Source organism: Melanerpes formicivorus, unplaced genomic scaffold (assembly GCF_026170545.1).
Source record: "Melanerpes formicivorus ecotype bairdi unplaced genomic scaffold, bMelFor1.0.p_v2 SCAF_57, whole genome shotgun sequence".
In the NCBI taxonomy this organism is placed as follows: Eukaryota; Metazoa; Chordata; class Aves; order Piciformes; family Picidae; genus Melanerpes; species Melanerpes formicivorus.
This window is the reverse complement of record NW_027142409.1, coordinates 576,928-721,106: the sequence shown is the minus strand read 5'-3', so window position 1 is coordinate 721,106 and position 144,179 is coordinate 576,928. Positions and strand designations below refer to the sequence as shown.

General features: G+C 46.5%; 1 protein-coding gene across 7 annotated transcripts; it reads left to right on the top strand.

The window, feature by feature from the left end:
• The first annotated feature begins 41,001 nt into the window (after positions 1 to 41,001).
• LOC137452680 (leiomodin-3-like) lies at positions 41,002 to 119,662 on the top strand. 7 transcript variants are annotated; one of them, XR_010990138.1, is made up of 7 exons: positions 41,002 to 41,571; positions 75,696 to 75,755; positions 77,923 to 78,013; positions 79,424 to 79,492; positions 81,378 to 81,593; positions 118,268 to 118,397; positions 118,796 to 119,662. XR_010990138.1 is itself a non-coding variant. In XM_068161313.1 (6 exons), the coding sequence occupies exons 1-6, from the start codon at positions 41,221 to 41,223 to the stop codon at positions 83,169 to 83,171; spliced, it is 918 nt and encodes a 305-aa protein (XP_068017414.1). In that variant the 5' UTR covers positions 41,002 to 41,220; the 3' UTR covers positions 83,172 to 84,984. The 7 variants fall into 7 exon arrangements, 6 of the variants coding, with proteins under 6 accessions (XP_068017414.1, XP_068017415.1, XP_068017413.1 ...); XM_068161313.1 differs by lacking the exons at positions 118,268 to 118,397; positions 118,796 to 119,662 and adding an exon at positions 83,041 to 84,984; XM_068161314.1 differs by lacking the exons at positions 118,268 to 118,397; positions 118,796 to 119,662 and adding an exon at positions 82,898 to 83,123.
• The last annotated feature ends 24,517 nt before the right edge of the window (positions 119,663 to 144,179 follow it).

Genomic DNA, 144,179 nt, shown 5'->3' with positions numbered 1-144,179 from the left:
TTGGAAAGCAGTTAATACAGGCCTTATATCTTATCGGTTTCAAGGCCGAAGTCTTGGCAGAAAGCCCAGCACAGAAAGCTGCTGCCCAAAGAAGAGGCGGAAGCAAGACTGAAGATAAAGTGCTGGAATGCCCAGGATACTTTTCTGCACTCCCAATTCAGAAGGTGCTTCCTCCCACTTCACCAATGAAATTAGTTTAGATTATTCTTTCCATTTACCAACTTCCGTCCACCATATTCCCTTTCTTAAAGGCACAGCCTCAAACGGTCACACCTGTGTAGGCAACTGGGATGTAAACTTCTGGGAATTACTGCAAATATGGGAATGCCTGGAATCCCTGTGGGAAATAACTGCAAAACCTTTAATCCTTGTTACCTCTGAGAGCACATAGTTTTGTTAGCTTGATTAGGAGTGGGAGAGGATGACCAATCACTGTGTTGTACAGTAAAACGTTGCACTGTTCCTCTGTGGAAGGAAACTGTCTGGGTGCATTCCTGTGTGACCTGCCCTAGGTGATCCTGCTTTGGCAGAGGGGGTTGGACTCAACGATCTCCAGGGGTCCCTTCCAACCCCTGCCATTCTATGATTCTATATTTGCCCGATGCAGACTGCCTCTGGGAAAATTCTGGTTCCTGGGCAAACACTACTGAGCCAAAGAGCAGCAGCAGTTCTTGGGAGTGCAGTGGTGGTGGTGGGGCTCAGGGAATGTGTGGCAACTGCAAAACCAGCAGCGGCAACTGAGACTGTTGAAAGTACAGCACAGTGGCAAGCACAATTCTGGTGCCAAACGTGGTCTGATGCCTACAGCATGACTGAAGGACCCATTAAAGCACTGAACTGAGGCAAAAAGATAGAAGTAAAATTGACATTTTCATCTATGAACTGTGGAGATGGACAACTCCAGAAAACAATTCATCTTATCCCAAGGAAAAGATGTGAAATTTGTGGGTTGAATCGCTCAATGAATACAGCTACCTCTAACTGCAAGAAAGTCACCAGGTGGATAGTCAAGGTGGATAGTCCAGTCCTTAAATGTTACAAATATAAATGGCATGCTTTTTAGCACAGTAGAATATTTTTCTCTGCTCCTCTATGACATCTATGAAAATGAGGACTGTACTGAGATTGCTGCTTCTATGTGCTATCACAGGGCAGCTGATAACAGAGATCTGAACTCTATGAAACCTGCAGAAGGAAAATTCACATGCAGGACAAGACATCTCTCTCTTTTCACATTTAAAACTTTTCAACCCTGTGGTGGTTTGGCTCTGGCCTGGAGGCCAGATGCCCACCAAGCCACTCTATCACTCCCCCTCTTAAGTGAACAGGGGAAGAAGGGAAAGAAAATATAACAGAAGCCGGGGATAAGATAGGAGCAATTTAATAACACTAATAAGCAAACAGCAAATAGACCGCGCGGAAGCAAAGAAAGCAGAGAGAGAGGTGTTAGTCTCTACTTCCCATCAGCAGGACGGTGGTCGGTCTCGGGAAGCAGGGCTCTCTAAGCTTGGTGGTTCCTTGGGAGGATAAACGCCATGGACGAATCCCCCAACACTTCCTTCTTTCACGTCCTTCTTATACCTGAGCTGACGTCATATGGTATGGAATACCTCTTTAGCCAGTCTGAGTCATCTGGCTCAGTTGTGTCCCCTCCCAAGATCCTGCCCACCCCTCAATGTACTCCTGGGGCAGGGAAATGTTGAAAGGACACAGCTCGGATACCGAATTCAGCCGTAGCCAAAACACTGCTGTGTTATCAACTGCTGCTGCAGAAAACCACAGCACTAAAACGATGCTGTGAGGAGAATTAACTCCACCTCAGTTCAACCCAATACACTCTTCACCCCTTATTCCATACCATTTGCATCAAGCTCAGGTTTTACACATTTCAATTCATTTAACCATCTCATTTGATTCTTACACCAAAATAACAAAAAGAACACAAAAATAACTTTTTGCTTACATTCACAACCTGATCTACATACTTAAACTATCTCAATACTTCAACATATAGAGACTTATATCAATGTCTCAGTCCTCTCTTAAAGTTTTCTTTCTGCTCCTGTAGATGTCATTTGGGAATATTCAAGACAGGAGAAGCAGGATATTCTGTTCTTGGGCACCAACTCCAGATGGTCTCAACCACTGTGTCATTCTTGATCCTTGGAAAACTTCATCAGTCTGTGTTCTCCTTGCTTCATTACTTTCTGCAACATGCAATTCACATCATTCACATTCTAAATTACCTTTCCCCCAGTGTTAGGTCCCTTTGTGGCACACACTGAGTCTCCCCATTTCTTTTCATTACCCACCATGTACATCCAGGCCCCTGAGCAAAGACAATCCCACGAATGGGTTTGCCTTTCCCCATGGGAGGAGCAACCCACACTGCCTTTCCTAGCCACTTTCCCATGTGTACTAAAAATATGGAACGCTTCACAAATTTGCGCGTCATCCTTGCGCAGAGAGTCCCTCCTGCTATTTCAAGCAGGGGTGGTTCTTAACCATCGGAATGGGGGCACCGCTTGAGAATGCGGGACCTGCCTTCCCCCACCTTTATTCTCTGCGGAGCGGTAAAAGTGTCAGGGAGTGAAGTGGGGGAGGAGCAGTGGCGAGCAGATCAAAGTCAGGTCCGCTCTCGCTGCGGGGTAGGGCCAGCCACGGCGAGCGGGCGAGCTCGGCTCCCTATGGGCGAATGGGGACTCCAACTGAAAGCTGTTGTCAAGGCTTTTGCTGGAGGAGACGTTTGAATGCCCAAGGGGTGGAGGCAATTTTGATTCTGTACTGCGGCGGCAGAGGTGGGCGGAGCCCTGCTGTGCACTCGGGCGGCGGCGGGTCCGGCCGTGCGCTTGGAGCGGCAACAACGGTCCCCGGCTGTCCGCTCGGGTTGCGGCGGGGCCGGCCCTAGTCTCTTCCCCGACTTTTTCGGACGAGTTCCAAAAATGGCACCGAGCACCTGGCTCCACCTCCCTTCTTCTCACTGGGTTATGGTGTAGCCCCTCCCTCCGCCAGGGGAGGGTGAAGTTGTTGGATGCTGGCACGTTTTGGTACGCGATCGCCTAGTGGGAAGGCGGTGTACCGTGACATGCATCTGTAGAGCCTCGGGCCGCGGCTGGAAGCGGTCAGCACTGGGCTTGGGATAGGTCCGTGCAGGGTTGTGAAAGGCTCAGGGTGCTGTTTTCCTGGAGGGGTGGAGAAGCAGTTAGAGCCTGATTGTTCTGACTGGCTTGCCCCAGGAGTGGAAATATGCCGCTGAGTAAATACAGATGGGAATAAAGGTTTGGTTGAGAAGTTGTGAGGTTCTTTCCAGGTGACCAGGATGTCCAACGGATCCATGAAGAGCTTGCACTGCAGAAGAGTGAACTCTGCATCGCCGAGAGGATCCATTAGATGAGGGAAGAAGAACTGGAATGGACTGACACTTGAGCCTGAATGAGAGACTGTTTGGGTGGACGCCCAGATGGAGACATGGACTTCGCCGAACATGTCATCGGAAGATTTCTGATTTGATGATGTGTTTGGGTGCAAAGATTATGGTATGAAATAAGGGGTGGCATGTTACAGTTTGAGCTGGGTGCCCCCCTGCAATGTTTACTTCCTGTGTCCAGAGGTCCAGCCCAGAGGGGTGGACACAGGAAATTATGTAGTATTTCATACCACAATCCTTTGCACCACTATAAGATGCAGTGCGGAGTCTCGCACGCTCTCTTTTCTTCCTCCTCCGTCAGCCGGTAACTGGGGGAGATGTCTCCTGGCTTTGGGCCTGGCTAGGCCCAAGGCCACGGGGGGATGGGCAGTCTCAGATCTGACCAGCTGAGACTAGCCTAGCAATGGGAGGGGGAAGAAGGAGCCCTGGGGGTCTCGGGTGTACCCTCAGGTAGGGATGGGATCTCTCTGGGTCTGTTTTGGGATCTTTCTTTGTCACTGTGCTTTTGCTTTTCTGTAAAAGTTCACTGCTTTCTATTTAAACTTTCCATCACTTTTGCAATCCGTTTGTCTGAGTGTTTATTGTTGCCAGGGGTGGGGAAGGGGGCTGCCTCAACCCAGCACAAACCCTAACATGTTAGAGCTCCTACCACAAGTAGCATTGTGGGAGCTACATGGGGATTGAATCTGGTAAAGAGTTTATTTCTCTTGGGGACAGAGTCTGTCTGGGTGTTTTGTGGGACTTGAAATAGAGGAAATGATTCACTGACAAAGGGGGGAACTGGTGCCTTGACTCACAGTTTCCTGATCTAACCACTAGACAATTCCTCTAGCAATTCCTTAGTGCATCAAAAAGATGGATTAGTTTCTTAATGTTTTAAGCATCATGAAATGGTTGTCTGGATTATACATCCAGGCTTACCATGCTGTCTGTTGAGGGAGGATCTCTATGGTTTGTTTTTTCTTCCTTCAGGGTTGTAGGAAAATTGCCAAAATAGGTGTATTTGCCCAACAATCCCATTGATAATAATGGAACCAATGTGTCAAGTCTGCTGCACTGGTTTTCTCTTATGTACAAGGCTGGGGGCTTTGGGGTTGATGTACTCCTATCACTTAATTCATAAAATTCCAAACATAACGGAATATGCCTTTTTTATGCCTAATTCTGTTAGATTCTGGATGATGGCTAAGAAACACAAAATAATTAGGTCTGCATGAAACCAAATTTAACACATTATTACTCAATTAAATCATTCTCGAGTTTCACTTCCCTTCCATTAAATACAATGTATTTGTATCTATGGCCACTATAATATGTTTCTGGATCATACAAGGATAATTAAAAGAGTGCTTTATGAGGCATGGGTGCCAAAATCCTTTAAATACCTTTAAAGGATCCCGCCTGGTGGATGTGGGGAGGCCTGTTGATGTAGTCTACCTGGACCTCAGCAAGGCCTTTGACACCGTCCCCCATAGCAAACTGCTGGCCAAGCTGTCAGCCCATGGCTTGGACGGGAGCACACTGCGATGGGTTAGGAACTGGCTGGAGGGCCGAGCCCAGAGAGTGGTGGTGAATGGTGCCACATCCAGCTGGCAGCCAGTCACTAGTGGTGTGCCCCAAGGATCAGTGCTGGGCCCTGTGCTCTTTAACATCTTTATTGATGATCTGGATGAGGGCATTGAGTCCATCATCAGTAAATTTGCTGACGACACCAAGCTGGGGGCAAGAGTTGATCTGCTGGAGGGTAGAGAGGCTTTGCAGAGAGACCTCGACAGGCTGGACAGATGGGCAGAATCCAACGGCATGAGATTTAACACATCCAAATGCCGGGTTCTGCACATTGGCCACAACAACCCCATGCAGTGCTACAGGCTGGGGTCAGAGTGGCTAGAGAGCAGCCAGGCAGAGAGGGACCTGGGGGTGCTGGTTGATGGTAGGATGAACATGAGCCTGCAGTGTGCCCAGGCAGCCAAGAAGGCCAATGGCATCCTGGCCTGCATTAAGAACAGTGTGGCCAGCAGGAGCAGGGAGGTCATTCTGCCCCTGTACACTGCACTGGTTAGGCCACACCTCGAGTACTGTGTCCAGTTCTGGGCCCCTCAGTTTAGGAAGGATGTTGACTTGCTGGAACGAGTCCAGAGAAGAGCAACAAAGTTGGTGAGGGGTTTGGAACACAAGCCCTATGAGGAGAGACTGAGGGAGCTGGGGCTGCTTAGCCTGGAGAAGAGGAGACTCAGGGGTGACCTTATCACTCTCTACAACTACCTGAAGGGAGATTGTAGACAGGCTGATGATGGTCTCTTCTCCCAGGCACCCAGTACCAGAACAAGAGGACACAGTCTCAGGCTGTGCCAGGGGAGGTTCAGGTTGGATGTTCGGAAGAAGTTCTATACAGAAAGAGTGATTGCCCATTGGAATGGGTTGCCTGGGGAGGTGGTGGAGTCGCCGTCGTTGAGGGTGTTCAGAAGGAGACTTGATGGGGTGCTTGGTGCCATGGGTTAGCTGTTTGGGTGGGTTGGATTGGTTGATGGGTTGGACACGATGATCTTGAAGGTCTCTTCCAACCTGGTTTGGTTTATTCTAATAAAGGTTTATTCTAATAAAGTTGTCAGCTGTACTTTGCTGCATTTTGTCAGCTGCATTTTGAATCACCCAGATGGACTCCATTAGGTCACTGTTGTGGTCTATAAAAAGGATATATTAATGCTCAATAAGTGGAGCGATTAATAAAAAAAAAATAATAATTTTATTAATCACAACAAAAAAAATCCCGCAAAAAAACACTAATCAAAACCTATTTACAGATTCGAGGGGTTCGGTTGTGGAACAGATACCTCACCAGCAGGAACAAGTAACAATTTAAACAATATGTACTGTAATGGGTTGGGGCAGACCCCCTCCCCACCACAGGCTGAAATAACGACTCAGACAAACAGATTGCAAAAGTGATGGAAAGTTTAAATAGAAAAACAATTAAAGAAAAAAACCAACAATGAAAGTTTTACAGAGAACCACAAGCACCGTGACAAAAGAGAAATCCCACAACATACCCAAGAACGTCCCATCCCTACCTGGGGGTACACCCAAACCCCCCGGGGCTCTTTCTCCCCCCCCCCCAACCCAGCCTTGGGCCTGGGCAGGCCCAAGGGAGGCAGCTCACACCATTTTACCTAGGCAGCAGCTGGGGATGAAAGAGGAAGTGAAGACCCCGCATGGACATTTTATAGGGGAGCAGGGCATTATGGGAAATGGAATACCTGGTTTCCTGTGACCACCCCCTGGGCTGGGCCCACCCCTTGGGACCTCCCAGGTGTGGTCTCTGCAGTGGCATCCAGGCCAGCACCCAGCCTAAACCGCCACAAGTACAAAAATCTAGAAACAACAAACAGCACTTTAAGCTGTAAAGAAAAGCAACCTCAGCAATTAAGCCGGCGATTGCCCACAACGGGGGGGGAACGGGGGAACTCTAGAATTCCCTAAGGCAACAGACCTTCAATAGATGCTTATAAAAATCAGATATTGTAATTACTCACTGATCCTGTTACCTCGTGGCACACGTTAAGATCTAGACAAACCAAAATGGCGTTGACCACGTGGAAGCTGCAGGAGCACCGTTTTACTTTCTGTTGGTGTCTGCAGCTTATTACTGAGGCAGGATTTGTTCCCAAAGGATTTGTAGCTGAAAGCTTTGTAGAGAGGAGATTTCTCAGCTGTAATCCTTTTGTAGCAGCGCTCGCTCCTTTCTCCAGTCAAACGAAACTGTCCCGGGGACTCAGCTCCTCTGGGGTTTTGCTTCTCGGCCCGGCAAGATGCGTGTCTGTCCTCTGGGCTTTACAACGCTGAAAATAGCGAGGGGTCCTTGCTGTCTTGTCTGGGTAAACTGAAACACAGTTCAGCTTCCAAGCAAAGCTTGTGGTTCCTTCCAGAGTGTGGACAATTGCAAGATGACGCTCTGGCTCTTTGGGCTGATACTTATAGATTTCCTGAGGCAATAATGGCCAGTAGCAACACAGATCTAGGGCTAAAACCCTGGTATTGCAACCTATAGAAAGCCTTCTTTCCAAACGTGGCCAAAAGCACGCCCACCTGGCTCATTCTGGCTCTGAGACATGTTCAGGCAAACCTAAAGAACCAGATCTACTAACTTCTGCCTCATTGTCTGATTCAGAGTAATTTTGAGGCTTTTCGTCCATTCAGGATAGTCACACACAGCAGTCCTCTGCTCAGGGCTCTAAAACTTTTGTATGACTTCAGGCTGTTATTTGGGCCATGGTGGTACTGTGGCTGCAGGAGATGCTCTGCTTTTAAGGTCCAATCTTTCAAAGAATTATTTCCAGACTCTTGCAGTGTGCATCCACACAGAGCCATGTAATGAATGTATTACATGGCCAAGCCCCAAGGGACACGCAGTAAGTAATGTCTGCTGATGGCTTCACATAACACTAAGCCCTCTTCAGCCAGTCCTCACTAAGACCAGACAAGCCATTTCTTGCTGTGTAAACTGCACAAGCACATCACCATAGTACTACAAGTAATCTAATTGGTCCTGTGAGAAGGCAGATTATACTATGTGTCGTAGGGTTGGGGGGAAGGCCGCAAAGCCCTCTTCCCCCCCCCGTAAGTAAAGGGAAGAAAATTGAAAGGGAAAAAAAAAAAAAAAGAAAAAAAAACCACAGCCGGATTAGCAAAGGAGTATGTGCTGTATATTTACAAAGCAGTTTAGGGAACACAGGGAAATATATACAGAATTTACAGTATTTACAATATATACAGAAATATACAACAAAGTCACACAGAAATGAGGGTTCCCTCCTCTACTGAGGGGGGGTTCCCTCCTCTACTGAGGGGGGGTTCCCCACCCCTGCTCCCCCTTCTCTCCCCCTTTCCCCAGAGAGGGTTAGAAAGAGAGAAAAAGAGAAACTGTTAATTTAAGCAGAATTTGTTAGTAGAGGCCTCACACTTTTATCAGCTTCAAGGTCAAGTCTGGCCAAAAGCCCAGAAAGCTGTGAGCTGCAAAGGGGAAGAAGGAAAGCGCAGGACTGACCAGAAAACTACTGTACTCCCAGTTCAAAAGGTTCTTTCTCCCAATCTACCAATGAAATTAGTTTAGATCCGTCTTTCATTTACAAACATTCAATCCCAATGTCCCCTTCCTTAAAGGGACAGCCTCAAACGGTCACACTATGGTTTATATATTGTGCAGAGCTGGTGCAGTTCTACAATCAATACTACCAGTGCAGTATCTCAGATCAGCATTTCACCCTCCGGTATAGATCCCACATAGGTGCATTTGGAGCAAGCTATGATAGTAAAGTTCACAACGCCATCAGTTTCAAATAAAATTAGGTCTTGGAATAAAGACTCTGCTCAGGTGAATATTACTATAGTTGGGGCTTAGGTTAGTGCCATCTCTAACCACATTCAGGTGCCCTCCCCTAAGTGCTAACTTGGCAGTGGTGGTTTGGTCAGCAGTGTGATAAATGTGTCTGAACATCATGTGATGAGAATTGAAATAAAGTACTGGTTTCTGTTCTTGGAGCTTGTTAAAGACTCTCAGTATTGATAGGTTTGCCTCTCAGAGGGGCTGTTTGTGCATGAGAATGAGAGGATAAAGACAAAGGAATGAGCTCCAACCACTGTCTCATATTCTACTTTAGTTCCTGTTTATATACTACTGGGATTACAAGGCTATTAAAAATTAGACTGAAAATTAGAAACATTTATTACTGAAACTGCATTACACCCTTAGCCACAAGTATCACTTATCTGACAACATGAAAGCACTACCACTTTGAGAAAACTGAAAACAACTATGCATTTGGATAGATGGATCCCTCACAGATGTAACCCACATCCTCTGCAGGACCACTTCTGAGTTCAAAGATCCACTTCCCACCAGGGAGGACTGGTCAGAGAAATCATCCCAAACACATTTTCAATTACAAAATTTTGAGGAGAAAAATCTTCCTGGCAGGTACTGCAGAACAGGCACACTGTGCCCCATACCTCTCTATGGCAGGTCAGGATATCACGTGGTCAGTATACAGATGAGCTCTGCAGAGGGACAAAGTATTATGTCAAGAGACACAATGTACATGGATATTGTTTATCCCTCTCCTGGTTCTTGTTATAATTGCATCCAACTGCCTCACATCAGTAGAATATTTATCTACTGACACTATTAGGAAAGGAAATATCTTATACTTCAGACATAGAATTATGTTCAGGAAGAGTGTGGCCAGCAGGAGCAGGGAGGTCATTCTGCCCCTGTACTCAGCACTGCTTAGGCCACACCTCGAGTCCTGTGTCCAGTTCTGGGCCCCTCAGCTTAGGAAAGGTGTTGACTTGCGGGAGCGTGTCCAGAGAAGGGCAACAAAGCTGGGGAGGGGTTTGCAGCACAAGCCCTATGAGGAGAGGCTGAGGGAGCTGGGGTTGCTCAGCCTGGAGAAGAGGAGCTGCAGGGCAGACCTTATTGCTGTCTACAACTACCTGAAGGGAGGTTGTAGCCAGGTGGGGGCTGGTCTCTTCTCCCAGGCAACCAGCACCAGAACAAGAGGACACAGTCTCAAGCTGCACCAGGGGAGGTATAGGCTGGGTGATAGAAAGAAATTCTTCACAGAAAGAGTGATTGGCCATTGGAATGGGCTGCCCGGGGAGGTGGTGGAGTCACCATCACTGGAGGTGTTTAGGAGGAGACTGGATGGGGTGCTTGGTGCCATGGTGAATTTTCTCCTCAGCCTGGTGGCAGAGCTGAAGGATGAAGTGGCCGAACTGAAGGAGGAGGTAGCTAGGCTAAGGACAATAAGGGAAAGTGAAAGGGAGTTAGATTTGTGGGAGAAGGCTCTGCAGATCTCCCCTGCTGAGGGAAGGGTTCCTGGAGGCGGAGAGGGATGGATACAGGTCCCTGCCAGGGGTGGCAAGAGAAATCCACCCCGACCCTCTCCTCCTCCTCCGCTGTCCTTGCATAATAAGTATGAGGCCCTGCATGCTGAGGGCAGTAAGGATGAGAGGGCTGAGGCTGAGGAGCAGCCATCCAGAGGGGAGCCTAAGGCCAAGCTATAATGGCCAGCTCTGGGGGGAAACCTAAGCCCAAGCGGTCCCCACCAGCTATAACGACCAGCTCCACAAAGAAAAGGAGAAGGGTTATAGTTGTTGGGGACTCTCTCCTGGGGGGTACTGAGGGACCCATATGTCGTCCCGACCCATCCCACAGGGAGGTCTCCGCCCTACCAGGGACAGGGGTTAGGGACATTGCAAAGAGACTCCCTAAATTAATCCAGCCCTCTGACTATTACCCTCTGCAGGTAGTACAGGCTGGAAGCGATGAGATTGACAGGAAGGGCACCAGGGCAATTAAGAAGGAGTTCAGGGCCCTTGTACAATTCATTGATGGGGCAGGAGCTCAAGTGGTGTTCTGCTCAGTTCCCTCAGTGGCAGGGGTGTACACTGAGAGGAATGGGAGAACCCACACCATCAACAGTTGGCTCAGGGGATGGTGCCAGAGGCAGAACTTTGGGTTCTATGACCATGGGACAACTTTCACCGCGCCTGACCTGCTGGGTCCTGATGGGGTGCATCTATCTAGAAGGGGTAAGAGAGTCCTGGCACTGGAGTTGGCAGGGCTCATTAGGAGGGCTTTAAACTAGGTCTGAAGGGGGTGGGTGAGGCAATCGGTCCCTCTGCAGAGGAAAGAGTAGGGCACAAGGTAGGGTCAGTTGAGAAGTCAGGAACCCAGCTGCGATGCATGTACACCAATGCACGCAGCCTGGGCAACAAGCAAGAGTAGTTGGAGGTCCTAATCCATCAGGGCGAATATGATGTAGTCGCCATCTCAGAAACTTGGTGGGACAACTCCAACGATTGGAGTGCTACAATGGGGGGTTACAGGCTCTTTAGGAGAGACAGGCGAGGGAGAAGAGGAGGAGGGGTGGCTCTGTATATTAGAGAGTCACTCTCTGCCACACAACTTGAGGTGGAAGATGAGGGAGTTGAGAGCCTGTGGGTCAAAATCAGAGGACAGCCTAACAAATCTGACATCCTGATTGGAATCTGTTACAGACCACCCAACCAGGATGAGGCGGCTGATGAGTTGTTCTACAAGCAACTGGAGGCCGTCTCAAGATCATCAGATCTTGTCCTTGTTGGTGACTTCAACCTCCCAGATATCTGCTGGGAACTTCATTCAGCAGGGAGGAGGCAGTCCAAAAGATTCCTGGAGCGAATGGAGGACTGCTTCCTGACACAGCTGTTAAGTGAGCCTACCAGGGGACAGGCTCTGCTTGACCTGCTGTTCTGCAATAGGGAAGGGCTGGTGGGAGACGTGATCGTGGGAGGCTGCCTAGGGTGCAGTGACCACGAGATAGTGAAGTTTTCAATATGCAGGGAGATAGGGAGGAGCACCAACAGAACCTTCACCTTGGACTTCCGAAGGGCGAACTTCAGCCTATTTAAGAAACTTGTCTGCAAAGTCCCCTGGGCACCAGCCCTCATGAACCAAGGGGTTCAGGAGGGTTGGACCTACTTCAAAGAGGAGCTCTTGAAGGCACAGGAACTGGCGGTTCCCACGTGCCGGAAGGCGAGCCGGCGGGGAAGGCGACCGGCCTGGATGAGCAAGCAGCTCCTGGAGGATTTAAGGGGGAAGAAGAGGCTGTATCACCTTTGGAAGGAGGGGAAGGCTTCTCGAAGTATGTTCAAGGAAGCTGTTAGATTATGTAGGAATAAAATTAGGGAGGCTAAGGCCCAGCTGGAACTGAAGCTGGCCACCACAGTCAAAGATAATAAAAAGCATTTTTATAAATATATTAACAATAAGAAGAAGGGCAGGAAGAACCTGCACTCCCTATTGGACCTGGAGGGGAACACGGTGACTGAAGACGAGGAGAAGGCTGAGGTCCTGAACACCTTCTTTGCCTCAATTTTTAACAGCAAGGCAGGAGGAGTTCAGGATGAGTGGCCTCCTGAGCTGAGCGATGGGGTTGGGGAGCAGTGTAATGCCCCGGAAATCCATGAGGAATTAGTTCAGGACCTGCTGAGCCACTTGGACACTCACAAGTCCATGGGACTGGATAGGATCCATCCTAGGGTGCTGAGAGAGCTGGCAGATGTGCTAGCTAGGCCACTCTCCCTCATTTTCCTCCAGTCCTGGCTCACAGGTGAGGTCCCAGATGACTGGAAACTGGCCAATGTGGTCACCATCCACAAGAAGGGTCGGATGGAGGAACCTGGAAACTACAGGCCGGTCAGCCTGACCTCAGTGCCAGGGAAAGTGATGGAGCAGATTATCCTGGCAGCAATAACTGCGCACCTGAAGGATGGCCAAGGGCTCAGGTCCAGCCAGCATGGATTTAGGAGGGGCAGGTCCTGCCTCTCCAACCTGATCTCCTTCTATGATCAGGTGACCCGTCTGGTGGACGTGGGGAGGCCTGTGGATGTGGTCTACCTAGACTTCAGCAAGGCCTTTGACACCGTCCCCCACAGCAAACTGCTGGCTAAGCTGTCAGCCCGTGGCTTGGACCATTACACTATGTGCTGGGTTAGGAACTGGCTGGAGGGCCGGGCCCAGAGAGTGGTGGTGAACGGTGCCACATCCAGCTGGCGGCCAGTCACTAGTGGTGTCCCCCAGGGATCAGTGCTGGGCCCTGTCCTCTTCAACATATTCATCGATGATCTGGATCAGGGGGTAGAGTCAGTCATCAGCAAGTTTGCAGATGACACCAAGTTAGGGGCAGATGTTAGTCAGTTAGAGGGTAGAAAGGCTCTGCAGAGGGACCTCGACAGACTGGACAGATGGGCAGAGTCCAATGGGATGGCATTCAACAAGTCCAAGTGCCGAGTGCTGCACTTTGGCTACGGCAATCCCATGCAGAGCTACAGGCTGGGGTCAGAGTGGCTGGAGAGCTCCCAAACAGAGAGGGACCTGGGGGTGCTGATCGACAGCCACCTGAATATGAGCCAGCAGTGTGCCCAGGTGGCCAGGAGGGCCAATGGCATCCTGGCCTGCATTAGGAATAGTGTGGCCAGCAGGAGCAGGGAGGTCATTGTGCCCCTGTACTCTGCTTTGGTTAGGCCGCACCTTGAGTACTGTGTCCAGTTCTGGGCCCCTCAGTTTAAGAAGGACATCGAAATACTTGAACGTGTCCATAGAAGGGCAACAAGGCTGGTGAGAGGCCTTGAACACAAGCCCTATGAGGAGAGGCTGAGGGAGCTGGGATTGTTTAGCCTGGAGAAGAGGAGACTCAGCGGTGACCTCATTGCCCTCTACAACTACCTGAAAGGTGGTTGTAGCCGGGAAGGGGTTGGCCTCTTCTCCCAGGCAACCAGCACCAGAACAAGGGGACACAGTCTCAAGCTGCGCCAGGGGAGGTTCAGACTCGAGGTGAGGAGGAAGTTCTTCACCGAGCGAGTCATTCGTCATTGGAACGGGTTGCCCAGGGAGGTGGTTGAGTCATCGTCCCTGGAGGCGTTCAAGAGGAGATTGGACGTGGTACTTGGTGCCATGGTCTAGTCATGGGGTCTGTGTTGATAGGTTGGACTCGATGATCCTCGAGGTCCTTTCCAACCTAAGTGATACTGTGATACTGTGATACTGTGATTAGTTAGTGTTGGATGATAGGTTGGACTCGATGATCTCACAGGTTAACCTGTTTAACCTGTGAGAATTAACCTGGTTAATTGTATTCTATTTAGCAGATAGATAATGGAATTTTGTTACCAAGAGTGGTGGAACATGGCATCTTTGGCATCTGGATTGTATAATAAGGGGTAGGTGCTTGCCTCAGCATCAAACCGAGAATGGCCATCACAACATGCAAGAAGCTGTTTGAATAAGCTGGTTAGAAATTCTAGGAGATATATGCCTTAAATCCCATTTTGCATCAGGATTTAGGCAGTTTAAGGTGTTTACGGCTTGTTTTTCTCTCTATAACATGAAGAATTCCCAGAAAAATAAGAATCATTAATACAGATGGCATCACACTAGAGCTTTGCGGAATAACGATACCAGGAGACAAGCAGATGAATTATGTGAATGCAAATCCATTAACTCCTTATCTGAAATAGCTTGGCCAGAGTTGCCCAGCAGAACTGGGAGGTGAATGTAGCCCCCAAGGGGCATGTAAGCCAGAATACTATGCTTTCTAGTTGAGAAGTAAAGCAGAAATTATCAAGAATATTTAAAAAATGCCTTTTGCAGACTGAAAATGTGGCGAATATTGCTGTCCTTCCTCCACTTCATTTAAACATCTTAGAACTTGCTTGTAACAGCAAATTATTCATCTTCAGACAGAAACATGATGAAGTGCCAGCTGAGACCCTTGACATAATTTGCTTCCAGGATTTGGGCTTTTCCCACAGGACATGCCTTCCACTCCAACCCCTTTTTCTATGGAATCTACCTTCTCCAGTGCTGCCTGTAACCTGAGACTAATAAGTGGAGAGTTGTTGAGAGATTATACGATGCTGAAGACCTTTCCCAGTTTCTCTGACTTTGGAAGGTTTCAGAGTGGGCCTTGGATCAATGATAGGACTACAAATTAAACAGAAGGGCTGAAAACAGGAGGAGGAATTAGCTGTGACTTTTTGACCATGAAGACTTCAGGCAGAGCAAGCCACAACAGAAAGCAATCTCCTCCTGAAGAGAGGTTTTGAAGTCCAGTTATTGCTGCTAATTTCTTCTCAGCTGGGGGACCCAGGCTGAGAGCCACCTGCTCCTCTCCTGTTCTGCCCAGCTGCACTATGGCTCAGGCAAAAAGATTGCCCTGCCTTGCTGTGGCTGCCTACAATCTCCAGCCTGGATTTCCTCCCCCTGAGACATTTTGATATCCATATTTGCAAGTTAGACTTAAAAATAGGACTGCCTCCGATCTATGCTGGGTAAACAGATTTTAGCTCCCTGGTTTGCATGTGCTGTATTGCACGTTTTACAAAGTATATAAAGATCACAGTAAGCTGCTGGCAGCATAGTTTTGGTAGCCAAGAAAAAAGTAGTCTCATCTCTGGAGATGCTTATACAGTGTATTTAAGCCCAGTACCCTAATATAAGGAAAAAGTTATATCAAAGGAACCTAGGGTGTAGGGAACAGCTACAGGACTTGGGCTTGGCTTGCCTGGAACACACACTCCTGCTCCTACAGTAGCTTGGAAAATTACAAGAAACACCCCTCTGAAAAACATTTGTCAAACACAGCCCTCCCTTCTGAAATGTTTCATTATTTGGGAAGAAATGTGGAGGAATTACTTACCCTACACATGAGAGTCTCCAATAGCACTGCTGCAACAAAATGTTGTACAGAGTAACTGGAAGGGTGGTGTGAGAACAGGGTGGTGGGATGGCTTTGAATGATGAATTATGTTTTAAGAGAGATAACCCCAGAAAATATAAGTTGCTGGTCTAAGTTATAATATAGTTGCCATGGCAATTATAAAATGGGAAACCATTACCATCACTGCTTGCAGTGCCACATGCATTCTGATAAAATCATGGCTCTCTGGGTTATAAAAGGAAACAAAAATTGTTGGGTTCATCCCAAGAGGCTGCATTTTTGGGGGCAGGCTGAGCAGAGAAACAGCAAGCCCAAAAAATCCTGCAGGTTGTTCTGACTGGCTGGATTCTTGGGGCACAACTCAGGGATACAAGCTTGAGATCTAGACAAAACAGGAGTATGAAAATCCTCAGAGCTTAGGCATTAATAGAGATTACTTCTGTAGAGCCACATCCAGAAGCTTCTCTGTGATGACTCCAGGCCTTCAATCTGGCTGCTCACAGGACAGAGCCTTCAATAAACCAAACCATTGTGCTAATTCCCACATCCCAGGCCCTTTGCTGTGACTTGTCCTTTGAAGGAACCAAGGTCAAGTGTTTTGTGTTTTGTCTTATGCAAAGGCCAGCAAGATCCCTGGGCTAACAGGTTCACTCAAAGGACATTTAGGAACTGGGCACACCTTTCTGCACGTCCAGTTGACTGCAGGAGTCTACAATGTCTGAATTTTTGGGGCTTGTTTCAACAGCAGGGACCAAAAAAAATAGTCACCTTCAGGTATAAAGATACCTGGGATTAAAGAAAAAGAAGACATCTTCTACAAACAAATTACATGTGGGGCATAGGTGCCCCATAAGTCTCAGGTCTGACTACCCATGCCAAGATGATTCGCACTGACTCTCCTGACCATCACTCTGGAGGATGAGCTCTGTTGATGGGCCAGCTCTGACTACAATGCCGTAATCTTTTGCAGCCAAACTCAACAACTTCTTTGCCTCTAATGTTAAAAGAATCAGGTCTGAGCAACCAGCTGCACCAGCAACTACCAACTGTGGACAGAACAAATAGGCATGTACCTACAGAGCACCATGTAAATAACAGCCTCTGTAAGCTACTTTTATTCTCAGGAGTGTGACCGTTTGAGGCTGTCCCCTTAAGAAAGGGAATATTGTAGTCGGATGTTGGTAAACGAAAAGACGGATCTAAAGTAATTTCATTGGTAGATTGGGAGGAAGCACCTTCTGAACTGGGAGTGCAGCAGAGTTTCCTGGGAATTCCTGCACTTTTCTGGTCAGTCTGTCTTCCCCCTCCTTCGGTAGCAGCAGCTCGCTGTTTCTGGGCTTTCAGCCAAGGCTTGACCTTGAAACTGATAAACTGCAAGGCCTGTATTAACTGCTTTCCAATTAACACATAACTGCTTCTAACATTTTCCTCTTTTCTCTCTTTTCTAACCCTCTCTGGGGAAAGGGGGAGAGAGAAGGGGGAGCAGAGGTGGGGAACACCCTCAGCAGAGGGGGGAACTCTCATTTCTGTGCTACTTTATTGTATATTTCTGTATATACTGTAAATATTGTACATTTTGTATATACTTCCCTGCGTTTCCCTGCTTTGTAAATATACAGCACCCATTGCTTTGCTAATTCAGCTGTGAGTTTGGGTTTTTTTTTCCCTTTCCCTTCAAATTTTCTTTCCCTCTACTCACTGGGAGGGGGAAGGGCCTGGCCTTTCCAACCCTACGACAAGGAGGCATGCCAGGAATATAAGAAATAAAATGCACTTACAATAATCCTTTATAGAAAGTGATGCTGTAAACAGTGCAGACATGAATTTTAACTCACTGACCACAGCTGCTGTATAGATGCAATGTGACAGACCATCTGAATGCAACACTAATGCATGTTTTGTCTGCTGATGTCATACTGACCAAGGCTACCAGCTTAGGCAACAACTGAAAATCTCTTTGGTATCCTCAGAAAGATCTATCTTTGGCCTCAACAACCCCATGCAGTGTTACAGGCTGGGGTCAGAGTGGCTGGAGAGCGGCCAGGCAGAAAGGGACCTAGGGGTGCTGGTTGATAGTAGGCTGAACATGAGCCAGCAGTGTGCCCAGGTGGCTAAGAAGGCCAATGGCATCCTGGCCTCTATCAGGAACAGTGTGGCCAGCAGGAGCAGGGAGGTCATTCTGCCCCTGTACACTGCACTGATTAGACCACACCTCAAGTACTGTGTCCAGTTCTGGGCCCCTCATCTTAGGAAAGATGCTGAGTTGCTGGAAGGTGTCCAGAGAAGGGCAACAAAACTGGGGAGGATGCACAAGCCCTATGAGGAGAGGCTGAGGGAGCTGGGGTTGCTTAGCCTGAAGAAGAGGAGGATCGGGGCAGACCTTATTGCTCTTTACAACTACCTGAAGGGAGGTTGTAGCCAGGTGGGGGGCTGGTGTCTTCTCCCAGGCAACCAGAACCAGAACAAGAGGGCACAGTCTCAAGCTGCGACAGGAGACATTTAAGCTGGATGTCAGGAAGAAGTTCTTCATAGAAAGAGTGATTTGCCATTGGAATGTGCTGCCTGGGGAGGTGGTGGAGTCACCATCACTTGAGATGTTTAGGAAGAGACTGGATGGGGTGCTTGGTGCCATGGTTTAGTTGATTAGATGGTGTTGGATGATAGGTTGGACTTGATGATCTCAAAGGTCTCTTCCAACCTCGTTAATTCTATTCTTTTCTGTTCTAGTCTAGTCTATTCATCTTCATGTGCTCCAGATTCCCTGTTAATCACAAAAAAGATTAAACTACATCTTCTTTCCAGCATTGTGATGAGATTTGTCTGAGCTGACAAGATAGACTAAGTGTTGTAGAAACATTATTCCTCCTTCACAGAGGAAGGAACCAAGTAAAGGGCACCTACTAGTTGGCAACCAACAAGCCCTGGTAGTTTGTAGATGTCCTTTGGTCTAGTAATTCAATTAGTATTTTTTAATTTAAATTAATTAAAATAGGAAGCAGGGAAAAGTGAAGTAGCAGCTCCTCTGGAGCTGGTGCAGAAAAGAGATCTAAAATGATCCTAAAATTTATATGCTAAGAGAAAGTGAAGAGGTTCAGGGGGCCGAACATTACCTCTCCATGTGACAACACAGAAAAAGGATGTCAAGTGGATGGGCAGAATGAGAGCCTTCAAAAATAGCATGAGGCCTGGTGGAAATGGGGTTTTGGTGAGAACTATAGAAATTTAATATCTTGTCTTTATCACAAGTGAGTTTAAGAGATAATGTACTTGCGGCATTGAAGCACTTTCTCAGGAAAAATACAACAGCTATGAGAATAACAACTCTGTCAGAAAGTCACAGAAATTAGTGCTGGGAAATTGAAACTAGATAACATTAAATTGGCAACAAGATGTAGTTTTTTTCACATGATGGTGACTAAACATGAAGCCATGAAGGATGTGGTGGATATGGTATGTTTTCCAGACCGTCATGTCTCCAGATCAAAGTGGAAGATCCTCTTAAGATACAGAGGCTATGTAAGCATATTTAGAGAAAATTTTCTGACCTTTGGTCCTGCCTTTCCAACCTGATCTCCTTCTATGATCAGGTGACCCATCTGGTGGATGTGGGGAGGCCTGTGGATGTGGTCTACCTGGACTTCAGCAAGGCCTTTGACACCGTCCCCCACAGCAAACTGCTGGCTAAGCTGTCAGCCCATGGATTGGACCACTACACTCTGTGCTGGGTTAGGAACTGGCTGGAGGGCCGGGCCCAGAGAGTGGTAGTGAACGGTGCCACATCCAGCTGCTAGTCAGTCACCAGTGGCGTCCCCCAGGGTTCAGTGCTGGGCCCTGTCCTCTTCAACATATTCATCGATGATCTGGATGAGGGGATCGAGTCAGTCATCAGCAAGTTTGCAGATGACACCATGTTAGGGGCAGATGTTAGTCAGTTAGAGGCTAGAAAGGCTCTGCAGAGGGACCTCGACCGACTGGACAGATGGGCAGAGTCCAATGGGATGTCATTCAACAAGTCCAAGTGCCGAGTGCTGCACTTTGGCTACGGCAATCCCATGCAGAGCTACAGGCTGGGGTCAGAGTGGCTGGAGAGCTCCCAAACAGAGAGGGACCTGGGGGTGCTGATCGACAGCCACCTGAATATGAGCCAGCAGTGTGCCCAGGTGGCCAGGAGGGCCAATGGCATCCTGGCCTGCATTAGGAATAGTGTGGCCAGCGGGAGCAGGGAGGTCATTGTACCCCTGTACTCTGCTTTGGTTAGGCCGCACCTTGAGTACTGTGTCCAGTTCTGGGCCCCTCAGTTTAAGAAGGACATCAAAACACGTGTCCAGAGAAGGGCAACAAGGCTGGTGAGAGGCCTTGAACACAAGCCCTATGAGGAGAGGCTGAGGGAGCTGGGATTGTTTTGCCTGGAGAAGAGGAGGCTCAGGGGTGACCTCATTGCCCTCTACAACTACCTGAAAGGTGGTTGTAACCAGGAAGGGGTTGGCCTCTTCTCCCAGGCAACCAGCACCAGAACAAGGGGACACAGTCTCAAGCTGCGCCAGGGGAGGTTTAGACTCGAGGTGAGGAGGAAGTTCTTCACCGAGCGAGTCATTCGTCATTGGAACGGGTTGCCCAGGGAGGTGATTGAGTCATCATCCCTGGAGGCGTTCAAGAGGAGATTGGACATGGCACTTGGTGCCATGGTCTAGTCGTAGGGGTCTGTGTTGATAGGTTGGACTCGATGATCCTCGAGGTCCTTTCCAACCTAAGTTATACTGTGATACTGTGATAGATCACATGGAAATATAATATTGTGTGAACACTGCAGCCTAAGCCACACTTGTATCAATGGATACACATCCATACATTTTTGAAACTTAAGCCTCGCTGAGGGCAATGATCGCGTCCTTCTAGTATGTCAGCCACATCAATCTGAATGCTGGTTTTGATAGCAGTAAACTGTGTGTTATCACTAATTTATTCTGTGTTCACTGTGTCATGTGCCAGTTCAGAAGAAAGCAAGGTGTAATGGGTTGGGGCAAACCCCCTCCCCACCACAGGGCAGAAACAACGACTCAGACAAACAGATTGCAAAAGTGATGGAAAGTTTAAATAGAAAAACAATTTAAAAACAAACAACAATGAAAGCTTTACAGAGAACCACAAGCACCGTGACAAAGAGAGAAATCCCAGAACATGCCCAAAAACATCCCATCCCCACCTGGGGGTACACCCAAACCCCCCCAGGGCTCTTTCCTACCCCCCCAACCCAGCCTTGCGCCTGGGCAGGCCCAAGGGAGGCGGCTCATGCCATTTTACCTAGGCTGCAGCTGGGGATGAAAGAGGAAGTGAAGACCCCGCATGGACATTTTATAGGGGAGCAGGGCATTATGGGAATGGAATATGTGCCTGTGACCACCCCCCCTGGGCTGGGCCCACCCCTTGGGACCTCCCAGGTGTGGTCTATGCAGTGGCATCCGGGCCAGCACCCAGCCTAAACCACCACACAAGGCCAGGCACTTATGTTGATTTTAGGAGACTTCCTTGTAGTCATCGTTATCTTGAAAAAAATGCATGCTTGCTGCTGATCTCTGATGAAGGGACTAGGAAGTGTTTAAAACAAGAGCTTGAACTGACTGTCAAAAGAAATAGAAAGTACCAGCTGGTTTCCCAGACAGCTGATCAAACACACAGGCTGAACAGCACCAAGAACAAACATGAATGTAAAGAACATAACAGTTCTGCCTTCTGCTGCTGGACAAATCCTTCTTTCTTAACTGCATAATATATTTATAATAGTCTGTAGGTGGTACATGGCTTTTTTTTTGTGGAGAGAGAGAATAAATTCTCCTACCAGGTTCCCAGACTTCTACCACTGATAGGATGTGCAGAAAACCTACCAGCACTGCTGTATGTTCATGCAGCTCTGCACAGGCTTTCATCCAGGGAAAGAGCAAGTGCTAAGGGTGCAAAAGTGACCTGGGGCACTTAACATCTTCTTTCTGAATCATTTGACAGGGATGCTAACCTCTTTGCCTTTAGGAAAGCCAACTATGCACATTTTTATGTCAAATTCTGCTTTGCTCTCAAGGCCTTTGATTTTATCTTTAAACCAGCAGCATTTATAGTTCTCAAGACAATTGTGTTTTGCTAAACAAGCTCCTTTGTCCCACAATGTTGCTGACAAATGTGCTAGTGAAACAATTTTACTATTCAGTAACTTCAGTTTTGCCTCCAACTTTTTTGCTGTACCCTTTGAACTGACATTGTTGCATTAATGCCTGCTATGACTTTGTCTACCATGCATGCCATGGCTACAGTCTATTAAAAGCAGTTGCAGCCATGCTTACCACTGGCTTCCTCCTTCCTTTTGAAGCCGTTTTCTTTGACTGGTCTTAATGCATAAGCTGGGAAAGTGCCTTCTTTCCTCCTTTCAAGATGTCTTTGTTTCTTTGTTTTAATTTCACGTCTTTGGCTGAATAGATGTTTCCAGTATGTTCTTTATGAAAATGAAAGGGAAATTGAATCTTACACAACTTTTTTATTGGTGAAAGAAAGCCAGGCCATGGCTCTTCTTTGACTGCATGTGGTGGGTGGAAGGGCAAGGCCAAGAAGCCTCCTCCCTTCCCCCTTTGTAAAGTAAAAGGGAAAAAAAAATTGAAGGGAAAGGAAAAAAAACTCGCAAGCTGAATTAGCAAAGCAGTGGAGCTATATTTACAAAGCGATGTAGGGTTTGCGGGGAAATATTTACAAATTTACAATATCTACAATATATACAAAGATATGCAACAGAGTAACACAGAAATGAGAGTGAACCCCTCTCGGCAGAGAGGGGGTTCCCCACCTCCGCTCTCCCCTCTCTCCCCCCCCTTTCCCCAGAATGGGATAGAAAGAGAGAGAGAGCGAAAGAAAGAAGTTAAAAGCAGTTTTGTGTTAATTGGAAAGGAGTTAATATACAGGCCTGGTATCTTATCGGCCTCAAGGCCGAAGCCTTGGCAGAAAGCCCAGGACAGAAAGCTGTTGCCTGAAGAAGAGGCGGAAGCAAGACTGACTGAGAAGTGCTGGAAATGTCCAGTATAGTCCCAGCTCAGAAGTGCTTCCTCCCACTCATCCAATGAAATTAGTTTAGACTATTCCTTCCGTTTACCAACTTCCGTCCACCATGTTCCCTTTCTTAAGGGGGCAACGTCAACCGGCCACAGTCCACCCCTTCTAAACAATTTCATTGGCTCTTCATACTGTCCATCTAATCCAAAACGATATTTACAGTTCGTGAGTAAAGTTCATAGTCCATTCCGGCTATGCTCAGATGTAGATGATTCAAAAGTCCAAGAAAATCAGAAAATGAGAAAAATGGAAAACAGTTCATTTCTTCACTGATGAAGCGAAGAAAAGGGAAACAGGGATTCTCAGGGTCTCTTAGTTGACTCAGGGCTCTCAGGGATCTCAGGGTTCGTGCACCGTAGACTCCTCGTTGATTCTTCCTTTGGACGCGATGTAGCTGTACAACAGTTCGAAATTAACCTCTTTCAGCTAAAGTTAAATTTCTTTGTGGAATACACTGAATTTCACCATTCTCTTGCATTACCCAATAAGTGTGACCCGGACCTTCAGCTGAAACCACCCCTCGGACAGGTTTAGCCTCTCCTGAGGGTGAAAATACCCAAACAGTTTTACCTAACAGATTCTTTTCTCTAACAACAGGAACTCTATCACCTTCTACTTTCCGTAGCAAATCTGAATGTGCAGGTCCAGCTCGGTTCACTGAACCTCTACTATTTACCAGCCAGGTTGCTTGTGCTAAATGTTTTTCCCAGTTTTTCAAAGATCCACCCCCCATGGCTTTGAGAGTGGTCTTCAACAAACCGTTGTAGCGTTCAATCTTCCCTGAAGCTGGTGCATAGTAGGGAATGTGGAATATCCACTCAATACCGTGCTCTTTTGCCCAGCTCTTTACAAGGTTGTTCTTGAAATGAGTTCCGTTGTCTGACTCAATCCTCTCCGGAGTTCCGTGTCTCCACAGGATCTGTCTCTCCAGACCGAGAATGGTGTTGCGTGCAGTTACATGTGGAACTGGATAAGTTTCCAACCATCCAGTGTTTGCCTCTACCATAGTAAGCACGTATTGCTTACCAGAACGAGAACGTGGTAGAGTGATGTAGTCAATCTGCCAAGCTTCACCATACTTGTACTTGGACCATCTGTCACCATACCACAAAGGCTTAAGTCGTTTTGCCTGCTTAATAGCAGCACAAATGTCACAGTCATGGATGACTTGTGTGATAGCATCCATGGAAATGTCTATGGATCTGTCACGAGCCCATTGGTATGTTGCATCTCTGCCTTGATGTCCTGACGAATCATGAGCCCACCGAGCTAAGAATATCTCACCTCGGTGTTTCCAGTCAAGATCAAGATTAGAGTCCATGTCTACTTGAGAAACTCTTGCAGCTAGATCTGCCTGATGGTTGTGTTGCTGTTCCTCAGTAGCTTTGCTCTTAGGAATGTGAGCATCGATGTGTCTCACTTTCACTGGAATTCTCTCGATTCGATCAGCAATGTCCTGCCATAGGTTGGCTGCCCAAATGGGTTTTCCTTTCCTCTGCCAACCACTCTTTTTCCAGTTCTTTAGCCAACCCCATAGAGCATTGGCTACCATCCATGAGTCGGTGTAGAGATAAAGCTTTGGCCATCTCTCACGTTCAGCTACGTCGAGAGCTAGCTGGACAGCTTTTACCTCTGCGAACTGACTGGATTCTCCTTCTCCATCTTTCGCTTCTGCAACTCGGCGTGTTGGACTCCACACTGCAGACTTCCACCTTCGCTTGTTCCCAACAAGACGACAGGAACCGTCTGTGAACAAAGCATATTTCTTTTCATCATCAGAAAGGTCATTGTAAGGAGGAGCTTCCTCAGCACGAGTTACTTTCTCCTCTGGAGGTTTAGTACAGTTGATGCCTTCAGGCCAACTTGAGATCACCTCCACTAGACCAGGTCTTTCAAGATTTCCCATTCGAGCTCTCTGTGTTATCAGAGCCATCCACTTAGACCAGGTTGAGTCTGTGGCATGATGTGGTGTGGATCCTTTGCCTTTGAACATCCAATTCAAAACTGGTAATCTGGGAGCTAGAAGAAGTTGTGATTCAGTTCCAATCACTTCAGAAGATGCTTTTACTCCTTCATAGGCAGCTAAAATTTCTTTCTCTGTTGGAGTATAGTTAGCCTCTGAACCTCTGTAACCTCGACTCCAGAAACCAAGAGGTCGTCCACGTGTCTCACCTGGAGCTTTTTGCCACAAGCACCAGGTTGGACCATTGTCACTTGCAGCCGTGTACAAAATGTTCTTAATGTCTGGACCATCTCGGACAGGTCCCAGACCCATTGCTTGAATCACCTCTTGCTTTATCTGGTCAAAGGCTGCTTGTTGTTCAGGTCCCCAGTGGAAATGGTTTCTCTTTCGAGTTACATCATACAGAGGTTTCACAATCTGACTGTATCCAGGAATGTGCAGTCTCCAAAATCCCACTATCCCCAAGAAACGTAGGGTCTCTTGCTTGTTTGTGGGACTTGCCATGGTAGAGACTCTATTTACCACATCCACTGGAATGTGTCGGCGTCCATCCTGCCACTTCACTCCCAGAAATTGAATTTCTGTGGTAGGTCCTTTCACCTTGTCTCGTTTGATGGCAAAACCTGCATTCAGAAGAATGTCAATGATTTTGTTACCTTTCTTGAAGACTTCCTCAGCAGTTTTACCCCAGACGATGATATCATCGATGAACTGGATGTGTTCTGGAGCACCGCCTTTCTCCAGAGCATCGTGGATCACTGCATGACAGATACTTGAGCTGTGGATCCAGCCCATTGGCAGCCTGTTGAAAGTGTACTGGATTCCTCTCCAGGTGAAAGCAAACTGAGGCCTGCATTCCTCTGCTATGGGAATAGAGAAAAATGCATTAGCAATGTCTATGGTAGCATACCATTTGGCCTCTTTGGATTCCAGCTCATACTGTAGCTCCATCATGTCTGGTACTGCTGCACTCATAGGTGGTGTCACCTCATTCAGGGCTCGGTAGTCTACCGTCAGACGCCAGTCTCCATTCTGCTTCCGCACAGGCCACACTGGACTGTTGAAAGGTGAATGAGTTTTGCTGACGACTTTCTGACTTTCCAACTGATGAATCAGATTTTGAATGGGCAACAAAGAGTCACGGTTGGTTCTGTATTGTCTGTGATGCACAGTCTGAGAAGCAACCGGCAATTTAATGTCCTGTATCTTATGTTGTCCCACAGCTGCAGATTCATCAGAAAGTTCAGGTCTGGCAGATAGCTTCAATTTTTGTCCATCAATTTCTATTGAAGCTACTCCAAAAGCCCATTTGTAACCTCTAGGGTCCTTGAAACGCCCTTCTCTCAAAAAATCAATTCCCAAAATACAAGGTGCATCAGGTCCGGTCACAACTGTATGCTTCCTCCATTGTTTACCAGTTAAACTTATATTAACCTCTACCTTACTTAACTCTTGAGATCCACCAGTGACTCCCAGAATAGTTATTGACTCCGATCCCTGATAATTTGATGGTATTATGGTGCACTGAGCTCCTGTGTCAACCAAGGCCCTGTACTTCCGAAATTGTGAAGTGCCAGGCCACTGGATGTACACATCCCAATAGATTCTGTTATCTCTGTTATCCCTCTCCTCCCCCTGGCAGGAGGCAGGGCACCCCTAGTTATGGGGAACATGCGCACATGTGCATTGCACATATTGTGCAGGGTTATAACTTTGCATGTTATGACTGGAGCCACTGTTGGAGCCATAAGAGTCGTTCTGGGGAACTGTAGAAGTAACAGCTACCCTTCTGGTATTGCTACCTCGGGTTCTGCCACTTTGCAATTCCCTCAGTCTCCTGAAAAGATTAGAAGTTGGTTGGCCATCCCAGCGGTTCATGTTCTCACCAAACTGATCACGCAGAGTTATCCAAATAGTTCTACGTGATTGCCTTGGTGGTCTGTTTTGGAATGACCTGTTTTGGAATGTCCTGTTTTGGGATGACCTCCTTGGAGGACGTGTATTCCTCACAGATGAAACTTGTACCCACCTGGAGGAAGAATTGAAATTATCCCTTTGTGCCAATTGGTATATGGAATCTTTTAGATCCTTCATGCAATTTTCAATTTTTCCAGACAGAGTTTCAATGGCTGAAACCAAAGAACCACGTGTCATGCTATCCTCCAATTGTCTCATTTGATCACTGAATTGGCCAACCGTAGGAGAAGCTCCACCATAACTTCTTGACACAATTCTGCTTGCCAGAATGTTTGCATAATTGGAAGGAGCAAGTTTAATGATCTTTTTAGCAAGACCAATACCCACAGGAATGTCATCAGGATTCAGAGTTTCATGTTCACCATAGAGTAGCTCTCTAACAGCAAATTCTCTCAAGCGCTTAATTCCCTCATCTATGGTAGTCCAGGGTTTAGGATTCCATGGAAGATCGTCTCGGGAAGGGTATCTCAGGGCAACCGCTATTAAAAGGCGTATCCACAGATTAACCTTACCAAGAGCTTCGCCTAGATGTCTATCTATTCCATTGTCCCTTGAGAGAGTTCCTAACTGAGCTGCTGACTTGTCTCCAACTGTTAGAGCTGAAGCACCTGTATCATAACACCTACTAAGCCAAGCTAGAACTGGCTCCTTATCTGCCCTGGTGAAATCTTTACGGACATTTCTCAATTCCTCCCGTGGTGACGAACAGTCCGTAATATCATCTTCCTCCTCATCTCCCTGAATTCTTTGCCCGTAAAATCCTGCTGTCATTCTCCTAAGGATCTCTTTAAGCTGAGAACCACCTTTGCCAGCTGCTTTCCTAGCTTCATCTCTATCCTGCTTTGATCTCACTAGGTTAGCTAGATCTTTAAAACAAACCTTCTCTTCCTCCTGAGCAGGATCTTTTAGAGTAGAGGGCCCCTCACCAGGATCAGTCTCCTCCTCTTCTTCTCCATCTTTGCCCTTTCCAGCTCTAGTCTTTAAAGGAGCCACCTTAACTGGAGCTGTGTTTGCATTTACAGCCACCTTAATGGAAGCTGAGAGGTCCTGAGATAAATCAGCTGCTGGGGCAGTGACTTCCGGTCCCACCGAGGGAGTGGGTGGAAGTGATGTTGCTCCGTTAATGGCCGACGGAGAAGAAGAAGAAGGAGAAGGAGTGGGAGAAGGAGTAGGCGCCATGTTGATACCAGCCGATGCCCTTGGCTGCTTGCTAGAATCAGCAGAAAAGTCATTTAGAGCTGCCTTACCAATTAACTTTTTAGCCTTCTTTTTAACTGACACGGGTTCTCCACAGTCCTCGTCACTAGATGACTCTGGGACTGATCGAGAGCCACGGCGTTTTCTTTTTGATCTAGTTTTAATAACAAAACACGCCCTGGACACCTTTTTCTCTCGCCGCAAAGAAATCAGGAGATACACGTTAATTATCACTGAGAGCAGGATTATACACATGAAATAAATCACCTTTGGATCCCAGGCATCACCTAAAGTTACTGTCTCCTCAGGCGGAATCTTAAAACCCTTTATCTCAATTGGGAGAGTGGTGGAGGTAACATTCCTGTATCTCACTGGCCATAATAAATTAATACATTTTCCATACCATAATTTGACTCTATACATAACCCACATATAAATTGTCCGCACCAAATATTTACCCAGGTAATCCAGAATCAAACCCAAACAATACCTGTAAACCAGAGCCCCAAAAATTGAAAAGAACAATCGCTCCACAAACCACAATACCTTCATGTTTGCTAATTCAGCTAGAAAAACACTAAATCAATCAAGTAATAAATTAAACTAATTATCTGCCCCACGTTGGGCGCCAATAAAAAAAAATGTGGTGGGTGGAAGGGCAAGGCCAAGAAGCCTCCTCCCTTCCCCCTTTGTAAAGTAAAAGGGAAAAAAAAATTGAAGGGAAAGGAAAAAAAACTCGCAAGCTGAATTAGCAAAGCAGTGGAGCTATATTTACAAAGCGATGTAGGGTTTGCGGGGAAATATTTACAAATTTACAATATCTACAATATATACAAAGATATGCAACAGAGTAACACAGAAATGAGAGTGAACCCCTCTCGGCAGAGAGGGGGTTCCCCACCTCCGCTCTCCCCTCTCTCCCCCCCCTTTCCCCAGAATGGGATAGAAAGAGAGAGAGAGCGAAAGAAAGAAGTTAAAAGCAGTTTTGTGTTAATTGGAAAGGAGTTAATATACAGGCCTGGTATCTTATCGGCCTCAAGGCCGAAGCCTTGGCAGAAAGCCCAGGACAGAAAGCTGTTGCCTGAAGAAGAGGCGGAAGCAAGACTGACTGAGAAGTGCTGGAAATGTCCAGTATAGTCCCAGCTCAGAAGTGCTTCCTCCCACTCATCCAATGAAATTAGTTTAGACTATTCCTTCCGTTTACCAACTTCCGTCCACCATGTTCCCTTTCTTAAGGGGGCAACGTCAACCGGCCACACTGCATTACCATTGTGTGCTTATTTGACTCCATTTCTTCTCCCGGCTCAGAAAAGCCAAGTAAGATGATTAAAGTCTTCTTCCAGCTCAAAGACTTTGACAGCAAACGAAGATGGATCACTTACCAACCGAATGAATCATGTACAGGAAACCAAGGCAAGTGTTAAACATATTTACTAGAGGAATCAGTTAAGAATGGTATGCTGAAGATCTGCAATTAATTAACACCAGCTCCATGTACTGAAACAAGGGATTGAAAAGCTATTAGATAATTAGTAAAAATCAACAAATCTGCATTCTTCAAAGCAGCCATGGATACTGAAAGGAAATGCTGGACTGCTAGGCCAGATATCAACTTGTCAAATAATTTATCATGTCATTTGATGGCAAATACCTGGCCATGTCAGCAGCCATGCAAAGAGCTGAACAGATGGAATACTCCTCTCTTGTTTTTGCCAGGCATGCAGCTTGCACGTTCCTCAACTTCCTCATAGACAGGCTAAGGAAACTTGGTAGTTTATCAGTTTCTTGTGTCACTGATGTATCAGGGCTTTAGACAGAAGAGAAAAAAAAAGGGGAAATTCTGTGAATTACACACACAGCTTATGAATACATCTCCAACATGACAGCAGATGAGCCTCAGGATTCAGTGTGAGTGCCCCTTTGAGCCTGTAAACCAGCCATGGGTTGTGAGATCATCTCAGCCTGTAAATTAGCTTAATTACAGCAGAACAAGCTGGTTGCAGCCAGGAGCAGGGCCCCACGGCAGGAGGCTCTGCTCAGGGGGACACAGCCTTGCTCTGCATTTCATTACCCACAAATACCTGAAATGGAGACCTGTGCTTTGATCTTGGCCATGTCTGAACATCCTCTGGCCTGTATCTGCACAGTGCTTGCCAGAAACTGCTCCCGACTGAGGGCTCAGAAACCGATACAAAAAGGAGAGCTTCTCTCTGTTGCTTAAACTGGTACAAAACCCCACTCATTTCTGTGTAATTACCCTGAATCTCCTTAGTCTCAGAGAGGAGAGGACAAAGCCTTGCAATTTTATGAAAAGGGTCAGCTCTAAACAACTCGTTAAGCATCAGTTGCTCCTAGAAAGGGAGACACAGATCCTTCCCTCCCTTTACTCAAGGCTTTCTGAGCAGCTGTTAGAAACAAAACTCTTCAGCTACACTTTTCTCAAATGCCAGTTGAGGGAAGCTGATTAAAGCATATTAAACACTGCCAAGAGGCCTTCTTGCTGCCTCTCAAAAACTGAGATAGTTCAAAAGATTCCTCTTTACATCTTTGACTTGTTTCAAATAACATTTTTTTTTATCACATCTGTTGCTGTTGGTTAAACATGAGCAGTGTCAAGGATGGGAACTTCTCTTAGCTGCTATGGATGAATTCTTAACTCTATTGCTAATACAAGATCTTATCATTTCTGTCAAATGCTATTAAAACAATTATTTTATTCCCTGCTTTTTCAGAAAGAAATAGGAAATCAACATTTCAATAGAAAATTTGAAATAAAAGTTAAAGCTTTTATTTCAGCTAGAAAACTCTGGTTTGCTTTTACCATGAAAACTGCTCCAAGGGTGTGGCCGGTTGACGTTGCCCCCTTAAGAAAGGGAATATGGTGGACGGAAGTTGGTAAACGGAAGGAATAGTCTAAACTAATTTCATTGGAAGAGTGGGAGGAAGCACCTTCTGAACTGGGAGTGAACTGAGCATTTTCAGGACTTTTCTTTCAGTCTTGCTTCCGCCTTTCTACGGTGCAGCAGCTCTGCAGCTATCTCTGTGCTGGGCTTTCTGCCAAGGCCTCGGCCTTGAAATCCAGACACCAGGCCTGTATTAACTCCTTTCCAATTAACACAAACTGCTTCTAACATTTTTTTTTTTTCCCTCTCTCTTCTTTCTCTTTCTATCCCATTCTGGGGAAAGGGGGGGGAGAGAGGGGAGAGCGGAGGTGGGGAACCCCCTCTGCCTTGGGGGGGGTCACTCTCATTTCTGTGTTACTCTGTTGTATATCTTTGTATATATTGTAGATACTGTATATTTGTAAATATTCCCCTGCATATCCTACATTGCTTTGTAAATATAGCTCCACTGCTTTGCTAATTCAGCTTGTGAGATTTTTTTTCCTTTCCCTTCAATTTTTTTTCCCTTTTACCTTACAAGGGGGAAGGGAGGAGGCTTCTTGGCCTTACCCCTTCCAAACCCACCACATTTTTTTATTGGCGTACCCAACGTGCGGCAGATAATTAGTTTAATTTATTACTTGATTGATTTAGTGTTTTCTAGCTGAATTAGCAAACATGAAGGTATTGTGGTTTGTGGAGCGATTATTCTTTTCAATTTTTGGGGCTCTGATTTACAGATATTGTTTGGGTTTGATTTTGGATTACCTGGGTAAATATTTGGTGCGGACAATTTATATGTGGGTTATGTATAGAGTTAAATTATGGTATGGAAAATGTATTAATTACCTATGGCCAGTGAGATACAGGAATGTTACCTCCACCACTCCCCAATTGAGATAAAGGGTTTTAAGATTCCGCCTGAGGAGACAGTAACTTTAGGTGATGCTTGGGATCCAAAAGTGATTTATTTGATGTGTATAAATCTGTTGTTAGTGATGGTAATTGCATATTTACTGTTCTCTTTACAGCGAGAGAAAAAGGTGTCCAGGGCGTGTTTTGTTATTAAAACTAGATCAAAAAGAAAACGCCGTGGCTCTAGATCAGTCCCAGAGTCATCTAGTGACGAGGACTGTGGAGAACCTGTGTCAGTTAAAAAGAAGGCTAAAAAGTTAATTGGTAAAGCAGCTCTAAATGACTTTGCTGATTCTGGCAAGCAGCCAAGGGCATCGGCTGGTATCAACATGGCACCTACTCCTTCTCCTACTCCTTCTCCTTCTTCTTCTTCTCCGTCGGCCAGTAATGGAGCAACGTCACTTCCACCCACTCCCTCGGTGGGACCGGAAGTCACTGCCCCAGCAGCTGATTTATCTCAGGACCTGTCAGCTTCCATTAAGGTGGCTGTAAATTCAAACACAGCTCCAGTTAAGGTGGCTCCTTTAAAGACTAGAGCTGGAAAGGGCAAAGATGGAGAAGAAGAGGAGGAGACTGATCCTGGTGAGGGGCCCTCTACTCTAAAAGATCCTGCTCAGGAGGAAGAGAAGGTTTGTTTTAAAGATCTAGCTAACCTAGTGAGATCAAAGCAGGATAGAGATGAAGCTAGGAAAGCAGCTGGCAAAGGTGGTTCTCAGCTTAAAGAGATCCTTAGGAGAATGACAGCAGGATTATATGGGCAAAGAATTCAGGGAGACGAGGAACAAGATGATATTTCAGACTGTTCTTCGCCCCGCGAGGAATTGCGAAATGTCCGTAAAGATTTCACCAGGGCAGATAAGGAGCCAGTTCTAGCTTGGCTTAGTAGGTGTTATGATACAGGTGCTCCGGCTATAACAGTTGGAGACAAGTCAGCAGCTCAGTTAGGAACTCTCTCAAGGGATAATGGAATAGATAGACATCTAGGCGAAGCTCTCGGTAAGGTTAATCTGTGGATACGCCTTTTAATAGCGGTTGCCCTGAGATACCCTTCCCGAGATGATCTTCCATGGAATCCTAAACCCTGGACTACCATAGATGAGGGAATTAAGCGCTTGAGAGAATTTGCTGTTAGAGAGCTACTCTATGGTGAACATGAAACTCTGAATCCTGATGACATTCCTGTGGGTATTGGTCTTGCTAAAAAGATCATCAAACTTGCTCCTTCTAATTATGCAAACATTCTGGCAAGCAGAATTGTGTCAAGAAGTTATGGTGGAGCTTCTCCCACGGTTGGCCAATTCAGTGATCAAATGAGACAATTGGAGGATAGCATGACACGTGGTTCCTTGGTTTCGGCCATTAAAACTATGTCTGGTGATATACAAAATTGCATAAGAGAGTTAAAAGATGATTTTAGAAATTCCATATCCCAATTGGCACAAAGGGATAGTTTCAATTCTTCCTCCAGGTGGGTACAAGTTTCATCTGTGAGGAATACACGTCCTTCAAGGAGGTCATTCCAAAACAGGACATTCCAAAACAGGTCATTCCAAAACAGACCACCAAGACAATCACGTAGAACTATTTGGATAACTCTGCGTGATCAGTTTGGTGAGAACATGAACTGGTGGGATGGCCAACCAACTTCTAATCTTTTCAGGAGACTGAGGGAATTGCAAAGTGGCAGAACCCGAGGTAGCAATACCAGAAGGGTAGCTGTTACTTCCACAGTTCCCCAGAACGACTCTTATGGCTCCAACAGTGGCTCCAGTTATAACATGCAAAGTTATAACCCTGCAAACTATGTGCAATGCACATGTGCGCATGTTCCCCATAACTAGGGGTGCCCTGCCTCCCGCCAGGGGGAGGAGAGGGATAACAGAGATAATAGAATCTATTGGGATGTGTACATCCAGTGGCCTGGCACTTCACAATTTCGGAAGTACAGGGCCTTGGTTGACACAGGAGCTCAGTGCACCATAATGCCATCAAATTATCAGGGATCAGAGTCTATAACTATTCTGGGAGTCACTGGTGGATCTCAAGAGTTAAGTAAGGTAGAGGTTAATATAAGTCTAACTGGTAAACAATGGAGGAAGCATACAGTTGTGACCGGACCTGATGCACCTTGTATTTTGGGAATTGATTTTCTGAGAGAAGGGCGTTTCAAAGACCCTAGAGGTTACAAATGGGCTTTTGGAGTAGCTTCTATAGAAATTGATGGACAAAAATTGAAGCTGTCTGCCAGACCTGAACTTTCTGATGAATCTGCAGTTGTGGGACAACATAAGATACAGGACATTAAATTGCTGGTTGCTTCTCAGACTGTGCATCACAGACAATACAGAACCAACCGTGACTCTTTGTTGCCCATTCAGAATCTGATTCGTCAGTTGGAGAGTCAGAAAGTCGACAGCAAAACTCATTCACCTTTCAACAGTCCAGTGTGGCCTGTGCGGAAGCAGAATGGAGACTGGCGTCTGACGGTAGACTACCGAGCCCTAAATGAAGTGACACCACCTATGAGTGCAGCAGTACCAGACATGATGGAGCTACAGTATGAGCTGGAATCCAAAGAGGCCAAATGGTATGCTACCATAGACATTGCTAATGCATTTTTCTCTATTCCCATAGCAGAGGAATGCAGGCCTCAGTTTGCTTTCACCTGGAGAGGAATCCAGTACACTTTCAACAGACTGCCAATGGGCTGGATCCACAGCTCAAGCATCTGTCATGCAGTGATCCACGATGCTCTGGAGAAAGGCGGTGCTCCAGAACACATCCAGTTCATCGATGATATCATCGTCTGGGGTAAATCTGCTGAGGAAGTCTTCAAGAAAGGTAACAAAATCATTGACATTCTTCTGAATGCAGGTTTTGCCATCAAGCGAGACAAGGTGAAAGGACCTACCACAGAGATTCAATTTCTAGGAGTGCGGTGGCAGGATGGACGCCGACACATTCCAGTGGATGTGGTAAATAGAGTCTCTACCATGGCAAGTCCCACCAACAAGCAAGAGACCCTACGTTTCTTGGGGATAGTGGGATTTTGGAGACTGCACATTCCTGGATACAGTCAGATTGTGAAACCTCTGTATGATGTGACTCGAAAGAGAAACCATTTCCACTGGGGACCTGAACAGCAAGCAGCCTTTGACCAGATAAAGCAAGAGGTGATTCAAGCAATGGGTCTGGGACCTGTCCGAGATGGTCCAGACATTAAGAACATTTTGTACACGGCTGCAAGTGACAATGGTCCAACCTGGTGCTTGTGGCAAAAAGCTCCAGGTGAGACACGTGGACGACCTCTTGGTTTCTGGAGTCGAGGTTACAGAGGTTCAGAGGCTAATTATACTCCAAAAGAGAAAGAAATTTTAGCTGCCTATGAAGGAGTAAAAGCATCTTCTGAAGTGATTGGAACTGAATCACAACTTCTTCTAGCTCCCAGATTACCAGTTTTGAATTGGATGTTCAAAGGCAAAGGCTCCACACCACATCATGCCACAGACTCAACGTGGTATAAGTGGATGGCTCTGATAACACAGAGAGGTCGAATGGGAAATCTTGAAAGACCTGGTCTAGTGGAGGTGATCTCAAGTTGGCCTGAAGGTATCAATTGTGCCAAACCTCCAGAGGAGAAAGTAACTCGTGCTGAGGAAGCTCCTCCTTACAATGACCTTTCTGATGATGAAAAGAAATATGCTTTGTTCACAGACGGTTCCTGTCGTCTTGTTGGGAACAAGCGAAGGTGGAAGTCTGCAGTGTGGAGTCCAACACGCTGAGTTGCAGAAGCAAAAGATGGAGAAGGAGAATCCAGTCAGTTCGCAGAGGTAAAAGCTGTCCAGCTAGCTCTCGACGTGGCTGAACGTGAGAGATGGCCAAAGCTTTATCTCTACACCGACTCATGGATGGTGGCCAATGCTCTATGGGGTTGGCTAAAGAACTGGAAGAAGAGTGGTTGGCAGAGGAAAGGAAAACCCATTTGGGCAGCCAACCTATGGCAGGACATTGCTGATCGAATCGAGAGAATTCCAGTGAAAGTGAGACACATCGATGCTCACATTCCTAAGAGCAAAGCTACTGAGGAACAGCAACACAACCATCAGGCAGATCTAGCTGCAAGAGTTTCTCAAGTAGACATGGACTCTAATCTTGATCTCGACTGGAAACACCGAGGTGAGATATTCTTAGCTCGGTGGGCTCATGATTCGTCAGGACATCAAGGCAGAGATGCAACATACCAATGGGCTCGTGACAGATCCATAGACATTTCCATGGATGCCATCACACAAGTCATCCATGACTGTGACATTTGTGCTGCTATTAAGCAGGCAAAACGACTTAAGCCCTTGTGGTATGGTGACAGATGGTCCAAGTACAAGTATGGTGAAGCTTGGCAGATTGACTACATCACTCTACCACGTTCTCGTTCTGGTAAGCAATACGTGCTTACTATGGTAGAGGCAAACACTGGATGGTTGGAAACTTATCCAGTTCCACATGCAACTGCACGCAACACCATTCTCGGTCTGGAGAGACAGATCCTGTGGAGACACGGAACTCCGGAGAGGATCGAGTCAGACAACGGAACTCATTTCAAGAACAACCTTGTAAAGAGCTGGGCAAAAGAGCACGGTATTGAGTGGATATTCCACATTCCCTACTATGCACCAGCTTCAGGGAAGATTGAACGCTACAACGGTTTGTTGAAGACCACTCTCAAAGCCATGGGAGGTGGATCTTTGAAGAACTGGGAAAAACATTTAGCACAAGCAACCTGGCTGGTAAATAGTAGAGGTTCAGTGAACCGAGCTGGACCTGCACATTCAGATTTGCTACGGAAAGTGATGGTGATAGAGTTCCTGTTGTTAGAGAAAAGAATCTTTTAGGTAAAACTGTTTGGGTATTTTCACCCTCAGGAGAGGCTAAGCCTATCCGAGGGGTGGTTTCAGCTGAAGGTCCGGGTCACACTTATTGGGTAATGCAAGAGAATGGTGAAATTCAGTGTATTCCACAAAGAAACTTAACTTTAGCTGAAAGAGGTTAATTTCAAACTGTTGTACAGCTACATCACGTCCAGAGGAAGAATCAATGAAGAATCTACGGTGCATGAACCCTGAGATCCCTGAGAGCCCTGAGTCAACTAAGAGACCCTGAGAATCCCTGTTTCCCTTTTCTTTGCTTCGTCGGCGAAGAAATGAACTGTTTTCCATTTTTCTCATTTTCTGATTTTCTTGGAGTTTTGAATCATCTACATCTGAGCATAGCCGGAATGGACTATGAACTTTGCTCACGAACTGTAAATATCGTTTTGGATTGGATGGACAGTATGAACAGCCAATGAAATTGTTTAGAAGGGGTGGACTGTGGCCGGTTGACGTTGCCCCCTTAAGAAAGGGAATATGGTGGACGGAAGTTGGTAAACGGAAGGAATAGTCTAAACTAATTTCATTGGAAGAGTGGGAGGAAGCACCTTCTGAACTGGGAGTGAACTGAGCATTTTCAGGACTTTTCTTTCAGTCTTGCTTCCGCCTTTCTACGGTGCAGCAGCTCTGCAGCTATCTCTGTGCTGGGCTTTCTGCCAAGGCCTCGGCCTTGAAATCCAGACACCAGGCCTGTATTAACTCCTTTCCAATTAACACAAACTGCTTCTAACATTTTTTTTTTTTTTCCCTCTCTCTTCTTTCTCTTTCTATCCCATTCTGGGGAAAGGGGGGGGAGAGAGGGGAGAGCGGAGGTGGGGAACCCCCTCTGCCTTGAGGGGGGTCACTCTCATTTCTGTGTTACTCTGTTGTATATCTTTGTATATATTGTAGATACTGTATATTTGTAAATATTCCCCTGCAAACCCTACATTGCTTTGTAAATATAGCTCCACTGCTTTGCTAATTCAGCTTGTGAGATTTTTTTTCCTTTCCCTTCAATTTTTTTTCCCTTTTACCTTACAAGGGGGAAGGGAGGAGGCTTCTTGGCCTTACCCCTTCCAAACCCACCACAAAGGGACTTTTTGATATCTTTTTTTTGCACACACCCCCCCCCCCCCTTTTTTTTCCCCTCAGTTGTGGTCTGGTTTTGTCAAACCGTTTTCATGAAACATTTAAATGTTTTTCCCCAGAAAAACTCCCAAAGCCTAACATCAGCAGTCAGAAGGTTCAACAACTGAACTCTTTTGTCAGTGTACAATAACTGCATTTTGATCTGCAACAAATAGATGGTTCCAGCTTCCAGTTATTGGACTTTTCTTCTGAGTCTGAATGGAGAACAACTCCCCATCAGGTATTTTCAATTAGTTTATGTCACTCATAAACAGAAAAAATATCTTCTCAGGCTTGCAATAAGATTTTAGGCTTTCCATATAACATGACATCATGATAATTTGTGCTGCTTTGACAGACCAATACTGTAAGTGATATGCTGTTCAAGAAGCCTGTATTAATACTAGGAAAAGGTTTAATATAGTGATGCTTATATTTGCAAATAAAGACTGGCCAGCCACAGTAATTGCCTTTATTCTGTGGAGGTAAAAAAAATAAATAAAAGAATAGAGCAAAATAATAATCTCATAGTCAGTTAAGCAATGCTGACTCCTGAATTGCCTTTCAGCTTATGTTTCCCAGGGAAAAACAAAAGTGAACTAAGTTAGATGAGCTCAAATTAGTGATTTTTATTTATTTTATGAGATACAGATTGTATGCTTTTCAACAGCTCAGACCTAGAGAGATGTGTCTTCATTTTATGAAGAGAGAAATCAAGAAAAGGACAATTATCAAATTAGAATGTCATAAAACTAATCACATAAGTGCCATTGTTTAACTTCAGGGGAAGCCTCCCTCTTTCTGACATTTGCACATGACTACCTACCAGTTTATGGTTCCAAACAGGTATAAGATAGGCATGTTGTCATAAGAAATCAGATTAAGGGCTAGGAACAGAAACTCTGACATTCAAAGCACAGAATTTCTCAGTGTTGAACTTTAGAAGATCAGCAAGATGAGACAGGCAGACAGAAATTTGTGGATCCATGTTTGGAAGCTTTCCAACACAACTGCATTTGAAGTACCACCCTATCCCCTTGGTCGTCATCTATATATCAAGCATTTCTCCCTTCCAAAAACTGCTTCTCCCAACAAAGTCATTCAGTACATCATTTTAATGACAATCTTGCTGGTTTTTGTCTGGAAGTCTCTAGAGTGCTATAATACTGTGTTTGGGATGAACTGTAATTTCCAGGACACAAGAACAATAAACCTTTCACCTCTTAAGAGCTGGTAATCCAAGAGAAGTATGAGCCTTCCCCATTGCTGTCTCTTGCATGGATGGGTGTTTGGGTTTGAGCTCCACATTGAAGAGAGCAGGCCCCACTGGGTGTGAAATAAAGTCATGACAGAAAAGAATCATAGAATGCTTTGGGTTGGAAGGGACATTCAAATCTCATCTAGTCAAATCCCCCTGCAGTGAGCAGAGACATATGGGACAAGAGGGATCAGATAGGACAAGATAGGACAGGATAGGACAGGACAAGAGGAAATAGCCACAAGTTGCACCAGGGAAGGTTTAGATTGGATATTAGGGGAACTATCTTCACCAAAAGGTTTGTGAGGCACTGGAACAGTCTACCCAGTGGTGGAGTATCACCCCTGGAGGTATTTAAAAGTTGTATAGATCTGGTGCTGAGGCACATGCTATGCTTTAGTGATGGCTTGGTACTGCTAGGTTAACTGTTGGAATTGATGACCTTAAAGGTCTCTTCCATTTGAAATGATTCTATTATCTTTAACTAGATCAGACTGCTCAGAGCCCCATCTAGCCTGGCCTGGAATGTTTACAGAGATGAGGCATCTACTACCTCCCTGAGCAACCTGTACCAGTGTTTCTACCACCCTCATTATAAAAAAATCTCTTCCTTATATCTAGTCTGAGCCTACTCTCCTTTAGTTTAAAACCATTATCCTTTGTCCTGTCACAACAGTCCCTACTAAAAAGTCTGCCCCGTCTTTCCTGGAAGCTCCCTTTAAACACAGAAATGTTGCTATAGTGCCCCCCTGGAGCCTTCTCTTCTCCAGGCTGAACAAACCTAACTCTCTCAGCCTTTCTTCATGGGTGAGGTGTTCTAGCCCTCTGATCTTTTTTTGTGGCCCTGCTCTGGACCTGCTCCAACAGGCCTATGTTTTGCTTGTGCTGAGGACTCCAGAGCTGGATACAATACTGCAGGTGGATTCCTATCAGAACAGAATAGAGCAGCAGAATCACTTCCCTTGACCTCTGGGCCATGCTTCTTTTGATGTATCCTTCTTTTGATGCAGCCCTAGTTAGTCTTCAGAGCTGTGAGCACACATTACTGGCTCATGTTCAGCTTTTCATTCACCTGTACCTCCAAGTCCTTCTCCACAGGGCTGGTCTCAATCCCTTCATACCCCAGCCTGCATTGATACCAGAAATTGCCCTGACCCAGGTGCAGGACCTTCACCTTGTTGAACCAGTTCAGCTTCTCAGTCTTGTCCAGGTTCCTCTGGATGGTATCCTGTCCCTATAAAAGAGTCCATTCCCTTACCAATCCCTTCTCTGTGCTGAATTTACTACAAACATGCTTTTTCTATTTAAACAAGCTTTATCTACTATCTTCTTTGTAGCAATGTTCTCCAGCACTAGTGAATCCCACTGAGTTTGTGTCAGGCGAGAGACACTACTGAATTAGGAGATTGTTCCTTCCCTTTGTTGCTATTCACTGCTTATTCTCAGTGACTGTCCCCCTAGAATGGCCAAGATGAAATCACCTGCACTTACTCATCAGATGGTTGGAGAAATTTTCTATCCAGCAAAGCAAAGCAGTTTGTGGTTTGAGGCGCCCTGTTTAGCCTTCTGCTGGCAGTGACCAACTGTTAGCGGCTCAGCAGCAGACCAGAGAGCGTCAGGCGCTGCATTACACAGGTCGTTCCTGCCGTCAGCGCAGGGATGCTGCTCGATAATGACACATTTGTCACGGCGACTGCGAACAGAAGCACATTCCTAAAAAGTCTTCTATCTAGACTGGCGAACTGTGTAACAATGCACCACTTGTGAGCATCCCTGCGTGTCCCCATCCTCCACCAAACACCTGTTCTCCGAGGGATGCTGATGCCCGTAGCTCCGCACTGCGCCGCCGTCGTGTTCCATGTGCCGCTTGCGTTCTTCCAGAGCGAAGATTCGCTCGGTGCATTAACTCCTTCCTCCGCCCGCTATCGGCAGCGCCCGCGGCTCCCCACCCCCCGCACCGCGCAACCGCCCTCGCGGCCAAACCCTTCGCAACGAGCCTCCTCGTAAGCAGAGACGTGTCTGCACCCCCCTGTGCTTCCCCCCACGTCCTCGCCTCCACTCCCCGCCTCGACCAGACGGTCCCGCTGCCCGGCACGGCTTCGCAGCCGCTCTGGTGTTTGGTCCTAGCTGCGGCAGCCAGCGCGGCTCTGGCACCAACTTTCCGTGCGTGGCGGAGCGGAGCATCCTCCGCCCCGACCGCGGGAAACGGGGCCGGCCATGCTAGGTCCGGCGGTGCGGCTGGCGCTGGGCGCGGGGGAACTGGTACCGACGGCCGCGGGGCTGCCGGGCCGTTTGCTGGCCCTGCTGTGGCCGGCGCTGGTGCTGGGGGCGGCCGCGCTGCTGCTCCGGCGCCGGCTGCGACGCGGCCGGGCCGCCGGGCAGGCGCGAGAAGAAGAGGAGGAGGAGGAAGAGGAGGAGGAGGAAGAAGAGGAAGAGGAGGAGGAGGAAGAAGAGAAAGAGGAGGAGGAGGAAGAAGAGGAAGAGGAGGAGGAGGATGGCTCTGCCGGCGCTCGGGCTGCCGGGGCGCTGCCGACGCGGCAGCTGGAGGAACAAAGGCGCATGGTGCAGGTAAGGGCGGCGGGAGGGTTCGTTCCCTGACCGATCCCCCGAACGGGGGTCTCCCCAGGATGAGCATCCTTCATCCTCCCCAGCATTTTTTCCTCCTGCCTGTCTTGTACTCTGCAGCCCCTCCGGGGCTACAGCCATCCCATTCCATCTCAATCCCATCCCGCATGGCCAGGCAGCCTGTCCAGCCTACAGATGCAGCGTCCCAAACCTCTTTGGGTGATTTAGGTTAGGGGGCTCAGCATTCCTCTCTGAGCCCCGTGGTGGCATCGAGATCCCAGTGCAAGACAGCAGGTTGCTAGAGCACCTGGCCTGGGATTGCTGGTTTGATTGGCCTTTCTTCTGCCACTTTGTCTAACATCATAACTTTGTCTGGACATGATCCTGTTTGCAAAGAATTAAGAAAGCTCCACATAATGTCTATGTGGAGGAGGACATGTGTCTCTGCTATGATGTTGATAACAATGTGCCAATTATTTATATTTATATTTTATTTCTATTTACACTGAGTCAAAGCTTCACTATCTGTTCTTGCATTAATTTGTGCTAGTAGCAGTGAGCTGTTGACCATGGCCACCTTGCTGAATATATGTCGAGTCTGGTATGAAGCACTGCCATGAAGTTTCTGTTTGACATTGTCATGATTGTGTCGCTGTAAGCTGTCTCTAGAAGAACAGCTCAGCATAAATTACAGAAAACAATTTCACCAAGGTGTTGCAGTATGGAAAGTAAAGCTTTCAGGAGACCATACTGAACATGAGCAAGTACTTAAAATTAGTATGTCAAGCATTTCTGATTTTTTTTTTATCTGCTACTAATACCTCCTAGCTTTCACTTCGGAGAAGGACAAACTGTGGCAATGCCAGCGACGAGCAGTGTGAGCAATCTGGCAGTGTAGGCCTAGAGCCTGACATGGTGGTAGGCCATGCTCAGCATAAATGCAGAGCCAGCTAGCAGTGTAGCAAAACAGTGCTGTGTCTGCAGCATGTAACTAAAACAGGACACTGGCAGCTATAAACATGGAAAGTTATCTTGGAACAACAGGACATGCACCTGCATCAACAAACCTTGGGTGTCGTTAGTAGTTGGACCAATAATCTGTAATAGTGCGATGGGAACCAATGAAGCCATGCCAACAAGGCACTCCAAGTTTTTATAAGTTGTAGAAGTTCCCTTGCTACGCACTTCTGCCTTTCCTGTCTCTTCTTCTTCTACACTTTACTGTGCTATACTCGCACTACAGGCCTGCACCATAGGCCTGCAACACTGGAACAATAAAGGAACAATACTCGATCATATTGGTCAGCTGTACTGATTCCAATCTCCGTTGCCCATAACAAACTGTATTTGAGTTGTGTTTAGTATTTTTATTATTTTCTTCTTAGGTGGCCTATAAAATAAGGTTTTCTTGTTCTTCATTAGTACAAATGTCTCAGGCTTTCCATCATAGCATAGTTTTCAGGGTTTTATTATTTTGCTATGGAAATTTTAACTTCTAGATGTATTATAGTGTGGTGGTGAGAGAAGGCCCAGCTCTCCCTCCCCCACAAAGAAAGAAACCACGGCTGACTCAGTCGGAGGAGCAAAGGGTAGAACTCTCCCCCTACCTCCCTTTTTCCCAAAAAAGGGTTAGAGAGATGTGCTGGGTTGAGGCAGCCCCCTTCCCCACCCCTGGCAACAATAGACACTCAGACAAACGGATTGCAAAAGTGATGGAAAGTTTAAATAGAAAGCAGTGAACTTTTACAGAAAAGCAAAAGCACAGTGACAAAGAAAGATCCCAAAACAGACCCAGAGAGATCCCATCCCCTCCTGAGGGTACACCCGAGACCCCCAGGGCTCCTTCTTCCCCCTCCCATTGCTAGGCTAGTCTCAGCTGGCCAGATCTGAGACTGCCCATCCCCCCGTGGCCTTAGGCCTAGCCAGGCCCAAAGCCAGGAGACATCTCCCCCAGTTACCGGCTGACGGAGGAGGAAGAAAAGAGAGCGTGCGAGATTCCGCACTGCATCTTATAGTGGTGCAAAGGATTGTGGTATGAAATATTACATAATTTCCTGTGTCCACCCCTCTGGGCTGGACTTCTGGACACAGGAAGTAAACATTGCAGGGGGGCACCCAGCTCAAACTGCAACACGCCACCCCTTATTTCATACCATAATCTTTGCACCCAAACACTTCATTAAATCAGAAATCTTCCGATGACATGTTCGGCGAAGTCCATGTCTCCATCTGGGCGTCCACCCAAACAGTCTCTCATTCAGGCTCTAGTGTCAGTCCATTCCAGTTCTTCTTCCCTCATCTAATGGATCCTCTCAGCGATGCAGAGTTCACTCTTCTGCGGTGCAAGCTCTTCATGGATCCGTTGGACATCCTGGTCACCTGGAAAGAACCTCACAACTTCTCAACCAAACCTTTATTCCCATCTCTATTTACTCAGCGGCATATTTCCACTCCTGGGGCAAGCCAGTCAGAACAATCAGGCTCTAACTGCTTCTCCACCCCTCCAGGAAAACAGCACGCTGAGCCTTCCACAACCCTGCACGGACCTATCCCAAGCCCAGTGCTGACCGCTTCCAGCCACGGCCCGAGGCTCTACGGATGCATGTCACAGTACACCGCCTTCCCGCTAGGCGTTCGCGTACCAAGACGTGACAGCATCCAACAACACAACCCTCCCCCAGAAGAGGGAGGGGCTGCACCACAACCTAGTGAGAAGAAGGGAGGTGGAGCCAGGTGCTTGGCGCCATTTTCGGAACTCGTCCGAAAAAGTCGGGAAAGAGACTAGGGCCGGCCCCGCCGCAGCCCGAGCGCACGGCCAGGACCGCCATCGCCGCTCCGAGCGCACGGCCGTGCTCACTGCCGCCGCAGCCCGAGCGGACAGCCAGGGGCCACCGGCGCCGCTCCAAGCGCACGGCCGGTCCCGCCGCCACCGCAGCCTGAGCGGACAGCCGGGGACGGCCGTCACCACTCCGAGCGCACGGCCGGGCCCGCCGCTGCCCGAGCATACAGGAGGGCTCTGGCCACGTCTACCGCCGCGGTACAGAATCAAAATCACCTCCACCCCTCGGGCATTCAAACGCCTCCTCCAGCAAAAGCCACAAGCACGTCCTCAGGGCCCTTGAGAACAACTTTCAGCTGGAGTCCCCGTTCGCCCATAGAGAGCCGAGCTCGCCCGCTCGCCGCGGCTGACCCTACCCCGCAGCGAGAACGGACCTGACTTTGATCTGCTCGCCACTGCTCCTCCCCCACTTCACTCCCTGCCGCTTCTACCGCTCCGCAGAGAATAAAGGTGGAGGAAGGCAGGTCCCGCATTCTCAAGCAGTGCCCCCATTCCGATGGTTAAGAACCACCCCTGCTTGAAATAGCAGGAGGGACTCTGTGCCACTGGTCACGCACCAGGAGTCCCCCTGCAATCCACAAGAACTTAACACAATCGCCCCAACACAACACATGAGCCCCCAAATGCCAAAAACCAAAACGACACCCAGAACTAAATTTAAACTCTCTTATCTTTTGCAATTCGATCTGCAGAGTAGCCGCAATAACCAACTCCTACTCCTGGCTGGCTCCGCAAGGAATGTAAAGGGGGTGGGGGCAGACCCTCTGCCCACCTTAACCATCCTCTGCTACCAAGAATGTGCTGGGTTGAGGCAGCCCCCTTCCCCACCCCTGGCAACAATAAACACTCAGACAAATGGATTGCAAAAGTGATGGAAAGTTTAAATAGAAAGCAGTGAACTTTTACAGAAAAGCAAAAGCACAGTGACAAAGAAAGATCCCAAAACAGACCCAGAGAGATCCCATCCCCACCTGAGGGTACACCCGAGACCCCCAGGGCTCCTTCTTCCCCCTCCCACTGCTAGGCTAGTCTCAGCTGGCCAGATCTGAGACTGCCCATCCCGGCTATCCTCAGATGTAAATGATTCAAAAGTCCAAGAAAATCAGAAAATAAGAAAATGGAAAACAGTTTGTCTCTTTGCAGACGAAGCAATGAAAAGGGAAACAGGGATACAGGGACTCTCAGATGACTCAGGGTTCTCAGGGTTTGTGCACCGTAGATTCCTCGTAGATTCTTCCTTGGACGCGATGTATCTATACAAGAGTCTGAAATGCAACTTTTAGCTAAAGATAAATTTCTTTGTGGAATACACTGAATTTCACCATTCTCTTGCATTACCCAATAAGTGTGACCCGGACCTTCAGCTGAAACCACCCCTCGGACAGGTCTAGCCACTCCTGAGGGTGAAAATACCCAAAGAGTTTTACCTAGCAGATTCTTTTCTCTAACAACAGGAACTCTATCACCTTCTACTTTCTGTAGCAGATCTGAATGTGCAGGTCCAGCTCAGTTCACTGAACCTCTACTATTTACCAGCCACGTTGCTTGTGCTAAATGTTTTTCCCAGTTTTTCAAAGATCCACCCCCCATGGCTTTAAGAGTGCTCTTCAACAAACCGTTGTAGCGTTCAATCTTCCCTGAAGCTGGTGCATAGTAGGGGATGTGAAATATCCACTCAATACCATGCTCTTTTGCCCAGTTCTTTACAAGGTTGTTTTTGAAATGAGTTCCATTGTCTGACTCAATCCTCTCTGGAGTTCCGTGTCTCCACAGGATTTGTCTCTCCAGACCGAGAATGGTGTTGCGTGCAGTTGCATGTGGAACTGGATAAGTTTCCAACCATCCAGTGTTTGCCTCTACCATAGTAAGCACGTATTGCTTACCAGAACGAGAACGTGGTAGAGTGATGTAGTCAATCTGCCAAGCTTCACCATATTTGTACTTGGACCATCTGTCACCATACCACAAGGGCTTAAGTCGTTTTGCCTGCTTAATAGCAGCAAAAATGTCACAGTCATGGATGACTTGTGTGATAGCATCCATGGAAATGTCTATGGATCTGTCACGAGCCCATTGGTATGTATTTGTATTTTAGCTTTCTTGTCATCTGCTTAGTGCCTCCACCCAGTAACAAGACATCAGAATACATGTAACAGGGCATTTAATAGAGAGAAGTGGGAAGCACTGAGTGAAACATTGCCAGGAAAAAGAATAATTAAAAAATCAGTACTGTTATGCAAAGACTTGATAAGACTTTTTTTGATCACCCCAAGGTCAGGAAAGAAGAATTTGAACTGGAACAATTTCAGGGAAGGATAGCTTGAATGTCTGGAAAAACAGGGAGTCTATTAGACATGGAGAAATCAAAACACCTTGGCTCTTTAACAGATTACATCAGAGAGTGTTGTATAATATGGCTGCAATACAATACAAAAGTAGAAGCAAGGGATGGAAAAGATTCTTAAGGAAAAGGAAAATGTTGATGTAGTAAAATATTTATAAACTAGCATGAATAAGATTAGGTTGGAAAGTGGATGGAAGTTTCTTCCAGAGAAATTACATTCCCTGTGCTTTTCCCAAAGAAACAAACAATCCAGTCACTTTCAAACTTAAATAGTTTGTGAAAGGGATTATATCTTAGGACCACAAGATTATATCACAGCAAGTCTCTGCCAGTCATATTTGCCAACTTATATTCAGATAGAAATGATCCAGACAAAAACACTCTGGATGAACAGGGAACTTGGCACAGGGATCAGACCTCATAACTTCCTTGTAAAACTGCAATCAGAAAGCTCCTTTTGGGAGCTCCACAGAAGAAAGTGAAAACATTCAATAAATACTTCTGTATTGGCCAGAAAGAGAACAGTGGGTTTCTGTGGCTTCCCATACCATTACCAGCACAATGGTGAACATGTTTGAGAATCAGCAGGTCCAGGTAACTTGAAATCAAAAGCCACAAAGGAGTTAGAGGAGGGAGACTTGGCACACTGATGATAAACACTGGAAAAGCTGGAAAGTTCAAGAAGGCTGGAAATGGGCCCACATGAAGGCATCAGCACATGGAAATCAAGATTATTTGCGTAACTACAGGCCAGCTACACTGCCACTCTCGGACAAGATAATGGGAATACTTCCATTAGCAAGGCTCAGCAAAGATGGAAACAAAAAGAACATAAGGAATGGCAGATGATTCCCTGTCTTTTTCAGGCTAGATTGATTTAATTATTGGAGAGACTGCAGAATTGAGAGATGATGGTAAACACAGCTTTTTAGAGCTCAGTACTCCTGAAGCATTGCAATTAAAAAGAACAGCATGCAACATCAATAAATCACACATTAATTGAATCATGAACGTGCTAATTTATAGGTCTCAAAGAGTGACTGTCAATGGGGAATCACCTAATAACAAACTGCAGGGATCAGTGTATGCTTGATGCTATTCAATATTTTCTGCACTGTTCTGAAAGCAAATACAAGAAACATTGCTGACATAATTTACTGTAGATGACACAAAGTTTGACAGAATGATAGATAATGATGAAGATAAGGCTGTCATCTAGGATCATTTGGAGAGAGACCTAAACTGAGCTCATTCAAACAACCTGTGTTTTAAATCAGAGGGAAGGGAGATTACAGATTTCATAGCAAAGAGCGCTGACCATCTGTTTAATGAGGCCGCCTCTGAAAAACAGCAACATTGGAAAGATTTAGGGAGCCTCTCAGACAACATGAGCTCCCTAGTTGATGGAAGAGGATAAAGGAATTTTTTTCTGTACAAGCAAGGAAGTTGCTTAGTAGGAGCAGAGAAGCTATTTTTCCTCACTAATTGCCTAAAGCTGATCCTGGAAAAAATTGTTGCGGTTCTGGTGTCAAAAGTTAAAGTATTCTGGCAAACTGGAGAAGTCAAGAAACATGTCATGGGAATCAGTTAGCAGTGGACAAAAAAAGAAAATAAAGAGCTCAGTCTCAACAAGTTATCAAAAACAAGTGTGAAAGGACTGATTACAGTACATGCATTTGTTTTTACAAAAATACAGTCTGAGGTGGGGGGTGGGGAGTGTGTGGATAAAGCATAGTAAAAGGTAAAAGCCATGGCTGCACACTGTATTTTTGATGAAACAAAAGGTGCATTTCTAATAGTGTGTGTGCTAGTGTGCTACAGCCTTGGCAATAATGACCTGCGGTGTATGCACCAAAAGGACACAGACTTTCCTCATTGGACAAATGTTCCAGTCCCTCATCCACCCCCTTAGCCTTCCTTAGACCCACCTGGATGTGTGGGTCTAAGGTGATCTGGTATAGATGATCCTGCTCTGCCAGGGTCGTTGGACTGGATGACCTTTCGAGGTCCCTTCCAGCCCCTGACATTTTGTGATTCTGTGATTCTGTGACACTATGCACCTTCAGCCTTCACCAAGGAGGGACAAGTGAGTGGTGCTGTGCGATATGCATGACTTGTGGCATGCATGACACCTTTGAGCGTGCACCCTTCACACGCTCATGAAACTTGACTTATTTCTAGCTGCAGATCATTGTGGGATGGAAAGTAACAATTTGTGAGTTAAGTCAAATCACAGGATGATGTGTAACAGTACTAATTGAGTCTGACAGCAGAACACAGTCCAAGTGTTGATGAATTCAAGCTCTTTAAAGCACAGGCCATTATCCTCATTACAGTCACAGTTCATGTCTGACTGACATCTGGTGTTTTCCACTCCCTGAGTCCTCAGGGCTGTGGGCATCCCCCCTAGACACCACAGTGGCTGCAGTAACCGTTTGGCCCCAGCCCTCTTGTGGTGTCCTTGTGTAAGATCTATCTCATGAGAGCAGTCTATCCCCCTTTTCAGCCCCACAAAAGTCATAAATAGAAAGTGTAATGTAGGGGAAAGACCGGAGGAGGCAGGTATAGGAGAGCCTGCTCTGGCAGCTCTGGGAGGGTTGGCACCAATCACGAGGTAATGAGATACTAGAACAGATTTTGCTGCAGCCTCTCGAGTAGGTTCCCAGCAGGGGGAAGGGGATAGCACTGCACAGCTTGACTGTGAAAACAGAAAGCTGTAATGGAGGCACAGTAAAAGCTCCTGGCCAACATGTCCTCCCCGGCCATTGTTTAATTTAACCATGGCATGTCATTAGGCCCTTTAGAAAACCAGGAGCCTCAAAAGTCCAATGCAAGCACAGAGAAAGGCATTGCTAACATGGGAATTTAACAGATCACAGTGAAGAAATTTTTCCATGAATCGTTTGGACTCTCATTGTGCAAACAGAGCACAGGACAAGCCTGAGACTAAGCAGCAGTCTCAGCTCTGAAACTGCGGGAAAGGCAGGTGGACAGCCTGAGAAATCATAGCCAAGTGTTTCTGGGGATAGGGCTCAGGAGAGAAAACCTAGGAAGAGCTCACATGGTTTGGGACCATGATTAAAATAAAGTCAGGTATGCATGAGCAGTAACTTACTGCTCCTGTGTTCAGGGAAGTAGGATTTTGTACTTTTTTGCTGCAAACCAGCCAGTATAAAAATATATGAGCCCATTTTCAGTTTTCTCCCTCTAACTGATTTTTTTTATGAGATCTTGAAGTTTAGTGAGCTGCTTCACTTAAAAAGGTCAACATGAATTTGAAAGTTTTAACTATGTGCCTGTGCATAAATGTGAGTTTAGGCACCTCAAATTATTTCAGCTTCCAACTGAGGGCAGTAACTTTCTCTGCAACATCAGCAGCTTAACTGAAAGAGTACACTTCTAATGAGATAAGTGCAAAGCATAGCCAGAAAGAATTTAGGAGATGCATTAGAAAAAGACAGCTTCAAAATATTGTTAGAAATGAGCTCATTAAAATGTGCTTGTTTTGATCTCTGCATCCCACACAGTACAAAGGGTCCACTGGCTGCATATCAAGGTGGGTGGAAAGATCAATTCCTATCAAGTAGATCAGCAGAAGTAAGCAAGGACATAGGTGTCTGATTTCACTTGTGTGTTTTTTTATCTTCCTCTTATGACTACATTTCATTTTAAACTTTGAACTTGAGCAAAAGTGCACAAAGCGACAGATGTTGGAAGACAAAAACATGGACAGGCATCGGGGCCTCGGATGTCACAGGATATAAATACAGGCCACAGAATATAAACAAGGGGGAGTGGCAGGGTCACAGACAATAAACATGGGCTGTGCAAGGAGGTTCTGTGTAAACATGGCATCCCTAGTGGGAGATGCTACAGAGACTTTTTGCAGAAAGACTGAAGGAGTTAGGTCCTTTTTCCATAGAGAAGAGAAGGCCCAGGGGAGCATCTCACCACATTACTCCAATACTTGAGTGGTTATGAAGAGGTCTCTTTTCACAAGGGGACACATGGAAAAGAAAAGGGACAAAACCCATAGAATCATAGAATACTAGGAGTTGGAAAGGACCTTCAGAGATCATCAAGTCCAACCTCCCTGCAAAGAACTGCTTAGGGCAGGTCATGCAGGAATGTGTCCAGGAGGGTTTTGAAGATCGCTAGAGAAGGAGACTCCACAACCCCTCTGGGCAGCCTGTTGCATTGCTCCATGACCCTCACAATAAGAAAGGTGCACCAGTTTTCGTCACAACATAGGAAAGGAAATTTTTTACACTGAGAACAATCAATTGCTGTTGTAATCTCCTCAGGGATATGGTAGAGCCCCCATTGCTGGAGGTTTTCAAGATGCTATTGGACAGAGTGCTAGAGTCTTTCATCTAGATTCCTTTTCATATAAAAAGTTGCACTAGAGGATATTTTGAGATCTTCTCCAACCTGGGCTTTTCTATAATTCCATGAACTACACAAGCTGCAAGACAAACACTTGCAAGGTCATGAGCTATTCACAGAGAGGGTCGGGGAAGGAAGATGTTCATGGATGTGGGAACAGAGCAGGTCAGGACACATGTCGTGGGTTTGAGAGGAAGGCCCAGCCTTCTCCCCCCCACAAAGTGAAGGAAAAAAAATTACCACAGCTAGCCACAGCTGGAGAAGCAAAAAAGGAAAATGCTATATTTACAAGCAGTTTTAGGGAATGCAGGGTATATATACACAATTTAGAATATTTACAATATATACATAGAAATATACAGCACAGTAATACAGGAACGAAATTCCCCTCCCTTCTGGAGGAGGGTTCCCCCCCTGTACCCCCTTCTCTCCCCTTTTTCCCCAAAGAGGGTTAGAAAGAGCGAAAAAGAGCAATTGTTAATTAAAGCAGAATATGTGAGTAGAGGCCTTATCTGTCCAAGGTCAGTCTGGCAGAGAGCCTAGAAGCAGACAAGCTGGAAAGGGAGGGAAGAGCGAGCTGAGGAAAGTCTCAGTCGTACTCAAAACTTAGTTGCATTCTACCAATCTACCAATGAAATTCATTTAGACCTGTCCTTTGTTTATAAAACATTCAGCCACAGTACTGTCCCTTTCTTAAAGGCACAGCCTCAAACAGTCACAATAGCAGTCCACCCCTTCTAAACAATTTCATTGGCTGTTCATAGTGTCCATCCAATCCAAGACAATATTTACAGTTCGTAAGCAAAGTTAATAGTCCATTCCAGCTATACTCAGATGTAGATGATTCAAAAGTTCAAGAAAATCAGGAAATGAGAAAAAATGGAAAACAGTTTATCTCTTCGCCGATGAAGTGAAGAAAAGGGAAACAGAGATTCTCAGGGTCTCTTAGTTGACTCAGGGCTCTCAGGGTTAGAATAAACAAATCTTTATTAGAATAAACCAAACCAGGTTGGAAGAGACCTTCAAGATCATCGTGTCCAACCCATCAACCAATCCAACCCACCCAAACAGCTAACCCATGGCACCAAGCACCCCATCAAGTCTCCTTCTGAACACCTTCAATGACGGCGACTCCACCACCTCCCCGGGCAACCCATTCCATAGCGCAATCCCTCTTTCTGTATAGAACTTCTTCTGTATAGAACTTCTCAGTGGTTGGAACTAACTCAGTGGTTGGAACTCATGGCAGTGGTTGGAACTAAATGATCCTTGTGGTCCTTTCCAACCTTGACTCATTCCACGAGTCTATGATTCCACAGATTTTGTAACTAATTTTGAGTGGTTTTGTTTGTTTTTAATGTGAGCTATTTTAAAATTTTTAATTAATTTTTTGCTTCATTTCTTTAATATTTTGAAATCTACTTTCAATAAATCTATTTCATTTTTTTTTAATTTCATTATATGGATGTATATTTTATTTCTAAGTTAATTTAATTTTTTTAATTATTTTTACATGTTTACAATCGTTTTTATTTAATTTTTTAATTTCTTTTCATTTCAGTTTGATTTTTTGTAAATTATTTTTATATTTTTTCTTTTTAATTCTAATTTGAGTTGTTTCACCCTTTATGTTGATTGTATCTCTTTTATTATTTATTTTTTGTTTCTTTTGTTATTTCATTTAATTTTATTATTTTCTATTCTGAATTTATTATTTTTAAATGTTTAATATTTTGCCTTTTAATCTAGTTATTTTGTTTAATCTTTAATTAATTTTAATTTTTCTTTTTAAATTATTTTTATACTGTTTTAATGTGGTTTTTTCTTCATTGCATTTTAGTATATTTTTTTTTATCTGCACTTTTTAATTATTTTTTGTTAACTTTTTTGTTTTGTTAATTTTAATCTAATTTTGATATATATTTTATTCCCAATTAATTTTTGTTATTTTTGTATTTTAATTTTCTTTGTTCTTTACATTTTTATTATTACTATTTTTAACTTACTTTTTGTAATTTTTAATTTATTTCTTTTTTACCTTCATTATTATAATTTTTATTTTGTTATTGTAATTTTTAATCTGTATTTTAATTTGTAATTCTAATCAATATTTCATTTTCAATTAATTTTATTTTTGTAATTTCTATTTTTTCTTTTTATCTAGTGTTTAATCTTTTATTTTTTATCTTATATTCTTTATTGTAATTATTTTTTATTTTGCATGTTTGTTTTATTTAATCTATTGTCTATTTTAATTTTCATTTTTGCTTTTGTATTATATTTTTTAACCTGCTTCTTTTCTATCAATTCTTTTTTATTATCATTTTTCATTTTAATTTTCTTGATTTTTCTTTATATAAATTTTTGTTTGTTTTAATCTAGTAGTCTTGATAATCCTTATTTTTATTTTTTGCTAACAATTCTTATGTTTTTTCTGTTAATAGCTATTCTGTGTTAGTAATCTTTATGATTTTTCAGTGTGTCATATTTTGTTTTTAATATTTTGTTTTTATTGCTGCTCTTCTTTTTTATTACTATTCTGTTATTTAGTACTCTATGTTTTGTATCCAGAGTTTTTGTGCTTTTGTTATATATTTCTATGTTTAAATTTTTTCCTTGCACATGTTACCTTTTTGTTTACCATTTTTTTTTTTGCATTTTTTTGTATTTTTTCTAGTCTATGTCTAAGAAGGAAATATAAAGACATTACCTTAGCTAAGGAATACTTTTTAAAATGAATACCTATTTACTACAAATCTTAACTATATTACATGGAGCTCCTTTGAAATGCCATGGCACACAACTAAGAAGGTTTGAACCAAAAGAAATCTTACAATGTGAACTCATTACTAAGTACTTACACCTTACTACAATTACTATGTACTGGGTATCTGTAAATATCAAATGCTTACCATTCATTATGCTTACCAGGAAAACTTGGCAAAATTCTAGATAACAAATCGCTTAAGGACATTGCAATCAGAAATGAAGAAATTATCACTGTAACTTTAAATCAGAGCAGAGCTTTGGTTGGCAAGAGTCCTACCAGAAAATCCTCCCTTTTCTGGGGGTGGGGATAGGGGTGGGTGGCTAGCAAGGTGTGAACTAGTTCTATTGTTTCTCTATTAGGGTCTTCATTAGCATTGTCAAATGCCAAAATATCCAGCATTTCTACCTTCATATCGTGAGTCAGGTCTGAATTAGTATTGAATGCCATATGTAAGGGATGGTATTGACAAAGGAACCAAGTGTCCCTGTTAGACCCTGCTCAGTAATAAGAAACACAGGATCAGAGTTATTGTCCTGGATTTTGGACCACCCTTTGATCACTAAATCCTGACTTAATTGCAAAGCCTTCTCAGGAAGCTGCAATTGCTGATAAGATCTGGCAAAGATCTCGTCCCAATGAGATGGTTAATGGTGACACCTCATAGAGTCTGCTGGCTGCTGGGGTGTGGCTTCCGAGGCATTTACAAGTGAATTACCATTTAATTGAGGAGTTGCAAGGTCTAAGACGGTGTGACTTTCAAAGTCTGCTTGCTGCTGAAGCTCAGACAGCACTGTCTTGGATGTAACTTTTTTGTTGCAATCAGAATATCATCCGTAGACTTATAGATGTCACAAGTCTATGTCACAATGAGTCTGTTTAAGTGGGAAGAGAGTGCCTTGAGGATTCAAGCATGCCTTTGATATCGGTGGGTGGAGTCTGCCTTAATCAATGACTCAGTAGATGCAGACTTTGTTAAGTCCTCCTAGTGTGAGCAAATTGTAAAGAAAACGATCCTTCAAATGAATAATAATCAGGTCCCAATTTGTGGGAACTGGGAGTTGGGAGGCCAGGTTGTAAGGCACCCACCTCCTCCATGATCGCTCTCAGACCTCGTAATAAACACCATTTGCTGACATACGTGTGTCAAAAGGGATTAACAAATGTGTTGGAAACAACTGATTGATTGCAGCAGTTGTGTATCCTGACTGTAGCCCATAGGTAGCTATGGCTTGTCTAGCTTCTGTTAAAGAACATTAGTCAGTTCAGAGATTAGTCATTGTTAACCTTGTCCATCTGTGACTACATTTCCCACAATACCTTTCCACCAGCGCAGCGGGACAGTTCCCTGTACCTCCCTCCCACCTACCGATCGCCCCATCGGGACTCAATTGAAATCTCCATCTGAGTGCTGATAACATGTGGAATGTAGGAGGTGGGGGGGTGTAGCGCAGCGAAAACTGCGGGGGGGAAGGGGCCGCTAGGGCCGTTCCTGCCGCTGCCGTGGGGGTGGCTGCTGCCGTGGGGGTGACCGCTGTTGTCGGCGGTGCGTCGGTCGATGCCGCTTGATTGGAGCCGTCGGTACTCGCGGGGTCCATGGGGGGTCGCGGGAGGCATCGCCAGGAGAACTGCCGGAGTGTGGGGCGCCGTTGGGGTGGGAGCCGCCGGGCTGAGGGCTGCCAGGCTGAGGGCTGCCGAGGTGAGCGCGACTGGGGTGGTGGGGGCCACCATCAGGCAGCCAGGGCTCACGGCAGAGTGGGGGTGCAAAAATGCCGTGATCGTGAGCATGCAAGCGCTCCAGGAGTTCTAGGGCAGAGTTCGCGCTGTCCAGCTTCCAAGGTGTCGTAGGGTTGGAAGGGAAAGGACTCCTGCCCCCGGACAGTGAAGAAAAAAAACTCACAGCTGAATTAGCAAAGCACTGGATGCTGTATATTTAGAAAGCAATATAGGATATACAGGGGAATTTACAGAATTTACAATATTTACAATATATACAAAAATATACAATAAAGTAGCACAGAAATGAGAGTTTCCCCCCCTCTGCTGAGGGGGTTCCCCACCTCTGCTCCCCCTTCTCTCCCCCTTTCCCCAGAGAGGGTTAGAAAAAGAGAAAAGAGAAAAAAATTAAAAGCAGTTATGTGTTAAATGGAAAGCAGTTAATACAGGCCTTGCAGTTTATCAGTTTCAAGGTCAAGCCTTGGCCGAAAGCCCAGAACGCTGTGAGCTACAAAGCCACCGAAGGAGGGAAGACAGACTGACCAGAAAAGTGCAGGAATGCCCAGGATACTTTGCTGCACTCCCAGTTCAGAAGGTGCTTCCTCCCAACCTACCAATGAAATTAGTTTAGATCCGTCTTTTCGTTTACAAACATCCGACTACCATATTCTCTTTCTTAAGGGGACAGCCTCAAACTGTCACACAAATCCAAGCCATCGCTGGCGGTATCAGGAAGATGTTCATGAAGCCACAGGTTTCGTCGCTTTTTTGCCTTTTTTTTTTTTTTTTTTTTTTTTAAAGGATTTCTTAGCTGGGCGCGGACGGCTGTGGTGGTGTGTAATGAACACGGTGTGCTTGCTAAGATGGCGGAGGTGGCGTCTCCTTTGTCTTAATTCTTAATGTGTAGTGACCTCCATTTTTATTTCGCGCGCCTTATCAGTTCGATCTTGATTCGCTTCTGCTGCTATTGACGTGGCAGGAGCAGATTTTTCCGTGCAAAAGGATGGTAATAGAGAGCCCATTGATATGTTGCATCTCTGCCTTGGTGTCCTGACGAATCATGAGCCCACCGAGCTAAGAATATCTCACCTCTGTGTTTCCAGTCAAGATCAAGATTAGAGCCCATGTCTACTTGAGAAACTCTTGCAGCTAGATCTGCCTGATGGTTGTGTTGTTGTTCCTCAGTAGCTTTGCTCTTAGGAATGTGAGCATCAATGTGTCTCACTTTCACTGGAATTCTCTCGATTCGATCAGCAATGTCCTGCCACAGTTCAGCTTCCCAAATGGGTTTTCCTTTCCTCTGCCAACCTCTCTTCTTCCAGTTCTTTAGCCAACCCCATAGAGCACTGACTACCATCCATGAGTCGTTGTGGAGATAAAGCTTTGGCCATCTCTCACGTTCAGCTACGTTGAGAGCTAGCAGGACAGCTTTTACCTCTGCGAACTGACTGGATTCTCCTTCTCTATCTTTCGCCTCTGCAACTCGGCGTGTTGGACTCCACACTTCAGATTTCCACCTTCGCTTGTTCCCAACAAAACAACAGGAACCGTCTGTGAACAAAGCATATTTCTTTTCATCATCAGAAAGGTCATTGTAAGGAGGAGCTTCCTCAGCACGAGTTACTTTCTCCTCTGGAGGTTTGGCACAGTTGATACCTTCAGGCCAACTTGAGATTACCTCCACTAGACCAGGCCTTTCAAGATTTCCCATTCGGGCTCTCTGTGCTATCAGAGCTATCCACTTAGACCAGGTTGAGTCTGTGGCATGATGTGGTGTGGAGCCTTTGCCTTTGAACATCCAATTCAAAACTGGTAATCTAGGAGCTAGAAGAAGTTGTGATTCAGTTCCAATCACTTCAGAAGATGCTTTTACTCCTTCATAGGCAGCTAAAATTTCTTTCTCTGTTGGAGTATAATTAGCCTCTGAACCTCTGTAACCTCGACTCCAGAAACCAAGAGGTCGTCCACATGTCTCACCTGGAGCTTTTTACCACAAGCACCAGGTTGGACCATTGTCACTTGCAGCCGCGTACAAAATGTTCTTAATGTCTGGACCATCTCGGACAGGTCCCAGACCCATTGCTTGAATCACCTCTTGCTTTATCTGGTCAAAGGCTTCTTGTTGTTCAGGTCCCCAGTGGAAATTGTTTTTCTTTTGAGTCACATCATACAGAGGTTTCACAATCTGACTGTATCCAGGAATGTGCAGTCTCCAAAATCCCACTATCCCCAAGAAATGTATAGTCTCTTGTTTGTTTGTGGGACTTGCCATGGTAGAGACTCTATTTACCACATCCACTGGAATGTGTCGGCGTCCATCCTGCCACCGCACTCCTAGAAATTGAATCTCTGTGGTAGGTCCTTTCACCTTGTCTCGTTTGATGGCAAAACCTGCATTCAGAAGAATGTCAATGATTTTGTTACCTTTCTTGAAGACTTCCTCAGCAGTTTTACCCCAGACGATGATATCATCGATGAACTGGATGTGTTCTGGAGCACCGCCTTTCTCCAGAGCATCGTGGATCACTGCATGACAGATGCTTGAGCTGTGGATCCAGCCCATTGGCAATCTGTTGAAAGTGTACTGGATTCCTCTCCAGGTGAAAGCAAACTGAGGCCTGCATTCCTCTGCTATGGGAATAGAGAAAAATGCATTAGCAATGTCTATGGTAGCATACCATTTGGCCTCTTTGGATTCCAGCTCATACTGTAGCTCCATCATGTCTGGCACTGCTGCACTCACAGGTGGTGTCACTTCATTTAGGGCTCGGTAGTCGACCGTCAGACGCCAGTCTCCATTTTGCTTTCGCACAGGCCACACTGGACTGTTGAAAGGTGAATGAGTTTTGCTGTCGACTTTCTGACTCTCCAACTGACGAATCAGATTCTGAATGGGCAACAAAGAGTCACGGTTGGTTCTGTATTGTCTGTGATGAACAGTCTGAGAAGCAACTGGCAATTTAATGTCCTGTATCTTATGTTGTCCCACAATTGCAGATTCATTAAAAAGCTCAGGCCTAGCAGATAGCTTCAATTTTTGTCCATCAATTTCTAGAGAAGCTACTCCAGAAGCCCATTTGTAACCTCCAGGGTCTTTGAAACGCCCTTCTGTCAGAAAATCAATTCCCAAAATACAAGGTGAGTCAGGTCCGGTCACAACTGTATGCTTCCTCCATTGTTTACCAGTTAAACTTATATTAACCTCCACTTTACTTAACTCTTGAGGTCCACCAGTGACTCCCAGAATAGTTATAGACTCTGATCCCTGATAATTTGATGGCATTATGGTGCACTGAGCTCCTGTGTCAACCAAGGCCCTGTACTTCCGAAATTGTGAAGTGCCAGGCCACTGGATGCACACATCCCAATAGACTCTATTATCTCTGTTATCCCTCTCCTCCCTCTGTTAGGAGGCAGGGCACCCCTTGTTATGGGGAACATGCGCACATGTGCATTGAGCACAGTGTGCAGTGTTATAACTTTGCATGTTACAACTGGAGCCACTGTTGGAGCTATTAGAGTTGTTCTGGGGAGCTGTGGAAGTAACAGCTACCCTTCTGGTATTGCTACCTCGGGTTCTGCCACTTTGCAATTCCCTCAGTCTCCTGAAAAGATTAGAAGTTGGTTGGCCATCCCACCGGTTCATGTTCTCACCAAACTGATCACACAGAGTTATCCAAATAGTCCTACGTGACTGCCTTGGTGGTCTGTTTTGATTTGAACTGTTTTGGAATGACCTTCTTGGAGCATGTGTATTCCTCACAGATGAAACTTGTATCCACCTGGAGGAAGAATTGAAATTATCCCTTTGTGCCAATTGGGATATGGAATTTCTAAATTCATCCTTTAATTCTCTCATGCAATTCTTAATTTTTCCAGACAGAGTTTCAATGGCTGAAACCAAAGAAACACGTGTCATGCTATCCTCCAATTGTCTCATTTGATCACTGAATTGGCCAATTGTTGGAGAAGCTCCACCATAATTTCTTGACACAATTCTGCTTGCCAGAATGTTTGCTTAATTAGAAGGAGCAAGTTTGATGATCTTTTTAGCAAGACCAATACCCACAGGAATGTCATCAGGATTCAGAGTTTCATGTTCACCATAGAGTAGCTCTCTAACAGCAAATTCTCTCAAGCGCTTAATTCCCTCATCTATGGTAGTCCAGGGTTTAGGATTCCATGGAAGATCATCTCAGGAAGGATATCTCAGGGCAACCGCCATTAAAAGGTGTATCCACAGATTAACCTTACCGAGAACCCTGCCTAGATGTCTATCTATTCCATTATCCCTCGAGAGAGTTCCTAACTGAGCTGCTGACTTGTCTCCAACTGTTAGAGCTGCAGCACCTGTATCATAACACCTACTAAGCCAAGCTAGAACTGGTTCCTTATATGCCCTGGTGTAATCTTTACGGACATTTCTTAGCTCGTCCCTTGGAGACGAACAGTCAGTTATGTCGTCTTGTAGCTCCTCCGCCTCAACTGGTTGCCCTAATAATCCTCCTGTCATTTTCTCAAGGATCTCTTTAAGCTGAGAACCAGCTTTGCCAGCTCCTTTCCTAGCTTCATCTCTATCCTGCTTTGCTCTCACTAGGTTAGCTAGATCTTTAAAACAAATCTTTGTTGGGGATTGTTTTGCACAAGAGGGGACAGGGGTCCCAGGAACACCTGTGCAATTCAGGCCTTGAAGAATTCTCTGTTGATAATATAACGGTGGAGTAGGAGATGTGGGAAAGCGCTGATTGCTTGGCATGCTGAAGTCCAGCTGCCCCTGAGAAGGGAGGCAAGCAAGATAAGGAGGAGGCGAGATCTGGGAAAAAGAGCAATTAGACTCAGCAGAAGAAATTCCACAGAGTTGTGAAAACAATGATGTAACCTTTTATTGAGAAACCAATAGTATGTGTTAAATTAGAATTGAATTAACTATGCATAAGATAACACTATAAATAATGAAGTGTGGAACAATAAAGTTGGATGATTACTATCACTCATATTGAGTGCTGTCGTCCCTTTCTCCGTTCTCGTCACATCTTCTCTTCCTCCTCAGCAGGATTTCTTAGAGTAGAGGGCCACTCACCAGGATCAGTCTCCTCCTCTTCTTCTCCATCAGCTTTGTTCTTTCCACCTCTAGTCTTTAAAACAGCCACCTTAACTGGAGCTGTGTTTGAATTTACAGCCACCTTAATAGAAGCTGACAGGTCCTGAGATAAATGAGCTGCTGGGGCAGTGACTTCCGGTCCCACCGAGAGAGTGGGCGGAAATGACGTTGCTCCGTTAATGGCCGATGGAGAAGAAGGAGGAGGAGAAGGAGTAGGCGCCATGTTGACACCAGCCACCGCCCTTGGCAGCTTGCCAGAATCAGCAGCAAAGTCATTTAGAGCAGCCTTTCCAATTAACTTCTTAGCTTTCTTTTTTACTGACACAGATTCTCCACACTCCTCATCGCTAGATGTCTCTGGGACTGACCCAGAACCACGGCATTTTCTCTTTGATCTAGTTTTAATAACAAAACAAGATCTGGATATTTTTCTCTCTCGCCGCAAAGAAAACAGTAAATATGCAATTACCATCACTAGCAGCAGATTTATACACATCACATAAATCACCTTTGGATCCCAGCCATCACCTAAAGTTACTCTCTCCTCTGGCGGAATCCTAAAACCCTTTATCTCAATTGGGAGAGTGGTGGAGGTAACATTTCTGTATCTCGCTGGCCATAATAAATCAATACATTTTCCATACCATAATCTAACTCTATACATAACGCACAGATAAATTGTCCGCACCAAATATTTGCCCAGGTAATCCAAAATCAAACCCAAACAATATCTGTAAACTAGAGCCCCAAAAATTGAAAAGAATAATCGTTCTACAGACCACAACACCTTCATGTTTGCTAATTCAGCTAGAAAACACTAAATCAATCAAGTAATAAATTAAGCTAATTATCTGCCGCATGTTGGGTAAGCCAAGAAAAAAAAAATGTCGTAGGGTTGGAAGGAAAAGGACTCCTGCCCCCAGACAGTGAAGAAAAAAAGCTCACAGCTGAATTAGTAAAGCAGTGGGTGCTGTATATTTACAAAGCAATATAGGATATGCAGGGGAATTTACAGAATTTACAATATTTACAATATATACAAAAATATACAATAAAGTAGCACGGAAATGAGAGTTTCCCCCCCTCTGCTGAGGGGGTTCCCCACCTCTGCTCCCCCTTCTCTCCCCCTTTCCCCAGAGAGGGTTAGAAAGAGAGAAAAGAGAAAAAAATTAAAAGCAGTTATGTGTTAATTGGAAAGCAGTTAATACAGGCCTTGCAGTTTATCAGTTTCAAGGTCAAGCCTTGGCCAAAAGCCCAGAACGCTGTGAGCTGCAAAGCCACCGAAGGAGGGAAGACAGACTGACCAGAAAAGTGCAGGAATGCCCAGGATACTTTGCTGCACTCCCAGTTCAGAAGGTGCTTCCTCCCAACCTACCAATGAAATTAGTTTAGATCCGTCTTTTCGTTTACAAACATCCGACTACCATATTCTCTTTCTTAAGGGGACAGCCTCAAACTGTCACACAAATCCAAGCCATCGCTGGTGGTATCAGGAAGATGTTCATGAAGCCACAGGTTTCGCCGCTTTTTTGCCTTTTTTTTTTTTTTTTTTTTTTTAATGGATTTCTTAGCTGGGCGCGGACGGCTGTGGTGGTGTGTAATGAACACGGTGTGCTTGCTAAGATGGCGGAGGTGGCGTCTCCTTTGTCTTAATTCTTAATGCGTAGTGACCTCCATTTTTATTTCGCGCGCCTTATCAGTTCGATCTTGATTCGCTTCTGCTGCTATTGACGTGGCAGGAGCAGATTTTTCCGTGCAAAAGGATGGTAATAGAGAGCTGCGATTCGTTTAGAAGGAGTAGCAGGCAATTGAAATTGAGGAGGATGCTGACGGAGCGGCAGACGATGTGCAGGGAGAGAGGAGGGGGGCGGAGGGCGGGGTTTGCCTTCCGAGTCTCTCTTTCTCGTCTCGGTTAGAACCAAACGCCGCAGCAGCTGAATCGGGAGTAGACTGCTCCGCTTTTTTCGATTGCAATGTCTGTGACGATGCGTCACACAGTGCTATGGCGAAAAGCTGCTTTTTTAAGTATTTAGCACCTCATCCCACAGCTGGGCTGCAATTTTGTCCTGTGCTTCGAAAGTAAAAGCTTAATTGCCGTGGGGATGATTCTGGGCACAGGCTAATAGCCCTTTTAAGATCCCAGAATTGCCAGTAATACCTCTCACGGAGAGGATAGGTGGAGGGCGTTTAGCACAGCCTGTTCTGTGTCGTGGCGTGCTGCCCCTTGCCCGTCCCCGGTCGCTCACCGGGCCAGGGTAAGATTCACTTCCTTTTTGAGCGCGCACTGCTAATTTTTCCAGCACCGGGGCAGTGCTGTTTGACCAGCTTTCCGTATCGCTCGGACGTACCTCTTTGTGCTGAGTCGATCAGTATTGTAGTCTGAGGATCCCTTGTCCATGAGTTCAGGTGTATTTGGGCGCCAGATATGGTTATCAGCGACGGAGATAGGAATCAGTACGACTGACCAATATGATCGAGTATTGTTCCTTTATTGTTCCAGTGTTGCAGGCCGATGGTGCAGGCCTGAGGTGCAGGCCTATGGAGCAGGCCTGTAGTGCAAGTATAGCACTGTAAAGTGTAGAAAAAACAGGAGACAGGAAAGGCAGAAGTGTGTAGCAAGGGAACTGCTAGAACTTATATAAACGCGGAGTGCCCTGTTGGCATAGCTCCATTGGTTCCCTCTGAGTGACCACACATTGCACTATTACAGATTATTGGTCCAACTACTAATGACACAACGAGGTTGTTGATGCAGGTGCATGTCCTGTTGTCCCAAGATAACTGTCCATGTTTATAGCTACCAGTGTCTTGTTTTAGTTATATGCTGCAGGCACAGCACTGTTTTGCTCCACTGCTAGCTGGCTCTGCATTTATGCTGAGCATGGCCTACCACCATGTCAGGCTCTAGGCCTGCACTGCCAGATTGCTCACACTGCTCATCGCTGGCATTGCCACAATCCTGTGATGATCTCAATAACTCAGCTATATCTTTAACACAAATCTTCTCTTCCTCCCCAGCAGAAGTCCCTTGCTGTCCTCCCCCATCAGCTCCTGGATCAGCTTTGGCCTTTCCACTCCTTGTTGTTAAAACTGCTACTTGCTTAATTGGAGCTGTGTTTGAATTTACAGCCACCTTAATGGAATCTGACAGGTTTTGAGAAGGAGCAGTTGCTGTGGAGGACGCTTCCGGTCCTGCCAAGAAAGAAGGAGGAAATGACTTTGCCTCGTTAATGGCTGCTGAAGACGGGGGAGCCGCCATGTTGGGAGCTGCTGCCACCCCTGGCTGCTTGCCAGAATCAGCAACAGCACCGTTCAAATCAGCCTTTCTGATAGACTTTTTAGATTTATCTTTAACTATTACAGATTCTCCACTCTCCTTATCACTAAAAGTCTCTGGAATAGAGCCAGAGCTATGCTTCCTTCTTTTTGATCTACGCTTTATAATGAAACAGGACTTAGATACCTTCTTCTCCCAGTACAAAGCTACTAACAAGCACACATTAACTATCACCGATAGCAGGATCACACACATCGAAAAAATCAGCTTTGAATCCCATCCATCACTTAAAATTACTCTTTCACCTACTGGAATCTTAAACTCCCTTATCTCAATTGGCAGAATGCTTGATGTCACATTTCTGTATCTTGTAAGCCAAAAGAATGCCATGCACCGGTCATAGAGAAGCTGAATCTTATATTTAAACCATAAATATATTTTTTGCATTATATATTTCCCTATTTGATCGAGAAGCAAGCCTAAACAATACTTGTAGATCAATACAGAGCATGTTGAAAAGACTAGATGCTCTAAAATCCAAAACACTTTCATGTTTGCTACTCCGACTCGAGCAGGCAATAAATCAAGCTAATTTACCCCAAGCCCCAAGTTGGGCGGCCAATAAGAAATGTGGTGGTGAGAAAAGGCCCAGTTCTCCCTCCCCCACAAAGAAAGAAACCACAGCTGACTCAGTCGGAGGAGCAAAGGGTAGAGCTGTATTCACAAGCAATATGGAATGCAGGTTGTATATACACAATATATAACAGTATTTACAATATATACAGAAACATACAGCAAAGAAAATAATACAGAAACAAAACTCCCTCCTCCGGACAGAGGAGGGTTCCCCCCCTGTACCCCCTCTCTCCCCCTACCTCCCTTTTTCCCAAAAAAGGGTTAGAGAGAGAGAAAAGATATTTATTAAGAAGGACAATTCTTATTAGGCTTCAAAGCGCATGCAGGGATTAGTTCTGCTTATCTCAAGGTCAGCTCTGGGTAGTTGCTCAGAAGCAGACAGGCTGGAAAGGGAGAACAGAGAGGAACTGACTAAAATTCCAACTGAACTAAAACTTAAAGTTGCATTCTATCAATCTACCAATTAAATTCGTTTAGAATGTCTGAATGTTTTCAAAATATTCAGCCAGAGTGTTCCAACAAATGTCCCTTTCTTAAAGGCACAGCCTCAAACGGTCACATATAGTTATATTTTAATAGGCTATTCTATTTCAGGGTATTTTTTTTTTCTTCTCATCAGTGAGAGCAGGATCTTGATCTGACAGCATAAGTATTCCTGAATTAGTAAGGAACAATTATGTCAAAAAGCAATCTGAACAGAACTGCCCATGTCAAGGGATGAAGAAGGATTTCAGCAACAATTATTTTATAGCTTTGTAATCATCAATACTAGATAACCTGACTTGGTTTCAGAATGCAGTTAAATTATGCACAGCCACCAATTATTTGAGGCAGCATGGGACAGAAAGGGGCAGACACTACATTGTTGACAGAGGCAGGCCTGATGCTGTAATGGTGGTGGGGGTTATTAGTTGAATCTAAAACTGTCAATTTGAATAGATATTTTCTGCTCAGAGATGCTGTATCTCACAGGCCTGGACAACAGAAACCAAAGAAGAGGAGGAAGAGATAAACTGAAGGGATAAATTTGTTTACAGTTATCTGCAATTTCTATCCTTAATCTCATCCTTTGCTGCTCTGAGCAATTCCTTCTCTTTATAGGCTGGACTTTGACAGTCACATTTACACAGAGTAGCATCATCCTCTATATGAGACCCACTGATTATTCTGTAGGTCTAGAGGAGGCAAAATATGGTCCTAAGGAGGTGGGGGATGAGAAGGAGGAAAATTACTTAAAAGATCCTAAAGAAAGATAATCCAGGGAAAACATCTTACATGCTGAAATGAAAAAATCAGACAGGGTCTTTCCATGACAATACCCTGCCCTTTCTCTTTTGTGTTTGTCTCCTTTGTTTTCTTTTCCCATTCTCCACTGCTCCTTGTCATTTCCCATCATGTTATCTCTGTCTTTGGAACATCATATCCTTGAGGCAAAAACTTTATCTCCTTTGTGATGGGTTGGGGCAGACCCCCCTCCCCACCACGCGCAGAAATAACAACTCAGACAAACGGATTGCAAAAGTGATGAAAAGTTTAAATAGAACGGTGAGTGCGTGCAGAAAAAACTAGAAACACAGTGACAAGAGAGAGAGAGACCCAAAAACAGACCCAGAGAAATCCCATCCCCACCTGGGGGTGCACCCAAACCCCCAGGGCTCCTCCTTCCCCCCCCCCCCACTGCTAGGCTAGTCTCAGCTGGCCAGATCTGAGACTGCCCATCCCCCCGTGGCCTTGGGCCTAACCAGGCCCATGGCCGGGAGATCTCTACCCCAGTTACCGAGTGGCAAGGAGGAAGGAAAGAGGAAGTGCCAGACCCCGCCATGAAACTTATAGTGGTGCAAGGGATCATGGTAGGAAATAACCTAATTTCCTGTGTCCACCCACTGGGCTGGACTTCTGGACACAGGAAACACCCCTGTAGCAGAGGGCACCCAGCCCAAACTACGACATCCTTACATAAGTGTAAAATGCTGCATGCTGCTTTGGCACTTAGCCAGTGCAAGGATGCCAGAACAGCAGCACACCTTTCATATGGCAAAATTTGCATATGAAGATGCAAAGCAGCATCACAGGTACTATTGATAACAGTCTTCTATCCATAGACATTTCCAATGCCATAAGCCATGGTGCACAGATGGGAACCCCTCTCTCCTGCCTGCTGAGGTATAAAGCCAAGAGACAAATTGCCTCCAGTGCTCAGGTGTGTTGATACATCCCAGCAGCCAAACATCTGCATATCCTGAAGTGGTGGAGAATTCAAGATCTTAATTAAAAGAACCTAGGCAGTTCATTATTTTTTTAATTTAGGGAATGCGTGTTTGCCGGTGATTCCCAGCTGCTGCCCCATGGGTGGGCTTTAAGACTGCCTTCCCTGGGGAATCCGCTTGTACATGGCTGCATTTCCTCTGATGTAGGACTGACCTCTGTTTCTTATACCTCACAGGAACAGGCAGTCAGTGCCTGCCCAGGGTGCTTTCACTGGAGTGCAATGTACCCTCAGCAGGGCTCCTCCCAGGCTTGCATCTCCCAGCCCTCGCAGCCACATCCATCCAAATCCTTCCCAAGTCCATGCCAATACAGTGCATGACTGCGTTGGTGTCTCCCAGTGCCAGTGCTGCTGGCAAGCACCTTTCAAGCCTTTCATTTCACTACTTGCTAACTTTATGTATAGCACGGTAAAAGGCTGGAGTGATTTCTAGTCTCAGAGCAGGCTGTGCACTGTAAGACCCACTCTGAATTGCTTTCACAGCCCATGTGAAATAAGCCTGGTGAACAAACTTTGTTCCAATGACCACATGGCCTCAACACAATCATAAAACACACATTTTGAATGTAATCTTATGCATCACACATAACAAGTTACATTATATCTGTTGTACACACACACACACACACACACACACACAAATCTCTAGGAATGATACTGCAGGGTGTTTAGTCTTTTTCAGGACAGCCTTTTCCCTAATAAAGACTCTTTTAGGAAATTGCTAACAAGAATTGCTGGAAGGCAACTGATCTGAATAAGATTACTGTTGAGTTTTGGGGGTTGTGTTTATTCAGAGTTTTTGGGTTGTTCTGCAAACTGGTCAGTTCAATTATGTAGCGCCATCCCCCACAGCAAACTCCTGGCTAAGCTGTCAGCATGTGGCTTGGACAGCGGCACTCTGCTCTAGGTTAGTGTGGTGAAGAGGTTATTAAATTTATGAATATGAAATATGAATTATGAAAATATTATTTTTATTAATTATAAAACTATTAATAACAGATGAATCATCAACTTATATAAATGTTCTAGTGCATGTTCGTGAAATACATTCCACAAGTGGCTTAATGTTATGATTAGAACTTAATTGAACTATCTATAGACCATTTTTTTTAATATAACAAAGGGTGCAGTGCTGCCACTCGGCCACTAGATGGCGAATCGGTGGGATGCGGGCAGCTTCTGGCTATACACAGCAATATTATAATCTTTCTATGCGTCAGCGCTTACTCTGCTAGACGCAGATACTTTGAACTGAGTGCTAGTGGATGGAAAGCACGTGGAAGATATTCTGTAGCTGTTGTTTGTAGCAAGGTGGGGGTCTTGCGGACGACTGCCGCTGGACTGGTTCCTAGTCTAGTTGGACGGCGGTGTTGGGTTACTGTCTCCTCTCTTCACAGCAGTGGAGAGGGAATAATGGAACCTGGGCTTAGCATGGAAGCAGGTTCCCTTCAGACAATAGGGATCAGTCCTGGTCAGGGTCGGCCCGTGGGGTCGGCCCTCAGAGTCGGCTCGCACAACAGGGCGGGGCGACGATTGCCGGTAGGCGGGCTCGGATGACGCGGCAGCAGGCAAAGCTACGGGGTCGGTCCAACCACGGCGATTCTCGGGGCTGATGTAAACAGCCTCGGGGAGAGAATGCGGCTGCGTTAGGCGGCAGATTCTCGTTTACTGAGCTTAAAGGAGCAGCGGGACTCTCGGAGTGGTCCCGGGTCTGGTGCAGTATAGGCACAAACAATGCTTTAGTCTTCCCTGAAGTTCACAGGGCTCACAGCGGCACACGTGGCAGCTCCTCTCCTGCTACGGCGGGGCTAGGCATACGTGGACTCGGTATCGATCAAGTCCCTTCTCCCTGGCAACTGAGCAGATCTTACCCTCGGGGGTTGGTCCAGTCCTCCGGAGGCACAGTGGGCTCTCCTGATTGGTACGACTGTCTGTAGCGACGCTGGGCTCCTCGGGCGCAGCGAAGGTCCTCCCTCTGTGTTTCTCACGATGCAGAGGCTTCCAGTATGCGTGCATGTATAACAGAAGCTAACAACAATAAGCTCAATGGCAGAGGCTGCAGCTCGAGACTTGCTCTCTCGAGCAAGCACAGAGACAAAGTGAAAGAGGGGGCAACTTGTTTACCAACTGGGGTGATACTTATAGATTCCTCGAGGCTGGGCTTGACCAATGGGCACTCTCATAAACAACTGGCTTCAGCCTATAGAAAGCGTGAAGCTAGAATTATGCCCATATTTGGTGTCAGCACGAGCACTGCATGCGCTGGGTGCGTGCTGGCCTGGCTAATGCCTTGGCTTTTGTCTTCCTCGTGCAGGAGGGGGAACTTGTCCACATGCTGGGACAAGATTCAGTATCTGGGCATAATGTGCCTTTACCACAGTTAGGAACTGGCTGGAGGGCCGAGCCCACAGAGTACTGGTGAATGGTGCCACATCCAGCTGGCAACTACTCACTAGTGGTGTCCCCCAGGGATCATTGTTGGGCCCCATCCTGCCCAATATCTTTATTGATGATCTGGATGAGGGCATTGAGTCCATCATCAGTAAATTTGCAGATGACACCAAGCTAGGTGCAGGAGTTGATCTGTTAGAGGGTAGGAGAGCTCGGCAGAGGGACCTTGACAGGCTGGACAGATGGGCAGAGTCCAGCGGCATGATATTTAACACATCTAAGTGCCGGGTTCTATACATTGGCCACAACTACCCCATGCAGTGCTACAGGCTGGAGAGCAGCCAGGCAGAAAGGGGTACTGGTTGGTAGTAGGCTGAACATGAGCCAGCAGTTTGCCCAGGTGGCCAAGAAGGCCAATGGCATCCTGGCCTGCATTAGGAATAGTGTGGCCAGCAGGAGCAAGAAAGTCATTGTGCCCCTGTACTCATCACTGATTAGGCCACACCTTGAGTCCTGTGTCCAGTTCTGGGCCCCTCAGTTTAAGAAGGACATTGAAACTCTTGAACGTGTCCAGAAAAGGGCAATGAGGCTCGGGAGAGGCCTCAGGCATAAGCCCTATGAGGAGAGGCTGAGGGAGCTGGGATTGTTTAGCCTGGAGAAGAGGAGGCTCGGAGGAGACCTTATTGTTGTCTACAACTACCTGAAGGGAGGTTGTAGCTAGGTGGGGGTTGGTCTCTTCTCCCAGGCAATCAGCACCAGAACAAGAGGACACAGTCTCAAGCTGTGACAGGGGAAGTTTAGGCTTGAGGTGAGGAGAAAGTTCTTCACTGAGAGAGTTGTTATCCATTGGAATGTGCTGCCCAGGGAGGTGGTGGAGTCACCGTCTCTGGAGGTGTTCAAGAGGGGATTGGACATGGGACTTGGTGCAATGATTTTTAGTCATTAGGTCTTGGGTGACAGGTTGGACTTGATGATCTTTGGGGTATTTTCCAACCTTATTGATTCTATGACTCCTATTCTATTCTATTCTATTCTATTCTATTCTATTCTATTCTATTCTATTCTAAATGCAGCAATACCATCTTCCCTAGGCTATTTATAAAAGTAAGTATTATCTGATGTATCCCAAAAGAAAGCTTTCTGCTTTTCAGAATTATCTTTTTAAAACTGGATATACTTTTCACTTCTTGCAGTGATGGATTAACAGCACCAGAATTAAAGATCAATCCTCACAGCACCAGAGGTATAAAGAGAAACCTTTGCTCCTGCCTTTTCGTGTTATATGGTACTCTTCATGTCAATGCATTGCAGTGGCACAATTATTTTGATGAGAACTGATTTCAGAAGTATCCTTGAAGGTGATGGAGTTTGGTAATTGCCTTCTTAAAATGGAGCCATGATCCTTTGTTGTAATGCTGCTCTAATTAGTTAGAACAACAAATCCCAGGTAACTGATTTCTTTCTCTCCACTCATGCTGGGGAAAATCTGTCTTTCCTCAGATGTCTTGTCAGATAGTAGGAGCAGCTGAGCTGAGGCAGGTACCTGTCTGCTCCCTATGTTTATGGCTTCTGTATATGGCCTCCTGCATATACTGGGAAGGCTGGCCCTCAGCGGGAGGATGTGTAATGTTAGCAGCAGCATCTTAGGACTGCCTCTCTAATTTTTCTCTTGGAATTGCCTTTGGGTAAGAATGGCTGCAACTGCATTTCTGGCTACTTGTCATTAGCTACTCGTCAGCAGCCTGTATTTGCTACCTATTGGTGCCCAAGGGGTTTTTATGGACAACTTCATCCCTGGGAATATATGCAGAGAAACAGGTTTTCTGTCCTGATGGCTCAGATCTTTTTCCCCAAGGTTCTCAGAGAACCCATTTGATGGGAGCACCACCATCTCTTTCTTTCCTCTGCCAGGCACCTTAAATGAAGGGATAGATTTCACATATTCCCAGTTTGTATTGCCCATATGATTGTCTCTATTCATTGCATGTATTTCCCATGTAATTTTCCTCCCATTTTCCTACTGGGAACACATTTTTAATTTGTCAGGGAAAATTAATAAAGTGGTTAATATCTACAATACTGATCACAAACCAAGATTGTGCTCTTTATTCTCTCTCCTTTGCAGGCACATGTATGTTTTGCATGAGTGAGCATGACCCAGAGAAGTGCCTGTATGTTCTTCTGCCATGCATGAAGAGCCTGTTTCCTTTGCTAATGAACCCAGAATGTTTTTGTAGCTTCCCATTGTCACCTTAGCAGAAACTACCATTGTGTTATTATTTCTGAAGTCCAGGAACGTGATCCTGCCCCAGCCGAGACGTCTGTCAGAGACAATATAGTTTGCATCTTTCCTAATTCTCTTTTAGACTCAACATTTTCCCTCTGGAGTTCTCTCTGCCTCTGTGAGGGCTCTGTATAGCCTCAGGCTGTGCTTGCTTATGGCAGCCTGGGGGAGGAAGACAGTTGCATATCCTTAATCTTGACACCTCCTCTTCTCTGCCTGTAGTCCCTCATGCTTTCAGAAGCATCTTGATGTAAAGAGAAGCTAACAGGAGGTGGGATGTCTTTTATCCTATGTGTGTGTCTAAAAGAAGGCAAAAAACCATCCTCCTCCTCACCTCATAAGTTGGCACTGCTGTTTCTGTTGCTAGTGGTGGCAGTCTTGCTGAAGGTTCCTTAACTTGGGAGGTCCATTTGCAAAGCCTTTAGAAACCGCTGAAGATTTTGTGACAAGATCTGGGAAATCACCAGGGTTTGTTGAAATTTGAAAGGAATATGGCACTTAACACGTGTGCTTTTCCTTAATCATCTCTTCTTGTATTCATCCCATAAAATGCATTTTTTTCTGAAGTCCTGTGTCCTCCAGTGGAAAGTTACACCCCCCACCCCCAACATTTTATATTGTATAGGAATTGTTGTTCACTAAGACATAGTCTATTTATGTTTTCACACATTCAATTAGACAATTCATATGCTAAGAATGGAAGAATGGTGTAAGCTCAAGATCTTCCCTATCTAAGTGGTTCAAATTTTCACTGAAATTCCCCATGTTTTGTATTTTATGTTTCCCATCCTATACGAGACGGTGCATCTCTCCTTGCTTCAGGCAGAGTGAGATTTTTTTTTCCTTGAGCAGAGCAGTATATGGAAAATAGTCTGTTTTGTTGAGGAGTTTGTGGAGTGCCTCTAGTAAATGAACTGGAGAGTCTCAGAAGAGGGATGACTGCTCATGGGAAAAACCAAAGATGGCCAGGTTTTCACACAGAAGTAATTAATTTGTGTTATTTGTTATTCTGAGTGTTCAGAAGAATATAGTTGTAAACAATTATATTGTTTATGAATGACAGCTAAGGGAGAGAAAAGAGATGGAGAACCATTTGGTTTAAGCCTATAATTTGAAGTGAGCAGAATTACGGATGCAATCAGGCAGGGATTTTGGCTCCTGTTACCGTGAAATTTTATGGTAAGATCCAGATTCAGTGTTGTCTCTGTGGTATGCAGCAACATCTGCTGTTTTGGGGCTTCCTCTTCAGATAATTGTGGTGTGTCAGCATTAAGGAATTTATGGAATTTATAATTAAGATATGGCAAATACGGATCTTAATAAAAATATCAATAGCTTTTTATTAATATGAAAAAAATGCCCAAACACATCAAATAGATTAGATGGGTGGTTAGAATATATATTTACAGTGGGGATGTACAATATTTAGGCAAATATAACAATTTTAACCATTTAAGCAAACCAGGAGGAATAATAATAGAAAGAGATAATTCCCCAGCGCAAAATGGTGCTTGACCACAGGAGGGGGAGACTTGACAAGAACCATTAAGCCAAAGAGGCAATGAATTAATTACTCACAGCTGATTCCACCCAAGCAGAGAGTGCTGCTGCTGTGTATTAGCCATTGAGGCTTTCTGGGGCACTCTCATGTGCCAGGCATGGATGGTTGCTGGCAGGAAGACCACGTGGTCTTTGGGCTGGTCAGGCTTCAGCAGGACAGTGGGCTGCTTACAATGCTTCTTGCGACGGGCTCTTGCATCTTCCTGGGTAAACTGAGGCACGGCAAAATTCTAGTTGCAAGGGGAAGCAAGGCTTGTCTCTGGCTCCAAGGTTTGTGGCTTCTCTAGCTTGCAGTAAGTAGGCTTGTGGCTTTATCCCAGACTCTGGACTGGGCAACTCAAGGTGAGGCAATGCAAGGCAGCTTCAAGCAAGGCAGGTCCAAGCAGGTAATACAGGATCAAGCAAGACAAAGGCAACTAGAAATTGACTTGTATATATATCTTGCCTGAGATTCAATTGGGCCAACAGGGCAACTGAAGCCAGCAAATAGTTACCCAATGAAAAGGGGTTCTGCCAGGCTGTGGCCATAAGAGGTAGAAACAGGCCTGGTCTGGAAGAAGCAGTGGTCAGTACACGTGCTCTTACCCCAGAAGGAAAGTTTCTTACCAGACACAATTAGGTCCTGTCCCTTTGATCCTTTTCCTTCATTATCCCGACTTTCTGCAGGAAGGAGAGGGAGAGTGGGACCATGTCTAGACACATTAGGGCCTGTCTATGTTTGTGCTGGGCTCATTTGGCCCTATCATGACAGTCAGTTGAATGCCAGCTTACTACGTGCATGCTACACCTTTGTCCACCACAAGCCTGTAACTGGTTGGCATTTTCAAGCAAGCATCTCCAGGGATGAAGCACTTGCCAGCATGCAGATGCCTGCTATGCTATCTTTAAGTGCATTCCAAATCAGGCCTTTCTGAGACTTGTGAAAAATAGCTCTAAAATCTCCAGAATACCAAATGACTAAGCATTATCAGGCTGAAGGACTGCTGCCCCACTGGATTTGATGAGGATGAGCATGAATAATCACTCACAGGGCTTTATTTACTGCTAACTAATCATTGCAGATGAGCGCAGAGATACTTTTTTTGGTGTCTAAGAAATAATTCTGTTCCTTCTCTTGAAAGAAACTGCTTCAAGTCCCGAGGATGTTTTGGAGTGCCTTTGGGAACCAGTCCCCATGTGTGAGAGCAGTAATCTTGCCAGTCACAAGGTGGCTCTGAGGCTTTGCCTCTCGCATGTGGGGTGGTGCCCCTGTTGCCTCAATGGATATGGCCATCTAGTGAGCCTTTCTATTTCAAAACCCAAGGTTTAAGGCTTTCCTGATTTACCATACAGTTTTTTGTGGAGTGTGCTGATTTCTCTCTCTCTTTTTCATTAATTGCACATTATTCTTCACCCTGCTAATTACATCTGTGACAGCACACAGCAAGTACTGCTCCTCTGCACTTGAACTGGGGCAGGTTTCATCTTCCAGCATGCCTGCAGTCAAACTCTGTCAAAATGTCTCAGGGAACGAGATGACTTGTAAGGGTGGGAAGGAGGAGTAGATGCTGGAATGTATCATCAGTTTTCCCTTCCTCAAGAGGACTATAGGCACCTTCACCATCTTGTGAGAGAGTGTCCACTGTTTAACAATGTGAGGGGACAGCTCTAGGCTGTTTTGCCCCCTGTAGGGCTGCATTCATCTGCCAGGCATCCAGGCTCCCTGTCATCCTTGTCCCAGGCAGAGGTGGAGGTTGAATCTGGGACTAGGGTGACAGCCTGGGTCACGCTCTATGCTTTTGGGTTCAGCTTGGCAGCCCAACAGGTCTAGTGATACTGAAGGAATCCTGGGCAGCATCAAACAGTTGCATTGCATAAGGATGACAAGATGCACAAGCGTAAGGGAGAAACGGAGGCAGCTGGGGTCTGCCTTTTCTTGGATCCTGCTGCCACCTCAGTGGCCCTCACTGGCACAGATCTTGTCTCAGCTGCAGATCTGCACCCTCCCACTCCTGTAACTGGAGGTCACCCATTGCCAGTGAATTCTGAGACAACCAAGACATTAATCAAACTGTAATTTGAAAAGTCCTTAAACTTTCATGGTTTAGTTTACATGATCCAGGTAGGATGAAAGCTATTCTTGTAGCTGGTCAGGCAGACTTGAGGGGGAACATAAGGTCCACCCCAACCAGTAAACAAGAATTAAAATAGGCCTTCTCTTGTCTGTGCTGCTTTTTTAAAGACAGACTTACCCTATTTGAAAAACATCTTTGATCCTAGACAAATCTTAGGATAAACCACAAATATGTCTGCTTTGGAATAAGTCTACACAGGGTTTCTGGATTTACATTAATAAAGGCTTATCTAACACTAATTAATTTGGAATAAATTAACTCAGATTGAAACAAGGGCATAAATTCTAGCCCAGATTTGTACCGTGGTTTATTTTGCTGTGTTTTTCAGTCTATCATATGTATTACAGAAATGTATTAAAATAGTTGCATTCATATATGTGTGTGTGTGTATATCATATGTACACACATACGAATTTCATAATGCATTTTTTCTGTCCATTTTCTAGGTTCCAGTGAATGGCCAGCTTATAACATCAGCCAACACCAAAGAGAAAAAGCTCCTCAAGGTATCAGCAAAGAGTTCAAGAGTTTATTTATTTTTTTTCAAGAGACATTTGTTTTCAGACAGTAGTCCTTGTTAAAGATAATGTGTTGTTTCTGTGGTTGAAGCACTTAAGAGATGACTTAGGGACATAAGACTGTGTAAAACTAAGCACCACAGTGTGACCCTTATCACTGCCACAAGTGGGATGGTCTCATGGTCCAAACCCAGAAGTGGGAGCTTGGATCTCCTGTATTTCAGTTCCAGCTCTGACATGGGACATTTCTCTGCGTCTAGGCAAGGGTTTTCTCTTGGGCATTGAGCACTTGTGCTAGTGTGGAGGAAAGCGTCCGTACTTTACAACCAATTCCAAGTGAGGAGTGGCCCCACAGCCTGGGCAGGGAAGCCTATTCCTGGCAGGGGTATCCTGTCCTGGAAAAGTCAAGAACCATGGTGTTAAAAATAGAACATTCAAAAGGTTAACAATGCTCTCAGATTAGTGTAAGATGTAGACACCTTCATTAACAATAGGCTGTTCCATCACACAGTCACACACGGTATCACTTAGGTTGGAAAGGACCTCGGGGATCATCAAGTCCAACCTTTCAACACAGACCCCATGACTAGACCATGGCACCAAGTGCCACGTCCAATCTCCCCTTAAACGCCTCCAGGGTCGATGACTCAACCACCTCCCTGGGCAACCCGTTCCAATGACGAATGACTCGCTCGGTGAAGAACTTCCTCCTCACCTCGAGTCTAAACCTCCCCTGGCGCAGCTTGAGACTGTGTCCCCTTGTTCTGATGCTGGTTGCCTGGGAGAAGAGGCCAACCCCTTCCTGGCTACAACCACCCTTCAGGTAGTTGTAGAGGGCAATGAGGTCACCCCTGAGCCTCCTCTTCTCCAGGCTAAACAATCCCAGCTCCCTCAGCCTCTCCTCATAGGGCTTGTGTTCAAGGCCTCTCACCAGCCTTGTTGCCCTTCTCTGGACACGCTCAAGTGTTTCGATGTCCTTCTTAAACTGAGGGGCCCAGAACTGGACACAGTACTCAAGGTGTGGCCTAACCAAAGCAGAGTACAGGGGCACTATGACCTCCCTGCTCCTGCTGGCCACACTATTCCTAATGCAGGCCAGGATGCCATTGGCCCTCTTGGCCACCTGGGCACACTGCTGGCTCATATTCAGGTGGCTGTCGATCAGCACCCCCAGGTCCCTCTCTGCCTGGGAGCTCTCCAGCCACTCCGACCCCAGCCTATAGCTCTGCATGGGATTGCTATAGCCAAAGTGCAGAACTCGGCACTTGGACTTGTTGAATGCCATCCCATTGGACTCTGCCCATCTGTCCAGTCTATCGAGGTCCCTCTGCAGAGCCTTTCTACCCTCTAACTAACATCTGCCCCTAACTTTGTGTCATCTGCAAACTTGCTGATGACTGACTCAACCCCCTCATCCAGATCATCAATGAAGATGTTAAAGAGCATGGGGCCCAGCACTGATCCCTGGGGGACACCGCTAGTGACTGGCCTCCAGCTGGATGTGGCACCGTTCACTACCACTCTCTGGGCCCGGCCCTCCAGCCACTTCCTAACCCAGCACAGAGTGTAATGGTCCAATCCACAGGCTGACAGCTTAGCCAGCAGTTTTCTGTGGGGAACGGTGTCAAAGGCCTTGCTGAAGTCCAGGTAGACCACATCCACAGGCCTCCCCACATCCACCAGACGGGTCACCTGATCATAGAAAGAGATCAGGTTGGAGAGGCAGGACCTGCCCTTCCTAAATCCATGATTTTGGTTAAGCATAGGCAGAGTCCTAACTCTTGATTTCATCACTCGTGATTGTGAAGGGGGTAAATAATTTTACGTTTTCCTCCTTTGTGGGAAGCAAATTAGAACTTAGGAATTATGAGTGCAAATCTTATTATAGAGCAGGGTCCTGAATTAAAGAGTGAAATTTCTAATCTAGCAGATAAGTCAAATTTTATAGGGCAAAAGCTATAGCATTCTTTGATTTGGCAATATGAAATAAAATCTGCTCAGGAGATTTTGCACCTCATTAAAGACTCCAGTGACCTAGTACTCTCTCTGAATACAACTGTGTGGTCTCCATTTCAAAACTGTTGCCCTGACTCTTGATTCATGATGAAATGTAACAAATAACCTATTTTATCTTTGTGTCATGGATCTCCTGTAGCCTAAGAAGAAGAGAAAAGCCCAGTACTCAGACGAAAAGGTGCCAAAAGATTTGCTTTCTGTGGAAAGAGACAAAGTGCAAGAGGAGGAAGGTAATAAAAGACCTGGTTCTTCTGTTATCTGATTTATATTAACAAATAACATGGGGTGAAATATCTCAAAAGGGTAGCCTTCTCTACAATTCTAAGAGTTCTGCATTATTGGGAAAAATTGTCAATCTGAGAGCCACGTGCATTATCTGCTCCTTACTGCCTGTAACTACATGGACAGGGACTATTTGCTTTCCTGCCACACTTCTCAGGTCCTTGCCCTATTCACAGGAATGGCCGATTTGCAGATGAAGAAGCATCTCTGAAGTGGCCAGGGGTTCACTGGGTAGTGGGGTCCTGTCTAATTGGGTAGCCTCTGCCATGCTGATACCCAGCTGAAGCTATGGTCTTTCCCAGGCAGCATTTTGTTATGCCTATGACTGAGGCTGGTAAAGGCACTGGGGTAATATGCAGCCAATTTCTCACACATCCATGAATAGACCCAAAAATCTTTGGTTACAAGCAAGTCTACAGAGAAATCTGGCAGAAGCCAGCAAGGCTCAGGGAGCTTGAATTTCACTGAAAAATACATTGCATCCCATGAGCCCCTCTCTGCCTCCTCCCACCAAGGGTCATACTGAAAACAACACACTCTAAGCTTTTCTGAGCTTAAAAGATTATAATGTGATTAGTGTGGTGGTGAGAGCAAGAGAAGCCCTCATTGCTGTTGGACCAGAGCTCTCCCTGTGGCCCTAGTGTCAGGAGCAGGGCACCTGTGAGGCTGCTAGGGAAGGAGGGGAAACAGCAGAGGCTTCCTTCAAATGGATGTTTAGGGTTTTGAACAGATGAATCAGCTGAACTCTTTGGTGCTTTATTCAGGGATGCTTTGGAGAAAGTGTTTGTCTCAGTGAAATCCAGAGACTGTTTTTCCCCTTGTAACCATTTGTGCCAGGCTCTCCCCTGACTTCTTGGTTCATGGAGTCAGAATTTGGCCACATCAGTGTGAATGAAAGTTTGTGGAATTCAGCTGCACATCAGAGGGCCTCCACATTGCAGAACAAGTCCTAGGGTATGTTCAAGTCTAGAGAAAGCCAGTAAACTGAAACCTCATTTGACAGTAAAGATTTTCATGAATGGCAGATGTAGAAGGCAGTTGACAGGCTGTTGTGACATCTCTCCTGATGTAATGGAGTGTTGCATCAGGCTGACACGAAGGACAGAAGAGTTACATGAGTCAGGACACACAGCAGACAGGTTTGTGATGGGTATTTCTTATGTAATGAATTTTCTGCAGACAGCAAATGCTGCACATAGGGCAGATGCTGCACAAGACCAAGCCAGCGCTCACTGCCTTCACACTTTTACAGACAGCATCAGAAACTGCCAGAAACTATTTAGCCTTGGTGCTAAGCAATGAAAGCAGTAAAGGAAGTTTCTTGTTTGCTTAAAAATTAACTTTGCTCTGTGTTGCAGGAGTTTGGCAGACCAAGATCAGCAGCCGAGAAAGGAGACACTTAAGGAAGGAAAGGCTGAAACAAAAAGGTAAATGTACAGGCTCAGTTCACACACTTGATCTGTCTGGGCTTGTCACCCCTTCTCACTTCCCAGCATCTTTCTGTTTGCTCTGTTCATCACTCAGCAGCAAAATCTTTGCACTTACTTAGGCTATTTACTTAGGAAAAGACATCTTTGGGAGCTCTTAGTTGGGAGCTTGCCTTTTACTTCAGGCTTTCATTAAACTACATAGTATTACCCATAGGACTTTGAAAGCAAATGCCTGTTAGATCTGAGATCTGCTAAAGGCCTGGTGCAGTGTGGATTAGTTACTTTTGTGTGACTTAACAGAAGTTTTCTGATAATGGATGCATAAAAACTTGTGCAAATTGCCAAGTTCCAAACAAGTTCTTTAATACAGGTCTGCCCAAACAGCTATAAAAGGAACATATACTCTTACCCTAATAAGATAGAATAAAACAATTATTTGTGCTCACTCCACTCCATTTTTCCTCTAGTGGTGTCAATCACCATGTTATTATTATCATCTTATTATAATTGTTATATGAAATCAGGTCATGGAATTAAGGCAGTTGGAAATGTTTTAATTATCTGTGATAAAATTATCAATATAATAGAGAAACCTCCAAGTTTAGTATATTAGAGTAACTTAGAAGCTAAGATAGAAGTTGTGATTTGGGGAACAGGGCCAAACAAATGTGGGTATTTGTGCACTGTCTGCAATAGACGATCTTAAAAGTGTTCACAGATGTGCTACTAAAATTGAAGGACAAATAAACAACAAATTTTAATCTGAAAATATGCCGACATTCAGGGATCACTTTATCTGAATCATACAGAGCTAAATATCAAGAGTTTGTGATTTTAACTCTTGGATTGTTTACTCTTGAAGTTAAATATCTTCATGATGGTCTCTAAAGGCTTAATTTGCTGAGGTCTCTACTTGCTTTCCAGCAAAGTGGATGGGTCCATCTTTAGCTCTCTTCATGTAAGTTTGCCTGTTGGCATTGTTGGTGCCAGCTGCATGTGCAAGCTGCATGTTTAGAATGTATGGTTAACACTAAGCCCATGCAGGCACTAAATGCTTTTCTGACTTAAGGGAAGGGAGCTCAGTGGACCAAGCCACATATGAAGCACCAGAAGTCCTTGGTGCACTCCTGCAGCCTGGGTTGTGCAGCAGGCTGAACTAGGTGATCATGGTGGCCCTGTTTAGTGCAGATGTTTACAGACCAGTGAAATGTGATCTTCCAGGAAGAAGCCCTAACCCTGCCAAATACTGATTGCTGTTTCCTAGTAGGAAAGAAGCGGCAGCAGCATTAAATTGTCTGAAGGTGAGATTGATGTTGGCAGTTGTCTCCTCCCTACCAGAGCCTCAGGAAAATGCTTTGCTGTTCTGAAGGCTGAAATCACAAAGTGCTCTAGAAGTCCTTTGGAACAAAAGATGTTAGAGATAATTGTTGTTATTATTTATAATATCCATATGCCTGGCACTGATTTCTCTAGCAGCCTTGAACTACCAACATCCAAGAGGTTTGCTTTCTTTCTCCTTGGAGGACTCGCTGTTCTCTTTTTCTCCTTTTACTGCTCTCATTCCCAGCTGGACTCTGGAGGCCTTGAACCACCCTTGCATTCAGGGAAGGATGCCCAAGGCCTTCGTGGTGCAGTGTCATCTCCTGTGGAACTCATTGCTGAACTATGTGGTGCCTTCCTTCTCACAGTCTTTGTGTTTGCTGACTCAGTGTCCCATTCCAGGGGCTCTTCTTGTTGTCATTGTAGCTGTAAATAATTTCAATTATAATATAGCTGTTACATTTGATGGGTTTAGATCGGGCATTGCTCTGTTGTTTCCCCTGTACAAATTCTTCACTGTAATTAAAAATAATGATGACTCACAATGTTTATTCCCGAGAAGACCCCGGCAGATCATTCCTGGGTAGCTCAGCAGTTGAGCCAGCGTTTGACTGGGATGGGAAGGGAGCAGTGTGGCCACTCACAAAGAACACTAGTGGTGGTGGAAAAGGTGCTCTTGTTGCCAAGACAGAGTGTGGGACTGTACTGAAGGCCTCAAGAAACACATGGGAAGGATCGGCACCCTCCCAGTTAGAAGAGGATGTTTTTTCCAACATAGGTGAGTGTCATCATTCGAGTATTGCAGAGGGAAAGCTTTGTAAATTACTGTACCCAACAGAGTACAGCCCCACCAACATCTGTCCTGCACACATGCAGTGTTGTCCACCCTCTTTGAATCCTGTTAGCTGTCATTTATATTCCATCAATGTGAAAAGAGGTGTCTTTATCACAGGAATTTTTTCTCTGTTGTGGAATCCCTGCTGGGTGCAAGTTGATTTCTATCCACAGTTATTTACTGTTCAGTTCCTTTGCAATCAAAATCTTTCTGATTGAGGATACTCACACATGGTCAGAGTTAGGCTGAAGCTAAGGTATATCTGTGCATTTCACAGCAATATGAAGCAGGGTATTCCTAAGTCAATTTAGGTATTTGATAGTTGGAAGTAGTCTGTTCATGCCAGAGGTGTGCTGCACCTACAGTTTGCTCAGCTTCCCAGCTGACTGGATTGTTGGTGTGCAAATGAGGTAATTTAGAACTACTTTGGGTCTCAGGTGTGCTGCTGGGACACTCTGTGTGTAACAAGCTGCAGATGGGAAGCTACATCTCTAAAACCTCAGACACTTTCAAAGCAGTGAAGGGATGGACTGCTAGGCCATATCAGCTCTCTCACTAGTATTTGAGGACTTTTCATTTCCATCATGGTTTAGTTTTTATGGCAAAGCTATGTTTCATATTGTTTTTCTATGGTGAGTGAGACTCTAGATTCTAGATCAATACTAGTAATTAATAACTAGACAATAATTGGACCTTTATGTCTGTCTTTGTAACACTCTTCCTGATTTTCTGGTAGGGTGGGTGAGTCATGAGTTCAAATTTATAGTGGTTATTGCTTCTTTTTGGTTATTTTTTAAAAGCATTTGATTTTCATTGCAATCTGACTGATCAATCAATGGCTGGATCAATTGGCATATAAGGCCACATGATGACTCACCTTCAGTAGCAGTAACCCAGCCTGGTGATCCAGAGGATGGTCTTAGGCTGCTCTTACATGACTTGCTTGCTCTGCTAGAGTTCTTTTTTTTTTTTGCAAAGTACAGGGTTGACTAGGGGAAAACATTACTATCATTTTTCACTCTAATGCTATCAAAAGGTCAAGTTCCAAGCTGATAGATGATGACATATTGTGCCAGTTGTGCGTAAAGGGCACTTCAGTTCAGATGGGTGAGGAATTTGATTAAGAGGAGAGAAGGGCCATGCCAGTGTGATGTGCACTTTGAAGGACTGAGAAGGTGTTCATGGTGACTGTGCTGGACTCTGTCTTCCCATAGAAGATAGTTTCTCCTTTCTTAATTCTCCTCCAGCAACAGCACTGTCTGCAGACTTGAGATGGAAAGAACATGGAATGGCTGTAGTGACATTGGGAGTGTCAGGTAGAAACTACAGTTGCCACTTATGAATGGGACATCACACTTTGGATTGTTGTTTGTTTGCTTTTTAAATGCAGGAACATGGGATATTGCAGAAGTAAAATCCTGTCCTGTGACCTTTGGGACATTATCTGAGTTGTCTAGGGAATTAGCTGAGTGGTCTCTCTTTGGACTTCTGTGTGGATTCTTCTATTGTTTTCTTAGATGATTGGCTTAAAAGTACTGTCATTGCTGACATATGGGTCTTTTCCCTTGGTGCCACATTTCATTGGTCACTCTCCCTTGCAGAGATTGTTTGCATCTGCAGTCCGGCACACTTCATAACATTTTATTTAGCACTTTATAAATGTGTATCTCATCTTGGAATAAATAACCACACCCCTTCTAATAATAATGTACAAGTACTCAACAGGGAGAAATATTTGTTAACACTGCATTTATACAGAAGAAAAAAAAATCAAGGGGAAAGGAAGAATTAGAGATGTGGAAAAAAAATGCATATGAAAGAAACCAAGAAATGCAGACCACAGAAAGAAGATAAGGGGAGTCATTCAGGGAGTCATTCAGGCAGGCACCTGAATCCTACTGGTTGCTTTAGTTGTTAAAAGTAATCTTTAACAAAACTATAACTCTTCTTTTTCACACCATCAAGTCTCTGTCAGCTGTGTTCTTTTTTGAAGTAATTCATTTGGTAATTATGGATTTGTGTTAGAATGAGCAGAAGCCTTCTCTCTGGAGGTGGTGGGAGTTGGAGCTGGATATGCTGGATATGGCTTTTGTTCTGCAGGAACTTGTGAGAGACTGAAAGTTTGTCTCTCTTGGTGTGAACTCAACAAAGATAAAATCACTTGCTGGTTGCCCAGACAATAGCTGATATGTGTTGGGCAGAGCCACTGGAATGACTCTTAGAAGGTGCAAAGATAACATTGCTCACTGGGCCACAGCTGGCCTACAACAATGACCCAGCCATTCACGCCTTCAGGATAAGATAATCTCCACACATCAAGTACCCTGGAAAGGGTAGACAATGATGTGTAATGAGTGTGGGGGTTTGTCTGGATGGAGGCCAAGGAGGCGGAGGGTCCCCCTCCAGCCCCCATCTAGACCTCTTGCCCAAACACACAGAAATACACAGATACAAAGATTTCCAGGGGAACGATACCTGGATATTTACCTAAGGATGATTTCCTGCCCCTGGAATTCCTGAAGGACAATACTTGGGCACATACCTAAGGACTAAAAACTGTATAAAAGACTGGAACCACTACTGGCTTTTTTGAAGAAAAACGCAGAAGGAAAATGTGGGGGATTGTGTCTCCTGGACTAGATGATTAAAGGGAGAAAAACAGGGGAGAAAAATGTAGATGAAGGAAAACACAGGAGACGGACCATGCCACTGAGAAGGGAAAGCCGGGACAATGCTGCTCTGGAGAAAAGAGGCTGCCCAGAGGACCACAGCTCTTCTCCAGCCAGAGCCTCAGCACCGTTCCTGTACCAACCCAACATCTCCCCAGAGGACCACAGCTCTTCTCCAGCAAAAGCCTCACCACCGTTTCTCTACAGACCAAACATCTCCTGCAGCACCTTTCCTCCACAGACTCAAACTGTCTTGGGGGGGATGAGGGGTGTGGTACTATAATTCCTTTCCTCTTCTCTCTCTCTTCTCTCTCTCCCTCTCTATTTTCTCCCTCTCCCCTTCTTATGTCCACTTTATTTATGTAATAAATAGTCTAGCTGTTGATATTTTGGCCTCGCTTGTGCCTCTAATTTCACAACACGGCAATATTTAAAAGAACTGTGTCTCCAGACCAAGACATTACTATAGCCCCCTTCTCATGTCTCCAGCAGAACTGTATCAGCACTTTACATCTCTGAATATTGTTACTGTAGCCACTCCTGAGTGGGTTGTTTTAAATAACTTATGCATGTAGTGTCCTTGTCCAGCCTTCATTAATGAATCCACTGTGATGAGCAGCATAGATTAATGTGTGGCTTAAATTACATAACATCCAGGCATCGTGACATAGCAAGCAGATAAAAGCATGATTAATTGGTTTGAATAATGTGAATATACCTCTGTGATTATCTTTTAGGTATGAGGGGGTTTGTGTTTGTTTTTATTTTTAAAAAATAAGCTTTTATTTGTATACAGATAATGTGAAGACTAAGTCATCTGAGGACAGTCATTCCAGATGCTGTTGGCACACCAGCTCAACTTTCCTCCCCACAGACAATGCGTGGCAGGGGCGGGGTATATCTCTTTGCCCTTTTTCTATTGAAACACAAGCCTTATAATGCTGACACCCTTTAAGTCTGAGCCTCAAAAATCAGAGTCTGGCCCATGCTCTTTAATAAAATCTGTATTATAGTTTCATAGTTTCATTCAGGGTTGGAAGGGACCACAAGGATCATCTAGTTCCAACCCCCCTGCCATGGGCAGGGACACCCCACACTAAATCAGGCTGGACAGAGCCTCATCCAGCCTGCTCTTAAACACCCCCAGGGACGGGGCCTCGACCACCTCCCTGGACAACGCATTCCAGGGTTTCACCACTCTCATGGTGAAGAACCTCCTCCTCACATCTAGCCTGAATCTCCCCACCTCCAGCTTCATTCCATTCCCCCTATTCCTATCACTACCTGATATCCTGAGAAGTCCTTCCCCAGCCTTCCTGTAGGCCCCTTTCAGATACTGGAAGGCGACAATCAGGTCACCTCGGAGCCTTCTCTTCTGCAGACTGAACAGCCCCAACTCCTTCAGTCTGTCCTCATAGGAGAGGTGCTCCAGCCCTCTGATCATCCTTGTGGCCCTTCTCTGGACACGTTCCAGCACCTCCACATCCCTCTTGTAATAGGGGCTCCAGAACTGGACACAGTACTCCAGGTGGGGTCTCACCAGGGCTGAGTAGAGGGGGAGGATCACCTCCCTCGACCTGCTAGCCACACTTCTCCTGATGCAGCCCAGGATCTGATTGGCTTTGCGGGCTGCAAGTGCACATTGAGAGCTCATGTTGAGCTTTTTGTCCACCAGCACCCCCAAGTCTCTCTCTTCAGGGCTACTTTCCAGCCAGTCACTGCCCAGCCTGTATTTGTGCCTGGGATTGCCTCGACCCAGATGCAGGACCCTGCACTTGCTCTTATTGAACTTCATGAGGTTGGCCTGTGCCCACCTCTCCAGCCTGTCAAGGTCCCTCTGGATGGCCTCCCTTCCCTCCAGCGTGTCTGCTGCACCACACAGCTTGGTGTCATCAGCAAACTTGCTGAGGGTGCACTCAATGCCACTGTCCATGTCCCCCACAAAGATGTTGAATAAGACAGGTCCCAGGACTGATCCCTGAGGGACTCCGCTTGTCACTGGCCTCCACTGGGACATGGAGCCATTGACAGCCACTCTTTGGGTGCGGCCATCAAGCCAGTTCCTTATCCATCTAGTGGTCCACCCATCAAACCCATGTGTCACCAGTTTGGAGACCAGGATGTGGTGCGGGACAGTGTCGAAGGCTTTGCTCAGGTCCAGGTAAACGACATCAGTTGCTTGCCCCTCATCTATTAATTTTGTCACCTGCTCATAGAAGGCCACCAGGTTGGTCAGGCAGGATTTGCCCTTGGCAAAGCCATGCTGACTGTTCCCAATCACCTCTTCACTATTCTTTTGAGCGAGTAGTGACTCCAGGAGGATCTGCTCCATGATCTTTCCAGGCACAGAGGTGAGACTGACTGGCCTGTAGTTCCCTGGTTCCTCCTTCTTGCCCTTTTTGAAGATGGGGGCAATGTTTCCCCTTTTCCAGTCTGTGGGGACTTCACCAGACTGCCAGGACTTTTGAAATATAATAGAGAGGGGTTTAGCAACCTCATCTGCCAGTTCTCTCAGTACCCGTGGGTGTAACCCGTCGGGTCCCATGGACTTGAACACTTTCAGGTTCTTCAGATGATCACGAACCTGATCTGCACTTACAATGGGCAGTTCTTCCTCCCTGTCCCTGGCTTTGACTTCCATAACATCAGGAGTGTGGCTAGAGACCCTTGCAGTGAAGACTGAGGTAAAGAAGTATTGTTGATCTGGATGAGGACCTTGAGTCCATCATCAGTAAATTTGCAGACAACACCAAGCTGGGGGCAGGTGTTGATCTTCTAGAGAGTAGAGGGACTTTTCAGAGGGACCTCAACAGGCTGGACAGATGGACAGAATCCAGCGGTATGAGATTTAACACTTCCAAGTGCCGGGTTCATAGTAGTATCATAGTATCAGTCAGGGTTGGAAGGGACCACAAGGATCATCTAGTTCCAACCCCCCTGCCATGGGCAGGGACACCCCACACTAGATCAGGCTGCCCAGAGCCTCATCCAGCCTGGTCTTAAACACCAGGTCCTTTCCAAACTGAGTTATACTGTGATACCTCCAGGGACGGGGCCTCAACCACCTCCCTGGACAACCCATTCCAGGGCTTCACCACTCTCATGGTGAAGAACTCCCTCCTCACATCCAGCCTGAATCTCCCCACCTCGAGCTTCATTCCATTCCCCCTAGTCCTATCACTACCTGAGATCCTGAGAAGTCCTTCCCCAGCCTTCCTGTAGGCCCCCTTCAGATACTGGAAGGCCACAATTAGGTCTCCTCAGAGCCTTCTCTTCTGAAGACTGAACAGCCCCAACTCCTTCAGTCTGTCCTCATAGGAGAGGTGCTCCAGCCCTCTGATCATCCTTGTGGCCCATCTCTGGACCCGCTCCAGCACCTCCAGATCCCTCTTGTAATAGGGGCTCCAGAACTGGACACTACTCCAGGTGGGGTCTCACCAGAGCTGAGTAGAGGGGGAGGATCACCTCCTTCGACCTGCTGGCCACACTTCTCCTGATGCAGCCCAGGACCTGATTGGCTTTGCGGGCTGCAAGTGCACACTGAGAGCTCATGTTGAGCTTCTTGTCCACCAGCAGCCCCAAATTTCTCTCCTCAGGGCTGCTTTCCAGCCAGTCACTGCCCATTGGCCACAGCAACCCCATGCAGTGCTACAGGCTGGGGTCAGAGTGGCTGGAAAGTGGCCATTCAGAGAGGGACCTGGGGGTACTGGTTGATGGTAGGCTGAACATGAGCCTGCAGTGTGCCCAGGTGGCCAAGAGGGCCAATGACATCCTGGCCTGCATCAAGAACAGTGTGGCCAGCAGGAGCAGGGAGGACATTCTCCCCCTGTACACTCATTAGGCCACACCTTGTGTACTGTGTCCTGTTCTGGGCTGCTCAGTTTAGGAAAGATTTTGACTTGCTGGAGCGTGTCCAGAGAAGGGCAACAAAGCTGGGGAGGGGTTTGCAGCACAAGCCCTATGAGGAGAGGCTGAGTGAGCTGAGGTTGATTAGCCTGGAGAAGAGGAGACTCAGGGGAGACCTTATTGCTGTCTACAACTACCTGAAGGGAGGTTGTAGCCAGGTGGGGGGTTGGTCTCTTCTCCCAGTCGTCCAGCACCAGAACAAGAGGACACAGTCTCAGACTGTGCCAGGGGAGGTTCAGACTGGATATTTGGAAGAAATTCTTCACAGAGAGAGTGATTGCCCATTGGAATGTGCTGCACAGGGAGGTGGTGGAGTCGCCATCATTGGAGGTGTTCAGGAGGAGAATTGACAGGGTGCTTGGTTGCATGGTTTAGTTGATTAGGTGGTATTGGATGATGGGTTGGATGTGATGATCTCAAAGGTCTTTTCCAACCTGATCTGGTCTATTCTATTCTATTCTATTCTACTTCCTCTGTGGCTTGTTTGCGCAAGGCTGGTAGAGGTAAGGAAGAATTTGAGTTTGGGTTAGGTTTTGGGCAGGTGTCTAGAGCTGCTGTGAGCTTGGTCAGAGCTGCAGGCTGTCTATGTGGAACCTTTGAGAAGGGTGAGAAGCTGCAATTTATTTGTATTTTTATGGAGAAGTTGACCAAATTAAAAAAAAAAGGATGGTGTACATACGATGTTGCTCAGTGCACACATAGTGCTGTGCAAAGTGTAATCAGAGCTTCTGGGCAGCAAGACCAGCTGTAGGGAGGCTGTCTGAGGGCTCCTACAGCCTTGCATTCACTCTCCAGCAGTTGCACACAGCAGTTGTTGGCAGATATGCACAGGAACAGGTCAAGCACAGGGCAATCCCTCCCTACACTCAGCAGAGAGTGCCTCCTGAGTCAGTGGCAACAGTACAGGCTCTTTAGGAGAGACAGGCGAGGGAGAAGAGGAGGAGGGGTGGCTCTGTATATTAGAGAGTCAATCTCTGCCACACAACTTGAGGTGGAAGATGAGGTAGTTGAGAGCCTGTGGGTCAAAATCAGAGGACAACCTAACAAGTCTGACATCCTGATTGGAATCTGTTACAGACCACCCAACCAGGATGAGGCGGCTGATGAGTTGTTCTACAAGCAACTGGAGGCTGTCTCAAGATCATCAGATCTTGTCCTTGTTGGTGACTTCAACCTCCCAGATATCTGCTGGGAACTTAATTCAGCAGGGAGGAGGCAGTCCAGAAGATTCCTGGAGCGAATGGAGGACTGCTTCCTGACACAGCTGTTAAGCGAGGCTACCAGGGGACAGGCTCTGCTTGACCTGCTGTTCTCCAATAGGGAAGGGCTGGTGGGAGACGTGATCATGGGAGGCTGCCTAGGGTGCAGTGACCACGAGATAGTGAGGTTTTCAATATGCAGGGAGATAAGGAGGAGCACCAACAGAACCTTCACCTTGGACTTCCGAAGGGCGAACTTCAGCCTATTTAAGAAACTTGTCTGCAAAGTCCCCTGGGTACCAGCCCTCATGAACCAAGGGGTTCAGGAGGGTTGGACCTACTTCAAACAGGAGCTCTTGAAGGCACAGGAATTGGCGGTTCCCACGTGCCGGAAGGCAAGCCAGTGGGGAAGGCGACCAGCCTGGATGAGCAAGCAGCTCCTGGAGGATTTAAGGGGGAAGAGGAGGCTGTATCACCTTTGGAAGGAGGGGAAGGCTTCTCGAAGTATGTTCAAGGAAGCTGTTAGATTATGTAGGAATAAAATTAGGGAGGCTAAGGCCCAGCTGGAACTGAAGCTGGCCACCTCAGTCAAAGACAATAAAAAGCATTTTTATAAATATATTAACAATAAGAAGAAGGGCAGGAGGAACCTGCACTCCTTGGTGGACCTGGAGGGGAACACGGTGACTGAAGACGAGGAGAAGGCTGAGGTCCTGAACACCTTCTTTGCCTCAATTTTTAACAGCAAGGCAGGAGTTCAGGACGAGTGGCCTCTGGAGCTGGGCGATGGGGTCAGAGAGCAGTGTAATGCCCCGGAAATCCATGAGGAATTAGTTCGGGACCTGCTGAGCCACTTGGATATTCACAAGTCCATGGGGCCGGATGGGATCCATCCTAGGGTGCTGAGAGAGCTGGCGGATGTGCTGGCTAGGCCACTCTCCCTCATTTTCCTCCAGTCCTGGCTCACCAATGAGGTCCCAGATGACTGGAAACTGGCCAACGTGGTCCCCATCCACAAGAAGGGTCGGATGGAGGAACCTGGAAACTACAGGCCGGTCAGCCTGACCTCAGTGCCAGGGAAAGTGATGGAGCAGATTATCCTGGCGGCAATCACTGCGCACCTGAAGGATGGCCAAGGGCTCAGGTCCAGCCAACATGGATTTAGGAAGGGCAGATCCTGCCTCTCCAACCCGATCTCTTTCTATGATCAGGTGACCCGTCTGGTGGATGTGGGGAGGCCTGTGGATGTGGTCTCCCTGGACTTCAGCAAGGCCTTTGACACCGTCCCCCACAGCAAACTGCTGGCTAAGCTGTCAGCCCGTGGCTTGGACCATTACACTATGTGCTGGGTTAGGAACTGGCTGGAGGGCCGGGCCCAGAGAGTGGTAGTGAACGGTGCCACATCCAGCTGGAGGCCAGACACCAGTGGTGTCCCCCAGGGATCAGTGCTGGGCCCTGTCCTCTTCAACATCTTCATCGATGATCTGGATGAAGGGGTAGAGTCAGTCATCAGCAAGTTTGCAGATGACACAAAGTTAGGGGCAGATGTTAGTCAGTTAGAGGGTAGAAAGGCTCTGCAGAGGGACCTCAACTGACTGGACAGATGGGCAGAGTCCAATGGGATGGCATTCAACAAGTCCAAGTGCCGAGTTCTGCACTTTGGCTATGGCAATCCCATGCAGAGCTACAGGCTGGGGTCGGAGTGGCTGGAGAGCTCCCAAACAGAGAGGGACCTGGGTGTGCTGATCGACAGCCACCTGAATATGAGCCAGCAGTGTGCCCAGGTGGCCAGGAGGGCCAATGGCATCCTGGCCTGCATTAGGAATAGTGTGGCCAGCAGGAGCAGGGAGGTCATAGTGCCCCTGTACTCTGCTCTGGTTAGGCCACACCTTGAGTACTGTGTCCAGTTCTGGGCCCCTCAGTTTAAGAAGGACATCAAAACACTTGAACGTGTCCAGAGAAGGGCAACAAGGCTGGTGAGAGGCCTTGAACACAAGCCCTATGAGGAGAGGCTGAGGGAGCTGGGATTGTTTAGCCTGGAGAAGAGGAGGCTCAGGGGTGACCTCATTGCCCTCTACAACTACCTGAAGGGTGGTTGTAGCCAGGAGGGAGTTGGCCTCTTCTCCCAGGCAACCAGCACCAGAACAAGAGGACACAGTCTCAAGCTGCGCCAGGGGAGGTTTAGGCTCGAGGTGAGGGGGAAGTTCTTCACCGAGCAAGTCATTCGTCATTGGAACCGGTTGCCCAGGGAGGTGGTTGAGTCATCGCCCCTGGAGGCGTTCAAGGGGAGATTGGACGCGGCACTTGCTGCCATGGTCTAGTCACAGGGTCTGTGTTGATAGGTTGGACTCGATGATCCTCGAGGTCCTTTCCAACCTAAGTGGTACTGTGTGTGTGATACTGTGTGTGTGATATTGGGTTCTGTGCTTAAAAAATTCCCACATTAGCAATCATATCAGATTACTAAATCTGTTAAAAGAATTCAAAGTTGGGTTTGGTTTTCACAAGTGAAGCATTGTGTTTCCCTCCCTCTCATCTCTGCGTGGGGAAGGTGGGGCCGAGTAACCTCTTTCCAGGCAGCCCACATCCTGGGCTTGGTGGGGTGTCCAGGGAAGAGCTGTGGAGAGGACAGAATGTTGCTAGAGCATGGAGTATCTTTGCCAAAACCAAAATTTCCTCTGTAATACCTAGAACTCAGATGCAGAATCAAGCTTCAGTGGACTGTGGCAATCAAGATTTCAGTCTTTTTATGGCTAGTAATTTATTTAATTTTTAATTTTACAAAATCTGCTTGAAAAGCTGATATGGATCCTGAATGGCTGGAATAATTTAGCATGAACAGTGTGGGTATTAGATAGATTTGACCTTTTGGTCAGGATTAAGTGAAGTATCTATTTATACCCCTGATGCTGGGGTTTAAATGCTGGGATGCAAACGTTGGAGCAGAAGCATTTTGATTGAAAGCAGAAATGGAAGGCTTTCTGCCTGACTTAGAGCTTGCTTCTTAGTAATTTTTTTTTCATTGGAATCATCAGCCTTGATACTGATGCAGAAGGGAGTGTCACGAACACGCTATTCCCTGAGTTTAGATGAGGTAATGGTTGGCATTAAGGTCTGTGCTGCAGGCAAAATGAGCTCTTTGACAGTTAAACAAGGCCTGTTAGCTCTTGTAGGCCTGTGAACTAAAAAGAAATGCCATTCATAACCTGAATATGAGCTTGAGTCATTTTATCGAATCCAGATCAGTACATTTAATGAGACTCTTTGTTCTGTGTCAGGCTGGTACAGAAGAAGGAGCTGAGTGCTGGACTTCTGCCTCTGCCCTGGCTTGCAGAGCAGCCTTGGCTGGCTCCCTGCTCTGCATCAGGTTATCTTTTTGTGAAGTTAATACCCTAACTCACTAAATATTTGAGGCATAATATTGCCACAACTGAAAGCACAGATAAATAGAGGAAGAAGGGGAGTTAGTTAGAGAGCTGAGTGGTCATTGTGGTATTGGAGAATTTAAAAGACTGATACATCAGGCTGATTTCAAAATGACACACTGCTCAGATGGCATTCATTAATGATACAGGCTGCTGATAGTTAATTCTTAATCACTGTCACGTCAGGAGTGCTGTGCCCATTTCTGGGCTCCCCAGTATAAGATAGACATGGACATACCGGAGCAGATTCAGCAGAGTCAATGCATTTGTGTGAACACCTGATAAGATGTTTGCCTTTGGTCTGCTGAGAGAGTGGGCAAGAGGCAACTTGTATAAAGCGAAGTACAGGAAATTGCACTTATACATAAAACACCGAGACCAGGAGCCTCGGAAAAGCACGAACTGCTCCCTTTTCAACCTGCGGGACTTGTGTGGTATCTCGGCACTCGGCTAGGATCAGCTCTTGCCGTTTCTCCACATGCTCGGGATCGCTTGGGCTCCCTGCGTGCCGTGGCACTTTAAAAATCCAGCGGTACCTCGCGGGCGGTTCTGTTTCAGCCCGGCTTCTCGCTCGGACGTGCGCGCCGCCACACTTTTTCTAAAACTTTCTCCAGTAGGTCCCGTGGGCAGGGCTAGGCATGGTGGTAACTCACCGCAATAACTCCTTCAAAAAATCAGTCTCGACTCAGACTGAGGGGGAATATAAGCAGGTAGGTAGGTGTCATAAGCAAGAGGTAGGTGTCCAGGCATCTGGCTGCAGACAGTGCTGGAGCTTGGCACTTGAGATGCAGGGTAGTGGAGACAACTCCTGTATAACATGTGAGCAGATCGACTATCTGCTTAGCCTGGTGGCCAGACTGAAGGATGAGGTTGCTAGACTTAGAGATGTAAGGGATTGTAGAAGGGTGACGAACCTGAGTAACCAGGCTCTGCAGGCCCCCCCAGCAGAGTCTGGTTATCCAAAAAGCAGAGGGGAATGGACACAGGTTCCTCTCACAAGACGCAAGGTTAAACCTCCTTGCCTCCCCTCACCTTCCCCACTGCCCTTGGAAAACAAGTACGGGGCATTGGAGGTCAAGGGTGAGGTGATTCTGATGCCAGAGAACACAACATCTGGGGTTTTCCCTGTGGCAAAACAGCCTATGGCAAATCAGCCTAAGGTTAAACAGCCTTCCCCCGGCATCAGGACTTGCTCCCTTAAAAAAAAGAGGAGGGTAATTGTTATTGGCAAATCCCTCCTGAGGGGAACAGAGGGCCCCATATGTCGGCCAGACCCTACTCACAGGGAGGTTTGTTGCCTCCCGGGAGCTAGGGTTGGAGATGTTACCAGAAGGCTGCCTGGTATGGTGCAGCCCTCTGACTACTATCCCTTAATAGTTATGCAGTTAGGGAATGATGATGTTGCAACCAGATCTCCCAGGGCTATCAAAAATTACTTTCGGGCCCTGGGGGATCTCATTGAGGGGTCAGGTGCACAAATAATATTTTGGTCTATACCCTTAGTTGCAGGAGGGAATGCCATAAGGAACAGGTCAACAGCTGTATTCAACAAGTGGCTTAGAGGCTGGTGCAGTCAAAAGAATTTTGGGTTTTTCGATCTTGAAAAACTTTCTACTGCACCAGGTCAGCTGGCAACAGATGGAGTACATCTGTCCCAGAGGAGGGGAAAGATCAGAGTGTACAAGAATGGCCTATCCCTCAAAGGGAAAAAGATTCTAGGAAGGGAATTGGCAGGTCTCATAGATAGGGCTTTAAACTAGATTCGAAGGGGGAAGGGGCTGAAACCAGTCCCCCTAGGCAGGAGTCTGGGGCTGATAAGCTAGAGCCAGAGGTGAAACCAGCAGCCCAGCTGAAGTGCATGTACACTAATGCACGAAGTATGGGCAACAAACAAGAGGAGCTGGAAGCCTTGCTGCAGCAGGAAAGTTACGATGTAGTTGCCATCACAGAGACGTGTTGGGACGACTCACATGACTGGAGCGCTGCAATTGATGGCTACAGGCTCTTCAGGAGAGACAGGCAAGGAAGAAGGGGTGGAGGGGTGGCCCTGTACATCAGGGAGGCACTAGATGCCATTGAGCTGGGGATCAGGGACCATCAGGTTGAGTGCCTGTGGGCGAGAATTAGAGGGAAGGCCAACAGGGCTGACATCCTGGTTGGAGTCTGTTATAGACCACCCAACCAGGATGAAGATGTTGATGAGTCATTCTATAGGCAGCTTAAGGCTGTCTCAACATCGCCTGACCTTGTTCTCATGGGCAACTTCAGCCTTCCTGATATCTGCTGGGATCTTAACATAGCAGAGAAGAGGCAATCTAGGAGGTTCTTAGAATGCATGGAGGACAGCTTCTTATCCCAGGTGCTGCGAGAGCCTACCAGGGGTAAGGCTATGCTTGACCTCCTCTTCACCAACAGGGAATGGCTGGTGGGTGATGTGGTGGTCGGAGGGTGTTTAGGGTCCAGTGACCACGAGATAATTGAATTTTCAGTATTCGGTCAAGCTAAGAGGGGTAGCAAGAAGACCTCCACTCTGGACTTCTGGAGGGCGGACTTCAGGCTACTCAAGGAACTCTCAAGGAACTACTCAAGGAACTCTGTGTCCAGGAGCTCTGTGTACCAACAAAGAGAAAAGCAGGTAAGAATGCTAGGAGGCCTGCCTGGATGGGCAAGGAGCTACTGGACACACTATTACTTAAAAGGAAACTCTACAGGAAGTGGAGGGAAGGACAGGTAGAACAGGGGGAATACAAGGAAGCTGCCCGAGCAGCAAGAGTCCTGGTTAGGAAAGCCAAAGCAGAGTTTGAGTTGAATCTAGCCAGGGAGATTAAAGGGAATACTAAGAACTTCTACAGGTATATTAATGGGAAGAAGAAGACTAGGGAAGGTGTGGGGCCCCTCAGAAAGGAAAATGGTGACATGGTCACATGTGATGAGGAAAAGGCTGAGGTACTTAATAACTTCTTTACCTCAGTCTTCACTGCAAGGGCCTCTAGCCACACTCCTGATGTTATGGAAGTCAAAGCCAGGGACGGGGAGGAAGAACTGCCCATTGTAAGTGCAGATCAGGTTCGTGATCATCTGAAGAACCTGAAAGTGTTCAAGTCCATGGGACCCGATGGGTTACACCCACGGGTACTGAGAGAACTGGCAGATGAGGTTGCTAAACCCCTCTCTATTATATTTCAAAAGTCCTGGCAGTCTGGTGAAGTCCCCACAGACTGGAAAAGGGGAAACATTGCCCCCATCTTCAAAAAGGGCAAGAAGGAGGAACCAGGGAACTACAGGCCAGTCAGTCTCACCTCTGTGCCTGGAAAGATCATGGAGCAGATCCTCCTGGAGTCACTACTCGCTCAAAAGAATAGTGAAGAGGTGATTGGGAACAGTCAGCATGGCTTTGCCAAGGGCAAATCCTGCCTGACCAACCTGGTGGCCTTCTATGAGCAGGTGACAAAATTAATAGATGAGGGGCGAGCAACTGATGTCGTTTACCTGGACCTGAGCAAAGCCTTCGACACTGTCCCTCACCACATCCTGGTCTCCAAACTGGTGACACATGGGTTTGATTGGTGGACCACTAGATGGATAAGGAACTGGCTTGATGGCCGCACCCAAAGAGTGGCTGTCAATGGCTCCATGTCCCAGTGGAGGCCAGTGACAAGTGGAGTCCCTCAGGGATCAGTCCTGGGACCTGTCTTATTCAACATCTTTGTGGGGGACATGGACAGTGGCATTGAGTGCACCCTCAGCAAGTTTGCTGATGACACCAAGCTGTGTGGTGCAGCAGACACGCTGGAGGGAAGGGAGGCCATCCAGAGGGACCTTGACAGGCTGGAGAGGTGGGCACAGGCCAACCTCATGAAGTTCAATAAGAGCAAGTGCAGGGTCCTGCATCTGGGTCGAGGCAATCCCAGGCACAAATTCAGGCTGGGCAGTTACTGGCTGGAGGGTAGCCCTGAGGAGAGAGACTTGGGGGTGCTGGTGGACAAAAAGCTCAACATGAGCTCTCAATGTGCACTTGCAGCCCGCAAAGCCAATCAGATCCTGGGCTGCATCAGGAGAAGTGTGGCTAGCAGGTCGAGGGAGGTGATCCTCCCCCTCTACTCAGCCCTGGTGAGACCCCACCTGGAGTACTGTGTCCAGTTCTGGAGCCCCTATTCCAAGAGGGATGTGGAGGTGCTGGAACGTGTCCAGAGAAGGGCCACGAGGATGATCAGAGGGCTGGAGCACCTCTCCTATGAGGACAGACTGAAGGAGTTGGGGCTGTACAGTCTGCAGAAGAGAAGGCTCTGAGGAGACCTAATTGTCGCCTTCCAGTATCTGAAGGGGGCCTACAGGAAGGCTGGGGAAGGACTTCTCAGGATATCAGGTAGTGATAGGACTAGGGGGAATGGAATGAAGCTGGAGGTGGGGAGATTCAGGCTGGATGTGAGGAGGTTCTTCACCATGAGAGTGGTGAAACCCTGGAATGTGTTGTCCAGGGAGGTGGTCGAGGCCCCATCCCTGGGGGTGTTTAAGAGCAGGCTGGATGAGGCTCTGTCCAGCCTGATCTAGTGTGGGGTGTCCCTGCCCATGGCAGGGGGGTTGGAACTAGATGATCCTTGTGGTCCCTTCCAACCCTGAATGAAACTATGAAACTATGAAACTATAATTCAGAGGGTTCCTTGGGAAACAGCCCTTAAAAACAAAGGGGTCCAGGAGACCGGGGCCTACTTCAAGGAAGAACTGTTGAAAGCGCAGGGACAAGCTGTGCCAATGTGCCGGAAGATGAGCCACCAGGGCAGATGACCAGCCTGGATGGGCAATGAACTTCTAAAAGAACTAAGGGAAAAAAATAGGGTGTATCATCTTTGGAAAAAAGGTGAGGCAACCCATGAAAAATTTAAGGATGTTGCTAGGTCTTGTAGGAAGAAAATTGGGGTGGCAAAAGCACATTTGGAGCTTAAACTGGCCTCTGCTGTGAAGGACAGCAAAAAATCCCTCTATAAATACATTAATAGCAAGAGGAAGGGCAAGGACAACCTCCACTCCTTGGTGGACACGGAGGGGAACGTTGTAACAAAGGATGAGGAAAAGGTAGAGATACTTAACACCTTCTTTGCCTCAATTTTTACTAGCAGGACAGAATGTCTTCCAGACAGCTGGCCTGCAGAGCTGGCAGAAGGAGCCAGGGAGCAGCATAGTTTTCCTCTGTTCCAGAATGGGGTAGTTAGTGATCTGGTCAGCCGCTTGGATCCCCACGAGTCCATGGGACCAGATGGGATCCATCCTAGGGTGCTGAGAGAGCTGTCAGAGGAGCTGGCCAAGCCACTATCCATCATTTTTCAGCAGTCCTGGCTCACGGGAGATGTCCCAGAGGACTGGAAGCTGGCCAACGTGGTGCCCATCCACAAGAAGGGCCGTTTGGATGAGCCAGGGAATTATAGGCCTGTCAGCCTGACCTCAGTGCCAGGCAAGATTATGGAACAGGTCATCTTGAGTGCAATCACACAGCACTTACAGGATGGCCAAGGGATCAGGCCCTGCCAGCATGGATTTAGGAAGGGCAGGTCCTGCCTGACCAACCTGATCTCCTTCTATGATCAGGTGACCCGCCTGGTGGATGTGGGGAGGCCTGTTGATGTAGTCTACCTGGACTTCAGCAAGGCCTTTGACACCGTCCCCCATAGCAAACTCCTGGCCAAGCTGTCAGCCTATGGCTTGGATGGCAGCACACTGCGATGGGTTAGGAACTGGCTGGATGGCTGAGCCCAGAGAGTGGTGGTGAATGGTGCCACATCCAGCTGGCAGCCAGTCAGTAGTGGAGTCCCCCAGGGATCAGTGCTGGGCCCTGTGCTCTTTAACATCTTTATTGATGATCTGGATGAGGGCATTGAGTCCATCATCTGTAAATTTGCGGACGACACTAAGCTTGGGGCAGGAGTTGATCTCCTGGAGGGTAGAGAGGCTCTGCAGAGGGACCTCAACAGGCTGGACAGATGGGCAGAATGCAACGGCATGCGATTTAACACATCCAAGTGCCAGGTTCTGCAGATCGGCCACAATAACCCCATGCAGTGCTACAGGCTGGGGTCAGAGTGGCTGGAGAGCAGCCAGGCAGAGAGGGACCTGGGGATGCTGGTTGATGGTAGGATGAACATGAGCCTGCAGTGTGCCCAGGCGGCCAGGAGGACCAATGGCATCCTGGCCTGCATCAAGAACAGTGTGGCCAGCAGTAGCAGGGAGGTCATTCTGCCCCTGTACACTGCACTGGTTAGGCCACACCTCGAGTACTGTGTCCAGTTCTGGGCCCCTCAGTTTAGGAAGGACGTTGACTTGCTGGAACGAGTCCAGAGAAGGGCAACGAAGTCGGTGAGGGGCTTGGAACACAAGCCCTATGAGGAGAGGCTGAGGGAGCAGGGGCTGCTTAGCCTGGAGAAGAGGAGACTCAGGGGTGACCTTATTGCTCTCTACAACTGCCTGAAGGGGGGTTGTAGACAGGCAGAGGTTGGTCTCTTCTCCCAGGTAGCCAGTACCAGAACAAGAGAACACAGTCTCAGGCTGCACCAGGGGAGGTTCAGGCTGGAGGTCAGGAGGAAGTTTTACACAGAGAGAGTGATTGCCCATTGGAATGGGCTGCCCGGGGAGGTGGTGGAGTCGCCATCGCTGGAGGTGTTCAGGAGGTGTGGCCGGTTGACGTTGCCCCCTTAAGAAAGGGAATATGGTGGACGGAAGTTGGTAAACGGAAGGAATAGTCTAAACTAATTTCATTGGAAGAGTGGGAGGAAGCACCTTCTGAATTGGGAGTGAACTGAGCATTTTCAGGACTTTTCTATCAGTCTTGCTTCCGCCTTTTCTTCGTGCAGCAGCTCTGCCTGTGCTGGGCTTTCTGCCAAGGCTTCGGCCTTGAAGCCGATAAGATTCCAGGCCTGTATTGACTCCTTTCCAATTAACACAAAACTGCTTCTAACTTTTTTTTTCCTCTCTTTTCTTTCTCTTTCTATCCCATTCTGGGGAAAGGGGGGGAAGAGAGGGGAGAGCGGAGGTGGGGGACCCCTCTGCCGAGGGGGGTCACTCTCATTTCTGTGTTGCTCTGTTGTATATCTTTGTATATATTGTAGATATTGTAAATTTGTAAATATTCCCCTGCATACTCTACATTGCTTTGTAAATATAGCTCCACTGCTTTGCTAATTCAGCTTGTGAGTTTTTTTTTCCTTTCCCTTCAATTTTTTTTTCCTTTTTACCTTACAAGGGGGAAGGGAGGAGGCTTCTCGGCCTTACCCTTCCACCCACCACATTCTTTTTACTGGCGTACCCAACGTGCGGCAGATAATTGGTTTAATTTATTATTTGATTGATTTAGTGTTTTCTAGCTGAATTAGCAAACATGAAGGTATTGTGGTTTGTGGAGCTATTGTTCTTTTCAATGTTGGGGGCTCTGGTTTACAGATATTGTTTGGGTTTGATTTTGGATTACCTGGGCAAATATTTGGTGCGGACAATTTATATGTGGGTTATGTATAGAGTTAAATTATGGTATGGAAAATGTATTAATTTCCTATGGCCAGTGAGATACAGGAATGTTACCTCCACCACTCTCCCAATTGAGATAAAGGGTTTTAAGATTCCGCCTGAGGAGACAGTAACTTTAGGTGATGCCTGGGATCCAAAGGTGATTTATTTGGTGTCTATAATTCTGCTGATGGTGATAATTAAGGTGTATCTCCTGATTTCTTTGCGGCGAGAGAGAAAGGTGTCCAGAGCTTGTTTTGTTATTAAAACTAGATCAAAAAGAAAACGCCGTGGCTCTCGATCAGTCCCAGAGTCATCTAGTGACGAGGACTGTGGAGAACTCGTGTCAGTTAAAAAGAAGGCTAAAAAGTTAATTGGTAAGGCAGCTCTAAATGACTTTGCTGATTCTGGCAAGCAGCCAAGGGCATCGGCTGGTATCAACATGGCACCTACTCCTTCTCCCACTCCTTCTCCTCCTTCTTCTTCTCCGTCGGCCAGTAATGGAGCAACGTCACTTCCACCCACTCCCTCAGTGGGACCGGAAGTCACTGCCCCAGAAGCTGATTTATCTCAGGACTTGTCAGCTTCCATTAAGGTGGCTGTAAATTCAAACACAGCTCCAGTTAAGGTGGCTCCTTTAAAGACTAGAGGTGGAAAGGCCAAAGATGGAGAAGAAGAGGAGGAGACTGATCCTGGTGAGGGGCCCTCTACTCTAAAAGATCCTGCTCAGGAGGAAGAGAAGGCTTGTTTTAAAGATCTAGCTAACCTAGTGAGATCAAAGCAGGATAGAGATGAAGTTAGGAAAGCAGCTGGCAAAGGTGGTTCTCAGCTTAAAGAGATCCTTAGGAGAATGACAGCAGGATTATACGGGCAAAGAATTCAGGTAGACGAGGAGGAAGATGATATTACGGACTGTTCTTCGCCCCGCGAGGAATTGAGAAATGTCCGTAAAGATTTCACCAGGGCAGATAAGGAGCCAGTTCTAGCTTGGCTTAGTAGGTGTTATGATACAGGTGCTTCAGCTCTAACAGTTGGAGACAAGTCAGCAGCTCAGTTAGGAACTCTCTCAAGGGACAATGGAATAGATAGACATAGTTTCATAGTTTCATTCAGGGTTGGAAGGGACCACAAGGATCATCTAGTTCCAACCCCCCTGCCATGGGCAGGGACACCCCACACTAGATCAGCCTGGACAGAGCCTCATCCAGCCTGCTCTTAAACACCCCCAGGGATGGGGCCTCGACCACCTCCCTGGACAACCCATTCCAGGGTTTCACCACTCTCATGGTGAAGAACCTCCTCCTCACATCCAGCCTGAATCTCCCCACCTCCAGCTTCATTCCATTCCCCCTAGTCCTATCACTACCTGATATCCTGAGAAGTCCTTCCCCAGCCTTCCTGTAGGCCCCCTTCAGATACTGGAAGGCGACAATTAGGTCTCCTCGGAGCCTTCTCTTCTGCAGACTGTACAGCCCCAACTCCTTCAGTCTGTCCTCATAGGAGAGGTGCTCCAGCCCTCTGATCATCCTCGTGGCCCTTCTCTGGACACGTTCCAGCACCTCCACATCCCTCTTGTAATAGGGGCTCCAGAACTGGACACAGTACTCCAGGTGGGGTCTCACCAGGGCTGAGTAGAGGGGGAGGATCACCTCCCTCGACCTGCTAGCCACACTTCTCCTGATGCAGCCCAGGATCTGATTGGCTTTGCGGGCTGCAAGTGCACACTGAGAGCTCATGTTGAGCTTTTTGTCCACCAGCACCCCCAAGTCTCTCTCCTCAGGGCTGCTTTCCAGCCAGTCACTGCCCAGCCTGTATTTGTGCCTGGGATTGCCTCGACCCAGATGCAGGACCCTGCACTTGCTCTTATTGAACCTCATGAGGTTGGCCTGTGCCCACCTCTCCAGCCTGTCAAGGTCCCTCTGGATGGCCTCCCTTCCCTCCAGCGTGTCCATCTAGGCGAAGCTCTCGGTAAGGTTACTCTGTGGATACGCCTTTTAATGGCGGTTGCCCTGAGATACCCTTCCCGAGATGATCTTCCATGGAATCCTAAACCCTGGACTACCATAGATGAGGGAATTAAGCGCTTGAGAGAATTTGCTGTTAGAGAGCTACTCTATGGTGAACATGAAACTCTGAATCCTGACGACATTCCTGTGGGTATTGGTCTTGCTAAAAAGATCATCAAACTTGCTCCTTCTAATTATGCAAACATTCTGGCAAGCAGAATTGTGTCAAGAAGTTATGGTGGAGCTTCTCCCACGGTTGGCCAATTCAGTGATCAAATGAGACAATTTGGGGATAGCATGACACGTGGTTCTTTGGTTTCGGCCATCAAAACTATGTCTGGTGATATACAGAATTGCATAAGAGAGTTAAAAGATGAATTTAGAAATTCCATATCCCAATTGGCACAAAGGGATAGTTTCAATTCTCCCTCCAGATGGGTACAAGTTTCATCTGTGAGGAATACACGTCCTCCAAGGAGGTCATTCCAAAACAGGACATTCCAAAACAGGTCATTCCAAAACAGACCACCAAGGCAATCACGTAGAACTATTTGGATAACTCTGCGTGATCAGTTTGGTGAGAACATGAACCGCTGGGATGGCCAACCAACTTCTAATCTTTTCAGGAGACTGAGGGAATTGCAAAGTGGCAGAACCCGAGGTAGCAATACCAGAAGGGTAGCTGTTACTTCCACAGTTCCCCAGAACGACTCTTATGGCTCCAACAGTGGCTCCAGTTATAACATGCAAAGTTATAACCCTGCAAACTATGTGCAATGCACATGTGGGCATGTTCCCCATAACTAGGGGTGCCCTGCCTCCCGCCAGGGGGAGGAGAGGGATAACAGAGATAACAGAATCTATTGGGATGTGTACATCCAGTGGCCTGGCACTTCACAATTTCGGAAGTACAGGGCCTTGGTTGACACAGGAGCTCAGTGCACCATAATACCATCAAATTATCAGGGATCAGAGTCTATAACTATTCTGGGAGTCACTGGCGGATCTCAAGAGTTAAGTAAGATAGAGGCTAATATAAGTCTAACTGGTAAACAATGGAGGAAGCATACAGTTGTGACCGGACCTGATGCACCTTGTATTTTGGGAATTGATTTTCTGAGAGAAGGGCGTTTCAAAGACCCTAGAGGTTACAAATGGGCTTTTGGAGTAGCTTCTATAGAAATTGATGGACAAAAATTGAAGCTGTCTGCTAGACCTGAACTTTCTGATGAATCTGCAGTTGTGGGACAACATAAGATACAGGACATTAAATTGCCGGTTGCTTCTCAGACTGTGCATCACAGACAATACAGAACCAACCGTGACTCTTTGTTGCCCATTCAGAATCTGATTCGTCAGTTGGAGAGTCAGAAAGTCGTCAGCAAAACTCATTCACCTTTCAACAGTCCAGTGTGGCCTGTGCGGAAGTAGAATGGAGACTGGCGTCTGACAGTAGACTACCGAGCCCTGAATGAAGTGACACCACCTATGAGTGCAGCAGTGCCAGACATGATGGAGCTACAGTATGAGCTGGAATCCAAAGAGGCCAAATGGTATGCTACCATAGACATTGCTAATGCATTTTTCTCTATTCCCATAGCAGAGGAATGCAGGCCTCAGTTTGCTTTCACCTGGAGAGGAATCCAGTACACTTTCAACAGGCTGCCAATGGGCTGGATCCACAGCTCAAGCATCTGTCATGCAGTGATCCACGATGCTCTGGAGAAAGGTGGTGCTCCAGAACACATCCAGTTCATCGATGATATCATCGTCTGGGGTAAAACTGCTGAGGAAGTCTTCGAGAAAGGTAACAAAATCATTGACATTCTTCTGAATGCAGGTTTTGGCATCAAGCGAGACAAGGTGAAAGGACCTACCACAGAGATTCAGTTTCTGGGAGTGCGGTGGCAAGATGGACGCCGACACATTCCAGTGGATGTGGTAAATAGAGTCTCTACCATGGCAAGTCCCACCAACAAGCAAGAGACCCTATGTTTCTTAGGGATAGTGGGATTTTGGAGACTGCACATTCCTGGATACAGTCAGATTGTGAAACCTCTGTATGATGTGACTCGAAAGAGAAACCATTTCCACTGGGGACCTGAACAACAGGCAGCCTTTGACCAGATAAAGCAAGAAGTAATTCAAGCAATGGGTCTGGGACCTGTCCGAAATGGTCCAGACATTAAGAACATTTTGTACACGGCTGCAAGTGACAATGGTCCAACCTGGTGCTTGTGGCAAAAAGCTCCAGGTGAGACACGTGGACGACCTCTTGGTTTCTGGAGTCGAGGTTACAGAGGTTCAGAGGCTAACTATACTCCAACAGAGAAAGAAATTTTAGCTGCCTATGAGGGAGTAAAAGCATCTTCTGAAGTGATTGGAACTGAATCACAACTTCTTCTAGCTCCCAGATTACCAGTTTTGAATTGGATGTTCAAAGGCAAAGGCTCCACACCACATCATGCCACAGACTCAACATGGTCTAAGTGGATGGCTCTGATAACACAGAGAGGTCGAATGGGAAATCTTGAAAGACCTGGTCTAGTGGAGGTGATCTCAAGTTGGCCTGAAGGTGTCAACTGTGCTAAACCTCCAGAGGAGAAAGTAACTCGTGCTGAGGAAGCTCCTCCTTACAATGACCTTTCTGATGATGAAAAGAAATATGCTTTGTTCACAGACGGTTCCTGTCGCCTTGTCGGAAACAAGCGAAGGTGGAAGTCCGCAGTGTGGAGTCCAACACGCCGAGTTGCAGAAGCGAAAGATGGAGAAGGAGAATCCACTCAGTTCGCAGAGGTAAAAGCTGTCCAGCTAGCTCTCGACGTAGCTGAACGTGAGAGATGGCCAAAGCTTTATCTCTACACCGACTCATGGATGGTAGCCAATGCTCTATGGGGATGGCTAAAGAACTGGAAGAAGAGTGGTTGGCAGAGAAAAGGAAAACCCATTTGGGCAGCCAACCTGTGGCAGGACATTGCTGATCGAATGGAGAGAATTCCAGTAAAAGTGAGACACATCGATGCTCACATTCCTAAGAGCAAAGCTACTGAGGAACAGCAACACAACCATCAGGCAGATCTAGCTGCAAGAGTTTCTCAAGTAGACATGGACTCTAATCTTGATCTCGACTGGAAACACCGAGGTGAGATATTCTTAGCTCGGTGGGCTCATGATTCGTCAGGACACCAAGGCAGAGATGCAACATACCAATGGGCTTGTGACAGATCCATAGACATTTCCATGGATGCTATCACACAAGTCATCCATGACTGTGACATTTGTGCTGCTATTAAGCAGGCAAAACGACTTAAGCCCTTGTGGTATGGTGACAGATGGTCCAAGTACAAGTATGGTGAAGCTTGGCAGATTGACTACATCACTCTACCACGTTCTCGTTCTGGTAAGCATTATGTGCTTACTATGGTAGAGGCAAACACTGGATGGTTGGAAACTTCTCCAGTTCCACATGCAACTGCACGCAACACCATTCTCGGTCTGGAGAGACAAATCCTGTGGAGACACGGAACTCCAGAGAGGATTGAGTCAGACAACGGAACTCATTTCAAGAACAACCTTGTAAAGAACTGGGCAAAAGAGCATGGTATTGAGTGGATATTCCACATTCCCTACTATGCACCAGCTTCAGGGAAGATTGAACGCTACAACGGTTTGTTGAAGACCACTCTCAAAGCCATGGGAGGTGGATCTTTGAAAAACTGGGAAAAACATTTAGCACAAGCAACCTGGCTGGTAAATAGTAGAGGTTCAGTGAACCGAGCTGGACCTGCACATTCAGATCTGCTACGGAAAGTAGAAGGTGATAGAGTTCCTGTTGTTAGAGAAAAGAATCTGTTAGGTAAAACTGTTTGGGTATTTTCACCCTCAGGAGAGGCTAAACCTGTCCGAGGGGTGGTTTCAGCTGAAGGTCCGGGTCACACTTATTGGGTAATGCAAGAGAATGGTGAAATTCAGTGTATTCCACAAAGAAATTTAACTTTAGCTGGAAGAGGTTAATTTCAAACTGTTGTACAGCTACATCGCGTCCAGAGGAAGAATCAACGAAGAATCTACGGTGCACGAACCCTGAGATCCCTGAGAGCCCTGAGTCAACTAAGAGACCCTGAGAATCCCTGTTTCCCTTTTCTTCGCTTCGTCGGTGAAGAAATGAACTGTTTTCCATTTTTTCTCATTTTCTGATTTTCTTGGACTTTTGAATCATCTACATCTGAGCATAGCCGGAATGGACTATGAACTTTGCTCACAAACTGTAAATATCGTTTTGGATTGGATGGACAGTATGAACAGCCAATGAAATTGTTTAGAAGGGGTGGACTGTGGCCGGTTGACGTTGCCCCCTTAAGAAAGGGAATATGGTGGACGGAAGTTGGTAAACGGAAGGAATAGTCTAAACTAATTTCATTGGAAGAGTGGGAGGAAGCACCTTCTGAACTGGGAGTGAACTGAGCATTTTCAGGACTTTTCTATCAGTCTTGCTTCCGCCTTTTCTTCGTGCAGCAGCTCTGCCTGTGCTGGGCTTTCTGCCAAGGCTTCGGCCTTGAAGCCGATAAGATACCAGGCCTGTATTGACTCCTTTCCAATTAACACAAAACTGCTTCTAACTTTTTTTTTCCTCTCTTTTCTTTCTCTTTCTATCCCATTCTGGGGAAAGGGGGGGAAGAGAGGGGAGAGCGGAGGTGGGGGACCCCTCTGCCGAGGGGGGTCACTCTCATTTCTGTGTTGCTCTGTTGTATATCTTTGTATATATTGTAGATATTGTAAATTTGTAAATATTCCCCTGCATACTCTACATTGCTTTGTAAATATAGCTCCACTGCTTTGCTAATTCAGCTTGTGAGTTTTTTTTTCCTTTCCCTTCAATTTTTTTTTCCTTTTTACCTTACAAGGGGGAAGGGAGGAGGCTTCTCGGCCTTACCCTTCCACTCACCACAGGAGGAGACTTGAGAGGGTGCTTGGTTGCATAGTTTAGTTGGTTGGGTGGTGTTGGATGATAGGTTGGACAAGATGATCTTGAAGGTCTCTTCCAACCTGGTTTATTCTATTCTATTCTAAAATGTTTCTTTTAAATGGTGGTCGGGCAGCAGAATAGGTTGTCCAGAGAGGTTGCGAAGTCTCTACCATTTGAGATATTCAAATCTCAGATGGCTACATCCCTGAGCAACCTGCTGTAGCTGAGCCTGCTGTGAGCAGCAGGGTAGAACTAGACAATCTCCAGAAGTCCCTTCCAAGCTCAGTGATTCTGTCATCAGTCACTGTCTCTGCATATTTAAACAATTAGTCTTTAGCAATCAGCCGTTGTTAGTGTAGTGGTTTGAGCCTTAGCTGAGAGTTAAAAGCTCAAATGGGAAAAGGCTGAGAATCTCTTCCCCACTCCCCATCACCTCCTCCCTCCAAACAGGGAGAGGAGGAAAAAAAAAGGGGGTAAGGAGCAAATCCACTAAGCAACAATCTGGAGTCAGCTTGGAAGTAGAGAGGCAAATAATTTTTTTTTCTTCAAATTATATATATATAACAATAACGGAAAAAACAAGGTTCACAAGGGCAAGGAACACGAATGGATGGGAGTGGGACAGAAAAAAAAAATAATACAAAAGCAGTCTTCCTCTGAGGAGGTGCAGAGGCAGCAGGGAAAAGGATCAGGTCCGGCCACGTGGCTGAGGAGCAGGAGGGCAGCTGCAGTAGCTCTCATCCAGCAGAGGCAGGAGCCAAAAAGGAGATCCAACTGCTATGATGTCCTGCTTTTTATACCCTAGCTGGGCAGGGAGGGGGAAGTGGAACAGACTCAGTTTTCCCAGGGGGGAAACGCCCTTCAGGGAGTGTAAAGTACCCGCAAGCCCTCCACCCTGCTTTCTTCTTTTGTTTTCAGAAAGAGGCGTTAACCCACCACAGTTAGCTAGCTGTATTCAGTACCCTGGGGCTGAAGCCATATGGTCGCTCAGTCTCAGATGGCTGAACGCCACTTGTCCCTCTAAGAAGTTGGACACTGCTCGACCGCCAACCACTCTTCTTCCAGGCACCAGCACCAGAACAAGAGGACACAGTCTCAAGCTGCATCAGGGGAAATTTAGGCTTGAGGTGAGGAGAAAGTTCTTCACAGAAAGAGTGATTTGCCATTGGAATGTGCTCCCCAGGGAGGTGGTGGAGTCACTGTCTCTGGAGGTCTTCAAAAAAGGATTGGACATGGCACTTGAAGTCAGGGTTTAGTTATGAGGTGTTAGGTGGTGGGTTGGACTTGATGATCTGTGAGGTCTTTTCCAACCTTATTGATTCTATCATTCCATGGTTAGTACTTATGTCTGCAGTCCCTGCAGTCCCACCAGGATGTTGAGGTGACCAGGATTCTTAGGCAAGTGGGCCCCAAAGTGGTCAACTTCGTTGATCTTAATTTTTTGCTGCTCATCCTTAGTGTTTACATAATTTTCATTCCTGCCACAAAGAGAAATGAAAGGGGAGGGTGAATTTCCTCTTTTCTGGCATAATTCACTTTATTTTTTGAGCCTGGGAACTCCTCTAATTCAGCCTTTCTCCCTTGTTCTGCATAGTTGCTCTAGATGCTCCTGCTCTGTCTCCTCAATGGCTTTACTGCTTGCATGTGTTTCCCAATGCTGCCTTTGTGCACCTATAGCACACATCTGCCACTGCCACTTTGCTGACATTTATGTACTTATGCTCAGTTGTCTCACAAAACATTATAGGCTGTGGGAGGTTTTGCTGTTTCAAACTGTGTAACCTATGCAGTGTGGCCGGACGGGCTGTTTTAGAGCACTTGCCTCTGGTTCCAAGGCAAGCAAATACTAATTTTATCTCATGCATCTGCTTCCAAGTGCAATGGACCTGTGCTTTGGCAACCGTGCAGGGCAGTCTCAGAAGACCCACATTCTGCTCACAAACACAGTCTGTCTCATGATCATGAGGGAAGTCTTTTTACCCATGACTTGGCATCTTCCCAATGAATCCTTCTTGATTGCTGTTATAGATGACTCCAGGTAAAAATGCTTTCTTTCTGCTCTGATCATGGCTCCCCATATTTCCTTCTTCCTAACTAATAAATTGTGATCACTTTGATTACTGTCCTATAAAAATTACATTCCCACATCCAGGGTACAGGTATATTTACATCCAAGGGTTCTTCAAATTGTAATCTCCCCCTTAACTGAAATTGTGGAATCTTGGTTCAATCCTCAAGTTGCTGGGCTTTTGGAATGCTTTTTGTATTTCTGTTACATCAGGAAAGACTGTCCCTATCAAAGGAAACCTGTATGCTGAATTCTCAGGGAGCTGGGAACATATCCAACAGTAAAAGGACACTACTGCCTGTCTGATGCAGGCTTGAACCCACGACCCTGAGATTAAGTCTCATGCTCTACCGACTGAGTTGACTGTGCTCCCTTTCAACAACTGCAGATCAGTGTTCTGTTCTCATACCTTTACTTCAGATGATGTTATAATCTTAGCTCCATAATGGCCTTTCAACCTACCTGTCATTACTAATATTAGAAGAGAATTTATCCACACATGGGAACATGGTCTTTGATTTTGATTGGACTCCTTATACAAAAATAGGGTTAGGATCAAGATTAGGCTCCACCAGTAGATGTTAACTCTGCCTCCTTAGCCTACTGGGTGCAACCAGCAGCCAGGTGTTATGTCTTCTTGGCAGCAGTTACATTCTTCAGGAGCCCCACAGATTCCTTAACTCACTTTAAGATTTCATTCGGAGTCTCTTCTCTACTTCCTCAGTTAGCTTGTTTACCATTTCCCATTGTGCCTTTGTTATTTCAATTCCTCTTCCCTCAAAATCCTGTACAATACTTTTTCTTATGTCTTCCTTACTTTTTTTCCTTCTACTAACCCTTTCAACTTCAAAAACCTGATCTCCTTCTATGATCAGGTGACTGCCTGGTGGATGTGGGGAAGCCGGTGGATGTAGTCTACCTGGACCTCAGCAAGGCTTTTGACACTGTCCCCCACAGCAAACTCCTGGCCAAGCTGTCAGCCCATGGCTTGGACAGCAGCACTCTGAGCTGGGTTAGGAACTGGCTGGAGGCAGAGCCCAGAGAGTGGTGGTGAATGGTGCCACATCCAGCTGGCGGCCAGTCACTAGTGGTGTGCCCCAAGTATCAGTGCTGGGCCCCATGCTCTTTAACATCTTTATTTATGATCTGGATGAGGGCATTGAGTCCATCATCAGTAAATTTGCAAATGACACCAAGCTGGGGCAGGAGTTGATCTGCTGGAGGGTAGAGAGGCTCTGCAGAGGGACCTAGACAGATGGGCAGAATCCAACGGCATGAGATTTAACACATCCAAGTGCTGGGTTCTGCACATTGGTCACAGTAACCCCATGCAGTACTACAGGCTGGGGTCAGAGTGGCTGAGAGCAGCCAGGCAGAGAGGGACCTGGGGGTGCTGGTTGATGGTAGGATGAACATGAGCCTGTAGTGTGCCCAGGCAGCCAAGAGGGCCAATGGCATCCTGGCCTGCATTAAGAACAGTGTGGCCAGCAGGAGCAGGAAGGTCATTCTGCCCCTGTACACTGCACTGGTTGGGCCACACCTCGAGTACTGTGTCCAGTTCTGGGCCCCTCAGTTTAGGAAGGATGTTGGCTTGCTGGAACGAGTCCAGAGAAGGGCAATGAAGTTGATGAGGGGTTTGGAAGACAAGCCCTATGAGGAGAGCCTGAGGGAGCTGGGGTTGCTTAGCCTGGAGAAGAGGAGACTCAGGGAAGACCTCCTTGCTCTCTACAACTACCTGAAGGAAGGTTGTAGACAGGCAGAGGTTGGTCTCTTCTCCCAGGCAGCCAGCACCAGAACAAGAGGACACAGTCCCAGGCTGCACCAGGGCAGGTTTAGGCTGGAGGTTAGGAAGAAGTTCTACACAGAGAGAGAGTGATTGCCCATTGGAATGGGCCACCCGGGGAGGTGGTGGAGTCACCACCACTGGAAGTGCCCAGGAGGAGACCCGATAGGGTGCTTGGTGCCATGGCCCAGTTGATCAGGTGGGCTGGATTGGTCGATAGGCCGGACACGATGATCCCGAAGGCCTCCTCCAACCTGGCCTACTCCATTCCATTCTATTCTATTCTAATTGTTCTTGGTATCCCTAACTAAAAATTTCTCTAGCCTTTATTTCCCACTTATGCCAATCCCTTTCAAGAATTTTCCATGGGGATTTAAATCCTTTTTCGTTACCACAAAATAAGATCTCTATATTTGTCAATCCAAACTGCCTATTTTTGGGCCTACTTTTACAGTTTTACAGTTACAGCATTCAGGACAAAATACTCCTCAATTATAAGAGATACAAGACCATTTCTTACAACATTTAAAACATTTACAAGTTACCCATCCCCCATGAGTTCTATGATGTTTTATACACAGAATGGAATGGGGATATTCCTCGATGTTCCCTTGCAACACAGATTCAATACCACACGCCATTGCACATATTTCAGGAGGTGAGTCTGTCTTGTAAGTTCCGGAGCTTTCAGACTGAGATGTTACAGTATTGCATCGAGTACTTATCTGTCAGCACTAACTGCAGTCTCGGAGATGCTTCCAATCATCTGTATAAGTGGTGTGGAATTCATGCTGATGTCAGTTTTGCTTTGTCTGTAGAGTCACTCTAATCTCTCCAGGATCAGAGGTTACTGTCCTTTCACTCGCGACACATGCATCCACCCTTTTTCTGCAGTCCGGACAGCTGCAATCTGTTGTTGACAAAACAAAAAAAGATCTCTCCCAAGAGAGTGTATTCAGTCTCTGAAACAACTTACAAATCATTTAAACAAATCCTTTTCCAGATTCTATTTCTACAGTTTTCAAGCAGGGGCACCTTAAAAGGTTCCCCTTTAGCTTCAATTACTGTTGCTGGGGTTTTTCCTTTTCAACCCTCTTAGGAGTCTTAGGAGTCTTTTGTATAATCAATTTTCTGCTCCCATATCTACCAAAAAAAATTACCTCCTCCTTCTGGGGACTCATTAGATATTCTTGTCCCCAGAAGATACAGCCCCTGACACCTTTATCCATGATCGATAGTACCCCAAAGGTCCGAGCAGCTACCTGATTTCTGACTTTCCCTTACAGCAGTTACAAACAGTTTAGCCTCTGCTTTTTGTTTCTCTTCATCCTGCCTTACATATACTTTCTGAGCTTCCCGTAGTAACTCCTCTAATCCCCTGTCTTGCCAATCCTTGATCTTTTCCAGTTTCTTTCTAATATCTCCCCATGATTTTACCACAAACTGTGTCCTGAGAAGTATCACTACTCCAACTGCAGGATTGGGGTCTATTCCAGAGTACATGTGCAAATCTTTCTTTAATCTTCCCATCCACTCCGTGGGAGATTCATCCTTCCTCTGTTGCTCTCTGAAAGCTTTATCAAAATTCTGTCCTCTAGGAACAGCTTCCCTAATTCCTTGTATTATTATAGTTCTCGGATCACTCATATTCTGTCTCCCTTGGGGCTGCTGATGGTCCCACCCAGGGTCTTGATTAGGCCACTTTTGATCTCCTGGTGGCCCCCCCTGGTTCTGCCTTTCCCATATTCTCATACCAGCCTGTCTAATCCTGTTTCTTTCCTCTGCAGTGAATAGAATACTCAAAATAGACTGTACCTCTTTCCAAGTATATATATTGGGACCCAAAAATTGGTCCAGTCTCTCAGCTACACCTAAGGGATCATCCAGCAAGGTACCCATCTCTTTCTTAAAACTGCAGACATCTGATGTACTGAGAGGTACAGTCACAAACCCTATTCCTCCTTGCTGCCCCCCCATAGGCACTTCCCTGAGTGGATGGAATCCTACACTGTCTCCCTCTTGTTCATTCCTATCATTCCTCACTCTGCTTCTTGTTTGGGTGGGTGAAGGAGAAGTTGGTTGCAGGGCTATTTGATGTAGGGGACTTTGACCCCTGTTCTGCTGAAAAGGTGGTGGTAGGTTATCTAGGGGTTCCCATTTCTCCTTCTCCTTGTCTTTGTCCTTATCCTCAGTTCTTAATATTGGAACAGGAGAGGGCCGTGAGACCCTAATCCAAATAGCAACATATTCAGCTTCTTCCTTACTAAAACACTTTTTAGAATTCACATGATGGTTCAAAGCTTGGCAAATCCAATCCTCAAAAGATCCAAAAATAGGCCAAAACACATGTGGTCTTAATGATTCTTTTGGCCATACCTCCATACAGTAGTGAATCATTCTTTCTTTTGATTTCCCTTTTCTCTGTTCATCATCCTCCCAGTATTGAATGAGCATTCCTAACGGACTCTCTGGAGGAATAGAAGGTAAAGCCTTCTTTCCATCCTGCCTTGATGACTTACTCTTCTTTTGTCCCATTTTCTCCTGACTACCACAAATATTACAAATAATAAACAAATAAAATAAAACTAAAATAAAAAACTAAAAAAATCCAAAGAATTCAAAAAACTCATGCGAGTGGAACAGTCTAAACAATTCCTACTCACGAATACAATTCCTGGCTACTACAAAAACTCATGCAAGTGGAACAGCCTAAACTATTCCTACTCACGAATACAATTCCTGGCTACCACAAATACTTAGGCAAGTGGAATAAACCACAAATACTCATTCAAGTGGAACAATATCACAAATAATCATGCAAGTGGAATAATCAAAATAATTCCTACTCACGAATACCCCTCTTCTTTATCAGCCAGAGCCACCGCGCCAGATCCACCATACCTCCCCCCTTGCAGAATCTGAAACAGCAGACTCAAACACTCAAACTACGGTAGCCGAATACAAATGTAGCCGAATCCTTCCCCCCCCAAGCGGTATTCTCACCACCATGGTCATCGTCGCTTGGATCTCGTATACGAAGTTTTACGGGGTACACGTCCTCCAATTGGACGTCAAACAACAAAACAACACCAAATAAAAAGAAAAAAAATAAAAAGGAAAATAAAATAAAAGAAAAAAAATTAAAAGAAAAAAATTAAAAATTTCTTTGCTTGCCTCTATTGAGTTCTGATCGTGCTGACCATTCTGTCTTTTGACTACAATGAAGCCACAGAAAATGCTGTGGGGCGCCCCTTCATTTGCAGTTCAAAAGATGTGAAGGTTCAGACGATTCCCGGCCAACGCACCATTTGTTATAGATGACTCCAGGTAAAAGTTTTTGGTAACAGATTTATTGGCACTAAAAGATCGTAAAAAGGCAATAAAAGCAATAAAAGCAAGCAAAGCAACCGGTTGGGCATATGAGGGTACAAAACTTCACCCAAAAAGCAACCTTACAATAGTTTTCTTCATCTTATATAGTTACATCATCTACATAATCAAACTTATGCTAAATAGAAGGCAGGCATATGATAATTAGTCTTAGAATAGATGGTCAAATCCCTTCTCCCTACATTCAGTGTGGTAAGGGTCAAAGTATCCACTTGCACGCATGCTCAATTGTGCAGGCTTCTTATCTGAAGAAAACAAATTCCCAGTTCTGAATGTTTATCTTTAAGACAGCTCCTTCTCAGCCGTGATGTCTCCAATTAACCAGACAGTGTCCTTGCAAGTCTGCAAGATAGGTTTCTTTCCCTTTACCCTCTAAACAGGCCTCACAAGATCCTGACCCTTAATCCCAGTGCACTCTAAGTCTTACAATTTTAACACAAATCACCAGTATATTCATCACAATTGCCAAGGCAGATTTTCCCTGGAACCTTCAGAAAGTTCCTGTGTCTCCCATCCTTCCTTATGTCCTGGGGTTAAAATGAATTTTAATTCCTTTGTTTCGTGGGAACAAATAGCCTCTTTCAATTAAAAGAAGTCTTCAGGCTGGAATTTATTTGGTATTTTTGCATCTACCAAATTATACTAAAGGAAGGTGCCAAATGAGAGACTCTTATACCCAGCTGTTGGGAGCAGTAATTTTGTCCTGTAATGCACAAATGCAACCTTTAGAATGAAAATTGTTGATCTACTTGCACTGAATGGATTCCATTTGGTTTACAAGTGAGGGCTTGGCAAGGATTTCAATTAGGACTGTGCTCACTGCACAGCCCCTTTGCAAAGGAGTGGGTTTTCTGGAGCAGCCACAGAAGGCTCAGCTCCAATATGCACTGAGGATTTTGCCCTACCAGGTGAAGGGTTGCTATCCCTTAGGTTTCTTCTGACCACATTGAGGGAGAGCATGCCAAAGAGGGATGCTGATAACATAGGATCCAAACTTTCAAGTCTGAACTAGAATTTTCTAGATCCCCTTCTCAGTGACACAAACTAACTTCTGCTCCCATACTTTCTGGTTTTGTTTTCCTGGCCAGATAATTAGGCTCAGCCTGTAGAGTTCCCTACTCTGTTAGCTGGCACAGAGACCTTACTGACTGTCCACTTTCACCAGATCCTGCTGCTGTGCGTTTGCCTGCTCCCCAACACCTTCCAGGGCTCAGCTGGTTGCTCCCTATCATTACACAGGCAACTACAGACCAAGGATGTTTGGGTGATCACTGCTACAATGGACTTTCTGCCTGCAGAGGTGTTTGCAGCCTCCCTGACACCTTCAGCATAGTGCCATTCAGGATCTCAAAGTATCTTCATTACACAGGATGTGGAAATTACCTTGGCCCTGAAATACTTCCTGCAAATGGGATGTATCTGCTGCCAGCACAGAACACAAAATTGTCTGGGTGGAGCTACTAGGGGACTGAAATGGGTTGCAGGCAAGAACTTAGTTGCAAAATGGCATTTAACAGCACTGCTTTTGTGAAAATGAACAGCGTGAATTATCAAGATGCTGGGCTGTAGCTGCACTAGGAGAGATCACCTCCCTTAGAGCTAAACCCACCAGAAGAACAGGAGTACTTGCTGCATGGTACTTTCCTTTTTGTGTTCATAGTTTTCTCCTACTAAAGGAATTTCTGAACAGTTTTAGACTGTGAGAGGATTTATGACCCAAGCTGCTGATTTAAAGATATTAGAAACTATTCAAAGTTTAAAGTTATTCCAGGAGATGTCACTGTAGAAGGGAAACATGCTATGCAATAGGAGGTTTTAAACCAGACTTCTAGGATAAACACATTTAGTCTGATTTTTCCTATCAAATCCAGTAAATTGTAAAGAATCTTATACTGCACTTAATTTTACTCTGAGTTTATTGTAAACACCCCAGGACATAATGCTTTGGAAAGATTAAGTCTGAGATGAGACTAGCCAAGCTTCATGCATACTCACATGACAAAGGCAAAGCATGAATTGCCTGTTGTGGGAAGTTAGCCATTGAAATTATTTTCATGCTTAAAAATAAGTATGTACTTTTTGAGAGATTAGAAGTTAAATAAATGAAAGCAAGAGTGGTAGCTTCCATTGTGTCTGCATTGGTATTGCTAGCTACATCCTCCAGAACTGTTGACCCTCAGGTAATCTAGCTGGGGACAAGCAGCAGAAGCCTTTTGGTGGTGGCATCCCATGCTGCAGCTTGCACAAACAGTTCTTCAGACATCTAACTCATTCATCTTTATTGTGCATCTCTCAGATCTAAATGCATTAATTTGCCAAAAACACTTAGATTGGAGTTTTATTGGGGAATGCATTTGAAAATACTTGTTCCTATTCTTTTTAAAGAAGGAAAGAAATACTGTCTATGTACAAGGCATGGATTTTAAACTGAGAAACTTGAGCAGTGTTTATACTCATGTTTATAACATTTGGCAGCAAATTGGACAGAGCAACTTTTTGGAAACAGTTTTCTTTTATCTTCTCCAGCATGCTTTTGGTTTTGGCCCTGCTTCAACTAGAAGTTTTTCCATCCAGCTTGAGATGTTTTTATATTTGCTTTTATTTTAAGAGACATGAGCAGCTAAGAGTTATTATATGCTGTGTTTTCAAAGTCTTTCTCCCTGTTAGGATAAGACTTAGGATTGTTACAATCAAACCATTACAAAATAATCAAGTAGTCCTTTCAACATCTTCGGCTGATTTTACCTCCTTTTTTGCACCTCATTCAATTTGGGCAAATGAATTAGACTGGTCTGTTTCACTTTCTTGATGGAGGATCATTTGCCAGAGTTAGTTAAAATGGAAACATCAGGAGTTCCAAGGATCAGGAGAGACCACAGTGAGTGCAGGGTAAAGACAGACATACAAATCATGAGAACACAGTGTCAAATGAATGAAGAACAATTAGGACATCTTGGGGTCCCCTCTCCCATTTCCCATTTGTCTGAGCAGCAAGGGCATCACAGCCAAGGACTGGTCCAAAACCAAGTCCACGCTCTGTTCCTTTGTACTTCCCATCCCAAATTATCTGACATTTTCTTGCTGATGACTGACTCTACCCCTTCATCCAGATCATCAACGAATATGTTGAAGAGGACAGTTGCATTAGCGTTGTATGTACCTTAATGAATAATCTTCATAGTGCTGTTCAGGCTCCTCAAGGCAGCATTTGTTTCTTCTGAGCCAGAAGGAATTTTTGCTGCATGTCAGCTCCAAATGCTGGTGTTGCTGCTGTACAAACTCATCCTTCAGAGATGGACATTAAAAAATGAAATTACTTATGAAGTCAAATATACAAAATTGCTCACTTTATATACTGCTGCATCGAGAATTTCTGTGGACTGTGGTCACGTAGCAGTCACTGGGCACATCTTAGTCTTCAGCCTCACTAAAATTACAGTGCTTTCACCTTAATATATTTTGCTGTTCTTTTGATCATGGGGGAAAACAAGGGTAATGGAAGACCATGTCAACACTTTAATCCCTTCTAAAACAAATAAATAGGAGGTACATAGATGACATGCCAGAATATTGTAAATATGTAAAAGCTAAGTTGTCCTGAAGTTTCTTTAAATACCCTAATTCCCTCCAATAATGACATTTCATTTCATATTTTGTACTCACATATGCTTGGTTTAATTCATATGCTTAGTGAAGCATATTGTTTCAATTAAGCCCCAGCAAGGTTTGGAAACAAGAATGGAAGAAGGCCCAAGAGACTTGATACCTACAAAACATGTCAGTGATGGAGTCTGTGCTTCCTTCAAAAAATCCTTGGGCATCACTAATAATTCACCCAGTAATGGTAAGTGATTGTTTTCAGAATAATGTGTAATCTGAGAAGTGTTAACAAATGCCTTTTTAAGGGAATATGAAAAATGCTTCTCCTTTAACTGTATGTGTCAATTCTTAGAGAGGCTCTGTTCCTGATCCTGCCAGAATTAATGAGCAAAACTGCTATTGCATTTAGTGGGAGTTATTTTTACACAGTGCTTTTAAATGTGAAATTAAAGCAAGGTATGTGAGTCAGAGCCCACTTAAACCAGTCGGAGCCCTCTCCATGGATTACCCTTCTAAGTAGGTGGCCCTCATAAAATACATCTAAAAACCCCAAAATCCTCTTCAGGCAAAAAGCCAGCAGTTCCCAGGGATGTGATGGCATGTGGAAGGTTTGTGTACTAGCCCCTATTGTTTGTATGGCAGATGTATCTGGAAAAAAGGAGAGAAGGAAGAGGAAGAAAACGAAGAAGGAGACTTGAGGGAGCTGTGCAGCTGCCAGAGTGACAACCCAAAGGGGCAGGCGTGCCAATGAGCTGCAAGGATTCTGCTTTCTGCGATGCGGTGCTGAGCCCAAAGTAAAGAGGCTCTAGGAGACCTCCCAGTGAGAGGAAGAGGAGAAGAGGAGCAGACAGCCAGAGAGCATGAGTGTGTGAGAGGACAGTGAGAATGAGCACACTGTGCACAGAAGATGGCATTGAAACAGTGTGGCTGTTCATTACAAACTGCTGCCCTTGATTAAAAGCTGTTGAATGGGTTTTGACTGGCTGCATTAAGTTCAGTTGTTCACTGTCATGTTGTTTGTCAGCTTGTGATGTTATATGCCATTGTAGAAATGGTTGGGAAATACCTAACCATGATTGTACTTCATTTCCACAGAGGGTCCACCAGCTAGTCTGGTCTCCTCTGGTAGTTTTGCAGAGGTACTCATCAAGAGGCTAGTAATGTACAGAAGGAAGCATTGTTCAGAGACCAAGGGAGAATACCATGGATTGTTCTAAAACCTCCTAAATCTTTTAAATCCTTGTTGGCTGCTGCAGTCATCTTTTTGCTTCATATCTTGACATATTAATACTTTTCACCCCGCATTAGGCTACCTTGCTCCACAAGGGAAAATTTTAAAGGAGGTTTTAAAGTTATTAGGAAAGATGATCTAAAGCCTTTTATTCTCCTCATATTTCATGGTGGGCTAAATTTAAAATCTGTATGTCCAAAGCATGTGTGACCGTTTGAGGCTGTCCCCTTAAGAAAGGGAATATTGTGGTCGGATGTTTGTAAACTAAAGACGGATCTAAACTAATTTCATTGGTAGATTGGGGGGAAGCACCTTTTGAACTGGGAGTACAGCAGAGAATCCTGGGCATTCCTGCACTTTTCCTCAGTCTTGTTTTTCCCCCTTTGCAGCTCACAGCGTTCTGGGCTCTCGGCCAGGCTTGACCTTGAAGCAGATAAAGCGTGAGGCCTCTTCTAGCATTCTAACACGTAACTGCTTTTTAATTAACAGTTTCTCTTTTCCTCTCTTTCTAACCCTCTCTGAGGAAAGGGGGAGAGAGGGAGGAGCAGAAGTGGGGAACCCCCTCAGCAGAGGGGGGAACTCTCATTTCTGTGCTACTTTGTTGTATATTTCTGTATATATTGTAAATACTGTAAATTCTGTACATATTTCCCTGTGTTTCCCTAAACTGCTTTGTAAATATACAGCACCCACTGCTTTGCTAATTCAGCTGTGAGGTTTTTTTCCTTTCCCTTCAATTTTCTTCCCTCTACTCACAGTAGGGGGGGGAAGGGCCTAGCCTTTCCCCCAACCCTACGACATTCTTTTCTTGGCTTACCCAACGTGGGGCAGATAATTAACTTAATTTATTACTTTATTGATTTAGTGTTTTCTAGCTGGATTAGCAAACATGAAGGTGTTGTGGTTCGTAAAACGCCTATTCTTTTCAATTTTGGGGGCTCTGGTTTACAGATATTGTTTGGGTTTGATTTTGGATTACCTGGGTAAATATTTGGTGCAGACAATTTATATGTGGTTTATGTATAGAGTTAGATTATGGTATGGAAAATGTATTGATTTACTATGGCCAGCGAGATACAGAAATGCTACCTCCACCACTCTCCCAATTGAGATAAAGGGTTTTAAGATTCCGCCGGAGGAGAGAGTAACTTTAGGTGACGGCTGGGATCCAAAGGTGATTTATTTGGTGTCTGTAATTCTGCTGCTGGTGATAACTAATGTGTATTCATTGTATTCTCTGTGTTGGGAGAAGGTATCCAGACCGTGTTTTGTTATTAAAACTAGATCAAAGAGAAAACGCCGTGGCTCTGTGTCAGTCCCAGAGACATCTAATGATGAGGAGTGTGGAGAATCTGTGTCAGTTAAAAAGAAAGCTAAGAAGTTAATTGGTAAAACAGCCCTGAACGACTTTGCTGCTGATTCTGGCAAGCTGCCAAGGGCGGCAGCTGGTATCAACATGGCGTCTACTCCTTCTCCTCCTCCTTCTTCTCCGTCGGCCATTAACGGAGCAACGTCATTTCCGCCCACTCTCTCGGTGGGACTGCAAGTCACTGCCCCAGCAACTGATTTATCTCAGGACCTGTCAGCTTCTATTAAGGTGGCTATAAATTCAAACACAGCTCCAGTTAAGGTGGCTGTTTTAAAGACTAGAAGTGGAAAGACCAAAGATGATGGAGAAGAAGAGCAGGAGACTGATCCTGGTGAGGGGCCCTCTACTCTAAGAAATCCTGCTGAGGAGGAAGAGAAGGTTTGTTTTAAAGATCTAGCTGACCTAGTGAGAGCAAAGCAGGATAGAGATGAAGCTAGGAAAGGAGCTGGCAAAGGTGGTTCTCAGCTTAAAGAGATCCTTCACAAAATGGCAGGAGGATTATTAGGGCAACAAGTTGGGGAAGAAGATGAACAAGATGACATAACTGAGTGTTCGTCTCCGAAGGAAGAGCTAAGAAATGTCCAAAAAGATTACACCAGGGCAGATAAGGAGCCAGTTCTAGCTTGGCTTAGTAGGTGTTATGATACAGGTGCTCCAGCTCTAATAGTTGGAGACAAGTCAGCAGCTCAGTTAGGAACTCTCTCGAGGGATAATGGAATAGATAGACATCTAGGCAGGGTTCTTGGTAAGGTTAAAAAAAAAATCCCAAACAGAAAATCCAAACCTTAAACGTTGCATCATGGTCGTCACTCGGACGAAGGGTAAAAAAGCAGCATCTGCCCAGACAGAGCTGTTTCACCAACATGCTAGAGTCCAGGCTGTCAGCTGCAGAGAGTGCTTCAGCCTGGCACTTGGAATAGAGGGGGAGGGAGAGGACACCTGTGTCCGGTGCGACCAGGTGAATTTTCTCCTCAGCATGGTGGCAGAGCTGAAGGATGAAGTGGCCGAGCTGAAGGAGGAGGTAGCTAGGCTAAGGACCATAAGGGAAAGTGAAAGGGAGTTAGACTTGTGGGAGAAGGCTCTGCAGATCTCCCCTGCTGAGGGAAGGGTTCCTGGAGGCGGAGAGGGATGGATACAGGTCCCTGCCAGGGGTGGCGAGAGAAATCCACCCCAACCCTCTCCTCCTCCTCCGCTGTCCTTGCATAATAAGTATGAGGCCCTGCATGCTGAGGGCAGTAAGGATGAGAGGGCTGAGGCTGAGGAGCAGCCATCCAGAGGGGAGCCTAAGGCCAAGCGGACCCCACCAGCTGTAACGACTAGCTCCACAAAGAAAAGGAGAAGGGTTATAGTTGTTGGGGACTCTCTCCTGGGGGGTACTGAGGGACCCATATTTTGTCCCGACCCATCCCACAGGGAGGTCTGCTCCCTACCCGGGGCGTGGGTTAGGGACATTGCGAAGAGAATCCCTGAATTAATCCAGCCCACTGACTATTACCCTCTGATGGTAATACAGGCTGGGAGTGATGAGATTGACAGGAAGGGCACCAGGGCAATTAAGAAGGAATTCAGGGCCCTTGGACAATTGATTGATGGGGCAGGAGCTCAAGTGGTGTTCTGCTCAATTCCTTCAGTGTCCGGGGTGTACACTGAGAGGAATGGGAGAACCCACACCATCAACAATTGGCTCAGGGGATGGTGCCAGCGGCAGAACTTTGGGTTCTATGACCATGGGGCAACTTTCACTGCACCTGATCTGCGGGGTCCTGATGGGGTGCATCTATCTAGAAGGGGTAAGAGAGTCCTGGCACTGGAGTTGGCAGGGCTCATTAGGAGGGCTTTAAACTAGGTCTGAAGGGGGTGGGTGAGGCAATCGGTCCCTCTGCAGAGGTAAGAGTAGGGCGCAAGGTAGGGTCAGTTGAGAAGTCAGGAACCCAGCTGCGATGCATGTACACCAATGCACGCAGCCTGGGCAACAAGCAAGAGGAGTTGGAGGTCCTAATCCATCAGGGCAACTATGATGTAGTCGCCATCTCAGAAACTTGGTGGGACAGCACCCACGATTGGAGTGCTACAATGGGGGGTTACAGGCTCTTTAGGAGAGACAGGCGAGGGAGAAGAGGAGGAGGGGTGGCTCTGTATATTAGAGAGTCAATCTCTGCCACACAACTTGAGGTGGAAGATGAGGTAGTTGAGAGCCTGTGGGTCAAAATCTGAGGGCAGCCTAACAAGTCTGACATCCTGATTGGAATCTGTTACAGACCACCCAACCAGGATGAGGCGGCTGATGAGTTGTTCTACAAGCAACTGGAGGCTGGCCTCCAAGGCAGTCACGTAGGACTAATTGGTTAACTCTGCGTGATCAGTTTGGTGAGAACATGAACCGGCGGGATGGCCAACCACCTTCTAATCTTTTCAGGAGACTGAGGGAATTACAAAGTGGCAGAACCTGAGGTAGCAATACCAGAAGGGTAGCTGTTACTTCCACGGTTCCCCAACTCTAGTAGCTCCAACAGTGGCTCCAGTTATAACATGCAAAGCTATAACACTGCACACTGTGCGCAATGCACATGTGGGCATGTTCCCCATAACTAGGGGTGCCCTGCCTCCTGACAGGGGGAGGAGAGGGATAACAGAGATAATAGAGTCTATTGGGATGTGTGCATCCAGTGGCCTGGCACTTCACAATTTTGGAAGTACAGGGCCTTGGTTGACACAGGAGCTCAGTGCACCATAATGCCATCAAATTATCAGGGATCAGAGTCTATAACTATTCTGGGAGTCACTGGTGGATCTCAAGGGTTAAGTAAGGTGGAGGTTAATATAAGTCTAACTGGTAAACAGTGGAGGAAGCATACAGCTGTGACCGGACCTGATGCACCTTGTATTTTGGGAATTGATTTTCTGAGAGACGGGCGTTTCAAAGACCCTAGAGGTTACAAATGGGCTTTTGGAGTAGCTTCTGTAGAAATTGACGGACAAAAATTGAAGGTGTCTGCTAGACCTGAGCTTTCTGATGAATCTGCAGTTGTGGGACAACATAAGATACAGGACATTAAATTGCCGGTTGCTTCTCAGACTGTGCATCACAGACAATACAGAACCAACCGTGACTCTTTGTTGCCCATTCAGAATCTGATTCATCAGTTGGAGAGTCAGAAAGTCGTCAGCAAAACTCATTCAACTTTCAACAGTCCAGTGTGGCCTGTGCGAAAGCAGAAGGGAGACTGGCGCCTGGCGGTCGACTACCAATCCCTAAATGAAGTGACACCACCTATGAGTGCAGCAGTGCCAGACATGATGGAGCTACAGTATGAGCTGGAATCCAAAGAGGCCAAGTGGTATGCTATCATAGACATTGCTAATGCATTTTTCTCTATTCCCATAGCAGAGGAATGCAGGCCTCAGTTTGCTTTCACCTGGAGAGGAATCCAGTACACCTTCAACAGATTGCCAATGGGCTGGATCCACAGCTCAAGCATCTGTCATGCAGTGATCCACGATGCTCTGGAGAAAGGTGGTGCTCCAGAACACATCCAGTTCATTGATGATATCATCGTCTGGGGTAAAACTGCTGAGGAAGTCTTCAAGAAAGGTAACAAAATCATTGACATTCTTCTGAATGCAGGTTTTGGCATCAAGCGAGACAAGGTGAAAGGACCTACCACAGAGATTCAGTTTCTGGGAGTGCGGTGGCAGGATGGACGCCGACACATTACAGTGGATGTGGTAAATAGAGTCTCTACCATGGCAAATCCCACAAACAAGCAAGAGACCCTACGTTTCTTGGGGATAGTGGGATTTTGGCGACTGCACATTCCTGGATACAGTCAAATTCTGAAACCTCTGTATGATATGACTCGAAAGAGAAACAATTTCCACTGGGGACCTGAACAACAAGCAGCCTTTGACCAGATAAAGCAAGAGGTAGTTCAAGCAATGGGTCTGGGACCTGTCCGAGATGGTCCAGACATTAAGAACATTTTGTACACGGCTGAAAGTGACAATGGTCCAACCTGGTGCTTGTGGCATAAATCTCCAGGTGAGACACGTGGACGACCTCTTGGTTTCTGGAGTTGAGGTTACAGAGGTTCAGAGGCTAATTATAGTCCAACAGAGAAAGAAATTTTAGCTGCCTATGAAGGAGTAAAAGCGTCTTCTGAAGTGATTGGAACTGAATCACAACTTCTTCTAGCCCCCAGATTACCAGTTTTGAATTGGATGTTCAAAGGCAAAGGCTCCACACCACATCATGCTACAGACTCAACATGGTCTAAGTGCTCGAATGGGAAACCTTGAATGACCTGGTCTGGTGGAGGTAATCTCAAGTTGGCCTAAAGGTACCAACTCTGCTAAACCTCCAGAGGAGAAAGTAACTCGTGCTGAGGAAGCTCCTCCTTACAATGACCTTTCTGATGTTGAAAAGAAATATGCTTTGTTCACAGACGGTTCCTGTCGTCTTGTTGGAAACAAGCGAAGGTGGAAGTCTGCAGTGTGGAGTCCAAAACGCTGAGTTGCAGAGGCGAAGGATGGAGAAGGAGAATCAAGTCAGTTCACAGAGGTAATAGCTGTCCGTCTAGCTCTCGACGTAGATGAACGTGAGAGATGGCCAAAGCTTTATCTCTACACCGACTCATGGATGGTAGTCAGTGCTCTATGGGGTTGGCTAAAGAACTGGAAGAAGAGTGGTTGGCAGAGAAAAGGAAAACCCATTTGGGCAGCCGACCTGTGGCAGGACATTGCTGATCGAATCGAGAGAATTCCAGTGAAAGTGAGACACATCGATGCTCACATTCCTAAGAGCAAAGCTACTGAGGAACAGCCACACAACCATCAGGCAGATCTAGCTGCAAGAGTTTCTCAAGTAGAATAGAATAGAATAGAATAAACCAGGTTGGAAGAGACCTTCAAGATCATCATGTCCAACCTATCACCCAACACCACCCAATCAACTAACCCATGTAACCAAGCACCCTGTCAAGTCTCCTCCTGAACACCTCCAGTGACGGCGACTCCACCACCTCCCCAGGCAGCCCATTCCAATGGGCAATCACTCTCTCTGTGTAAAACTTCCTCCTGACCTCCAGCCTGAACTTCCCCTGGCGCAGCCTGAGACTGTGTCCTCTTGTTCTGGTACTGGCTACCTGGGAGAAGAGACCAACCTCTGCCTGTTTACAACCCCCCTTCAGGTAGTTGTAGAGAGCAACAATGCCACCCCTGAGTCTCCTCCTCTCCAGGCTAAGCAGCCCCAGCTCCCTCAGTCTCTCCTCATAGGGCTTGTGTTCCAAGCCCCTCACTAACTTCGTTGCCCTTCTCTGGACTCGTTCCAGCAAGTCAACATCCTTCCTAAACTGAGGGGCCCAGAACTGGACACAGTACTCGAGGTGTGGCCTAACCAGTGCAGTGTACAGGGGCAGAATGACCTCCCTGCTCCTGCTGGCCACACTGTTCTTAATGCAGGCCAGGATGCCATTGGCCCTCCTGGCCGCCTGGGCACACTGCAGGCTCATGTTCATCCTACCATCAACCAGCACCCCCAGGTCCCTCTCTGCCTGGCTGCTCTCCAGCCACTCTGACCCCAGCCTGTAGCACTGCATGGGGTTGTTGTGGCCAATGTGCAGAACCCGGCACTTGGATGTGTTAAATCTCATGCCGTTGGACTCTGCCCATCTGTCCAGCCTGTTGAGGTCTCTCTGCAAAGTCTCTCTACCCTCTAGCAGATCAACTCCTGTCCCCAGCTTGGTGTCATCAGCAAATTTACTGATGATAGACTCAATGCCCTCATCCAGATCATCAATAAAGATGTTAAAGAGAATGGGGCCCAGCACTGATCCCTGGGGGACTCCACTACTCACTGGCCGCCAGCTGGATGTGACACCATTCACCACCACTCTCTGGGTTCGGCCATCCAGCCAGTTCCTAACCCAGCTCAGAGTGCTGCTGTCCAAGCCATGGGCTGACAGCTTGGCCAGGAGTTTGCTATGGGGGACGGTGTCAAAGGCCTTGCTGAGGTCCAGGTAAACTACATCCACAGGCCTCCCCACATCCACCAGGTGGGTCACCTGATCATAGAAGGAGATCAGGTTGGTCAGGCAGGACCTGCCCTTCCTAAATCCATGCTGGCTAGGCCTGATCCCTTGGCCATCCTCTAAGTGCTGTGTTAATGCACTCAGGATGACCTGTTCCATGATCTTGCCTGGCACTGAAGTCAGGCTGACAGGCCTGTAATTCCCTGGCTCATCCAACCGGCCCTTCTTATGGATGGGCACCACGTTGGCCAGCTTCCAGTCCTCTGGGACCTCGCCAGTGAGCCAGGACTGCTGAAAAATGATGGAGAGCGGCTTGGCCAGCTCCTCTGACAGCTCCCTCAGCACCCTAGGATGGATCCCATCTGGTCCCATGGACTCGTGGGGATCCAAGCTGCTGAGGAGAGTTCCAACCACCTCCTCATGGAACATAGGGAAACTATGCTGCTCCCTGGCTCCTTCTGCCAGCTCTGCAGGCCAGCTGTCTGGAAGACGTTCTGTCCTTCTAGTAAAAATTGAGGCAAAGAAGGTGTTGAGTACCTCTGCCTTTTCCTCATCCTTTGATACAACATTTCCCTCCATGTCCACCAAGGAGTGGAGGTTGTCCTTTCCCTTCCTCTTGCTATTAAAATCTTTATAGAAGGACTTTTTGTTGTCCTTCACAGCAGAGGCCAGACTAAGCTCCAAGTGCGCTTTTGCCTCCCTAATATTCTTCCTGCAAGACCTAGCAACATCCTTAAATTTTTCACGGGCTGCCTCCCCTCTCTTCCAAAGGTGATACACCCTCTTTTTTTCCCTTAGTTCCATTAAAAGTTCTTTAACCATCCAGGCTGGCCATCTGCCCCGGCGGCTCATCTTCCGGCACATTGGCACAGCCTGTCCCTGAGCCTTCAACAGTTCTCCTGGACCCCTTTGTTTTTAAGGGCTTTATCCCAAGGAACCCTCTGAATTAGTTCCGTGAGTAGCCTGAAGTCTGCCCTCCGGAAATCCAGAGTGGAGGTCTTCTTGCTACCCCTCTTAGCTTGACCAAATAATGAGAATTCAATTATCTCGTGGTCACTGGCCCCTAAGCACCCTCCGACCACCACATCACCCACCAGCCCTTCCCTATTGGTGAAGAGGAGGTCAAGCATAGCCTTGCCCCTGGTAGGCAAGTAGACATGGACTCTAATCTTGATCTCAACTGGAAACACCGAGGTGAGATATTCTTAGCTCGGTGGGCTCATGATTCGTCAGGACATCAAGGCAGAGGTGCAACCTACCAGTGGGCTCGTGACAGATCCATAGACATTTCCATGGATGCTATCACACAAGTCATGCATGACTGTGACATTTGTGCTGCTATTAAGCAGGCAAAATGACTTAAGCCCTTGTGGTATGGTGATAGATGGTCCAAGTACAAGTACGGTGAAGCTTGGCAGATTGACTACATCACTCTACCACGTTCTCGTTCTGGTAAGCAGTACGTGCTTACTATGGTAGAGGCAAACACTGGATGGTTGGAAACTTCTCCAGTTCCACATGCAGCTGCACGCAACACCATTCTCGGTCTGGAGAGACAAATCCTGTGGAGACACGGAACTCCGGAGAGGATTGAGTCAGACAACGGAACTCATTTCAAGAACAACCTTGTAAAGAACTGGGCCAAAGAGCACGGTATTGAGTGGATATTCCATATTCCCTACTATGCACCAGCTGCAGGGAAGATTGAACGCTACAACGGTTTGTTGAAGACCACTCTTAAAGCCATGGGGGGTGGATCTTTGAAAAACTGGGAAAAACATTTAGCACAAGCAACCTGGCTGGTAAATAGTAGAGGTTCAGTGAACCGAGCTGGACCTGCTCATTCAGATTTGCTACAGAAAGTAGAAGGTGATAGAGTTCCTGTTGTTAGAGAAAAGAATCTGTTAGGTAAAACTGTTTGGGTATTTTCACCCTCAGGAGAGGCTAGACCTGTCCGAGGGGTGGTTTCAGCTGAAGGTCCGGGTCACACTTATTGGGTAATGCAAGAGAATGGTGAAATTCAGTATATACCACAAAGAAATTTAACTTTAGCTGAAAGAGGTTAATTTGAAACTGTTGTACAGCTACATCGCGTCCAAAGGAAGAATCAACGAGGAATCTACGGTGCACGAACCCTGAGATCCCTGAGAGCCCTGAGTCAACTAAGAGACCCTGAGAATCCCCATTTCCCTTTTCTTCGCTTCGTCGGCAAAGGAACAAACTGTTTTCCATTTTTCTCATTTTCTGATTTTCTTGGACTTTTGAATCATCTACATCTGAGGATAGCCAGTATGGACTATGAACTTTAGTCATGAACTGTAAATATTGTTTTGGATTGGATGGACAGTATGAACAGCCAATGACATTGTTTAGAAGGGGTGGACTGTGACCATTTGAGGCTGTCCCCTTAAGAAAGGGAATATTGTGGTCGGATGTTTGTAAACTAAAGACGGATCTAAACTAATTTCATTGGTAGATTGGGGGGAAGCACCTTTTGAACTGGGAGTACAGCAGAGAATCCTGGGCATTCCTGCACTTTTCCTCAGTCTTGTTTTTCCCCCTTTGCAGCTCACAGCGTTCTGGGCTCTCGGCCAGGCTTGACCTTGAAGCAGATAAAGCGTGAGGCCTCTTCTAACATTCTAACACGTAACTGCTTTTTAATTAACAGTTTCTCTTTTTCTTTCTTTCTAACCCTCTCGGGGGAAAGGGGGAGAGAGGGAGGAGCAGAGGTGGGGAACCCCCTCAGCAGAGGGGGGATCTCTTATTTCTGTGCTATTTTGTTGTATATTTCTGTATATATTGTAAATACTTTGAATTCTGTACATATTTCCCTGTGTTTCCCTAAACTGCTTTGTAAATATACAGCACCCACTGCTTTGCTAATTCAGCTGTGAACTTTTTTTTCTTTTCCCTTCAATTTTCTTCCCTCTACTCACAGTGGGGGGGGGGGGGGAAGGGCCTGGCCTTTCCCCCAACCCTATGACAGCATGTTGCCTTTGTACTTATAGTAGACTGAATCAGCTTTTTGAAATAATTTTTCTTAATCTGTAGTTTGGAAGTTTTTTTCATTTTGTTAACTATGCTATTATAAATGAAATTTGTGAATGAAATTTTTGTAAATGTAATTTTAGTATTTATTGAACAGTGTGTATTTCTCATTGTAAGAGAGCCTATAATATGGAGGAGGGAATGTGTTGCAATTGAATGCTGTGGTTTATAAGTAACACTGAGCTAACACCACTAAAAGCTGAGGCCCTTTATCCCTGAGGATCTGTAGCTTTTGTGGTATCTGTGAGGATTTCTTCAGAGGGCCCTGAGTCTATGCCCCAACCTGACCCATTCTAGTAGTGCTGCCTCGAAGAATGAGATAGTGATAGTCAGATCTCCATCTGCATTCAACTTTTTGCCTTTGGAGATTGTGTGGGAAGATGACATTACTAATGAATGTTAAATGTATGCATGTTCCCTTTGTGGGCATTGGGCTGATACTGTGAAACTCCTTTCACATAGGACACTGAGTAACCAGGGATGTTAACCGCTTTAAAGCACTACAGCAGAGATCTGTGCTGCTGCCATCACAGCCATGCAGTCCCTGATGCTGGCTTGTCTGAGTTTTTCCTGCACCTCAGCTCTTTTACCTGAGAGCCTTCATCTGTTGCATAGCTGTCAGAATGGCTGTATCCTTTAGTGAAGTAATTAATTGCAGCAATGTATTTGTTCTTGAAACTTAGCTAGTAAAGGGCAGTTCCCTTGTGTTGCCATTTTTGGGGTACCTGGCTGTACAGTGTGCCCTAAAATTTATCACAGCAGGACTTATTCCGACAGACAAGTGAGGGGGGGGATCTTAACTAATGCTACTTAGCAGCCCATTGTCTAGAATATGCATATCTTAGTGTTTGTGTGTCACAGTATCACAGTATAACTAAGGTTGGAAGAGACCTCGAGGATCATCGAGTCCAACCTATCAACACAGACCCCATGACTAGACCATGGCGCCATATGCCACGTCCAATTTCCTCTTGAACACCTCCAGGGACGGTGACTCCACCACCTCCCTGGGCAGCCCATTCCAATGACGAACGACTCGCTCGGTGAAGAACTTCCTCCTCATCTCGAGTCTAAACCTCCCCTGGCACAGCTTGAGACTGTGTCCCCTTGTTCTGGTGCTGGTTGTCTGGGAGAAGAGACCAACCCCTTCCCGGCTACAACCACCTTTCAGGTAGTTGTAGAGGGCAATGAGGTCACCCCAGTGGATGTGGTAAATAGAGTCTCTACCATGGCAAATCCCACAAACAAGCAAGAAACTCTATGTTTCTTGGGGATAGTGGGATTCTGGAGACTGCACATTCCTGGATACAGTCAGATTGTGAAACCTCTGTATGATGTGACTTGTAAGAGAAACAGTTTCCACTGGGGACCTGAACAACAAGCAGACTTTGACCAGATAAAGCAAGAGGTAGTTCAAGCAATGGGTCTGGGACCTGTCCAAGATGGTCCAGACATTCAGAACATTTTGTACACGGCTGCAAGTGACAATGGTCCAACCTGGTGCTTGTGGCATAAATCTCCAGGTGAGACACGTGGACGACTGTGGTGAAGAGGTTATTAAATTTATGAATATGAAATAGGAATTATGAAAAATAGTATTTTATTAATTATCAAACTATTAATAACCGATGAATCACCAACTTATATACATGTTCTAGTGCACGTTCGTGAAATACATTCCACAACTGGCTTAGTGTTATGATTATAACGTAATTGAACTATCTATAAACCCTTTCTGCATTTATATAACGAAGGGTGCAGTTCTGCCGCTTGGCCACTAGATGGAGACTCGGCGGGACGCGGGCGGCTTCTGGCTATACACAGCAATATTACAATCTTGCTATGCGTCAGCGCTTACTCTGCTAGACGCGGATACTTTGAACTGAGTGCTAGTGGGTGGAAAGCACGTGGACGATATTCAATTCCCTTCAGACAACAGGGATCGGTCCTGGTCGGGGTCGGTCCGTGGGATCGGCCCTCAGAAGTCGGCTCGCACGGCAGGGCGGGACGACGGTGGCCGGTAGGTGGGCTCGAACGACGGAAGCAGGCGAAGCTACGGGGGTCGGCCCGATCACGGCGGTTCTCGGGGCTGATGCAAACAGCCTCGGGGAGAGAATGCGGCTGCGTTAGGCGGCGGGTTCTCTTTACCGAGCTTAAAGGAGCAACAGGACTCTCGTAGTGGTCCCGGGTTCGGTGCAGTATAAGCACGAACAATGCTTTGGTTTTCCCTGGGATCCACAGGGCTCAGAGCGGCACTCGGCGGCTCCTCAGAGCGGCACTCGGCGGCTCCTCTCCCGCTACGGCGGGGCTAGGCATAAGTGGACTTGGTATTGATCAAGTCCCTTCTCCCCGGCAACTGGGCAGATCTTACCCTCGGGGGTTTGGTCCAGTCCTCCGGTGGCACGATGGGCTCTCCCGATCGGCACGGCCAGCTGCAGCAACGCTGAATTCCTCAGGCTCAGCGAAGGTCCTCCCTCTGGGCTTCTTCAACGATGCAGAGGCTTCCAGTATGCGTGCATGTATAACAGAAGCTAACAACAATAAGCTCAATGGCAAAGGCTGCAGCTCGAGAGTTACTCTCTCGAGCAAGCACAGAGACAAAGTAAATGAGGGGGCAACGTGTTCACCAACTGGGGTGATACTTGTAGATTCCTCGAGGCTGGGCTTGACCAATGGGCACTCTCATAAGCAACTGGCTTCAGCCTATAGAAAGCGTGAAGCTAGAATTATGCCCATACTTGGTGTAAGCTCAAGCGCTGCATGCGCTGGGTGCGTGCAAGCCTGGCTAATGCCTTGGCTTTTGTCTTCCTCCTGGAGGAGGGGGAACTTGCCCACATGCTGGGACAAGATTCAGTATCGGGGCATAATGTGCCTTCACCACAACGACCTCTTGATTTCTGGAGTCGAGGTTACAGAGGTTCAGAGGCTAATTATATTCCAACAGAGAAAGAGATTCTAGCTGCCTATGAAGGAGTAAAAGCAGCTTCTGAAGTGATTGGAACTGAATCACAACTTCTTTTAGCTCCCAGATTACCAGTTTTGAATTGGATGTTCAAAGGCAAAGGCTCCACACTACATCATGCCACAGACTCAACATGGTCGAAGTGGATGGCTCTGATAACACAGAGAGCCTGAATGGGAAATCTTGAATGACCTGGTCTGGTGGAGGTCATTTCAAGTTGGCCTGAAGGTACCAACTGTGTTAAACCTCCAGAGGAGAGAGTAACTCGTGCTGAGGAAGCTCCTCCTTACAATGACCTTTCTGATGATGAAAAGACATATGCTTTGTTCACAGACGGTTCCTGTCGTCTTGTTGGAAACAAGCGAAGGTGGATGTATGCAGTGTGGAGTCCAACACGCTGAGTTGCAGAGGCAAAGGATGGAGAAGGAGAATCCAGTCAGTTCACAGAGGTAAAAGCTGTCCAGCTAGAATAGAATACAATAAACCAGGTTGGAAGAGACCTTCAAGATCATTGCGTCCAACCTATCATCCAACACCACCCAACCAACTAAACCATGGCACCAAGCACCCTGTCAAGTCTCCTCCTGAACACCTCCAGCGATGCTGAGTCCACCACCTCCCCCGGCGGCCCATTCCATAGCGCAATCACTCTCTCTGTGTAAAACTTCCTCCTGACCTCCAGCCTGAACCTTCCCTGGCGCAGCCTGAGACTGTGTCCTTTTGTTCTGGTGCTGGCTGCCTGGGAGAAGAGACCTATCTCTGCCTGTCTACAACCCCCCTTCAGGTAGTTGTAGAGAGCAAGAAGGTCTGGACATGCTCCAGCAAGTCAACATCCTTCCTAAACTGAGGTGCCCAGAACTGGACACAGCACTCGAGGTGTGGCCTAACCAGTGCAGTGTACAGGGGCAAAATGACCTCCCTACTCCTGCTGGCCACACTGTTCCCGATGCAGGCCAGGATGCCATTGGCCCTCCTGGCTGCCTGGGCACACTGCAGGCTCATGTTCAGCCTACCATCAACCAGCACCCCTAGGTCCCTCTCTGCCTGGCTGCTCTCCAGCCACTCTGACCCTAGCCTGTAGCACTGCATGGGGTTGTTGTGGCCGATGTGCAGAACCCTAGCTCTCGACGTAGCTGAACGTGAGAGATGCCCAAAGATTTATCTCTACACCGACTCATGGATGATTTGTTAGGACATCAAGGCAGAGATGCAACCTACCAGTGGGCTCGTGACAGATCCATAGACATTTCCATGGATGCTATCACTCAAGTTATCCATGACTTGGACATTTGTGCTGCTGTTAAGCAGGCAAAGCGAATTATGCCCTTATGGTATGGTGACAGATGGTCCAAGTACAAGTATGGTGAAGCTTGGCAGATTGACTACATCACTCTACCACGTTCTCGTTCTGGTAAGCAGTACGTGCTTACTGTGGTAGAGGCAAACACTGGATGGTTGGAAACTTATCCAGTTCCACATGCAACTGCACGCAACACCATTCTCGGTCTGGAGAGACAAATCCTGTGGAGACACAGAACTCCAAAGAGGATTGAGTCAGACAAGGGAACTCATTTCAAAAACAACCTTGTAAAGGACTGGGCCAAAGAGCACGGTATTGAGTGGATATTTCACATCCCCTACTATGCACCAGCTGCAGGGAAGATTGAACGCTACAACAGTTTGTTGAAGACCACTCTTAAAGCCATGGGGGGTGGATCTTTGAAAAACTGGGAAAAACATTTAGCACAAGCAACCTGGCTGGTAAATAGTAGAGGTTCAGTGAACCAGGCTGGACCAGCACATTCAGATCTGCTACAGAAAGTAGAAGGTGATAGAGTTCCTGTTAGAGAAAAGAATCTTTTAGGTAAAACTGTTTGGGTGTTTTCTCCCTCAGGAGAGGCTAAACCTGTCTGAGGGGTGGTTTCAGCTGAAGGTCTGGGTCACGCTTATTGGGTAATGCAAGAGGATGGTGAAATTCAGTGTATTCCACAAAGGAATTTAACTCTATCTGAAAGTGTTTAATTTCAAACTTGTACAGCTACATCGTGTCCAAGGAAGAATCCATGAGGAATCTATGGTGCACGAACCCTGAGAACCCTGAGAGCCCTGAGTCAACTGAGAATCCCTGTATCCCTGTTTCCCTTTTCTTGACTTCATCTGTGGAGAGACAAACTGTTTTCCATTTTCTTGTTTTCTAATTTTCTTGGACTTTTGAATCATCTACATCTGAGGATAGCTGGAATGGACTATGAACTATAAATATTGTTTTAGATTAGAGGGACAGTATGAACAGCCAATGAAATTGTTTAGAAGGGGTAGACTGGTGGCCTAACAAAATTTCATCCTTATTAATTACCTTTTCTCTCTCTCTAGGCCTTTTTGGGAAAAAAGGGAGGTAGGGGGTGAGAGGGGGTACAGAGGGGGAACCCTCCTCTGTCCGGAGGAGGGAGTTTTGTTCTGATTATTTTCTTTGCTGTGTATTTCTGTATATATATTGTAAATAGTGTATATTGTGTATATTGTATATTGTATATTGTTCCATGAGGCGGTGGTTGGAACTCTCCTTAGCAGCTTGGATCCCCACAAGTCCATGGGACCAGATGGGATTCATCCTAGGGTGCTGAGAGAGCTGGCAGATGAGCTGGCCAAGCCACTCTCCATAATTTTCCAGCAGTCCTGGCTCACTGGTGAGGTCCCAGAGGACTGGAAGCTGGCCAACGTGGTGCCCATCCACAAGAAGGGCCGCTTGGATGAGCCAGGGAATTACAGGCCTGTCAGCCTGACCTCAGTGCCAGGCAAGATCATGGAACAGGTCATCCTGAGTTCAATAACACAACACTTAGAGGATGGCCAAGGGATCAGGCCTAGCCAGCATGGATTTAGGAAGGGCAGGTCCTGCCTGACCAACCTGATCTCCTTCTATGATCAGGTGACCCGCCTGGTGGATGTGGGGAGGCCTGTTGATGTAGTCTACCTGGACCTCAGCAAGGCCTTTGACACTATCCCCCCTAGCAAACTGCTGGCCAAGCTGTCAGCCCATGGCTTGGACGGGAGCACACTGCGATGGGTTAGGAACTGGCTGGAGGGCCGAGCCCAGAGAGTGGTGGTGAATGGTGCCACATCCAGCTGGCGGCCAGTCACTAGTGGTGTGCCCCAAGGATCAGTGCTGGGCCCCGTGCTCTTTAACATCTTTATTGATGATCTGGATGAGGGCATTGAGTCCATCATCAGTAAATTTGCTGACGACACCAAGCTGGGGGCAAGAGTTGATCTGCTGAAGGGTAGAGAGGCTCTGCAGAGAGACCTCGACAGGCTGGACAGATGGGCAGAGTCCAACGGCATGAGATTGAACACATCCAAGTGCCGGGTTCTGCACATTGGCCACAACAACCCCATGCAGTGCTACAGGCTGGGGTCAGAGTGGCTAGAGAGCAGCCAGGCAGAGAGGGACCTGGGGGTGCTGGTTGATGGTAGGCTGAACATGAGCCTGCAGTGTGCCCAGGCAGCCAAGAGGGCCAATGGCATCCTGGCCTGCATCAAGAACAGTGTGGCCAGCAGGAGCAGGGAGGTCATTCTGCCCCTGTATACTGCACTGGTTAGGCCACACCTCGAGTACTGTGTCCAGTTCTGGGCCCCTCAGTTTAGGAAGGATGTTGACTTGCTGGAACGAGTCCAGAGAAGAGCAACAAAGTTGGTGAGGGGTTTGGAACACAAGCCCTATGAGGAGAGGCTGAGGGAGCTGGGGCTGCTTAGCCTGGAGAAGAGGAGACTCAGGGGTGACCTTATCACTCTCTACAACTACCTGAAGGGAGGTTGTAGACAGGCGGATGATGGTCTCTTCTCCCAGGCAGCCAGTACCAGAACAAGAGGACACAGTCTCAGGCTGCGCCAGGGGAGGTTCAGGTTGGATGTTAGGAAGAAGTTCTATACAGAGAGAGTGATTGCCCATTGGAATGGGCTGCCCGGGGAGGTGGTGGAGACACCATCATTGGAGGTGTTCAGGAGGAGACTTGATGGGGTGCTTGGTGCCATGGGTTAGCTGTTTGGGTGGGTTGGATTGGTTGATGGGTTGGACACGATGATCTTGAAGGTCTCTTCCAACCTGGTTTGGTTTATTCTAATAAAGGTTTATATAACCTGCATTACATTTTGCTTGTAAATATGGCTTTGATTCTCCAACTGAGCTAGCTGTGGTTTCCTTCTTTGTGGGGGAGGGAGAGCTAGGCCTTCTCTCACCACCACAGAAGTCACCATTGCAATACAGATGGGCTGAGTGTTTTATAGCACACGTTATTTAATATCATATTCTAATGTAGGCAAAGAAAATGCACTATTACCACTAAATATTGTTGACCATAGGCTTTCCTAGGTAACTGCAAAGCTCTTTTCAGGACAAATCTAGTGACAATGTACTGTGTGTGAGACTTCTTCTGTACCAGTACCATCACTGCTTGTAGTTAGGAAGGGCATGCTGGGTACTTGCAGCCCAGAAAACCAATCATATCCTAGGCTGCATCAAGGGAAGCATAGCCAGCAGGTCAAGGGAGATGATTCTCCCCCTCTACTCCACTCTGGTGAGATCCCATCTGGAGTACTGTGTCCAGTTCTGGAGCCCCTGTTACAGGAAGGATCTGGAGGTGCTGGAACGTGTCCAGAGAAGGGCCACGAGGATGATCAGAGGGCTGGAGCACCTCTCCTATGAGGACAGACTGAAGGAGTTGGGGCTGTTCAGTCTGCAGAAGAGAAGGCTCCGAGGTGACCTAATTGTGGCCTTCCAGTATCTGAAGGGGGCCTACAAGAAAGCTGGTGAGGGACTTTTTAGGATGTCAGGTAGTGATAGGACTAGGGGAAATGGAAAAAAAAATAGAAATGGGTAGATTCAGATTGGATGTTAGGAAGAAATTCTTCACCATGAGGGTGGTGAGACACTGGAACAGGTTGCCCAGGAAGGTGGTGGAGGCCCCATCCCTGGAGGTTTTTAAGGCCATGCTGGATGTGGCTCTGGGCAATCGCATCTAGTGTGAGGTGTCCCTGCCCATGGCAGAGGGGTTGGAACTAGATGATCCTTGAGGTCCCTTCCAACCCTAACAATGATTCTACTGTTGGTTAATATAGGTGTGATAGTGCCAGTAGCCTTTATGTGCTGCATTGCCCAGTACTGCTGCACAGGCTCCCAGGGATGGGAAAGATGTGTCCAGTGACTGGGTCAAGTTTAAAAACATAACCAAACCAAAACACAACACACTCAGCAACTGCTGTTAACTTTCATTCTTTCACTTCCTAGTCCTCAGAGGATGAAAAACCATTGCTCAACTTAAACAGTCTTTGCAGGTAGCCAGCACCTTTGAAAAGCAGACCTTTGAGCCCCTTTGGAATTTTCACTTCCCTTTCTTCACTGCCTGTTCAGACTACTGCCTGAATTGTAGGCTTTTAAGACATGTCTCCTCTTCTCTTATGTGAGAATGAACCATTCTGCACAGATCATCAGCCTGCTATGCTTGTTCTGGCATGGTGAGTGTTAAACAAATGGGATATATATACTCATTCTCTTAGCCTCTGAACTTCATTATCTGGAGACTAGCCTAAGTCCTCAGACAGAACATTCAGCATCCCTCCAAGAAGTTGTGCAATAGGTTGAATGTTTATATCCTATGCATAATTTATCCCTTTGAAGGGTAAATCTACAGTAGACTCTCTTGTCATTCACGAACACAGTGTAGTCTAATTGCTAGCTCATGCTGGCATGATCCAGCTGGCTCCCTCTGCCTTTTTCCTAAGCAATTTATTAGTTTGAGTGGCACATGCCTCAGGAATAGCAAAAAGCTCTCCCTGTGCCTGCAGACAGCTCAGTGGCTGGAAATCAAGCCTCTGGTGCAGCCATAGCATGAGAGGTGAGATGAAGTGGCTGGGAAAACATCTATGATCTGGTTAGGAGCAAGCAATTAATTGTCACAGCAGCAGCTGCAAGTGGTGAAATACACTCCTTTAAGTTTTGACTTTCTCTTCATCTCAGTCTTCTATTTTTGTAATGACACTTTTTTGTGTGGGCATTCTTTTGAAGGTGGAAGGTTGACTACATCCCTAATAATAGGGCCACATCCACAAGTGATGGGTGTGTGAGATGGTATCTCAATCATTAAGATGTGGCTAATGATGTAACTGATGAACTCCTGACCTACAAAGCTGTGTTTACTCATAGGCAGACTGCAGTAGGCAGATGCAAAGTCTCAAGATTTGTTTCACACTTAAAAGGTGGTGTAGCTCCATCAGGGTTAAGTGGTGCAACCACAGAGAGGAATTTGGCCTGCTGTTCCATAATTATCTGTAACTGATCATTGTAATCATCTGCAATTATCAAGGTTCCACCCAGTGTGCAGATCAGTGGCATAGCTGATATATCTGCATGAATTGAGTATCATCTAGACATGCTAATTGCTTGGAAAAAATAATTTATTTATTGTGCTAATGACAAAGGCCTGGTCCATAATACTGTACATTTTCTAAGGGTAGCTGGCCCTTTGTGATGAGAGAGGGATTTTAAGTTGTGGGCTACAAAGATTAGATGTAGGAAATGTTGTCCTTCTGTGATCATACTGAACCAGACCCAGGGATCTTTCTAAGGCAAATTAAACTTTCTAGTAAGTGTCATTCCTGCCATTCATCTCTGCAGATGTTCTTGCTTGCAAAAACATCATCCTCCAGTACTGAAAACACACTATAATGCATTGGTCTCAGAAATAAACTCCCTGTGTCTTGGGCAAAAGCCACTGTAACAGTAATTGTCCCTTGTATTGTCCCATCCAAAGAATATTGCAACCTTAGTAAACTATATTTCCTGTCAAACTTTGATTTCTCTTTGTATGCACTATTCCTTTTGTGGTTGTTACGTGTAGTTCAAGTTTCAGAGACATGATAAATGACTCATAGCATCATAGTATCAGTCAGGGTTGGAAGGGACCACAAGGATCATCTAGTTCCAACCCCCCTGCCATGGGCAGGGACACCCCACACTAGATCAGGCTGGCCAGAGCCTCATCCAGCCTGGTCTTAAACACCTCCAGGGATGGGGCCTCAACCACCTCCATGGACAACCCATTCCAGGGTTTCACCACTCTCATGGTGAAGAACCTCCTCCTCACATCCAGCCTGAATCTCCCTACCTCCAGCTTCATTCCATTCCCCCTAGTCCTATCACTACCTGAGATCCTGAGAAGTCCTTCCCCAGCCTTCCTGTAGGCCCCCTTCAGATACTGGAAGGCCACAATTAGGTCACCTCGGAGCCTTCTCTTCTGCAGACGGAACAGCCCCAACTCCTTCAGTCTGTCCTCATAGGAGAGGTGCTCCAGCCCTCTGATCATCCTTGTGGCCCTTCTCTGGACACGTTCCAGCACCTCCACATCCCTCTTGGAATAGGGGCTCCAGAACTGGACACAGTACTCCAGGTAGGGTCTCACCAGGGCTGAGTAGAGGGGGAGGATCACCTCCCTTGACCTGCTGGCCACACTTCTCCTGATGCAGCCCAGGATCTGATTGGCTTTGCGGGCTGCAAGTGCACATTGAGAGCTCATGTTGAGCTTTTTGTCCACCAGCACCCCCAAGTCTCTCTCCTCAGGGCTGCTTTCCAGCCAGTCACTGCCCAGCCTGTATTTGTGCCTGGGATTGCCTCGACCCAGATGCAGGACCCTGCACTTGCTCTTATTGAACCTCATGAGGTTGGCTTGTGCCCACCTCTCCAGCCTGTCAAGGTCCCTCTGGATGGCCTCCCTTCCCTCCAGCGTGTCTGCTGCACCACACAGCTTGGTGTCATCAGCAAACTTGCTGAGGGTGCACTCAATGCCACTGTCCATGTCCCCCACAAAGATGTTGAACAAGACAGGTCCCAGGACTGATCCCTGAGGGACTCCGCTTGTCACTGGCCTCCACTGGGACATGGACCCATTGACAGCTACTCTTTGGGTGCGGCCATCAAGCCAGTTCCTTATCCATCTAGTGGTCCACCCATCAAACCCATGTGTCACCAGTTTGGAGACCAGGATGTGGTGTGGGACAGTGTCGAAGGCTTTGCTCAGGTCCGGGTAAACGACATCAGTTGCTCACCCCTCATCTATTAATTTCGTCACTTGCTCATAGAAGGCAACCAGGTTGGTCAGGCAGGATTTGCCCTTGGCAAAGCCATGCTGACTGTTCCCAATCACCTCTTCACTATTCTTCTGAGTCAGTAATGCCTCCAGGAGGATCTGCTCCATGATCTTTCTGGGCACAGAGGTGAGACTGACTGGCCTGTAGTTCCCTGGTTCCTCCTTCTTCCCCTTTTTGAAAATGGGGGTAATGTTTCCCCTTTTCCTGTCTGTGGGGACTTCCCCAGACTGCCATGACTTTTGAAATATAATAGAGAGGGGTTTAGCAACCTCCTCTGCCAGTTCTCTCAGCACCCGTGGGTGTAACCTGTCGGGTCCCATGGACTCCCATGCAGTCCAGGAACATCCTGTATTGCTGGTGCCTTGCTGTGTTGTCCCTCCAGCAGATGTCAGGGTGGTTGAAATCACCCATGAGGACCAGGGCTTGTGACCTGGAAGCCGCTTCCTGGAAGCCTGTGGAGGGCCTCATCTGCTTGGTTCTGCTGGTCAGGTGGCCTGTAGGAGACCCCCACAGTAATATCTCCTTCCCTTGTCTTGCCTTTAATTTTAACCCATACACTCTCAACCAGCTCATCATCCCTCCCCAGGTGGAGCTCCACTGATTCCAACTGGCTATTGACATAGAGGGCAACACCTCCTCCTCTCCTTCCCTGCCTATCCTTCCTATAGAGCTTATACCCATCTATCCCTACATTCCAGTCATGGGAATCATCCTACCAAGTTTCAGTAATAGCCACTATGTCATGACATCCCAGCAGCACAGTGGCCCTTAACTCATCCTGTTTGTTGCCCAAGCTGTGCGCATTGGCATAGAAGCACTTCAGCTGGGCTGGCCCTGTCCTCCTCTTGTGCCAATTCCCCTCGGTTTCCACAGAATGTGCTGGTGGATCATTTGTGGCTTGCCTCAGGGCAGCAAGTTGAGAGCCTTTACCAGCTCTCCTTCTCTCTACTGCTGGTGAGCTGCCCCTCTGTTTGTCACTGGCCAGCAGGAGACTATTAACCCCTTCCCCCTTCAAATCTAGTTTAAAGCCCTATCAATGAGCCCTGCCAATTCCTGCCCCAGGATTCTTTTCCCCCTCTGGGACAAGTGTGTCCCATAAGTTGTTTTCAGCTCTGGTGCCTTGAAAACCAATCCATGATTGTGGAACCCAAAGCCCTGTCGATGGCACCAGCCCCTGAGCCATGAATTGACCTGTCGGCCCTTCCTCAGTGTTCCCTCATCCATTGCTGACGTTAGAGGGACAGCAGAGAACACAACTTGAGCTCCTGATCCCTTTAGCAGTTGCCCTAAGGTTCTGAAATCTTTTTCAATTGATTGTGAGTCTCTCATTGTTGCATCGTTGCTACCCACCTGAAAGACCAGAAGTGGGTAGTAGTCTGAAGGACTCACAAGGTTGGGAATTATATCTACAATGTCTTTTACTTGGGCACCAGGGAGGCAGCTGACCACCCTATGGTCTGCATATTGGGCCCTCTGTTCCCTTCAGTAGGGAGTCTCCTATAACGATTACCCTATGAGGTTTCTTTTCTGGGTAAGTTTTGATGGCTGGCCTGAGGCAACCTGTCATTGGTGCAGCTTCTGACCTTCTTGAGTCCTCGACCTTACCTCGACCTTACACTCACAAGTCCATGGGACCGGATGGGATCCATCCTAGGGTGCTGAGAGAGCTGTCAGATGAGCTGGCCAAGCCACTCTCCATCATTTTCCTCCAGTCCTGGCTCACCAATGAGGTCCCAGATGACTGGAAACTGGCACACATGGTCCCCATCCATAAGAAAGGTTGGATGGAGGAACCTGGAAACTACAGGCCAGTCAGCCTGACCTCAGTGCCAGGGAAAGTGATGGAGCAGATTATCCTGGCGGCAATAACTGCACACCTGAAGAATGGCCAAGGGCTCAGGTCCAGCCAACATGGATTCAGGAAGGGCAGGTCCTGCCTCTCCAACCTGATCTCCTTCTATGATCAGGTGACCCGTCTGGTGGACGTGGGGAGGCCTGTGGATGTGGTCTACCTGGACTTCAGCAAGGCCTTTGACACCGTCCCCCACAGAAAACTGCTGGCTAAGCTGTCAGCTTGTGGCTTGGACCACTACACTTTGTGCCGGGTTAGGAACTGGCTGGAGGGCCGAGCCCAGAGAGTGGTGGTGAATGGTGCCACATCCAGCTGGTGGCCAGTCACCAGTGGTGTCCCCCAGGGATCAGTGCTGGGCCCCATGCTCTTTAACATCTTCATTGATGATCTGGATGAGGGGGTTGAGTCAGTCATCAGTAAGTTTGCAGATGACAACAAGTTAGGAGCAAATGTTAGTCAGTTAGAGGGTAGAAAGGCTCTGCAGAGGGACCTCGACAGACTGGACAGATGGGCAGAGTCCAACGGGATGGCATTCAACAAGTCCAAGTGCCAGGTGCTGCACTTTGGCTATGGCAATCCCATGCAGAGCTACAGGCTGGGGTCGGAGTGGCTGGAGAGCTCCCAGACAGAGAGGGACCTGGGTATGCTGATCGACAGCTGTCTGAATATGAGCCAGCAGTGTGCCCAGGTGGCCAGGAGGGCCAATGGCATCCTGGCCTGCATTAGGAATAGTGTGGCCAGCAGGAGCAGGGAAGTCATTGTGCCCCTGTACTCTGCTTTGGTTAGGCTGCACCTTGAGTACTGTGTCCAGTTCTGGGCCCCTCAGTTTAAGAAGGACATCGAGACACTTGAACATGTCCAGAGAAGTGTTGGGGATTGTTTTGAGCAAGAGGGGACATGGGTCCCAGGAACACCTGTTCAATTCAGGCCTTGAAGAATTCTCTGTTGATAATATAACGGTGGAGTAGGAGCTGTGGGAAAGTGTTGGTTGCCTGGTATGCTGAAGTCCAGCTGCCCCTGAGAAGGGAGGCAAGCAAGATAAGGAGGAGGCGAGATCTGGAAAAAAGAGCAATTAGACTGAGCAGAAAAATTCCACAGAGTTGTGAAAACAATGATGTAACCTTTTAGAGAGAAACCAATAGTATGTGTTAAATCAGAATAGAATTAACTATGCATAAGATAAGACTATAAATAATGACGTGTGGAACAATAAAGTTGGATGATTACTGTCACTCATATTGAGTGCTGTCGTCCCTGTCTCCGTTCTCGTCAGAGAAGGGCAACAAGGCTGGTGAGAGGCCTTGAACACAAGCCCTATGAGGAGAGGCTGAGGGAGCTGGGATTGTTTAGCCTGGAGAAGAGGAGGCTCAGCGGTGACCTCATTGCCCTCTACAACTAC

Excerpts from the sequence above, each read along its gene's own strand:
- LOC137452680 (XM_068161312.1), top strand. The coding sequence starts at position 41,221 with ATGCTAGGTCCGGCGGTGCGGCTGGCGCTGGGCGCGGGGGAACTGGTA. Across the intron at positions 75,756-77,922 it reads AAGAGAAAAAGCTCCTCAAG|CCTAAGAAGAAGAGAAAAGC; the intron begins GTATCAGCAAAG and ends GATCTCCTGTAG. Across the intron at positions 78,014-79,423 it reads CAAAGTGCAAGAGGAGGAAG|GAGTTTGGCAGACCAAGATC; the intron begins GTAATAAAAGAC and ends TCTGTGTTGCAG.